We start from the raw sequence: 125,558 nt of genomic DNA on the forward strand, positions 1-125,558 counted from the left end.
GTGCTACAGATTAGTATCGGTCATTCCCCTCCCAGGGGTCCCCAACAGTTACATGGACTCAGGGCAGAGGAGGCTTCACACAGGGGTGCCTTGCCCTGCTGGTCCCAGCTCAGACTCCTGGCCCCTGACCAGCTCACGTTCAATCATTCAATTGCATTTATTGAGCATTTACTGTGTGCAGAGCACTGTACTAAGCGCTAGGGAGAGTACAATACAACAATAAACAGGCACATTCCCTGCCCACAACGAGCTCTCCCGCCAGCAGGACAAGGCACGTGTGGTCCCTCCTTCAGGGTGGCCAAAGTCCAGGTCCATTCCGGACAGCTCCCGCACCTACCCGGCACATGGCCGTTCCTGGAAGACACGATGAATGTTTCAATCTCCTAGGGGCGGGTGGGTGGGAAGAAGGGGCTCCAGGTGGCCAAATTCCCCCAGGAAGCAGTTGTCCCCAGAGTTCACCATTGGCGGTAGGGCCAGGGCCCTGGGGGCCTGGCTGGAGGCAGGCGGGTGGAAGTGGAACTGTCAAGAAACTGCTGGCCCCCACCTGGGGCCCTGGAATTAGGGAGGCCTTGGGGGCCAGCTGGAGGAGGTGGCGGGTCAGGGGCCCAGCTGGAGGAGGTGGTGGCCCGGGGGCCCAGCTGGAAGAGGTGGCAGCCCGGTGGCCCAGCTGGAGGAGGTGGCGGCCCAGGAGACCAGCTGGATTAAGTGGCAGCCTGGGAGTCCAGATGGAGGAGGTGGCGGGTCAGGGGCCAAGCTGGAGGAGGTGGCAGGTCAGGGGCCCAGCTGGAGAAGGTGGCGGCCCCGGGGCCCAGCTGGAAAAGGTGGCAGCCTGGTGGCCCAGCTGGAGGAAGTGGCGGCCCGGAAGCCCAGCTGGATTAAGTGGCAGCCCGGAAGCCCAGCTGGAGGAGGTACCATCCGTAACACATCAGTCCAGGAACCTGGAGCTCAGAAGCAGGTGGCCTGCTTCTTGTCTTCTGATTCTTTCCCCAGGGGCTCTGTCCTCGCTGGCTCCATCCAAGGCTCCGTCCCTGACCGATACCTCGTGGACTCCGTCCGGGGCTCCATCCCCACCGGCTCTGCCCTGGGCTTTGTTCCGGGGGGCCCAGCTGAGCCAGCAGGGTCGCCGGCCAGCTTGACATCGCCCTCGAAGCCGGTGTTGGAGAAGGAGCTGCTGCAGAGGTCTCCGGGCCAGGGAGTGGCTCCTCCCGCTTCCTCCTGCTCCTGTTTCTTCTCCTGCTGCAGCAGGGCCTGGTTGACACCGGGACCTGGAGGAGGTGGGGAGTCAGAGGGAAGCAGGAGCACAGGACCGTCCTTACCCTTCAGGGTCTGAGGGTCCCCGAGGATATGTTGCCAATATGTTGCCAATTTGTACTTCCAAGCGCTTAGTACAGTGCTCTGCACATAGTAAGTGCTCAATAAATACGATTGATGATGAGAACTGGGGGATGGAGATACCATGCTCGCTGCCTCCCCTCAAAACTGTTAGTGCCTCGAAAGTAGGGATCCCACCTTTTACTTCTTCTGACTCCTCTGAGCATCTAGGACAGTGTTCTGCACTTAGTACAAGTTCTGCCTCCAGTAGGTGCCCAGCACAGCACTCTGCACCCAGTAGATACTCAATGCAGCACTTGGCACTCTGTAGATGCTCAGTACCACGCTGGCACACAGTAGTGTCTCAGTATGGTACTCTGCCCAGGAGGTGCTCAGGACAATGTTTTGCCCACCGCGGGGGCTCAGTACAGTGCTTGACCCACGGAAGGCACCCAAGATAGTGCTCCACCACAATAGATGCCCAGAATAAGCTTCTCTTGATGCCATTCAGTAGGGGAAAGAGAAAGAGAGGCAGAAGGGGTGAGTGGAGTCTCAGGGTGGATTTTGGAGACAGAACACCCCCGCTTGTCATTATCCTCAAATCCTCTCTCTCATTCAACCCACATAGTCAATCTATCACTAAGTCCTGTCAATTCTGCCTTCACCACATCGCCAAAATCTGCCTTTTCCTCTCCACCCAAACTGCTACCACTTTAACCCAATCACTTCTTCTAGCCCGTCTTGATTATTGTATCAGCCTCCTTGCTGACCTCCCTGCCTCCTGTCTCTCGCCACTCCAGTCCATATTTCACTCTGCTGCCCAGATCATTTTTCTACAAAACCTTTCAGTGCATGTTTCCCCACTCCTCAAGAACCTCTAGTGGTTGCCCTCCACATCAAACAGAAACTCCTCACCATTGGCCTTAAAGCACTCAATCACCTTGCCCCCTCCCACCTCATCTCTCTATTCTCCTACTACAACCCAGCCCACACACGTCGCTTCTCTAACGCTAACCTCCTCACTGTACCTCGATCTTGTCTATCTCACCGCTGACCTCTTGCCCAAGTCCTGTTGCTGGCCTGGAACGCCCTCCCTCCTCCTCCTCATCAATCGTATTTATTGAGCGCTTACTGTGTGCAGAGCACTGTACTAAGCACTTGGGAAGTACAAGTAGGCAACATATAGAGACAGTCCCTACCCAACAGTGGGCTCACAGTCTAAAAGTCCCTCCTCGTATGTGACAGACAATGACTGTCCCCCGCATCAAAGCCTTGTTGAAGGCAGTCTCCTCCAAGAAGCCTTCCCTGACTAAGCCCTCCTTTCCACTTCTTCCGCTCCCTTCTGCGTCACCCCGACTTGCTCCCTCTATGCACCCCCCCAGCTCCCCAGTACTTATGTACATATCTGTAACTTATTTATTGATATTAATGTCTGTCTCCCCCTTTAGACTGTAAGCTCATTGTAAGCAGGGAATGTATCTGTTTATTGTTGTATTGTGCTCTCCCAAGCACTTAGTACAGTGCTCTGCACATGGTAAGGGCTCAATAAATGGACTGAGTGAACACACAGTTTTCACCCCTTCCCCATCAGGCGACATTGAACATCCCTCCCCCTTGCCCCTGGGTGTGGTACCCCATTGCCGGGCCCTCCACCAGCCCTCCACGGACCACGGGACCGGGCCTACCCAAGTAGCTAAGGGCCACGGGGAGGAAGACCAGGCCGTGAAGCGTGCCCAGGATGGTGATGAGGAGGTTCAGGCGGAAAAAGAAGATCTGGATCAGCTGAGCATTGGCAAAGGCCAGGACAATGATGCCTGGAAGATTAGTCATGGCCACCCCGGCGAAGACCTGCGGATCACCGATGGTTAGGGTCACCGAGTGGCCACGGCCGGGGGCCCAGTAGGGTGTACCCGGGAGGGATGGGGGAAGGCAGGGGCTGTGGCTGGGGAGGTGGGGGATGAGAAGGGCAGTGGCAGAACCCGATTTAGAACAACAAGATCTGCTCTCTCGGTATGGAAAGAATCTCTGGGGCTAGACTGGGACAGGGAGGGTGAGGGGGGAGGGTGCATGTGTGTGTGTGTGTGTGTGTGTGTCTTGGGGAGGGGGTCTTTGGTGCCATGAAGAGGGTGGAGGTGGGGGTCTACGGACCACATTGGAATAAATGGAGCTAAGACCCAGGGTACTCATAGGGCACCATGTCCAGGGGTCCGGGAATGGGGGGAATGGGACACCCATCTGGCAGTGGGCAGAGTGTGGGAAGGGGAGGTAACATCACAGCCAAGAGGCTAGGGAGGCAAGTGGTAAGGGCACCAGACCCCAGGATGGCACGCACCTCACTGCCCATGATGACGGTGGCCTCGGTGGCCCGCTCCAGCCGCGTGGGCCTGGTGCTGATGGCGAAGGAGCGGGTGATGTGGGACACGAACTCCACAGAGATGCCCACGGCCTGGGGTGGGCAGAATCGCAGGTGACCATCAGGGGAGGGCCCAGGCAGGCAGACTGGCCCCGCCCATGGGCCCCCCCCACCGCCGTCCCTGGCGGGGTAGGGGAGGGGACGGACTACCTACCGTGACCAGATTGATGAGGGACACGGCGTTGTAGCTGATGCCCCAGAGAGTCATGAAGCCCACGGTGTCCACGACGATCATGACGATGGAGACCAGGTTGAGGAGGCCGGAGCGTAGATCCATGCCCAGGAGGAAGCAGCAGACCAGGAAGGTGGGGGTGAGGCACAGGGCCACCATGAACAGCCCCTCGACCACGATGGTCAGGTACTGCTCGTAGAACACGTAGGTGATCCTGCCCGGCAATGGGGGGAGTCAGAAGCCGCTGCACAGGTCCCTGGGGGACCACCCTCCTCTTCCCACCCCCGACCCCAAATAATAGTAGTAGAACGTAAGCTAGTTCCTTGTGGGCAGGGAATGTTATAGTGTAGTCTCCCACGTGCTTAGTAAAGTGCTTTGCACATAGTAAGCACTCAATAAATACGATTGATTGAATGAATGAATGAAGAGTAATGATAATAATAATAATAATGATACTTGTTAAGCACTTACTATGTGCCAAGCACTGTTCTAAGGACTAAGGTAAATACAAGTTAATAATAATAATAATGATATTTGTTAAGTGCTTACAATGTTTCAGGCACTGTACTAAGAGCTGGGGTGGATACAAGCAAATAATAATAATAATGATATTTGTTAAGTGTTTACAGTGTTTCAGGCACTGTACTAAGAGCCTGGGTGGATACAAGCAAATAATAATGATAATAATGATGGCATTTGTTAAGCACTTACTATGTGCCAAGCACTGTTCTAAGCGCTGGGGGGATACAAGGTGATCAGGTTGCCCCACATGGGGCTCACAGTCTTAATCCCCATTTTACAGATGAGGTAACTGAGGCACAGAGAAGTTAAGTGACTTGCCCAAAGTCACACAGCTGACAAGTGGCGAATCCGGGGTTAGAACCCATGACCTCTGACTCCCAAGCCCGCGCTCTTTCCACTGAGCCACGCTGCAAATCAGGTTGGACAACTGTCCCGGTCCCACATGGGGCTCACACTCTTCAGTCCCCGTTTTACAGGTGAGGTAACAGGCCCAGAGAAGAGAAGTGACTTGCCCAAGGTCACAAAGCAGACACTTGGCGGAGCCGGGATTGGGACCCATGTCCTTCTGGCGCCCAGGCCCCTGCCCGAACCAGTAGGCCACACTGCTTCCTCTAAGCCTTACCCTAAGCCCTCCAAGCCTTACGTGTAGGGGAACACTTTGAAGTTGGGGTCGGTGCCGGGCACCTGGCGCAGAGTGGCGGTGATGCTGGCCGCCAGCTCGCGGGCCGCCCGCAGGGCCCCCGTGTACTCCTGCGAGTTCTTCAGTGGGGTGTGGTACGCCATGAACCTGGAGGCTGGGGGCGGGACACGGGATGAATGTCGGCTCACTCCCGAGCACGCCGCCGCAGGGGCCTGGCCGAGGAGAAGCCCGATGCCAGGCAGCCCCGTCGGCCCCGCCAGTGAAGGATTTCCAAATCTCTCGACCCTTTCACCACCTACCTAGGATCTCTCCCTCAGGGCCAATCTTCACAGAGCTGTCGTATGCCCCCAGGCCTCTGGAAAGGGAAGTCGGGGTGAGGGCGGAAACCTCCTCCCACCTTCCCTGTCCCGAAACAACACCCTCCTGCCCATCCTGTGCTAGGAGTAGAAGTAGGAGCAGTGGCGTAGCAGCAGTGGCATTTACCCAATGCCCACTTGGGGTGGTGCCCCGTACTGGGTAATTGCAAAGTCCAGGATGAAGAAGCGATGCGTTCCCTGCCCACAAAGAGCTTCCACTCACTAGACTATGGAGACGGACATAAAAGTATTTGCAACTAGAGAAGTATTGGTGGTTCAGTGGTAGAATTCTCGCCTGCCATACGGGAGGCCCAGGTTTGATTCCCAGCTATTTTCTCCCCCTTCTAGACTGGGAGAGCACTGTTGTGTAGGGACCATCTCTATATGTTGCCAACTTGTACTTCTCAAGCGCTTAGTACAGTGCTCTGCACACAGTAAGTGCTCAATAAATATGACTGAATGAATGAGTGAATGAGCCTGTTGTTGGGTAGGGACCGTCTCTATATGTTGCCAACTTGTACTTCCCAAGCGCTTAGTACAGTGCTCTGAACACAGTAAGTGCTCAATCAATTCAATTGAATGAATGAATGAACTAGAGGTGAAAAGGAATTTGAACAGAGTGGAGTGCTGTATAGGGTCTAAAGAAATGTCGAAGTGGCAGCTAGCTGATATAGATGACCGACGGAGTGAGGTCATTCAGGATATTGGAAGATTAGTGGAGGAAACTTGGTGGAGGAAGTGGGATTTTAGGAGGGCTCTGAATATTGGGAGGGAGAGCTGAGGTCTGTCTGTGTAGGGAGGGAGGGAGATCCAGGCTGGGGGAACAGCGGGAGTGAAGGAACCAAGGTGGGAGAGGCGAGAATCGGGGACAGCACTTGCGGGGAGCGGAGACAGAGGGTTGGGGGAAAATGGGAGAAGAGAGCAGAGAGGTAAGGTGGGGCTTGCCAGGGGAGAGCCTTCAAGCTGATTGTCATCTTCGACCCTCTGATTCGCCTTCCGGCTCCAGCCTCTGTCTCCCGGCTCTCTGCTTCAGGCCCCGGCCCTGCTCCAACCCCCAGCCCCCTGCCCAAGCTCCCGACCCTCAGCCCCAGCCCCCTGTCCCACCCCCTGCCCCAGTTGCCGGCCCCCAGCCCTCACCTTACCCTTTTGGACACTTGAGGTTGGGGTAGTCATTGAGAAACCAGGGCAGGTACTTGTTGAACTGTTCGGGGGTGGGGCGCAGCACTCCCGAGGTGGGTCTCATGCACTTATTCAGGGTGCAGCTCAGAGAGTCTGTGAGGGAGACATCACCGGATCGGCCAGGGCTCTGCTCCGCCCCGGGCGGCCCACCCCCTGGGGGCTCCCGGCAGGGAGAGGGCCCGACTTCTGGGGCCCCCAAAGGTGGCCAGGCCTCTCCTTCCCTCCCGGCCCACGAACCCACTAGGCAGGTTACAGCAGGACAGGCCTCTCGGCCCAGGTGCCAGTGGGCGGGCTCGTTGGCCCCTGTGGGTGGGTAAGGGTCCAGGGGTCCTCCTGGAGGTACCCAGAGACATCGCCCGGGCTCCCCCCTCACCCCTGGCCAGCTGGGCCCGGCCCACAGCGCACACCTCCCGGGGCCGTGGGGGTCCCGTCCCCCACAGTTGGGGCCTTGGGCTCCTGCCCCCGCACAGGTGTGGCCAGGACTTACTGATGGTGGAGGGACAGAACTCGTCCTTGTTGGGGCCGAAGGAGTGGATGCGGCAGCACTCTGAGAGGGGGTTGAGCCAGTCGATGAAATCGTCCACCCAGGAGGAGGCCGGGATGGCCAGGTAGGACCTGTGCGGTGGACGGATCGGAGAGGTGGGGCGGATGGGCCGGGTCCACCAGCCAGTGAGGGGACGGCCGGGGGTGGGGGGTGAAGGCGGACCCACTCACAGATTGGAGAACTGTGTGGCGTACTGGATCTTCTGGGTGAGGGAGTTGTTTTGACAGCCCGCGCTGGAACAGATGGCGTCCAGGGCTTCCGTGCTGGAGAAGTTGAAGCCCGACGTGGTGACGAAGTAGGTGGGGACCCCCACCTCGAAGTAGCGGTTCAGGTAGAGGAAGTAGTCCAGCAGGTATGAGTCCTGGGAGGGCGAGGGGGGGCACTCAGGGCGGATGCACCGGAGACGATGCCCACCCACACAGAACCCACTCGGTGGCCCCGGCGTCCCGCTGCCTCCCTATCACCTCCCACCTAGGGACCCCCCGACCACCACGGGACAGCAGATTTAGAACAGCCGAGGGGAAGGCAGCCCGTGGAGGAGGGGAAGAGGGAAAGGAGGAAGGAAAAGTGAATTCAGCCCACCCTCAGCCCCCACAGCACTCATCATCATCATCATCAATTGTATTTATTGAGCGCTTACTATGTGCAGAGCACTGTACTAAGCGCTTGGGAAGTACAAATTGGCAACATATAGAGACAGTCCCTACCCAACAGTGGGCTCACAGTCTAAAAGGGGGAGACAGAGAACAAAACCAAACATACTAACAAAATAAAATAAATAGAATAGATATGTACAAGCAAAATAAATAAATAAATAAATAAATAGAGTAATAAATATGTACAAGCATATATACATATATACAGGTGCTGTGGGGAAGGGAAGGAGGTAAGATGGGGGGGATGGAGAGGGGAACGAGGGGGAGAGGAAGGAAGGGGCTCAGTCTGGGAAGGCCTCCTGGAGGAGGTGAGCTCTCAGCAGGGCCTTAACTCCTGTTCATAGCCATATTTATTTTAATGTCTGTCTCCCCATCTAGATTCTAAGTTCCTTGTGGGCAGGCATCTGGTCTACTGACCCTATTGTATTCTCCCAAGCACTTAGTACAGTGCTCTGCACACGGTAAGTGCTCAGCACTTAGAACAGTGCTTTGCGCATAGTAAGCGCTTAATAAATGCCATTATTATTAAATACCGCTGATTGATTGATTGAGTGCGTGGGAAGGCTGGAAGAAGGGGGAGGAGAACAGGAAGTTAGAGGGGGAGGCAAGAAGCAGGGAGAAGAGAACAGCAAGTGAAAGAGGAAGCAAGAGGAAGAGAACAGGAAACCCAAGGATTGGGCAGATAGTGGCATAAGGAGAACAGGAAGATAGGGGAAATGGGAAGTAGGGCCGGGCAGTCAGAATCACCTGAGGCAGTGCCAGCTCCTGGTCCAGCCCGACGTTAATGAAGACCATGAAGAAGAGTCCCATGCCAAACAGGAGCACGAAGAGCACCATCTGAGGGAGGGAGGAAGGAAGGGAGAGAGCCGGGAGGGAGTGACTGGGGGGGCCCCCTCTTCTCCTCCCCCAAGCAACTCTTCCCCTTCCATCCCAACAGCAGCATTTTAACCCTCCCACGGCTCCTGGGGGAGAGGAAAGGGTCTCCGCTTCATCCTCCGCCATCCAGGGATCACGACCCGAGTGGCCGCTCACGGCCCTCCCAGGTGCTGGACCGGCAGATTCATTCATTCATTCAATCGTATTTATTGAGCACTTACTGTGTGCAGAGCACTGTATTAAGCACTTGGGAAGTCCAAGTTGGCAACATATAGAGACAGTCCCTACTCAACAGCGGGCTCACAGTCTAAAAGGGGGGAGACAGACAACAAAACAAAACATATTAACAAAATAAAATAAATAGAATAGTAAATATGTACAAGTAAAATAGAGTAATAAATATGTACAAACATAGATACAGGTGCTGTGGGGAGGGGAAGGAGGTAAGGCGGCGGGGTTGGGGGGGAGAGGAAGGAAGGGGCTCAGTCTGGGAAGGCCTCCTGGAGAAGGTGAGCTCTCAGTAGGGCTTTGAAGGGAGGAAGAGAGCTAGCTTGACGGATGTGCGGAGGGAGGGCATTCCGGGCCAGGGGGATGACGTGGGCTGGGGGTCGAAGGCGGGACAGGCGTGAACGAGGCACAGTGAGGAGGTTAGCAGCAAAGGAGCGGAGGGTGCGGGCTGGGCTGGAGAAGGAGAGAAGGGAGGTGAGGTAGGAGGGGGCGAAGTGATGGAGAGCCTTGAAGCCGAGAGTGAGGAGTTTTTGCCTGATGCGTAGGTTGATTGGTAGCCACTGGAGATTTTTGAGGAGGGGAGTAACATGCCCAGAGCGCTTCTGCACAAAGATGATCCGGGCAGCAGCATGAAGTATAGATTGAAGTGGGGAGAGACAGGAGGATGGGAGGAGGCTGATGCAGTAATCCAGTCGGGATAGAATGAGAGATTGAACGAGCAGGGTAGCAGTTTGGATGGAGAGGAAAGGGCAGCCCATGGGCAGATGCCCATGACATCACATTCATCACGCCGAGCGGGCGCGGCGTGACATGATGATGTCATAGGTGCCAAAGTTTGGCAGGACGTCGCCGATTTTACACACACCCAGAGCATTTCTCCGGGGGCTCCCCAGACTCCCACCCCCAACTTGCTTCACATCAGAGTGAAGCCCAGCGCAGCGTCTGAGTGGCAGCCGAGGGAGGCTCAGTGCCCAAAATGAAAAGCCGGTCATCGGAACGTCTGGCAAGTTAGCTGACCGGATGGGGGATGGACAGGCAGAAGCCGGCCATCGCGACGTCCAGTCTCCTATCAGACTGGAGAGGATGACTGCCAAGGACCCCTACCAACCCTGAGAAGAAGAGTGGCCTAATGAAAAGCAGCATGCCCCAGTGGATAGACCCCAGGCCTGGGAGACAGAAGGACTGGGGTTCTAATCCTGGCTCCGCCACTTGTCTGCCGTGTGACCTTGGACAAGTCATTTCTCTTCTCTATACCTCAGTTCCCTCATCTGTAAAATGGGTGTGAAGACTGTGAGCCCCATGTGGGACAGGGACTATGTCCAACTTGATTAGCTGGTATCTGCCCCAGCACTTAGGATGGTTCCTGGAACATAGTAAGTGCTTAACAAATACTATTAAAAAAAACAACTCAGGTCCGGGTACCAGCCTGGGGATGGAGCCAGGGAGTGGGCCGAACTGCCTCCTGGCTCAGACTCACCACGACCACCCGGGTGACACGGTGCAGCAGGAATGGGACATAGAACCGGCGAAAGAAGCGGAGCAGGAGCCCTTCGCCCCTCAGCCGGGCTGGAGCATCTGCCATCTGGACACAGCAGCATACGTCCAGGCGGGAAGCCTGGGGGCGAAAGCAGAGCAGGGGGAGCCGGAGCTTGTGTGTGTGCTGGGGGTTCTCCAGAGTCCCCAGAGGCCCCAACCCCAGGGACCCCCTACCTCCTGCCGCCTGGCGTCAAGAGATAGCAGAGCCACGAAGGCGGTCATCTGCAGCAGGAAGTCAAAGATCACGGCCAGGCCAGCCGTCAGGGCGAAGGTTCGTACGGCCGGCATGCGGGTCAGCGCGCCTGGGGTGGACGGGGAGGCCACTGTTAAGGGGGTGGTGGGGACAGAGCGGACCACCTCCTCTTTTCTCCTCCCTGCCCCCGGCCCCTGTGCTTCTGAGCTGAGTCCTAAAGGTTGGTGTCAGTTTGAGGTTTGGAGACCATATATCCTCTCCCCATTTTACAGATGAAGAACTGAGGCCTAGAGAGTTTAGGTGACTCGCCCGAGGAGACACAGCAGAACTCAAGTCTGTTGAGCCAGTCACGGGCTCTTTTCACTAATCCAGGTTGTCTTCCTACATCAACACACTCTCCCCTGCCAGAATCCCCAGTGGCACCCCCCAGAGCAAGGGAAGGGAGGAAGGACAGAGAGGGAAGTCAGTCAGTCAGTCAGTGGTATTTATTAAGTACTTACTATGTGCAGAGCACTGTACTAAGCGCTTGGGAGAGTACAATCTAACAACATAGCAGACATATTTCCTGCCCGCAAGGAGGGAAAGAGGAAGGAGAGAGGGAGGGAGGGATCCTGCTCCCTCCTCCATCAGATGCTTGCATCTTCCTGGCCCCTGAGTCTCCTGCCTGAACTCTCTCTGCCCCTTTGACCTGCCTCCCTGAACCCATGGCTGCGGAGAATCTGGGTGCTCTTTCATTCATTCAATTGTATTTATTGAGTGCTTACTGTATGCGGAGCCCTGTACTAAGCACTTGAGTACTGCCCAGGAGATGGGGTGGGTGGAGGGAGTGACAGAGGAGAGGATGCTCACCCAGGAAGAAGCAGATGATCTCGGAGAGGCTGCAGAGGAGCATGCTAGGAGCGACGCTCCCTAGGACCCGCCCAATGTGCTCCTCTCTCCGCTCACTGGGGCGGCGTGGGATCCTCTGCAGTGCGACCGGGGAATGCGTCAGTCCGGCCTCCCTTCCCCCGGCCTCCCCAGCCCGCTCCACCAGCCTCCTCTGCCCGCCTCCCATCCCTCCAGCCCGCTCCAGGCCCTCACCTGGAACTCGAGGACCAAAATGAAGATGTTGTCAGCTCCCACCGCCAGCACCAGGAAGGGGACGACTTGGATGATGACGAGGGACGAGGGGATGCCCAGGTAGGAGTAGAAGCCCATGGAGGCCAGCACGGCCCCCAGCACCACCAGCACACCGCCCAGCCCCAGCATCGCTTTGGAGTCCACCTGTGACAGGGCACCACCCTGAGCCTCTGGGAAGCCACCTCCCGCCGGTCCCAGCCCTGAGCCCCTGGGGAACTCCCAGTGCCCCTGCCAGCCCCTGCCCCAAGCCCCCGAGGAAAGTCTCCCTCCAGCCTCGGCCCTGAACCCCTGGGGAGCCCCCGGGGGCTCGCCCTACCAGCAAACGGCGCCAGCTGCTGTACTCCCCCAGCGCCAGAGTGATGTAGAGGAAGATGACAGCATAGCTGATGGCAAAGATGGGCAGGTCCTCGGCCGTGGTACGGTTGATCTCGTCTTCCAGGGAGCGCTGGGAGCAGATGGTGGGGGTGGGAGAGTGTGAGCACGTGCCGGGCGTGGGGAGAGGAAGCATCAGCACATGCTGAGCAGGGGCAGGGAGACAGGGCAGGCATATCCAGGAAGTCAGGCCCCTGGCTGAGAGGTGAACAACCTCCAGCTACCTGCCCATTTCCCGCCGCTCCCCACCCCTCTTGCCCCCCTGCCGCCCCGCCTCACCTCGGCCATGAAGGTGACACTGAGCTGGCCCCGGGTGCTCTGGCGGAAGTCCCGCAGCACCTCGAGGAAGCGGCTCTCCCAGAGCCGGACATGAGCCAGACGGGGGTCTTCGGCCGGGTAGTTGTTCAGGGAGAAGGTGAGGATCAGGGCCTCGGCCTCAGAGAAGTCGCGGCCTGTTGTGGGGGCATCCGTCAGGTACACCTGAGCCGGGTTAGCCATCCCCGTGGCCCTCCACCCAGCCCCAGCCCGGGAGCTCCAGACAGAGCAGGGGCCAGGGGCAGGAGGCGTGTTGGGTGACGGGGAGGCCGGTGCTGGCCCTTGGCCCCTGAGACCTCACCTGACCTCCCCTCCCTCCCCGAGGCCAGCCAAGGCCATCATGTCCACTCTCACCTTTGTATCCACCCACGGCCAGGAAGGGGAAGACGGGCGCCCCATAGTCAGCCATACAGCTCAGCTCCAGGGCCGTACCATCTTTGAATGACAGAGGAGAGCTGGACAGGGTGGAGGGGAGAGGGGCGTCAGCGGGGCTGAAGGGCAGTGGGACTCCTCAGAGAGGTCAGAGGCCAACTGGTCCTCACTCTGGGAACTCTCGACCCTCCACCTTCTCTCAGACCCGGGGAACTCGGGAGTCGGGAAAGAGGGGTAGACTTTAAGCTCCTTGTGGGCAGAGATCACATCACCAACTCTGTTGTTCTACTTTCTTAGTGCTTAGTACAGTGCTTAGTAAATGCTCAATAAATACCACTGATCGATTGAGAGGTAATGATCAAATGTGCTTGGGGGAAACAAGTAGAAATTCTGGGGGCCTGCTCCTCTCAGGCCTCTCAGCCCCACCCAGCCCCCCTCTGTCCCCTACCAGCCCTTCTCAACCTCCTCAGCTTTCCCTATCCTCCTCAATCTCCCTAGTCTCCCTCAGCCCACCTCCAGAGGCCTTCTAGTCCTACTCAGCTTCCTCTAGCCTCAGTGCCCTCAGTCCTCCTCAGACCTCCCCACCCCCAGCTTTTCTCGTCCTCCCCACTTCCCGTAGGCTCCTCAGCACCTCCAGTCCTTCTCAGTTTCCCAGTTCCTCTCAGTCCCACACAGGCATCCTTGGCCTCTTTCTGCTCCCCTCAGCCCCATAGCATCCTCTCAGTCACCCCAACCATCTTGAGTCCCCCTTCAATTTCCTCTCAGCCTGCCCTAGCCTGTACAAGCCCCCCACAGGCCTTCCTAGTCCCCCCAGCCCCCATCAGATTCCCCTCAGTCCCCCCAGTCCTCCTCATCCACCCAGCCTCTCCATTCCCCAGCCCCTTTCAGCTTTCCCCATCCCGCTCACCTCCCTTCAGCCCCACGGCCATCCCCTCAGCTCCCCCAGCCCCTCTCAGTGCCCCTCAGTGCCCCTTAGCGTCCCCCCAGCCCTTCTCCTCCCCTCAGCCCCCCAGCACCTCTCAGTCCTCTTCAGCTTCACTCAAGCCCCCACCTCCCTTCAGCCCCACCAGCCTCCCAGCCATCCCCTCAGTGCCCCCAGCTCCTCTCAATCCCCTTAGCTACCCCACCACCACCCAGCTCCCTAACCTCCCTTAAGCCCATCCGGCCCTCCTCTGTCCTCTCAGCTTCACCCAGCCCCTCTCAGCCTTCCCCTCACCCCCCAGCCCTCTCAGTCGCCTCAGCAGCCCGCCCCTTCCAGTCCCCTCAGCTTCTCCCCAACCCCTTTACCCCCTTCAGCCCTTCTCAGCCCCCCAACCCCTCTCAGTTGCCTCAGCTTCTCCCCAGCCCCCCTCACCTCCCTTCATTCCCCCCAGCCCCTCTCAGGCATCCTCCCCTCCCCTCAGAACTCCCAGCCCCTCATCCTCTAGCCCTAGAGTGTCGACTCTATCGCCTGACCCGCCCAAAGCCGGTCGTGGAGCAGGATCCAGGGGATAGCATGGCATTGGACCCAAGGGCTTCAACTGGGGGCACCATCTCCCCGACCCCAAATGCGCCGCAGGGGCAGTGCCGGCTCTGTCCCTGCGACATAGCTGTGTGCCGGGTTCCCTGGCGGGTCGAGGGCTCCAGGGGACCAGCCAGAAGCCGTGGCAGCGACAGCTGCAACTGAAACCGAAATGGAGGGAAGCTCTCCCGCCAGGACTGGAGCCGGGGACTGCCCACCTGCCCGGTTCTCCCAAGAGCCTGGCCGGAAGCCGAGCCGATGAGCGAGCACTGTTGGTGGCCGGCCGGCTGTCTGCCTGCCTGCCTCTCCCGGAAGCCCAGGCAGACATCGAACTGCGTGACAAACACTGCTAATCAGCTCCCCACTTCCTACCTCATCTCAACGATCTCCTCCTACAGCCCAGCCCACACACTTCTCTCCTCCATTTCCAACCTACTCACTGCACCTTGATCTCATCTATCACGCCCCCGACCCCTCGCCCTTGTCCTGCCTCTGGCCTGGAATACCCTCTCCCAAGCTCCTTGTGGATAGGGATCACGTCCACTAACTACAGTAGTGGGCTCTCCCAAACGCCCAGTACAGTGCTCTGCACCTAGCAAGCACTCGATAAAAAAACCTTTGCTTGGTTGGTTGATTGATTGCCAGCTGCCCGTCTCCCAGGAGCCCCTTCTGAAGTTGGACCATGGTCCTGGGGGCAGGGGCTACAGGAGTTCTAGGGGCCGGTAGCTGGGACTGTAGAGGGGGGGTCTCTGAGGGGAGGCATGGGGAACACTCACCCACAGTGACCAGTAGCCCTGGAGGTAGAAGGCAGTTGCCTTTGCCCTCATCCTGTCCCGGCACATGCCCCCAACTCCTCCCTGGTCCTTCCCCCCCACCCCGGTCCCAGAACAGTCCCCCGCTCCCTCCCCTCGGCTGTCCCTCTGCGCCCTGCCAGGGGGGCCCCCACCGGCCCCCGTCCGGTCCAGTCACGGCCCCGGGGCCCTCACTTGGCGCAGTAGAGGAAGTGGTCCCGCCAGTCCACCTGGCCTGTCTGGCCCGACAGCGTTTGGTTGGCTGTGAGCAGGAAGCTCGTGCGGTTGCTTTGGAAGTACTGTAGGAGGCTGTTGATGGCACAGTCAGTGAGGCTGGCATTGCGCGGGTTCAGCGGGGCGTAGCAGAAGTCCCGGAGGGAGATGTTCCTCCCGTCCGGCTCGGACCAGACCTGCAGGTCCCGCAGCCGCTCCTGGAGATCAAGCAGTTGAAGCAGCACGTCCGAGGCCAGCAGGCCGCTGAAGTTCTTGGGGCCCAGAAGCAGGGAGTCGTAGTGGTAGCTGGCCCGGCCCGGAGCCGTCAGGATGACCTGGTTGGTGCGGAAGAAGGGCCCGAAGTGCAGGTCGTGGAAGGCCTTCTCCTGGCGGGCCTGGCTGTCCGGGGCCGACCACAGCTCCACTGGGTCCGTGGTCAACTCCAGGCGGGCCAGGCCCCCGGCCAGGGCCACCACAGCCACTGCCGCCAGCCCCAGCACGGTCAGAGGCCAGGTGGCGGCCCAGGTGCCCCAGCGCTGGAAGAGGCGGCCCAGGGTGGCGTGGGTGGACAGGCTTAGCCGGTCCGAGCAGGAGACGCCGGCCTGGCTGACCGGCTTGGCCTCAGTTCGGCGGTAGCAGAAGGCGGCGGTGGCCGCGCCGCAGATCAGCACGGCCACCAGCAGCAGGACCAGGGCCAGCACGATGCCGAGGGTAACCCGGCTGATGCCAGGGTTCAGGGGGGCCGGGTTGGGGAGGACCGGACAGGCGGCGGCGCAGTCCTGGCACGAGCAGGCCTCCATGGTGTCGCCGTACGAGAGGTGGCACTGCCAGAGGTCGACGTCCAGTGGCTGCAACCCTGCCCCGGGCTCCTGACCGGGGTCCAGCAGGTGGAAGTCGACCTGCAGAGGGGCCAGCCCATTGCTGGGGTTGCCCTGAAAGTTGAGCCAGCGCTGGGCGTTGCAGAGCTCAGCGCCGTAGACGCCGCACATGGCGCCCACGGCCAGGCCGCCGGTGGCCGGGATGCGGACGTCGCTGCACGAGGAGTAGGCCTCCTCGGCGTAGCGGCGGGTGCAGAAGCTCTGGTAGGCCAGCACGGAAGAGCCGTCCGTGTGCACCCGGGTCACATTGATGAACAGGCTCTGGTCCGGGCTGCATATGTTCTGGCAGTGCAGGCTGGCGAAGTTCTCGGCGCAGGCTGGGCAGCGGGTCAGGATCACCTTGGACAGGGCCACGCTCGCCTTGAGCGAGCGGAGCTGCTTGAGCGAGCAGCAAGCGAAGGTGGCCCTGGGCCCGCGGTCCAGGTGCGGGCAGACCTCCTGCAGCAGCTGCAGGTGTTCGCCGTCCAGGGCGCGGGCCGGGCTGTTGTCCAGGCAAGGGACGATAGGTGGGATCAGGCTGCCGCTGATCTCGGGGTTGCGCCCGCATTCCTCGTAGACGGAGCAGAAGCCGGCCCGGTGGATCGGGGTGAAGGTGGCCTGGGCCTGCAGATGGGGAGACGCCGTCAGAAGTGTGGGGTCCTGAGGCCGGGAAAGCACGGAGAGAGGGAGGGAGGGACGGAGGGAGGGACGCGACCAACGTATGGGCCCCCGTGGGGACCGGGACAGGAGCTGAAACTCCCCCGCCCTTCCTGTCTCTTTCGGCAGAGGTCCGACCTCCACGGACTGCCCATCACCCTCCGGACCGCCCTCCCTCCCCCGGCCTGAAAGGCTGGACAGAAAGTCCTCCAACACCCGGACCAACCCTCTCTCATTCCCTCAACACTTGGAAACCCTCCAGCACCTGGAACCTCTACATCACCCGGAGGTCCAGCCTTGTGGACTTCTCCAAAACTTGGAGCCCTTCCAACACCTGAGACCCCTCCAACACCTGGAACCTCTCCATCACCTGGAGCTCCAACACTTCGAACCCCCAATATCTGGAGTCCCTCCTTCACCCGGAACCCCTCCAATGTCTGGAATCCCTCCAAAACCTGAAACCCCAACACCCGGAGCCCCATCCACCACCTAGACACCCTCCAACACCCGGAACTCCCAATACCTGACATCCCTCCAACGTTTGGAACCCCACCGTCTAGAGCCCCCAAATATGAGATTCCCCCCTCCTCCAGCTCCTGGGACTCAGAATCCCAAGGTTCCACACAACCCACTGTCCAGTCCTCAGTCGCCTCTCCCCATGTCATCCCCCAGAGACCCTGGTGCCCCACCCCCTGACCTCCAGCCCTTCCCCTGGAGGAACCCTAACTCGGAGCCACAGCAGGTGGATGGTGGGGTGGGGGAGGAAAAGCTCACCCCGTGGAAGAGGGAGGCCAGGAGCAGCAGAGCCCCCAGGCCAGCCCCCACCATGCCTGCAGCTCCCCGGGGCATCTCTAGGCGCAAAAAGCCGGGGCGAGGTAAGTGGTATGTGGGCAAGGGGAGCGGACCCTATGTCATAGCAGGGGAGGGACAAACCGAGCCCCGGTCCCTGGCCTGATCCAGTCCGGGGCCAATGAGAAGAGGTACTGGTGGATCATTAACAGCAGAGTCACCGGGACATCCCGCCCCTGCGGGTGCCCGCTCCCCAGAGCTGCTCCCTGGCCCTGGGGTGGGGGACCTTGGGGGAGGCCCCCAGGATGAAGCCCCAAGCCCCGGCAGGAGGCAGAGGGACTGTTGACTTTGACTGCTCTGGAGACCACCCCAGGCCCAACAGCACTGGGACTGGGAGACCAGAGCTGATGTGTCAGATGTGTGTATGCCCGCGCGTGCGCACGTGTGTGTGTGTGTTGGAGGGGGGAGGTGTTGGGGTCCAACCTGCTCCAGTCCCATGTTTCCGGGCCTTAGTTTCCCCATTTGGCTTTACCCACAAGCCCCGGCGTCCTGAGATCAGGTGAGCTGTCTTGTAGGCTCCTGGAGCTCTTTCGCACGCACACGCACACACACATGCACACGCAAAACCCGCCCCCGGTATTGCGGCTGATAACGGCCTTGCTATCTGTCTGAGGCAGGGCCCAGGGCTGAAATGTGTTCAGGCTGATGATCCGGTCGGGCTGGTGCTGAGAGAGGGGGTGAAGGCAGAGGGCGAGGGGCTCCGTTTGTCCTCTGCCCCTGCCTTGTCCCCGTCCCACCTGCCCCGCCCCGAGTCTCACTCCTGTCCTGCCCTGACCCCCACCAGAAGTTCTCCCTCTGCCCTCTAGACTGTGAGCCCATGGTGGGCAGGGATTGTCTCTCTTCTCTCTTTATTGCGGTATTGTACTTTCCAAAGGCTTAGTACAGTGCTCTGCACACAGTAAGCGCTTAATAAATACGATTGAATAAATGAACGCCCTATCCTTCCTCCAAGCGGAAGCTGGTTCCTGCCCGGCCCCCACTGGAGGCTTGCTCATCATCATCATCATCAATCGTATTTATTGAGCGCTTACTATGTGCAGAGCACTGTACTAAGTGCTTGGGAAGTACAAATTGGCAATATATAGAGACAGTCCCTACCCAACAGTGGGCTCACAGTCTAAAAGGGGGAGACAGAGAACAAAACCAAACATACTAACAAAATAAAATAAATAGAATAGATATGTACAAGTAAAATAAATAAATAAATAAATAGAGTAATAAATATGTACAAACATATATACATATATACAGGTGTTGTGGGGAAGGGAAGGAGGTAAGATGGGGGGATGGAGAGGGGGACGAGGGGGAGAGGAAGGAAGGGGCTCAGTCTGGGAAGGCCTCCTGGAGGAGGTGATATATATATGAACTCTCCCAGAAATATAAATTCATGTCCATCTACAATAGTAATATGCTAACAGAGGGTGTCTCAGAGGAATAGAAGAAACCAACGCTCCTGCCCTGCTCCTGCCCTGCCTCCTGTTCCTGCCCTGCTCCGAGTCGCCTCCACTTGCCAAGTGCCCTCCTCTCTCAGCTCCTGCTCTCAGGGCGGGATGGGCTCTCCCTATCAGCTCAGCGGGGCCCTGACCTTGGCTCTCAGATAGGCTGGCCGATAATGGGTACCCGTGGGCGTCGAGGAAATTCACACGCACAGAGAAGCCCTGGTCCCGGCCAGCTCCCGCCATGAGCTACCTCTGATTCAACCCCACTGGGCAGGGCTGGGCAGGGCAGGACAGGGCGGGACAAAGCTGGGCAGAGTCACCGAGGGCTGCTGCCGCCACTGTCGCACCAAATCTCTGGGTCCCGGCTTGGTTGTTCTCCCACTGTCCTGGGTCCCTTTGCCCAGGGCCAGGCTGCCCTGCCCGCTGGTTCACCTGCCGGCCGAGGGCCTTTCACTCCTGCCAATGTTCCCAAAAACTAGCCCAGCGCTCTGCCCAGAGTAGGCTCCTGGCCCAGCGCTCTGCACACAGTGATGATGATGGTTATTAAGCGCTCACTATGTGCCAAGCACTGTGCTAAACATTGGGGCAGATACAAGATAACCAGATCAGACGCAGTCTCTGGGCTCCATGGGGCTCACGGTCTAAGGAGGAGGGAAAACAGGTACTGAATCCCCATTTTTACAGACGACGAGACGGAGGCACAGAAAAGTTAAGTGACTTGCCCAAGGCCACGTAGCAGGCAGGCAGCGTGGCCTAGTGGAAAGAGCGTGAGCCTCCAAGTCAAAGGTTGTGGGTTCTAATCACAGCTCTGCCACTTTCCTGCTGTGTGACTTCAGGTAAGGCACTTCACTTCTCTAAGCCTCAGTTCCCTCATCTGAAAAATGGGGATTCAATACCTCTTCTCCTTCCTACTTGGACTGTGAGCCCCATGCCTGACCTGATTATCGTGTATCTACCCCAGTGCTTGACACACATAGTCAGGGCTTAACAAATACTACTCTTATCGTCATCGTTATTATGTGGCAGAGCCAGGATCAGAACTCAGAGCTCCTGACTCCCAGTCCAGTGACCTTCGCATTAGGTCACACTGCTTCTCACAGGCCACAGTAGGCGCCTAGCACAGTGCTCTGTTCACAGTAGTCATTCAGTCATTCAGTCATTCATTTATTCAATCTTATTTATTGAGCGCTTTACTTGGGAGAATACATAACAATAAACAGACACATTCCCTGCCCACAGGGCTTAGAGTCTAGATGGGGCGGGGCGGGGAGGGGTGGCAGACATAAATATAAATAAATAACAGACGTGGACATAAGGGCTGTGGGGCTGAGAGGGAGGAAAAACAAAGGGAGCAAGTCGGGTTGACGCAGAAGGGAGTGGGAGAAGAGGAAAAGGGGGCTTAGGCAGGGAAGGCTTCTTGGGGGAAATGTGCCTTCGGTCAGGCTTTGAAGGGTGGGGAGAGTCTCCTCAAATCAAATCTCCTCAGATTTGAGTGCTTTGCACATAGTAAGCGCTTAATAAATGCCACTATTATTATTATTTGAAGAGAGAGCGTGTTCCAGGCCAGAGACAGGACCTGGGGGAGAGGTCTGCAGCGAGATAGATGAGATCGAGGCACATTGAGAAGGCTAACAGTAGAGGAGTAAAGACTGCGGGGTGGGTTGTAGTAGGAGAGTAGCGAGGTGAAGTAGGAGGGGGCAAGGTGATTGAGTGCTTTTAAAGCCGATGGTGGGGGGGTTTTGTTTGATGCCGAGGTAGATGGGCAACCACCAGAGTTTCGTGAGGAGCGGAGAAACAGGGCCTGCGTTCTGCCTGCAGTAGACACCTAGTCCAATGTTCTGCCTACAGTAGGCAACCAGTTGAGCGCTCTGTCTGCAGTAGACACCCAGTCCAGTGCTCTGCCCAGGAGAGGTACCCAGCACAGCGCCCCACACATAATAATGATGATAGCATTTATTAAGTGCTTACTATGTGCAAAGCGCTGTTCTAAGCACTGGGGAGGTTTCATGGTGATCAGGTCGTCCCACATGGGGCTCACAGTCTTAATCCCCATTTTATTCATTCATTCATTCAATCATATTTATTGAGCACTTACTGTGTGCAGAGCACTGTACTAAGCACTTGGGAAGTACAAGTTGGCAACATATAGAGACGGTCCCTACCCAACAGCGGGCTCACAGTCTAGAAGGGGGATTTTACAGATGAGGGAACCGAGGCACGGAGAAGTTAAGTGACTTACCCAAAGACACACAGTTGGCAATTGGCAGAGCCGGGATTTGAACCCATGACCCCTGACTCCAAAGCCCGTGCTCCTTCTACTGAGCCACGCTGCTTCTGGGACCAGTATGGTACAAGCGGAGGTGATAGCGATAACGACGGGACATCAGCCTCTGCCTTCACTGTGTGTCCGCTCTCTTAACGTCTGTCCCGTGGTCCCTGTTTCTGGCCCCCACTCGACTGGCCCAGCAAGGCAGGGGTGCAAGGAACATCGCCATAAAGCTGGTGGACCGATGGCTGGTGGGGAGACGGACTCGTCCGCAGGGCTGCTGCTGGCCGTCTGGAGCTCTGGGTTTCCTCAGATTTGAGCCGGAGTGAAGACGACTCTTCTGCCTCCTCTCCCGCCAGCTCAGTCTCCCCCCTCCCATTTGCCTCACCTCTGCACCGCTCAACCCATAGTATTTAGTGAACATTTACTTTGTGCAGAGCATGGTACTAATGATGATGGTGGCATTTGTTAAGCGTTTGCATTGTGCCAGAAACTGTACCAAGCACTGGGGTGGATACAAGCAAATTGGGTTGGACACAGTCCCTGTCCCATATGGAGCTCACACTCTTCACTCTTCACTCTTTAGACTGTGAGCCGACTGTTGGGTAGGGACTGTCTCTATATGTTGCCAATTTGTACTTCCCAAGCGCTTAGTACAGTGCTCTGCACACAGTAAGCGCTCAATAAATACGATTGATGATGATGATCTCCATTTTACAGATGAGGTAAATGAGTCCCAGAGAAGTGAAGTGACTTGCCCAAGGTCACCCAGTAGACAAGCGGTAGAGTCAGGATTAGAACCCAAGTCCTTCTGATTCCCAGGTCCGTGCTGTATCCACGAAGTCACGCTGCTTCTCTACTGAGCTCTTGAGAAAGTACAACACAACAGTTTGTTCTGCTATGTGACCTTGGGCAAGTTTTTGCGTTGCTCTGTGCCTCAGTTTCTTCCTCTGTAAAATGAGGATTCAATCCCTATTCTCTCTCCCCCTCAGAACATGATCCGCCCCTCTGGGGGGACCAGGAAGACAGGGACCAAGCCCAACCTGATTGCATTCTACCTGCCCAAGCGCCTGGCACAGTGTTTGGCACATGGTAAGAACTTCACATTCACCCCCACCCCCCAAATTCTTTCATTTGAACAATATTTTTGGGGGAGTATAGGCGTGCGTGCGTGCGTGCGTGTGTGTGTGTGTGTGTGTGTGTGTGTCTTCAGTTTCAGAAGGGACAGTGGATAGCCATGTCGGACAGTGGCGCAGAAAGGAGGGCAGAACTGAACAGAGAATCAATCAATCATATTTATTGAGCGCTTACTGTGTGCAGAGCACTGTACTAATAATAATAATGGCATTTATTAAGCGCTTACTAAGTGCAAAGCACTGATCTAAGCGCGGGGGATGTTACAAGGTGATCAGGTTGTCCCACGGGGGGCTCACAGTCTTAATCCCCATTTGACAGCTGAGGTCACTGAGGCCCAGAGAAGTTAAGTGACTTTCCCAAAGTCACCCAGCTGACAATTGGCAGAGCTGGGATTCGAACCCATGACCTCTGACTCCAAAGCCCGTGCTCTTTCCACTAAGCCACGTACTAAGGCCACTAACCGATGATCCACTCCATATTGTGATCACTCAAAGGCGGAGCTGTGGTCGCCAGCCACTTCGAACACCTGCAGGGGAACCTCCAACTTATTATTACAGAAATAAGAAGTCTGGGTGGTCACTGATGAAGTCGCACTTGTACCATAGTTTGGGTTCTAAGCTCTGATGAAATAAACCCTACGAAAAATGATTTCTCTATTTACCAAAGTATCAGTTGAAATTCACTTTGGAGATCAGTTTAATTTACATATGTACACTACTCTCTCTCTCTCTGTCTGTCTCTCTCTGTCTCTGTAATTTTAAGCTTGATTGTCTCCAACTCTCTGGTTCTTGCTTTCTTCTAGAATTAGAAAATTCTCCTTGGCAGTGGTAATGGGGTTTTTTTGAGCACCTTCTGAATACAGTGCATTCTATGAAGCCCTTGTGAGCACTTATCTAACCAAAAAAAAAAAAATCCCTTAAAAGCATAGATTGTTTCATAGAGGACTGTTTTTTTCCAGTGGAAACTTAATATTTAACTTGAACTGATCTGTACTAAAGCGACAAATACTTAGGGTGAAAACTGAACAAATTTAGTTTTAGTTTCCAGTTACTCCACCGGGCAAGTATTTTCAGTGGACTGTAGGGCAGTAGTTTTTAAAGTGTAGTTTCCTACCAAAACAAATTATGGGGACTACCCATTTAAAGTAGGTTTCTGAATATTCAAGGTAGTGGGAAGGGGACTGCTCTGAATATCGCATGATAGTATTATTTAAGCACTTACTATGTTGCCAATCCCCGTACTAGGCACTGGCGTAAATTCAGAAGAATCAGGCTAGACACAATAATAATAATAATAATAATAATAATAATAATAATAATATTGGTATTTGTTAAGCGCTTACTATGTGCAAAGCACTGTTCTAAGCGCTGGGGTATGTACAAGGTAATCAGTTTGTCCCATGAGGGGCTCACAGTCTTCATCCCCGTTTTACAGATGAGGGAACTGAGGCCCAGAGAAGTGAAGTGACTTGCCCAACATCACACAGCTGACAAGCGGCGGAGCCGTGATTTGAACCCATGACCTCTGACTCCAAAGCCCGTGCTCTTTCCACTGAGCCATGCTGCTTCCCCAATCCCTCTCCCACAGGGGACTCACGGTTTTAAGGGAGAGGGAGAACAGGTATTGAACCCTACTATTTTATAGATGAGGAAACGGGCCCAGAAAAGTTAAGTGACGTGCAGAGAGAGACACAGAGCGGGTAAGTGGTAGAGCCGGGATTAGAACCCAGGTCCTCAGACTTCCAGGCTCGGGCTCTTTCCAGTACAGCTTTTCTACTGTGCCCTATGTTATGCTGCCCATCTTCAAGCATGTTCTTTGCATATGGTCTTGCATATAGCTTTAATTCTATTTGTTCTGACGATTTTGACACCTGCCTACATGTTTTGTTCTGTTGTCTGTCTCCCCCTTCATACTTTAATTCTATTTGTTCTGACGATTTTGACACCTGTCTACATGTTTTGTTCTGTTGTCTGTCTCCCCCTTCTAGCCTGTGAGCCCGTTGTTGGGTAGGGACCGTCTCTATATGTTGCCGACTTGTACTTCCCAAGCGCTTAGTACAGTGTTCTGCACACAGTAAGTGCTCAATAAATACAATTGAATGAATGAAAGCCCTACTGAGAGCTCACCTCCTCCAGGAGGCCTTCCCAGACTGAGCCCCCTCCTTCCTCTCCCCCTCTTCCCCCTCCCCATCCCCCTGCCTTACCTCCTTCCCCTCCCCACAGCACCTGTATATATGTATATATGTTTGTAGATATTTATTACTCTATTTTACTTGTACATATTTATTCCATTTATTTTATTTTGTTAATATGTTTTGTTTTGTTGTCTGTCTCCCCCTTCTAGACTGTGAGCCCGTTGTTGGGTAGGGACCGTCTCTATATGTCTAGCTCCACCCATTGTCAGCTGTGTGACTTTGGGCAAGTCACTTAACTTCTCCATGCCTCAGTTCCCTCATCTGTAAAATGGGGATGAAGACTGTGAGCCCCCGTGGGACAACCTGATCACCTCGTAACTTCCCCAGCGCTTAGAACAGTGCTTTGCACATAGTAAGCGCTTAATAAATGCCATCATTATTATTATTATATGTTGCCGACTTGTACTTCCCAAGCGCTTAGTCCAGGGCTCTGCACACAGTAAGCGCTCAATAAATACGATTGACTGAATTCACCACAGGATCCCCGCCCTGCAGGAGCTCCCACAAGCCAGATTGTGGGGGCTCAGGCACTCCTCCGATCCTGCCCCACCCCGTCTTGCTCCCCAAGCTCTCCTGACCCTTCAACCTGCAGAGCCCAGTCCACTCACCTGTTTGGGGCCCAGCCAGCCCAATCTCTCTCTCTCTCTCCCTCTCTCTTTGCAGGCTATCTCTGGAGGGCCATCAGGCCTATCAGGACATCAGCCCCATCTTATCTGCAGCCTGATTGAAATTCTCAACAGCAGCACCATAAAAACACTCCAGTCTTTGTAGTTCTCTCTCTCTCCAGCTCTGCCAGAGGTTGGGGGAGGAAGGAGGCTTGGCCTCCCTCGTGGCTAGCACCAAGGAAGCCCCCCTTTCCTCAGGACCTTGGGGGTCATAGCCAGCTACTCACCATGAGACCAAGCTGAAGGAGAGACAGTGAGGGCCGAGGCACCACTCTGGGGCCAGGAAGGGGGTTCCCTGGGTTTAGGGTTGGCACTGGGCCCCTTAGATGCCCCCCATCATCAGTAGGAAGGACAAGAACCCCTATCATCAATACCATGTCCTGAGCACATATTGTGTGCAGAACACTGTACTAGAGTTAGTAATAATAATAATAATAATGATGATGGCATTTATTGAGCGCTTACTATACGCAAAGCACTGTTCTAAGTGCTGGGGAGGTTACAAGGTGATAAGGTTGTAGGGTGGCTCGCAGTCAACTCCCATCTGACAGTCTTACTCTCCATTTTACTGAGGCACAGAGAAGTTAAGTGACTCGCCCAAAGTCACACAGCTGATAATTGCCAGAGATGGGATTTGAACCCACGATCTCTGACTCCAAAGCCCGTGCTCTTTCCACTGAGCCACGCTGCTTCTCTGGTTAGTAGAGATGATCCCTGCCCTTTAGGAGCTTCCAGTCTACTGTGTGCCAAGTGCTACACTGAGCACTTGGTAGAATACAATAATTAGTAAGCATGATCCCTATTCCTGTCCCACCGTCGACCCCCGGCCCACGTCATCCCCCTGGCCTGGAATGCCCTCCCTCCGCACATCCGTCAAGCTAGCTCTCTTCTTCCCTTCAAGGCCCTACTGAGAGCTCACCTCCTCCAGGAGGCCTTCCCAGACTGAGCTCCCTCCTTCCTCTCCCCTTCCTCCCCCTCTCCACCCCCCCGCCTTACCTCCTTCCCCTCCCCACAGCACCTGTATATATATACATATGCTTGTATGTATTTATTACTCTATTTTATTTGTACATATTTATTCTATTTATTTTGTTAATAGTTTTGTTTTGTTCTCTGTCTCCCCCTTCTAGACTGTGAGCCCACTGTTGGGCAGGGACCGTCTCTATATGTTGCCAACTTGTACTTCCCAAGCGCTTAGTACAGTGCTCTGCACACAGTAAGCGCTCAATAAATACGATTGAATGAATGAATAAATAGTAATAGTGATAATGATGCTATCTAATAGTAATAGTTATTATTATTATGGTACTGGATAAGCACTTACTACGTGCCAAACACTGTCCTAAGCGCCAGGGTAGATACAAGTTAAGCAGGTTGGACGCAGTCCCTGTCCCACATGGAGCTCACACTCTTAATCCCCCGATGAGGTAACTGAGGCCCAGAGAAGTTCCCATCACTTTGCCCCCTCCTACCTCACCTCGCTTCTCTCCTTCTACAACCCAGCCAGCATAGTTTGCTTCACTAGAGCTAACCTTCTCACTGTGCCTCCATCTCACCTGTCTCGCCAGCGACCCTTGGCTCACGTCCTGCCTCTGGCCTGGAATATCCTCCCTCCTCTAATCCGACTGACAACCACTCTCCCCCGCTTCAAAGCCTTATTGAAGGGACATCTCCTCCGAGTGGGCTTCCCAGGCTAAGCCCTACTTTTCCTCATCTCCCACTCCCTTCTGTACTGCCCTGACTTGCTCCCTTGGCTCTCCCCCTCTCCCAGCCCCACAGCACTTATGGATCTATCTGTCGTTTTATTTATTTGTATTGATGCCTGTCTCTCCACCACCTCTCAATCTCTTAACACTGTGAGCTCACTGTGGGCAGGGAATCTCACTGTTTATTGTTGCAATTGTACTTTCCCAAGCGCTTAGTACAGTGTTCTGCACCCAGTAAGCATTTCATAAATATGATCGACTAAATGAATGAATGACCCACACTCTATCCATTACGCCACACTGCTTCTCTATTAAGCGTTTACTTACTGAATACAAAGTACTGTTTTAAGTGCTGGGGTAGACACAAGGTTATCAAGCCGGACACAGTCCTTGTCCTGCATAAGGCTCAGAATCTAGTAGGAGGGAGTAGGATTTAGTCCCATTTCACAGATGAGGAAACTGAGGCATCGAGAAGTTGTGACTTGCCCAAGTTAGCACAACTGACAGGTGGCAGAGCCGAGAATGTGAGCCCGCTGTTGGGTAGGGACTGTCTCTATATGTTGCCAACTTGTACTTCCCAAGCGCTTAGTACAGTGCTCTGTACACAGTAAGTGCTCAGTAAATATGATTGAATGAATGAATGACTCCCGAGCCGGGCTCTTTCCGCTACACCATGCCTCTCCTCAAGCTGCCCTCAAGAAGCTTATGATCGATCCCCAACCCCTCCACCTTGCCCCCCTCCACCCCGGCATCTCCGCTGTCAGCCCCCAGTTCTCCTGCTGCTTTGGCTGCAGCCCCTCTCCTAGGTCATCAATCGTATTTATTGAGCGCTTACTGTGTGCAGAGCACTGTACTAAGCGCTTCGGAAGTACAAATTGGCAACATATAGTGACAGTCCCTACCCAACAGTGGGCTCACAGTCTAAAAGATCTAGGTCTGCTGTCATCTCTATGTGTATATATGTTTGTACATATTTATTACTCTATTTATTTATTTATTTATTTTACTTGTACATATCTATTCTATTTACTTTATTTTGTTAGTATGTTTGGTTTTGTTCTCTGTCTCCCCCTTTCAGACTGTGAGCCCACTGTTGGGTAGGGACTGTCTCTATATGTTGCCAACTTGGACTTCCCAAGCACTTAATACAGTGCTCTGCACACAGTAAGCGCTCAATAAATACGATTGATTGATTGATTGATTGATCTCTGGGCACCCCGGCTCCCCAGGCCCCTCCCCTCTCCACCATCTGCCACTCCTGGCCTCGCTGTTTCACGGCCAGAACCCCCAACTCAGGCCCAGGACCACTAATTCAGCTCTGGACACCAGCGGTCACTTGCTGCCGCCGCCCTCGACCACACACACCAGAGGTCCGGGGTCTCCCGCAGCCTCCGTGGGCCAGAAACTGCGAGATGTCCAGACCCAATGACTCCTGGAGAACTGTAATCAATCAATCAAACAATCGTATTTATTGAGCACTTACTGTGTGCAGAGCACTGTACTAAGCGCTTGGGAAGTACAAGTTGGCAACATATAGAGACAGTCCCTACCCAACAGTGGGCTCACAGTCTAAAAGTCTCAACTGTAAGCTCCTGAAGGGCAGAGGCCTTGTCTGTTGGGCTCAACCAAGCATAGAGTACAATGCTCTGGTCTGCTCCGTCAATGCACTGTACTAAAAGTCGGGGAGGGCTCGACAAAGCCCACCGCTTGCTTGTCTGCAGTATTTCTAGTAAGTCAATCTCCAAGAGTAGACTGTAAGCTCCTTGCAAGTCAGGAATGCCCCGTTTGCTTGGGTTGATGTCTCTCAGGCACCCAGTAAAGTGCTCTGCACACATCTGGTAGGTGCAAATCGAAATCGAATCAGCCTTTGGCTCTACCCCCTCCCCTCCAAGACAGACCCTGCCCTACACCCCCTCCCCTCTTCCACGGGCCACCAAACGTCAAAGGGAAGGGAGGGGACAGCTGCTGTTTCATCCATGATTCATCCATTTCCTGTAAGGCCCGTCCCTTAGGCCAAAATGCATCTCAAGGCTCACCTCCCCCAGGAAGCTCCCAGGGATTGAGTCACTCCACAAACCTGGTGGGCTGGCCCCCACGGTCGTCTGCTAACGCCCCCGCAACACACACACAGAGGCAGCCAGGGCATCTACCTCCTGGAGGGGCTCTGAGACCCCCCCCACCCCCGGCTTCCCCCGGGGCAGATCCTCTGACCTGTCAGAGCGCAACCAATCAATCCTATTTTTGAGTGCTTACTACGAGGAGAGCACTGTATTAAGCACTTGGGAGAGTACAATACAACAGAGCTGGTAGACTCATTCCCTGCCCACAACCAGTTTGCAGTGCCCCTTTTAGACTGTGAGCCCACTGTTGGGTAGGGACTGTCTCTCTATGTTGCCAACTTGTACTTCCCAAGCGCTTAGTACAGTGCTCTGCACACAGTAAGCGCTCAGTAAATACGATTGATGATGATGATGATAGAAGGACACTAGAAGGGCCTAACAGTTGCACTGGTGACAGTGGCAACTGAGCATGCTCCCTGGGTGCTCAGCAGAGTGGCTCAGTGGAAAGAGCCTGGGCTTTGGAGTCCGAGGTCACGGGTTCAAATCCCTGCTCCGCCAATTGTCAGCTGTGTGACTTTGGGCAAGTCACTTAACTATGCTTCAGTTACCTCGCCTGTAAAATGGGGATTAAGACTGTGAGCCCCCCGTGGGACAACCTGATCACCTTGGAACCTCCCCAGCGCTTAGAACAGTGCTCCACACATAGTTAGCACTAATAAATGCCTTTATTATTATAAGCACAGCTCTAAGCGCCAGGGAATATGCAACAGAACCAATGGGACGCGTCCCAAATAGGGCTTAGGGTCTAAGAGGAAAAGCTGTGATCCAATCCCCGGTCCACAGGTGGGGAAGCTGGGGCTCAGAGAAGGTAAGTGACTTACCCAAGGTCACCCAACAGGCCAGGGGCGGAGCAGGGACCAGAACCCAAGTTCAGGCTCCCCAAGCTACACTCTCTCCTCAGGCACAGACGCTGTTCCTTGGCCTCCAGCTACAGGGCCTGCCCCAGCCCCTGCCTTCCCCTAAAGCCCGGCCTCACTACCTCAGTCCAGCCCAACCAGATGGAGGGCTGACCTCTGCTTAGGCAGGGGTGATGTGTTCGTGGAGGAAGGATCCCTTTAGCCAGTTCCTGAGGGAAGTAATCACAACCCCTCTCCTTCTCCGCCCCCCAGGGAAGTGCAGAGCAGGTGCTTGGTGTGCTGGTGGGGCCAGGTCGGGGGGAGAAATGGAGGGAGAGGCACAGGTTGGGGGCTGGACCCTGAGCTAAGGGCCCCATCTCCCCTCCCTTCTCTCCAGCCATTGCAGGACCCCAGTCGCCCTCTCCCCTCCCCCACGGCCCTTGACCTGCTGCCACCCCTAGCCCTGGGCCAACTCCTCCTCACTTTATGGCCCGCCTGGCCTTGGATAGCGGCCCTGTGAGATAACTCTTCCAGGAAAGGGCTTGGGGCAGCACTTCTGCCAGCGTGGTAGCAACCCTCGGCCAAGGTCATCTCCGAGGCAGCTGCCACCCTAAATGGTCACTGGCCCACCTGCTGGCCTCCCCTCTGGTCCTTCTAGACTGTGAGCCCACTGTTGGGTAGGGACCGTCTCTATATGTTGCCAACTTGTACTTCCCAAGCGCTTAGTACAGTGCTCTGCACACAGTAAGCGCTCAAGAAACACGATTGATTGATTGGTCCTCCGTCCCGCAGGCAGAGGAAGGAGGGAAGGAGCTGCAGTCCCGTCCTTTCCACCCAGCGGTCCAGTTCCCCCTCTAGACTATAAAGCTCATTACGGGTAGGAACCACGTCTATTAATTCGGCTATACCGCATTCTCCCAGTTAGTACTGTGCTGTACTGTACTTGGGGGCTTGCCATATAATAATTACTGTATTTGCTAAACTGCATTCTCCCAAGCAGTTAGTACGGTGCTGTACTTGGGGGCTTGCCATATAATAATTATAGTATTTGTTAAATGCTTACTATACGCCAGCTACTGTACGAAGCGCTGGGGTGGATACAAGCAAATAGGGTTGAGAAGTGAAATGACTTGCTCAAGGCCATAGAGCAGATGATGGCAGAGCCAGGACTAGATCCCTTGACCTTGTGGCTCCCAGGCCTGTGCTCTAACCATTACACCACGCTGCTTCCCACCTGGACAACTGCATCAGCCTCCTCGCTGACATCCTTACCCCCGGCTGCACTCTTCAAACCCCTCCTTAGGTTGTCCATCCAACTCATCAAGCAGAACCTCCTCAACATGAACCCCCTCCCTCCCACCATACCCCAGCTTGCAACCTTCCTCCTTTACTCTAACTTTATTGGGCAATTTTCCCAGCCCTCTCCCCACTTCACGACCAGCCAACCACCACTCCTCCCATCTTCGAAAACCTTTTGCAATTCCACTTACACCGAGAGGCCTCCCGTCTTCTTCCACCCAGGAAATCTCCCAGTTACTGAGCATTAACGGAAACATATAGCTGAGGAGGTTACAAGATGATCGGTCGCCCCACAGGGGGCTCACAGTCTTAATCCCCATTTTACAGACAAGGTAACTGAGGCCCAGTGAAGTGACTTGCCCAAAGTCACCCAGCTGACAATCGGTGGAGCCAGGATTTGAACTCCTGATCTCTGACTCCAGAGCCTGGGCTCTTTCCATTGAGCCACTAATCCCGCTTCCCCCATGTGTCGGCTGTGTGAACTTGGGCAAGCCACTTCTCTGAGCCTCAGTTCCCTCATCTAGGCTGTGAGCCCACTGTTGGGTAGGGACCATCTCTATATGTTGCCAACTTGGACTTCCCAAGCACTTAGTCCAGTGCTCTGCACACAGTAAGTGCTCAATACGATTGAATGAGTGAATGAATGAATCTGTCAAATGGGGATCAGGATTGTGAGCCCCCTCCTTCCTCTCCCCCTCCTTATCTCCTTCCCCTCCCCACAGCACCCATATATGTTTATACAGATTTATTACTCTATTTATTTTACTTGTATTTACTATTCTAGACTGTGAGCCTGCTGTTGTGTAGGGACCGTCTCTATATGTTGCCAACTTGTACTTCCCAAGCGCTTAGTACAGTGCTCTGCATACGGTAAGCGCTCAATAAATACGCTTGAATGAATGAATCTGTCAAATGGGGATTAGGACTGTGAGCCCCCTCCCCACAGCACCTGTACATGTTTGTACAGATTTATTACTCTCTATTTTACTTGTACATATTTACTATTCTAGACTGAGCCCGCTGTTGGGTAGGTGCCGTCTCTGTTGCCAACTTGTACTTCCCAACTGCTTAGTACAGTGCTCTGCACACGGTAAGCGCTCAATAAATACGCTTGAATGAATGACTGAATCTGTCAAATGGAGATTAGGACTGTGAGCCCCCTCCTTCCTCTCCCCACAGCACCCGTATATATGTTTGTACAGATTTATTACTCTATTTTACTTGTACATACTTACTATTCGAGACTGTGAGCCCGCTGTTGGGTAGGGACCGTCTCTGTATGTTGCCAACTTGGACTTCCCAGGCGCTTAGTACAGTGCTGTGCACACAGTAAGCGCTCAATAAATACAATTGAATGAATGAATACAGCTCTCGCCCTCAAGTTAAATCCGCATTTATTCGCCTACGCACCTTCCATTTCCTTTTTCCCCCAACCCGTAAATGATTTTGCACCCGTGCCCCTGAGAGGGTAAACTCCTTGCGGGCAGGACCTGGACCTGGCAGCTCCTTGGCCTTCTCCTCGTGCTCAGCCTTGCACTCCATACAGAGGGGCGCCCATTTGATGCCGGTGACCGCTCAGTCGAGCAGCCCAAGGAGATGAGAGTCGGGGAGCCCGAGAGTAGCCAGAGATGGGGGTATGGATGCTACATAGAGAATTTCTCCTTGCGACCCCGGTACCCCCTAAACTGAGGGGAGCAGAGATTGAAGCAGGGCTGACAGCTGGACCGCCCTCCCCCACTTCCCTGAGGAGGCCCAACTGGCGGGTCCCGGGCACCCGCTTCTGCCACCAGCCAAGGAGCTCGGGATGGAGCCAGCTGGGGACAGGGCACTTTCGCCGCTCTCAGAGTGTGGCTCATTGGAAAAAGCCCGGGCTTTGGAGTCAGAGGTCATGGGTTCGGGTCCCGACTCAGCCGCATGTCCACTGTGTGACCTTGGGCAAGTCACTTAACTTCTCTGAGCCTCAGTTCCCTCATCTGTAAAATGGGGATTAAGACTGAGCCCCACTTGATCACCTGGTATCCCCCCAGCGCTTAGAACAGTGCTCTGCACATAGTAAGCGCCTAACAAATGCCATCATTATTACTGGTCGGCGGGCCCGTTTCCTGCCTCCAGCCCGCTCACCCCGAGTCCAGGTTCCCGGGGCAGCATCAGGGCGGGCCAGGGTGCCATAGCTACAGGAATGCACGGACGGCCAGAATGGGCCAGCCCGAGGGGAAGGGGGTGGGTTAGGTAGTCCAGGGCAGCCCCCGCCCCAGGCCGCGGGCACACCGGAGGGGGTCAGCCTTGGCTGGCCGAGCCTTCCTGGGCAGCAGGCTGTGTGAAGACCGGCTGCTGCCAGCATCCTGGCGGGCGAGCGAGCCAGGCCCAGCTTGGCGATGCTCTCTGAAGTGGCGGTGGCGGCGGTGGCAGCAGCAGGCCCTGTTCCACAGTGCCCCGGGGAGGGTCGGCGCCCGGCGTCCCTCTGCCCGCCCCTGGTCTGGCCCGGGTTCCGGTGACAGTCCTCCCGGCCGGGCCAGTGGGCCTGGGGGCTCAGGAAGGTTTGGCTGCGGAGGATTTCTTTCCGGTATACTTGAAGGTGCGGAGAGGGTTCTTGGGCCTGTGAGTCTTTGAAAGCGAGCGAAAGGGTCAAGGCTGGAATCATCAATCGTATTTATTAAGCGCTTACTGTGTGCAGAGCACTGTACTAAGCGCTTGGGAAGTACAAATTGGCAACATATAGAGACAGTCCCTACCCAACAGAGAGCTCACAGTCTAAAAGGGGGAGACAGAGAACAAAACCAAACATACTAACAAAATAAAATAAATAGAATGGATATGTACAAGTAAAATAGAGTAATAAATATGTACAAAAATATATACATATATACAGGGAATGTGATGGACTGGAGACCCCCAGGGCAAAGCCCTCCTCTCCCAGCCACCCCCACCCACTAAGGAATCGATCAGAAACAGAAATCCCTCCCTCTTCTCCCTGGACATCAATCAGGGTGGTCGCCCCACGTCACGGCTCCCCCGCCCCCGGCCCCGCACCACGTACCTTGGAGCCCTTCTGGGAGGGCACGGGCCTCTTGCGTTTCCGCTTGCCGTGGGGGCGGGCGATGCCACGCAATGTCGGGGGGACTGGAGAAGGGGGAGAGGACTTGTCAGCACCCCCTCCAAGACCCTGGCACAGGTCGCGTCCCTCTCCGGCCTCACCTCCGACCCCCAGCCCCCCAAGCCCCGGCCCGGCCCTCACTCAGGTAGTCGGGGACATGGCTGAGGTGCGGCTTCACCACAGCTGGGTGCAGGGGCTGATCGTGGCGCAGAAGCTGCAGGTCCCGTGGGTTGTCTTCAAAGTACGTCTGTGGGGATGGAGAAAGGAGCGGCCGTGACGGCCCGGCCTCCCCACCCACCACCACCCAACCCAGCTCTGGGCTGGGAGCCCTGGAGCAGTGGGGGCTGCCGTGGCCGAAGAAGGGAGTTGGGAAGATGAGGACGAGGACTCTGACCTTGAGTTTCTCTGAGTGGAGCAGCTCCTCTTTGATCTCCTTCAACCGAGCTTCACGGATGGCCTGCTTCGTCACGGAACGCATGGCGTCCTGTAGGCCCAAAGGTGGGGACGGGTCAGGGACGGGCAAGGACGGTGCCCAGCCGCGCGGCGACTCCCCAGGCTCCCCCCCGCAGTCAGGGCCCGGCCCGGTTCCGGCACCCCTCCCTCACCCGGCAGCGGTAGCGGAATCCCTCGATCTCCTCCATGCGGAACTGGTAGTTTTGCAGGATGGGCTCCGCGCTCTCTTTATGGGGAGAAGTAGCAGGGGTCATCACACGAGGCCCACAGGTCCCTTGGGGTAAGGGCAGCGCCTCGACCACGGCCAGACCACTACCCCCGGACACCTCGCCCAACCCCAAAGCCTCCCTCCTGCCACGGCAACTCCAGTCCGTCGCCCCGATCCCCACCGCCTCCCCAGCTTGGGACCCAGCGGCGACGGCTCTGCCACGTGCCCCTGGCGCACACACCTCCGCCGAGAGCCTCCACGATCCGTGCCAGCTGCGGGCGCTCTGCTGGCAGCACGAAGGTCAAGGTGGTGCCCGGGTTCCCGGCGCGTGCCGTCCTGTGGGAGGAAGACAGGTTCTGTCCGCCCAGGGGGTCACACCCTCTCCTCCCGTGTTCCCTCGCTCCCCAGCTCGGCACCCCCGTACCTGCCCGCTCGGTGCACGTAGGCCTCGGGGGAGGGCGGCAGGTCGAAGTTGAGCACGGCCGCCACATTGTGGAAGTCGATGCCGCGGGCCACCCCCGCCTCCGGGTCCGCAGCCCTGGGAGGAGGCGGGAGAGAGGCCAGGGCCCCGTCAATCCAGCCCCGCAAAAAGTCCATCTGCAGCCAGCCCCTGCTGCCCTCCAGCCCACACTCACGAGGGTCCCAGGCCAAGTGGGAGGAAGGGGGGGGGTGGTCCTCACCTTTCTCCTCTGGGGGCTCGCTCGCGGCGAATCGCCCCATCTGTCGCAATGATGCAATCGTAGAACCCCTGGTTGAACTGGGAGATGATGTGGCACCTGGCGGCGGGAGCCCAGGATCAGCACACGCGCCCCTCTCCAATGCGGCCCCCGCCCCTCCCCTGGCCCTCCCCGGCACCCCCGGCCGCAGACCTAGACCGCAGAGGCAGTTCGCCGTTGAGCACGCAGGCAGGGATGCTGAACTGCTCAAGGAAAAGGCGGAGGCGGTAGCCCCGTTCCACGGTGTTGACGAACAGCAGCGACTTCCCCCGCAGCAGCGTCAGTTTAAGCAGAGCGTACAGCAGAAGAAACTTGTCCTCCTCCGCCTCGCAGAGCACCTGGAACTGCTGCAAACGCTCTGGGCCTGGCAGCTGCGACTCCTGCAGCTTCAGCGTCACCTGGAAGGGGTTCGGGGAAGGGGCCGGCTCAGCGGGGGTCACCACCGGGACGGCCGCCCTCCCTCGCTCCCACCGAACACCCCCGTCCGGTCGGCAGCTCACCGGGTTGTGCAGGACCAGCTCCTTGAGGGCCTGCACGTCCTCATTGAAGGTGGCCGACATGAGGAAGGCTTGGTAGATTCGTGGCAGGTGGCTGTCGGGGAATGAGCCCAGTGAGCCCCTGTGGAACCCCAGACCGCGTGCCCACCCGTGGAACCCGAGACAACGGGCGACCCGAAGATACGGCGCAGATGCAACGGACGAGGCCGACCCACGGGACCACCCCCTGAGAGTGGCGGCCAGAGGGTGAGGGAGAAAGCGGTCCTGCCCTCACCAGAGCAGACTCTTGAGTTCCTCCTCAAAGCCGAAGGAGAAGAGCAGGTCGGCCTCGTCCATCACCAGCAGCTCCAGGGAGTCCCGCAGGTGCAGGCCACCCTGCTGTAGGTGGCTGTGCACCCGCGACGGGGTCCCCACCACCACGTCCGGCTTCTCCATCAGCAGGGCCCTGGGGAAGGGACGGGGCGGGCCGGGCATGGGTGGGGATGGACCTGGCTCCATCCTTCCCTCCGTCTCCCTCTCCCGCGGTCCCGGCACCTACTTCTGGGCCGCGGAGTCCTCGGCGGCGGACACGTCGACCACCCGCACGTCGCGGGCACAGTAGGCCGCCAGCTGCCGGATCATGGTCTGGGCCTGCCGGGCCAGCTCCTTGGTGGGCACCAGCACGAGTCCCCGCACCGCCTGCTCCACCACGGGGCCCGTCTGTGGAACCCGGCCGGGGTCAGGTGGGGGGCCTCGCTCCGGGCCGCCAACACACCCTCCCCCACGCTGCTGACCCCCTTCATTCATTCATTCAATCGTATTTACTGAGCACTTACTGCGTGCAGAGCACTGTACTAAGCGCTTAGGAAGTACAAGCTGGCAACATATAGAGACGGTCCCCACCCAACAGTGGGCTCACAGTCTAAAAGACTGTGACCCCTGGCCCTGCCCCCCCACCTCTTTCCGGTGCAGTAGGTGCTGGAGCAGGGGCACGGCATAGGCCGCCGTCTTCCCGGAGCCGGTGCGGGCCCGGGCCAGCAGGTCCTTGCCCTCCAGGGCCAGTGGGATGGCCTTCTCCTGGATCAGCGTGGGCCGGGACCAGCCCAGCTCCGTGATGGCCTGCGGGGCGAGAAAACAGTAAGGACGGTATCTGGTGAACGCTTACTATGTGCCGAGCGCCTATCCAAGCGCCGCGCGGATACGAGCTAAAGAAGTTGGACACGGTCCCCATCCGATGCCGGGCTCACGTTCTCAATCTCCATTTCACAGATGAGGTAACAGAGGCGCAGAGAAGTGACTTGCCCAAGGTCACACGGCAGGCAAGTGGCGGGGGCGGGATTAGAACCCACGTCCTCTGTCTCCCAAGCTAGTGCTCTTGCCACCAGGCCGAGCTGCTTCAGGGGGTCGGGGCGAAGTTCATTCATTCATTCAACCGTATTTATTGAGCGCTTACTGTGTGCACAGAGCTGTACTAAGCGCTTGGAAAATACAAGTTCAAGTATAGAAAAGCAGTGTGGCTCAGTGGAAAGAGCCCGGGCTTTGGAGTCAGAGGTCATGGGTTCAAATCTCAGCTCCACCAATTGTCAGCTGTGTGACTTCGGGCAAGTCACTTCACTTCTCTGTGCCTCAGTTACCTCATCTGTAAAATAGGGATTATGACTGTGAGCCCCCCATAGGACAACCCGATCACCCTGTAACCTCCCCAATGCTTAGAACAGTGCTATGCACATACTAAACGCTTAATAAATGCCATTATTATTATTATTATGGGTTCAAATCCCAGCTCCGCCAACTGTCAGCTCTGTGACTTCGGGCAAGTCACTTCACTTCTCTGGGCCTCAGTTCCCTCATCTGTAAAATGAGGATGAAGACTGTGTGCCCCACGTGGGACAACCCAATCACCTTGTAACCTCCCCAGTGCTTAGAACACTGCTGTGCACACAGTAAGCGCTTAATAAATGCCAACATTATTATTATGGGTTCAAATCCCAGCTCCGCCAATTGTCAGCTGTGTGACTTCGGGCAAGTCACTTCACTTCTCTGTGCCTCAGTTACCTCATCTGTAAAATAGGGATTATGACTGTGAGCCCCCCGTGGGACAACCCGATCACCTTGTAACCTCCCCAGTGCTTAGAACAGTGCTGTGCACCTAATAAGCGCTTAATAAATGCCTTCATTATTATTATGGGTTCAAATCCCAACTCCGCCAACTGTCAGCTGTGTGACTTCGGGCAAGTCACTTCACTTCTCTGGGCCTCAGTCACCTCATCTGTAAAATGAGGATGAAGACTGTGAGCCCCCAGTGGGACAACCCGATCACCTGGTAACCTCCCCAGTGCTTAAAACAGTGCTTTGCACATAGTAAGCGCTTAATAAATGTCATTATTATTATTATTATGGGTTCAAATCCCAGCTCCGCCAATTGTCAGCTGTGTGACTTCGGGCAAGTCACTTCACTTCTCTGGGCCTCAGTCACCTCATCTGTAAAATGAGGATGAAGGCTGTGAGCCCCACGTGGGACAACCCGATCACCTTGTAACCTCCCCAGGGCTTAGAACAGTGCTGTGCACATAGTAAGCGCTTAATAAATGCCATTATTATTATTATTACAAGTTGGCAACATATAGAGACGGTCCCTACCCAACAGCCCACCCCCATCCAGCGCTTAGTACAGTGCTCTGCACACAGTAAGCGCTCAATAAATACGATTGATTGATTGATTGGTCCGGACCTGGAGGAGCCGCGGGTCCAAGCCCATGTGCTCGAAGCCGAGCGCTTCGTCCTCCATGCTGCTGCGAAGCGGCTGTGCGCAGGCGCGAGCCGGGAGGGCGGGAAGGGCGGGGCGGAGCCCAGGGCGCCCCCCGATTGGCTGGGACCGGTTGCGTCGTGGCCCCTGATTGGAGGACGGCTCCGCGCGGACGTAGGCCGTAAGGACGTGATGACGTCACCGCGTCGGGCCCGGAGGAGGGCAGAGACGAAGGCGCTCGGCCGCCATGACACCCTCTGAGGGCGGTGCTCCCGAGTTGTAGTTCTCCCGTGTGGCCAACGTCACGGTTCACGAAAATTATTATTATTATTTACTTATTATATATTATTTATAATAATAATAATAATAATGGCATTTATTAATCGCTTACTGTGTGTTATCGACGAGTAGGGTGCAAAATAGGTTAACTCGGTGTAAATCGGCCGCAGGTTCTTGTACCCAGGGTGGTGACTTAGATAGGAAAAATGAGTTCAGATAGAGCAGTATGGAGTTACAGCAACATGGGAGTGGGGCATTTGGAAATTTCAGGAATTCAATTGGAACCGACTCCTACGGCCTTGTGCGAGATGTTATTTGCCCTATGGCCTTGCATAGATAGGTCTGTAAATTCTCGTTAATAGGTAAATTCTCGTTAATAGGGATGTAAATTCTCGTTATCTTCGGATGGGTGTTCCTTGATGGCCTTGAAGGCATCTGTTACAGACTTGTTCTCTCGGCCTGCATAAATGGAGGGTTACTGTCAGCATACACAAGATGGAGTCAGTCATGTCAAGTCCGCTAGTGGACAACACTATGTACAAAGCACTGTTCTAAGCGCTGGGGAGGCTACAAGGCGATCAGGTTGTCCCACGGGGGGCCCACAGTCTTAACCCCCATTTTACGGATGAGGTAACTAAGGCCCAGAGAAGTTAAGTGACTTGCCCAAAGTCATACAGCTGACAACTGGTGGAGCTGGGATTTGAACACCTGACCTCTGACTCCAAAGCCCGTGCTCTTTCATTCGTTCAATCGCATTTATTGAGCGCTTACTGTGTGCAGAGCACTGTACTAAGTGCTTGGGAAGTACATGTTGGCAACATATAGAGACGGTCCCTACCCAACAGCGGGCTCACAGTCTAGAAGGGGGAGACAGACAACAAAACAAAACATATTAACAAAATAAAATAAATAGAATAAATACATACAAGCATGTATGTTTGTAGGAGGGGGTGAGGTGATGGACAGCCTTGAAGCCGACAGTGAGGAGTTTTTGCCTGATGCGTAGGTTGATTGGTAGCCACTGGAGATTTTGGGGGAGGGGAGTAACATGCCCAGAGCATTTCTGCACAAAGACAATCCGGGCAGCGGTGTGAAGTATGGATTGAAGTGGGGAGAGACAGGAGGATGGGAGAGCTGCGCTGCTTCTCCACAAGCCACAAGCTACTGAGATCCAGGGCTGTGTTGGGGATGGGAGAGGACCCGCACGAGCCTGGGCCTTAGCACTTATTAGAGTACTTCACAAGCAATAATCGCTCAGTAATAATAATAATAATTGTGGTATTTGCTAAGTGCTTACTATGTGCCAAGCACTGTTCTAAGCACTGGGGTAGATACAAGGTATCAGGTTGTCCCACGTGGGGCTCAGAGTCTTAATCCCCATTTTACAGATGAAGTAACTAGCACAGAGAATAATAATAATAATGATAATGGTATTTGTTAAAGTGCTTACTACATGCCAAGCACTGTCCTAAGTGCTGGAGTAGATACAAGGTAAGCAGGTTGTCCCACGTGGGGCTCACAGTCCTAATCCCCATCTTACAAATGAGGTAACTGAGGCACAGAGAAGTGACTTGCCCAAAGTCACACAGCAGACAGGTGGTAGATAGGGATTAGAACCCACATCCTCTGACTCCCAAGCCCATGCTCTTTCCACTAAGCCACACTGCTTCTCACTACCATCGATGGATGGATGGGCCCACCTTCCTCACTAACCCTGGACCCAGGGTGGCAGGATCACAGGGGGAACCCTGGAGAAATCAATGAGTAGTGTTTATCCAGGGCCTCCAGGGTGCAAAGTGTTGTATTTCGAACTTGGAAGACATGACTTGGAAGGTAGGAGACATCCCCTCTTACCTCACCTTCCCCTCCCCAGGGTGCAAAGTGTTGTATTACGAACTTGGAAGACATGACTTGGAAGGTAGGAGACATCCCCTCTTACCTCACCTTCCCCTCCTACCTCACCTCCCTTCTCTCCTTCTCCAGCCCAGCCCGCACCCTCCACTCCTCTGCCGCTAATCTCCTCACCGTGCCTCGTTCTCGCCTGTCCCACCGTCGACTCCCGGCCCACGTCATCCCCCGGGCCTGGAATGCCTTCCCTCCGCACATCCGCCAAGCTAGCTCTCTTCTTCCCTTCAAAACCCTACTGAGAGCTCACCTCCTCCAGGAGGCCTTCCCAGACTGAGCCCCCTCCTTCCTCTCCCCCTCCTCACCCCCCCGCCTTACCTCCTTCCCCTCCCCACAGCACCTGTATATATGTATATATGTTTGTACATATTTATTCTGTTTTATTTTGTTAATGTTTTGTTTTGTTCTCTGTCTCCCCCTTTTAGACTGTGAGCCCGCTGTTGGGTAGGGACTGTCTCTAAATGTTGCCAACTTGTACTTCCCAAGCGCTTAGTCCAGTGCTCTGCACACAGTAAGCGCTCAATAAATACGATTGAATGAATGAATGAATGATCCCTGCCCACAAGTAATGTACAGTCCAGCAGGAAAGAAAAGCACTTAAATTACTGTTAGGAGGAAGTAATAGAGTGTGAAGGAGAGTACCTGAGAGCTCCAAGGGACGGCTGAGGAAGTAAAAAAGTGCTGATGTGGCAGTTGGGGGACACATAGGAGAAAGGTTGGAAATTAATCAGGGGAACCCCCTGGAGATGGCATAATGAATACAGCACAGGCCTGGGAGTATGAAGGTCGTGGGTTCTAATCCTAGCTCCAACCCGTCTGTTGCATGACCTTGGGCAAGTCACTTCGCTCCTCTAGGCCTCAGTTACCTCGTCTGTAAAATGCGGATTGAGACTGGGAGCCCCAAACGCGACAGGGACTGTGTCCAACCCAATTTGCTTGTATCCACCCCAGCGCTCACAGTTCCAGGCACATAGTAAGCACCTAACAAACGCCGCAATTCTTACTATCCTTATGTGATTTTAGAAACACGCCTTTGCGTGGCGGGGAAGGCTGCTGAACGGACCTCCCTGAAACAAGCGAACTAGACACATTTCAGCTACTTCCCTGGGCTCACGGCTTGGTAGAGAACTGAAGTTCCATAGGGGGTTAGGGGAAACAGAAAATGCCCAGAAGCAGATGTAGAAAAATACATCTGGAGTGAAAACTCAAGGGCTGAAAAGCGGCATCAAAAGAGGTGGGAACAGAAAGATCTTGTCAAAGACATAGGGTGGGGAGTGAAAGAACGGGTGGATAAGTTCCTCAGACAAAGTTGGGGGAGATGGGGCACAGCATAAGAGAAAGAGCCCAGGCCTGGGGGTCGGAGGACGTGGGTTCTAATCCTGGCTCTGCCAACTTGTCCACTCTGTGACCTAGGGCAAGCCACTTAACTTCTCTTTGCCTCAGCTATCTCATTTGGGGATTAAGACTGTGAGCCTTACCTAAGACAGGAATTGTGTCCAACCCCATCATCTTGTATCTACCCCAGTGCTTAGTACGGTGCCTGTCAAACAGTAAGCGCTTAAACGCCAGTTAAAAAAAAAAAATAAAGAGTCAGAACCAGCCTACGGTACCCCCACCCCCAACCACTCTGCTCCCCTGCTCCTCACGTGCCTGGCTCTGATTCTTCATTTCAAAGCAGACACCACAGCTCCCAGAACAGGTTTTATTTCATTGGAAAAATCAGTACAAACAACTGAGCCCCACGAAGAAAACATTTACTGCATCTTAAATAAAACTGAGCGGGGAGCAGCTCCGGAGGTGGGGGGGAGAGGGGAGGGGCGGAGGGATGGGGGACTTGCTGCTTTCAGCCGCTCACCTCACAACCTCAACCCCTCCGGGCCCCTTCTGAAGATCAAGTAGCCCACAGGAAACCCTGACGGGTCACACCCGGGCCCGGCTTCTCTCTGGGAGATCTCTTCGGGAGCAGGCTGCCGGCTAGTCCAACCCTTCGACCCTCTAGGCCCACCCTGACTGCCGCTCCGGCCGGAACCGAAGTGAAACCCGGGAGCTCTGGGCCGAGGGGTTTCTGGCCCCCCTTCACAGCATTACCTTTGGAGACCAAGAACAATGACAGCGATCCAAAAATATTTCTGCTCTGTAGAAAATCTCATTCTCCTGGCGCCCAAAGAGGTGGCCGCCAGCCTCGGCCCAGGGGCGGGGTAAGGCTGGCGGCGAGCGGCCTCTGGCCAGGCATCCTCCCCCGGCCCGCGGCATCTCAGTCTCACTGCAGAGGCCCAGCGAGCAGGAAGGGCGGAGCAGAGCGAGACGGGGGCAGTGGGTAGGGAAGGGGTTCGCTTGGTCAGTGGAACGGCAGGCGGGGGCGGGCTGGTCTGACCAGGTGGGGACCAGGATTTGGGCGACGGTCGGTGTCTTCAGGCTTTGGGGCCAGCTTGGCTCAAAGGCCGCCAGCCAAGAGACCTCAGACCACCGCTTGCGGGCGGCTGGGACCCCTATTCCTTTTCACTGGCTGCCGGGGCGTGGAGGGACTACGGAGGTGGTCACGGGTGGGCGGGGAGGGGCGTGGGAGGGAGAAGGGCTACACCAGCTTCTTGGCCTCAAAGAAGCTCTTGAGGTGGCGCATCTGCCAGATGCCTGTGAGGATGAGGATGACAGTCTGGGCGATGGACCACCACAGCACTCTCTGGTTGGTGCTCTCGCTCGTCAGGCGAAAACGCTCCTCGCGATACTGCGGGGACACCAGGGGCGATCAGTGCACCCCCTTCCAGCTTGGCGCTCCCGTACCCCCACCCAATCGGGGACCCCCGAGCCTCTCAAGTGCAGCTTCGGAGTGGGCCGAGGGGGCGAGTTTGCCTCGCCAACCGCCACTCTGGGATTTCCCCGGGTTTAGTGCCCCAGGGAGTCCCACTGAGTGCGAGAACCAGGATGGGGCTACCCAACTCTTCCTAGCCACCAGGAGACGAGACCCCCTAAGTGTTGCCAGATCTCCCAGACTGGGGTCGGCGGGGTCCTCGGCCCTCAAAGAGGGGGAGCCGGCTGACGGCAGATCCCGGGGTGGCTGGGACCCTCTTACCCGTTGGTAGTTCTGCTCCTTCTGGATCTGCTCCACCTGATCGAGCAGCTGGCGGGCGCGGAGCTGCAGCTCCGTCAGTTTGTCTTTGGCGGCAATTTCGGGGTAGTTGTTGGTGTGCTCCCCTACCTGGATGTCCAAGTGCACGCGCTGCGCACGAAACACACCCGGCTCAGCGGCTGCTCAAGAGACCCCAGCCCGGCAGCACCAGACCCTCAGGGGTAGCCAGCACCCCACTTCTGTGAGTGGGCGGGGAGACGCCCTGCCCTTTAAAGCCTCGGGCCCCTGGGTGGACTGGTGGGGAGGGCAGGCCGAGGGGGAGGCCGGCACACCCTGCCTGGAAACTACTGCTCTTCGGGCTGCCCCGAGGCTGGAATCACGGCTCCTCCACCAGCCTGCCAGATGACCGCTGGCAAGTCACTTCGCTTCTCGGGGCCTCAGTTCCCTCACCTGTAAAATGGGGATTCGATCCCGGTTCTCCCCCCATTCGGACCGTGAGCCCCACTGTGGGATGGGAACTGTGTCCGACTTGGTCATTACGCATCTACTCCAGTGCTTAATACAATACTTAGGTGTTTTAACAAACGCCACAGATGGTGACCCCTGGCCAAATGTCATACGCCTGGCCAACCCACCGGGAGTCCGGCTGCTCGGACAGAGGGGATCTCGTCCCGGGGAGTTTCCTCCGGCTCCCGCTACCCGTCTCTCGGCAACCGCTGGATCTCACTGCGGTCTCCCCCTCCCTTCTCCGCCCAAAGGGATGCAAGTTCAGCGGCCGAGGGAGGAAGGGAGGGAGGGAAGGAGACGGAGCCCGGGGGAAGGGGGAAGAAGAGCCCGGTCTCTGGCCTCACTAGCTTGCCGCCGGCGAAGATGGTCATGCGGGTGGAGTTGGAGTGCAGGCAGATCTGGTGCTCGCCCGGGGTGTGCGAGGTGAAGGTGAAGCGGCCCTCGGAGCCGTACTGGCGGGACAGCACCACCTGCCATGGGGAAGCCACCAGATAGTCTGGCCCGGGCCCGGTCCCTCCCTGGCTCCTCCCCAGGCTGACAGGCCGGCCTGCCTGCCCCAGGGTCAGGGGCCAGGCTGGCGGTGCCCAAGGGGACCCCCCCATTCATTCATTCATTCATTCAATCGTATTTATTGAGCGCTTACTGTGTGCAGAGCACTGTACTAAGCGCTTGGGAAGTCCAAGTTGGCAACATATAGAGACGGTCCCTACCAAACAGTGGGCTCACAGTCTAGAAGGGGGAGACAGGGAACAAAACAAAACATATTAACAAAATGAAATAAACGGAATAAATATATGCAAGTAAAATAAGTAGAGTAATAAATCCGAACAAACATATATACATATATACAGGTGCTGTGGGGAAGGGAAGGAGGTAAGGCGGGGGGATGGAGAGGGGGAGAGGAAGGAGGGGGCTCAGTCTGGGAAGACGTCCTGGAATCGCTTAGCACAGCCCTCGGCACATTCATTCATTCAATCAATCGTATTTATTGAGCGCTTACTGTGTGCAGAGCACTGTACTAAGCGCCTGGGAAGCCCAAGTTGGCACTACATAGAGACGGTCCCTACCCAACAGCGGGCTCACAGTCTAGAGAAGCAGCGTGGCTCAGTGGAAAGAGCCCGGGCTTTGGAGCCAGAGGTCATGGGTTCAAATCCTGGCTCTTGTCAGCTGGGTGACCTTTGGGCAAGTCACTTCACTTCTCTGAGCCTCAGTTCCCTCATCTGCAAAACGGGGTTTTCCCCCCTTTTAGACTGTGAGCCCACTGTTGGGTAGGGACTGTCTCTATATGTTGCCAGCTTGTACTTCCCAAGCGCTTAGTACAGTGCTCTGCACACAGTAAGCAATCAATAAATACGATTGATGATGATTCTCTCCTTCTCTCCTTCTACAGCCCAGCCCGCACCCTCCGCTCCTCATCTCCTCCCCGTACCTCGTTCTCGCCTGTCCCGCCATCGACCCCCGGCCCACGTCCTCCCCCGGGCCTGGAATGCCCCCAATCCCTCTGCCCACCCGCCAAGCTAGCTTTCTTCCTCCCTTCAAGGCCCTGCTGAGAGCTCACCTCCTCCAGGAGGCCTTCCCACACTGAGCCCCTTCCTTCCTCTCCCCCTCGTCCCCCTCTCCATCCGCCCATCTTACCTCCTTCCCTTCCCCACACCACCTGTATATATGTATATATGTTTGTACATATTTATTACTCTATTTATTTATTTTACTTGTACCTATCTATTCTATTTATTTTATTTTGTTAGTATGTTTGGTTTTGTTCTCTGTCTCCCCCTTTTAGACTGTGAGCCCCTTCCTCTCCCCCTCGTCCCCCTCTCCATCCCCCCATCTTACCTCCTTCCCTTCCCCACACCACCTGTATATATGTATATACGTTGGTACATATTTATTACTCTATTTATTTATTTATTTTACTTGTACCTATCTATTCTATCTATTCTATTTTGTTAGTACGTTTGGTTTTGTTCGCTGTCTCCCCCTTTTAGACTGTGAGCCCACTGTTGGGTAGGGACTGTCTCTCTATGTTGCCAATTTGTCCTTCCCAAGCGCTTAGTCCAGTGCTCTGCACATAGTAAGCGCTCAATAAATATGATTGATTGATTGGTTGATTGATGATGACGATGGGGATTAAGACTGTGGGCCCCCCGTGGGACAACCCGATCACCTTGTATCCCCCCCGGCGCTTAGAACAGTGCTTTGCACATAGTGAGCGCTTAACAAATGCCATCCTTATGATTATTATTACTAGGCGACTAGAAGTGTAGAAATTAGAGAGGGCAGTTGGAGTGTTTCACCACCACCACCAGCACCCCCCGGTCCGGTACCTTCCCGTCGGGGTCCTTCACTTCCACGTGCATGCCCAGCCCGGGCGTCGAGGGCAGGAAGGCTTCGCTCTGCTTGTCCCACAGCTGCGTGCGGTAGTTCCCTGCGGGACGGACCCGGGCCGGCTCAGCGCGCGGGAAAGGGGGGGGCCGGCCCCGCGCCTCCGCGCTCCCCGGCCCCCCGGTCCCGCCGGTCCCGCCCTCCCCCGGGCCTGACCGATGACCATGGTCTCGTCGGGGATCTCCTCGATGAAGCAGCGCTTCTCCGTCTCCCCGATGTGGAAATAGAGCCCCTGCGCGGCGGCCGCGCACAGCGCCCACAGCACCAGCGCCCGCCCGCCGCCTGCCATCGCGCCCGGCCCTCCGCGCAGGCGCAGTCGCCCCACGCTCGCCCCAAGCCCACTCAGCGCTGACATTCGGAGCCCTCTGCGCAGGCGCCGGGATCCTCCCGCCCGGCCCGGGGCCGCCGCGCCTGCGCACTGAGCTCTGTACCGTCGGGGGAGGAAAGGAGCATGCGCACTGCCCTCGGGCACGGTGCTGCCCTTCTTCTATGTCCGGGGCCGCCGCGCCTGCGCACTGAGCTCTGTACCGTCGGGGAAGGAAAGGGGCATGCGCACTGCCCTCGGGCTCGGTGCTGCCCTTCTTCTATGTCCGGAGCCGCCGCGCCTGCGCACTGAGCCCTGTACCGTAAGGGCATGTGCACTACCCTCGGGCTCGGGCGGGCGGAGTTGGTGCTGCCCTTCTATGTCCGGCGGCACCGCGCCTGCGCACTGAGCTCTGTACCGTCGGGGAAGGAAAGGAGCATGCGCGCTGCCCTTCTTCTATGTCCGGGGCCGCCGCGCCTGCGCACTGAGCTCTGTACCGTCGGGGCAGGAAAGAAGCATGCGCACTGCCCTCGGGCTCGGTGCTGCCCTTCTTCTGTGTCCGGGGCCGCCGCGCCTGCGCACTGGGCCCTGTGCCGTCGGGGAAGGAAAGGAGCATGCGCGCTGCCCTTCTATGTCCGTGGCCGCCGCGCCTGCGCACTGAGTTCTGTGCCGTCGGGGAAGGAAAGGAGCATGCGCACTACCCTGGGGCTCGGGCGGGGTTAATAATAATAATAATAATAATAATAATAGCATTTATTAAACGCTTACTATGTGCAAAGCACTGTTCTAAGCGCTGGGGGGATACAAAGTGATGAGGTTGTCCCATATGGGGCTCCCAGTCTTCATCCCCATTTTACAGACGAGGGAACAGAGGCACAGAGAAGTTAAGTGACTTGCCCAAAGTCACACAGCTGACAAGTGGCGGAGCCCGGATTTGAACCCATGACCTCTGACTCCAAAGCCCGGGCTCTTTCCCACTGAACCACGCTGCTTCCCTTCTTCTATGTCCGGGGCCGCCGCGCCTGCGCACTGAGCTCTGTGCCGTCGGGGAAGGAAAGGGGCATGTGCACTACCCTGGGGCTCGGGCGGGGCGGAGTTGGTGCTGCCCTTCTCTGTCCCGGCCCGTTGAGCAAGGGCCCCCGTGGCCCCTGTGTGCGCCCTTTGCTCCCGCCCCAGGAGAAGAAGACACCCAAGGGGCGCACTGGTTCTTGCAGCCCCAAGTGGACCGGTACTCCGGGGAATAATAATAATAATAATAATAATAGCATTTATTAAGCGTTTACTGTGTGCAAAGCACTGTTCTAAGCGCTGGGGAGTTTACAAGGGGATCAGGTTGTCCCACGTGGGGCTTACAGTCTTAATCCCCATTTTACAGATGAGGGAACTGAGGCACAGAGAAGTTGAGTGGCTCTCCATCCCCTCGCCCCCTCCTACCTCACCTCCCTTCTGTCCTTCTCCAGCCCAGCCCGCACCCTCCGCTCCTCTGCCGCTAATCTCCTCACCGTACCTCGTTCTCACCTGTCCCGCCATCGACCCCCGGCCCACGTCACCCCCCGGGCCTGGAATGCCCCCAATCCCTCTGCCCATCCGCCAAGCTAGCTCTCTTCCTCCCTTCAAGGCCCTACTGAGAGCTCCCCTCCTCCAGGAGGCCTACCCAGCCTGAGCCCCTTCCTTCCTCTCCTCCTCGTCCCCCTCTCCATCCCATCCTACCTCCTTCCCTTCCCCACAGTACCTGTATATATGTATATATGTTTGTACATATTTATTACTCTATTTTATTTTGTTAGTATGTTTGGTTTTGTTCTGTCTCCCCCTTTTAGACTGTGAGCCCACTGTTGGGTAGGGACTGTCTCTATATGTTGCCAACTTGTACTTCCCAAGCGCTTAGTACAGTGCTCTGCACACAGTAAGCGCTCAATAAATACGATTGATTAATTGATTGAGTGACTTGGAATGTTCCCTAGGGTTGGGCTTTCCTGCAACAGAAAGCCCCGGTTTCCATTCTCTTCCCTTCCCTTGCAGTTCCTGGGAGCCCCGTTTTCTCGCCCTTTAGCGCAAACTGCCCTGGGCCTGCCGGCTTACCCGTCCCCCCACCCCCGTCCCCGCACCCTTCTTCGTTTACGTCACAGCACGCACACTTGGCTCCTCTAGCAACAGCTTGCCCACTGTGACCCGGTAATAATCAATCGATCAGTCAATCAATCGTATTTATCAAGCGCTTACTGTGTGCAGAGCACTGTACTAAGCGCTTGAGAAGTACAAGCTGGCAACATATAGAGACGGTCCCTACCCAACAGTGGGCTCACGGTCTAGAAGGGGGAGACAGAGAACAAAACCAAACATACTAACAAAATAAAATAAATAGAATAGATAGGTACAAATAAAATAGAGTAATAAATATGTACAAACATATATACAGGTGCTGTGGGGAAGGGAAGGAGGTAAGATGGGGGGGATGGAGAGGGGGATGAGGGGGAGAGGAGGGAAGGGGCTCAGTCTGGGAAGGCCTCCTGGAGGAGATGTTAAGCCCTTCTTGTGTGCCAAGTACTATGCGCTGGGTTAGGTATACTTTAATCAAGTTCCCCGTGGGGCTCACAGTCTAAATAGGAGGGAGAGGAAGTACTGAGTTCCCCATTTTGCAGATGAGGGGACTGTGGCCAGAGAAGTGAAGTGACTTGCCTAAGGGCACCCAGCAGACAACTGGCAGAGCAGGAATTAGAACCCAGGTCCTCTGACTCCCATGCCGAGGCTCTTTCCAGTAGGCCATGCTGCTTCACCCTGATCTCGTTTATCCCGCCAGCAACCCCTTTCCCCTATCCTCTTTCTGGCCTGGAACTCCCTCCCTCGCCATACACACCGGATCATCACTCTTTCATTCATTCTTTCAATCATATTTATTGAGCGCTTACTGTGTGCAGAGCACTATTACTAAGCCCTTGGAAAGTACCTTGAAACCACCTTGCGAGCCTGAGGTCACATCTCCTCCGAGAGGCCTTCCTCGATTAAGCCCTCTTTTTCCTGGCTCCCTCTCCCTTCTGTGTCACCTGTGCACTTGGATCTGTGACCTATGGGCATTTGATATCCTCCCCACAGCACTTATGTCTGCATCCATAAATTATATGTTACTTATTCGTACCGATGTTGTTCTCCCCCTCTAGGCTGTAAGCTCAGTGTGGGTAGGGGACGTAGCTGCTGATTCTGTTGCAATGTATTCTCCTAAGGGCATAGTACAGTGCTCTGCACACAGGAAGCGCTCAATAAATATCATGGTGGTTACCCGTCCACCTCGGCATTAAACAAAACCTCACCTTTGTTTCAAAGCACTCAATCACCGTGGCTCTCCTACCTCACCTCACTACTCTCCTACCACAACCCAGCCCGCACACTTCACCCCTCTAATGCTAACCTTCTCACTAGGCCTCGATCTTGACTATCTCATCCCTGACCCCTCGCCCACGTCCTGCCTCTGGCCTGGAACACCCTCCCTCCTCATAAACGACCGACAACTACTCTCCCCTTCCTCAAAGCCTTACTGAAGGCACATCTCCTCCAAGAGGCCTTCCCAGACTAAGTCCCCACTTTCCTCTTCTCCCACTCCCTTCTGCATCACCCTGACTTGCTCCCTTTGTTCTTCCCCCCTACCAGCCCCACAGGATTTATAATCTGTGACTTATTTATTTATATTAGCGTCTGTCTCGCCCCATCTAGACTGTAAGCTCGTTGTGAGCAGGGAATGCGTCTGTTTATTATTGCATTGTACTCTCCCAAGGGCTTAGTACAGTGGCCTGCACACAGAGCTCAATAAAAACGACAATGAATGAACTGATGATGATTACGATGATGATAACTCTGGGGCGGCTCAGTCCACAGCCCCTTGGGGACACCAACATTTGGAGGAGGCCCGTGGTCCCTCCAGAGATTCACCCTTTAGCTTCCTTCCTTTTATTCCCTGCCCGAGGCCGCTCCTCTTCTTCCCCATCGACCCCAAGTGGGCTAAAGAGGTGGCCAGGCCCCCGTGGGCCTTCAGCATAAGGCTTTGCCCAAGTTAGCCGCTCTTGTGACATTCCCAGTAACATAATGCTCCCCTTATATAATGGCATTTATTAAGCGCTTACTATGTGCAAAGCACTGTTCTAAGCGCTGGGGGGATACAAGGTGATCAGGTTGTCCCACATTGGGGTTCACAGTCTTAATCCCCATTTTACAGATGAGGTAGCTGAGGCCCAGAGAAGTGAAGTGACTTGCCCAAAGTCACTCAGCTGACAAGTGGCAGAGCGGGGATTTGACCCCATGACCTCTGACTTCAAAGCCCGGGCTCTTTCCACTGAGCCACGCTGCTTCTCGACTGTGAGCCTTCTCGACTGTGAGCCTGTTGTGGGCAGGGACTGTCTCTTGCTGAACTGTACTTTCCTAGGTATTGTCCTCTACCCGAGGGCTTAGTACAGTGCTCCGCATGCTCAGTAAATCAATCAATCAATGAATCGTATTTACTGAGCGCTTACCGTGTGCAGAGCACTGGACTAAGTGCTTGGGAAGTCCAAGTTGGCAACGTAGAGAGACAGTCCCTACCCAACAGCGGGCTCACAGGCTAGAAGGGGGAGACAGAGAGCAAAACCAAACATACTAACAAAATAAAATAAATAGAATAGATATGTACAAGTAAAATAGAGTAATAAATATGCACAAACATATATACATATACAGGTGCTGTGGGGAAGGGAAGGAGGTAAGATGAGGGGGATGGAGGGGGGGCAAGGGGGAGCAGAGGGAAGGGGCTCAGTGTGGGAAGGCCTCCTGGAGGAGGTGAGCTCTCAATAGGGCCTTGAAGGGAGGAAGAGAGGGAGGTTGGAGGATGGGCAGAGGGATTGGGGGCATTCCGGGCCCGGGGGAGGACGTGGGCCGGGGGTCGATGGCGGGACAGGCGACAACGGGGCCTAACGGTGAGGAGATTAGCGGCGGAGGAGCGGAGGGTGCGGGGTGGGCTGGAGAAGAACAGAAGGGAGGGGAGGGAGGAGGGGGCGAGGGGAATGAATGAATGAATAGCTCGGTGGGCACGCCGTCAGCCCTTCAAGCCGAAGGGGGGGGGGGGGGGGGGGGGCGGAAAGAACCGGCGTTTTACTACGTCACGGGCCGAGGGCGCGGAAGGCGACCGGGCCGGGAGGGGGAGGGGCGGGGCCGCGCGATGACGCCGGACGTTGGGGCGGGGCGGGGCGGGGCGCCGGGGGGGAGTTGCCGGGAGCGGCGGGCTCGGAGCCTCATTCCCGGGTGGAGCCGGAGCCGGAGCCAGGTAACTGCCCGCCTACGGCCGTTCGTTCGTCCGCCCGCCCGGCCGGCCGCGCTCCCGGCGGGGCCTCCGGTGGGGCCGAGCCCGGCGCCCGTCCGGCCGAGGGGTCCGACCGCCCGCCCTGCCGCGCCCCAGGGGCCGCCGAGCGGAGCCGAGCCGGGCTGCGGAGTGACGGGCGCCGCAGCCAATGGGAGCCGGCCGCCCGGGCGCGCGCGCCGGCGGCGAGGCGGGGGATTGGCGGGCGGCGCCCGGGGGGGCGGGGCCCGGGCGGACGGCCCGGGGAGGGAGGGAGGGAGCGGGCGGCCCGCAAGGTCGCGGGGTGAGGGTCACGTGGGGCTCGACGGGGCGGGGGGGGGCTCCGCGCCCTCCCCTCTCCTCCCGGTCGGTCCGTCCGTCCGGCCGGCCGGTCCCGTGCCCGACCCCCGAAGCTGCCGGGAAGGGGCGCGGTCCGAGCGGACGGACGGACGGCTGACCGACCGACCGACCGACTGACCGACTGACCTTGGCCGGCGTTCCGGGCCTCCCCGCCGGGGCCAACCGCCGCCCTCGCGCGCCCTTCTTCTCCCAATCCCGCCGCCCGGACCCCCCAGGGTGCCAAGCCAGGGACTCCCTCCTCCTCCTCCTCCTATCAATCGTATTTATTGAGCGCTTACTATGTGCACAGCACTGTACTAAGCGCTTGGGAAGTACAAGTTGGCAACATAGAGAGACAGTCCCTACCCAACAGTGGGCTCACAGTCTAAAAGGTGATATACCTCTTCTCCTCTTCTTCTCCTAATCCCGCCCGGCCGCCCGGGTCAGCAACTGGCGCCAGCGTGGGGATCCCGGGGGTCAATCCATCAATCGTATTTATTGATTAAATAATCAACAGCGCTTAACAAATGCCATCGTTATTGTTATTATTTATTGAGCGCTTACTGTGTGCAGAGCGCTGTACTAGGCGCTTGGGAAGTACAAGTCGGCAACACGTAGAGGCAGCCCCTACCCAACAGCGGGCTCACAGTCTAGAAGGGGGAGACAGAGAACAGAACCAAACATACTGACAAAATAAAATAAATAGAATAGATATGTACAAGTAAGATAAATAAGTAGAGTAATAAATATGTACAGGCGGGAGGTTGGCCCACCCTCCACCGGCCCCCTCCCCAGCGAGAGCGGGGACCCGGGCCGGGGCTCAGAACCGGACGTTTTTCGGTCGCCCTTTGGGCCTTGAAACCCTGAGCCAGGAGCGAGCCGTGGCTTTCATTCATTCAATCATATTGATTGAGCGCTTACTGTGTGCAGAGCACTGTACTAAGCGTTTGGGAAGTACAAGTTGGCAACATATAGAGACAGTCCCTATCTAACAGTGGGCTCACAGGCTTTCGGCCCCAGCTCCTGGTTTTTCCTCGTTCAGGGATCGGCTGAGCTTGGGGAGGTGGATGGACGGACGCCCCCTCCCACGGGGCCCGCCCGAGTTGGCGGGGACCCCCTTCCTCCCACCCCGGGGAGAGGCCTAAGGACTGCTGGCCCACGCACCGCCTGCCTAGCTAGTTTCGGGGGTGCAAATCAATCAATCGATCATATTTATTGAGCGCTTACTGTGTGCAGAGCACTGGACTAAGCGCTTGGGAAGTACAGGTTGGCAACATGTAGAGACGGGCCCTACCCAACAGTGGGCTCACAGTCTAGGCCGAAGCGGGGAAGCCCCGGGACCCCAAGAAGCCCCAGCTCCTTTCCGGCTTGGGCTGCAAACTGGGCCATCCGTCCCCTCCAACTAGAGGAGGAGGGCTTCCCCCGCTTCTGCAAGCACCCCCGTCTCCCCAGAGGGTGGGCTGGGAGGGACCGGGTGGGACGGATAGGACACTTCAGGGCTGGGGGTGCTCAATAAAGATGGTCTTTATTAATAATAATAATGGCATTTATTAAACGCTTACTATGTGCAAAGCACTGGTCTAAGCGCTGGGGAGGTTACAAAGTGATCAGGTTGTCCCACGGTGGGGGGGACCACTCACAGTCTTCATCCCCATTTTACAGATGAGGGAACTGAGGCCCAGAGAAGTTAAGTGACTTGCCCAAAGTCACACAGCTGACAATTGGCAGAGCTGGGATTTGAACCCATGACCTCTGACTCCAAAGCCCATGCTCTTTTCCACTGAGCCATGCTGCTTCTCCAGTGAGGACTTACTTACTGTATGCAGAGCGCTGTGTCAGCATCTGTCCTCACGCCCTTCCCCACACCCTCCCTGTGGGTCATTCCCACACACACTCACACACCCCAGCTCTCCGGCCGTGACCCAGGGACTTCAGCTCAGGTTCACCCTCCGACTTGGGCCATATTTGTCATGGGGAAGCTCGACCAGCTGATTCTCCAGCTGAGCCCGTGACCTCCGCGTCCTGCTGAAACCTCAGCTCTTCCCCGATAGACGCTTGGCCCCGGTCACCGATTCGAATCGAGTGCGAGGACGGCCGTGGGTGGGGCGAGGAGTGGACTGGACCATATCCACCTGCTAGCCTATCTCTGGATCGCCTGGTATCGGCCCAGTGACCTTGCATTCTTCCAGTCGAGGTGGAGTTATTTGCCTCTTAATTGCCCTTGCCTCTTGTTTATCTTCAGAGTGAAGCCGGGTAAAGTCGGGTTTCACAATCGCCTTGGGCTGCGGGATCTCATTGATGACTCCCGTTGGCTTCTCCGTGGACTACCTGATGGGGGTCACTTTTCTAGCCCCTTGAGCTGGTGCCCACATACCTGAGAACCTGGTTTTGGAGTGGGGTAACAACAGTGGTAATAAAATGTGGTATGAAGTGCTTACTAACTTTGTGCCAAGCACCTTACTTGTCCCTGGGGTGGATATACGTGATAAGAGCAGACATGGTCTCTGTCCTACACGGGACAGTCTAAGGAGGGTGAAAAGGCATTAAATCCCCATTTCACAGATGAGGATACCGTGAGGCCCAGAGAAGTGGCTCATCCAAGGTCATAAAGCAGTCAAGAGGTGCAACCGGGATCTCCTAGGTCCCAGCCCTTTGCTCTTTCTGCTAGGCCACACCACTCTTTCTTCGTTCTTACTGTGTGCTGAGCACTGGGGCAGAAAGAAGGCAACCCGATGGGACCCAATCCTTGTCCCCCGTGGAGCTCACAATCTAAGAGGGAGGGAGAGCGGGGATCTTTTCCCCATCGTTCAGGGGCCCAGAGAGGTGAGGCAAGCCGTCCAAAGTCACAGGGCAGGCCAGGGCAGAGCCAGACTAGAAATTGGTCCGATAAGGAGCCGAGGTAAAACCTACCGCCTTCAGATCACCCTGGTTCTAGTTTGTCGTGCTGCGAATGATAATAATTACTGTGGCATTCGTTAAGCGCTTACTGTGTGCCAGGCCCTGCTCTGCCAGGTGGAAGAGGTGTTTCCGGCCCTGGGGGCTCGGCTGTTTTGTCCAGGGGTCCAATCAAAGCTGGGTTCCGGTTCCTCTCTGAAGGATGGAAGTTCATTGTGGGCAGGGGATATAATAATAACAATAATAATAATGGTATTTATTAAGCACTTACTATGTGCAAAGCACTGTCTACCAATTCTGTTATATTGTACTCTTGAGAAGAAACAGCTTGGCCTAGTGGAAAGAGCACTGGCCCGGGAATCAGAAGGGCCTGGCTGCTCATCCTGGCTTCCCCACTCTTCTTTGTGACCTTGGGCAAGTCGCCAGACTTTTCTGTGGCTCAGTTCCCTCATCTGTAAAATGGGGACTAAGACTGTGAGCCCCATGTGGGACAGGGACCGTGTCCAACCTGATTAGCTTGTATCTACCCCAGCACCACTTATGGTGCCTGGTACACAGTGCTTAACAAGTACCCTTAAAAAAAAATACATAGTACAGTGCTGTGCCCACAGTAAGCACTGAATAACTACGACTGATTGGATGGGCCCGGGAAGGGGGAAGAGTTGATTTAAGCGCCTTGCCCTTCTCTGGCTTGTGCTAAGCACTTTGATGGGTGGTTGCCTGCTGCAAGTGACGGAATGAGCTGGGTGAGGCAAAGGCAGGTTTGCTCACCTTCTCCTGCCCACTCTCTCTTTACCCAGCAGCGAACCTGCCCAGTGCTCTCTCTCCGCCCACCGCGGCCTCGCTCCTCCAGCCCATGGCCCGCCCTCTGCCCTCACTTCTGGGCTTCTGCCCTGGCTTCTGGTGTTCTTGATCCCAGTGCGGCCTTGGGTGCTGTGTTTCGTTGGCCCCTTCCCTGTCTCCCAGCATGGCGGCCAGAGAGCCCAGGGGAAGTAAGATGGGCCGTTTCTGGTCTGATCATAGGGCTCTGCTTTTGAAAAAGGGAAATAAATGGTATTTGTTAAGCACTTACTATGTGCCAGGCGCTGTTCTATGCTGTGGGGTAGATACAAGACAGTCAGGTTGGACACCGTCCATGTCCCATGTGGGGCTCACAGTCTTAATCCCCTGTTTTATAGATGAGGCACAAAGAAGTTTGACATGCCCATCATCACACAACAGACGTGGTTGTGGCAGGAAACTTGTCTAACGACTCTGTTATATTGTATTCTCCCAAGTGCTTAGTACAGTGCCCTACACACAATAGCACTCAGTAAATACCGTCAATCGTTGTGGCAGAATCTGGATTAGAACCCAGGTCCTCCGACTCCCTGGGTCTTGTGTCCCCCCGCTTCTTCCCAAGCTGCAGGTGGACGCTCCCGGGGCCGGGGCGGGGGGGACACAGGGTCCCCAGTCTGTACTGCCCGGGATGGAGCCCATGACATCTGGTGACTATTTCTCCTCCCGTAGTGACACCCATGCCCATCATCCTCGTCAGCTCTTCCGTACATGTAACTCCCTTCTCAGGCCCCCTGTTCCTCCCCCTCCTCCTTCCCTCACCCCCAACGATCTGGCCTCCTACTTCATTAATAAAATTAACTCCATCAGGTCTGAGCTCCCCAAAGTCACTCCTCCCCCTTCTCCAACCCGCCGGCTCTCAACCCTATCTGCTACTCTCCCATCCTTCCCCAGCAGTATCCTCAGATGAGAACTCCTCCCTCCTCTCAAGTGCTACTCTGGCCACCTGTTCATCTGACCCCATTCCCTCTCGTCTTATGAAATCTCTCGCCCCGTCCCTCCTCCCCTCCTTAACTTCCATGTTCAACTGCTCACTCTCCACTTGTTCCTTCCCCTCTGCCTTCAAACATGCCCACGTCTCCCCCACCCTAAAAAAAACCCTCTCTTGACCCCATCTCCCCTTCTAGTTATCGCCCTATCTCCCTCCTACCATTCCTTTCCAAACTCCTTGAACGAGTCGTCTACACGCGCTGTCTCGAATTCCTCAACGCCAACTCTCTCCTCGACCCCCTCCAATCTTGCTTCCGTCCCCTACATTCCACCGAAACTGCCCTCTCAAAGGTCACCAGTGACCTCCCGCTTGCCAAATCCAACGGCTCCTACTCTGTCCTAATCCTCCTCGACCTCTCAGCTGCCTTCGACACTGTGTACCACCCCCTTCTCCTCAACACGCTATCCAACCATGGCTTCACAGGCTCTGTCCTCTCCTGGTTCTCCTCTTATCTCTCTGGCCGTTCATTCTCAGTCTCTTTTGCGGGCTCCTCCTCCCCCTCCCATCCCCTTACTGTAGGGATTCCTCAAGGGTCAGTTCTTGGTCCCCTTCTGTTCTCTATCTATACTCACTCCCTTGGTGAACTCATTCACTCCCATGGCTTCAGCTATCCTCTCTACGCTGGTGACACCCAAATCTACATCTCTGCCCCTGCTCTCTCTCCTTCCCTTCAGGCTCATGTCTCCTCCTGCCTTCAAGACATCACCATCTGGATGTCTGCCTGCCATCTAAAACTCAGTATGTCCAGGACTGAACTCCTTATCTTCCCTCCCAAACCCTGCCCTGTCCCTGACTTTCCCATCACTGTTGACAGCACTACCATCCTTCGCGTCTCACAAGCCCGCAACCTTGGTGTCATCCTCGAATCTCTCGTTCACCCCTCACATCCAATCTGTCACCAAAACCTGCCGGTCTCACCTCCGCAACATCGCCAAGATCCGCCCTTTCCTCTCCATCCAAACCGCTACCCTGCTGGTTCAATCTCTCATCCTATCCCGACTGGATTACTGCATCAGCCTCCTCACTGATCTCCCATCCTCCTGTCTCTCCCCACTTCAGTCTATACTTCACGCTGCTGCCCGGATCGTCTTTGTGCAGAAACGCTCTGGGCATGTTACTCCCCTCCTCAAAAATCTCCAGTGGCTACCAGTCAACCTACGCATCAGGCAAAAACTCCTCACTCTCGACTTCAAGGTTCTCCATCACCTCGTCCCCTCCTACCTCACCTCCCTTCTTTCCTTCTGCGGCCCAGCCCGCATCCTCCGCTCCTCTGCCGCCAACCACCTCACTGTGCCTCGTTCTCGCCTGTCTCGCCTTTGACCCCCAGCCCACGTCCTCCCCCTGGCCTGGAATGCCCTCCCTCCGCACATCCGCCAAGCTAGCTCTCTTCCTCCCTTCAAAGCCCTACTGAGAGCTCACTTCCTCCAGGAGGCCTTCCCAGACTGAGCCCCCTCCTTCCTCTCCCCCCAACCCCCCGCCCTACCTCCTTCCCCTCCCCACAGCACCTGTATATATGTTTGTACAGATTTATTACTCTATTTTACTTGTACATATTTACTATTCTATTTATTTTATTTTGTTAATATGTTTTGTTTTGTTGTCTGTCCCCCCCTCTAGACTGTGAGCCCACTGTTGGATAGGGACCGTCTCTATATGTTGCCAACTTGTACTTCCCAAGCGCTTAGTACAGTGCTCTGCACACAGTAAGTGCCCGACAAATACGATTGAATGAATGAATGACCTTAGGGCCTCGTGGGAGGAGATCGCCCAGTCGGAGGCCAGCCCTGTCCCCTGGGTCCTCCCAGCCTCTGGTGCAGTAGGGTCGGCTTCAAGATGTGCCAGGGCATCCAGGGAGTGGTATGAAGGACTGAGGGCCGGGGTCCGACCCTAGCCAGATGGGCAGGAGCCAGGCCAGAAGGGAGGTTTCGGGGAGCGGACTGGGACAGAGAGTGGATTCTCATACTGCGTCTCCCCGAGGGCTCGGTATGGTGCTTGGCACAAAGTAAACACTTAATAAAAACACTAAACTATTGTTATCATTGAGCCTCTTTCCGTGGGGTTTCTCTTCCTGGGACCAGAGACCCCCCGCCATCTCTCTCTGTCCCAGAAAGCCGCTGGGGTTATCTGGGCCCTCTCTCTGGGCTGGAATTTGTTAGAATTCTGTTCCGTCTTTAGGGTGTAGTTAGGTAGCATATTAACTGAGTGTTGCTGGATACCAAGCACTGTGCTAAGAACTGAGGCGGATACAAGCTGATCAGATCAGACACCTTCTCGGTCCCACTGGGAGCTAAGAGGGTGGGAGAGCTTACCCCCATTTTACAGCTGAGGAAGGATATAAGTGAATCTCCCAAGGTTCCAGAGTCACCTGAGTCCCCGATCCGTGGGCTTTCCGCTAGGCCTTCCCGCCTCTGCCCCTCTTCAGTCCCACATTTCAGTCATTCAGGCCCCCGTGGGCCGACCCCATGACTCTGCCGGCCTCGGTCTCCACCGGACACGATCCCGCAGGTGAAGAGGGGTCAGTGTGGAGTGCCCAACTCGACCGTCTGGTTGGTCTAGTGGTGGGGTCTACGCCGGCCCTGCGGCCCCAGGAATCCTTTTGCCACGGGGCGGGGCGTTCTGGCCCGTGGGGCTTCCGGAGAGGATGGGCAGGGTGTCCCCCGGCCCAGCTTGGACGGGGTCCCTGGACCCCAGTCAGGGTTGTCCAGCTCCACAGAGAGTCCTTTTCCCCCAACTGGCCGGGCCCCAATGCGGGTGAAGCCCAGTGGTTGAGCACGATGGAGCCTTCCAGCGTCCAGCTGCCGCCTCCCAAATGTCTGGCAGGCCCCCCCAAGCACCTTGAGCCAGGCCGCCGGCGGGCATCCAGAGGATACTCAGGAAATAGCACTGGTTGATTTGTTGGGCCGGGGGGGTGGGGCTGACTTTTGAATCCTTGCTCGCAGTGTTGGCCTTTTCTTTAGGCAAGTTTTTTCTCCTTTGTTTCTAGAAATGATTATTTTAAAATCATGTAGTCTTCGGCTTTTCAGGCTTCAAAAAGGTGGCCATTTTAAGTTGTGTGTGGACGGCCTCTGATGTTCCCAGGACTCTCTGTGGTTTTTGTTTCTTTTAACTACCCCCATCCTCCTGCCCCCCAATTTTTTTTTCTTGACCGGGTATTATTCTAGGGAGTTTTCCCTTTTGGTTGATCTTACTTCTCTGCCCTTAGGCACAGAGCTGAGCGAGAGGGTGTCCCCTAGCCCGTGGGCCGCCCAGAGCCACTTGGTCTCCGGCCGAGGGAGAGCTGACGGCCCCCGCCCCTTTTCTCTGTGGCTCCCAGCCCCTGCCCTTGGGGGAGAGGAGTTGGGATGCTCCTGGGCTCAGCGTTTTGGTTAACGCAACCGAGGGGAGATGCCCCGAAAATGGCCTCCAGTGGGTGAGCCTGCCCTGGGCTGGGGCTGAGTAACATCGCTGGAATGCCCTGATGGCTTCCCGGCACGGGCTCGTTCCCGTCCAGGGCCTGCTGGATGGAAAGAGAATAATGAGAAATGTTTCCAAGCTGAGCTGTCCCCACTGCTGGCCTGGCCCGGCCTGGTCACGCCCCCCCACAGTCACACTCATGCAAGCACACCCCGTCAGCGTTTCCTCCGGCCGTTGCCAGGTGGGTCGGGGGTTGGGGGGACGTCGTCTAACGGGGCCCCTCCCCGGCCTTCCCCTCAGACCGGGCCGAGCTGTCTGCAGAGGGACCGGCCGGACGGGCGGGCTGCTCCGGGTTGGGGTGGGTAGCGTTGCAGCCCCTGGCACGCTTCTGGCTCGGTTGGCATCGAGTGGGCACAGATTGTGTGCCAGAGGGCCGGGCTGAGACCTGGGGTTGAGACAGGCGATCGGATGTGACCCGGGCGTCGTGGCTGGGCCTTCCGACTCCCCGTTCCCGCCGCAGGGGCGGGAGGGGAGCAGGACCAAGTCCAGCCTGGTGGCCGCGGCCCCACTCCTCCCCCACCGACGGTCTTCCCTTGGCTGTTGGGGTCGCCCCCTCCCCTGCCCCTCTGCTGAACGTCTAAAGCCTTTCCCTCTCTGTGTGTCCAGCAGAACATCAGGACGAGCCAAGATGTTCCACGTCCGGACCTGCGCCGCGAAGCTGAGGCCGCTGACGACCTCACAGACTGTTCAGACGCTGGCCCACGGCCGGCTTACGGCCACAGCGGCCACCAGGACGTTCCCCCACATCAGGTGCTACAGCGCACCTGGGGCTGCTGAGCCCTTTCTCAGCGGGACTAGTTCCAACTATGTGGAGGAAATGTACTATGCTTGGTTGGAAAACCCCAAGAGTGTCCACAAGGTAAGGAACGGGCCCGCCGAGGGCCTCCTCTCCCCTCCATGCCCGGTGCCGGGTCAGGTCTGTGCCCGGGAGACGCCGCTCACCAAACCGGGAGCTGGAACGGCAGGAGGAGCGGCCGCTGGGATCCTACCCGGACACGAAGACGCGGCCCTGCCTTTTGCAAGACTCCGTCTCCGCCGAGGGCCTGCCCGGGGCCGGAGTGGGCCGGGGGTCGGGTCGGGGGGTTCGGGTCCCTCGGGGCTGGTGGCTGCGCACCCGCTTGTAACCGTTCCGGGCTGTCCCCGTTTTGGCACGGCCCAGGTCGGAGCGGCGCATGGCTGGACGGCTTCTTATGAGCTGACCGACCGAAGGGGATGCTCGCCACCCGTAGGCCCTGTCAGCATCTCGAGGGGCAGGAGAAGGGGACATACACAGCCACCTGCTCCTCAGAGCCTATGTGTAGGGGGCCCCTCGAGGGGGCTGGCACTGTCTAGGTTGACACTGCAGGCTAAGGGTCAGGCGTCCTGGCAGGTGGGAGCGCTGCTCTGATTCCGGGGAATTGTGTTTGGCAAATGATCTCGTGGCACGCGGCTTGGACCTGGGAACTGGGGCTCAGGGAAGCAGGTCCCTGAGCCGGGCATTCCCCTGGAGTGTGCCCTGTTATCCGTTCTGCATGCCAGCCAGTCTCTGGCTCCCTGGCAGATCAGTCGGGGGGACAGTTACTGCCCCTTGACACCTTGGGAGGTCATGAGGCCGGCACTCCCATAGTAAGGTTCCAGATTCATTCATTCATTCATTCGATCATATTTATTGGGCGCTTACTGTGTGCAGAGCACTGTACTAAGCGCTTGGGAAGTCCAAGTTGGCAACATATAGAGACGGTCCCTACCCAACAACGGGCTCACAGTCTGGAAAAGATTGATGTGCCGACCCCACTTGGCCCCAGCCCCAGGGGGCTCCCAGCCCCGGGAGCCAGCTGGAGCTGGGGCAGCGGGTCAGAGAAGGCCACAGGGGACCCGGTCTCCAAGTGGGTCTTCTCCTTTGTGTCCAGCTCCCCAGGCCTCCTGGGGGTCACCGCCGGTCCTTTCCCAGAGCCCGGCCTTGCTGGCCCTCAGATTGAGACTGTCTGTCTCTCTCTGGATGGGGCCTGTGACTTGGAAGTGAATGTATTTGGCTGGGGACTTTGCCACTGGGCCATGGCCCTTGGAAAGCAGCTGGGTCCTGAGGTCTGGGGTGGAGTCCACATAGTCAACTGGGGCCCATTCCCTGCCCCACACAGAGGGAGAGTGAGCAGAGATCTTGGACCCATTGTACCGAAGGAGAAACTGAGGCCCAGAGAGACTCGGTGACTTGGCCGAGGTCACACAGCTGGCCAGGGGCAGTGGCAGGACTCAAACCTGGCTACCGGGCCCTTGCTCCGAGCCAACCCAGGGGGAGGGAGCTGCTGCCGGGGGGAAGGAATCTGAAACGGCAGACTTCTCCTTTCTGGGATCCTTGGGGCGGAGAACTGTTTCTCCTTCGGACCAAGTCAGTGACAGGTACCCGGGGTCAGGGCATTCCAGGCGTGCGGCAGCTCAGTGTGGAGCTCCCACACTGGAGCTGGCCGGCAGCCGAGCTGCACCTTTCCACCGGGTGGGCAGCCAGGAAAAGGTTTATACGGGAGGAGCTCCGCCCTCGATGCTGGGTTTTCCTGGGAGGATCCTAAAATGGGGTCGGGGTCGTGGCCAGTGAGCGGAGCAGCACCCCTTCTTGGAGCCCCCCTGCAGGGGATGGGGGTGGGACTCGGTGGGGATCCGAGTGCAGCCAGGGGGCCTGGGGCCCAGGGAGGGGAAGGGGACGAGAGGTGACTCGAACATCGAGTGTCTCGGGGAGCCAAGCGGTCACCAGACGGGATCCTGATCTCCCAGCGGACCGGGAGGGATTCACAGGGCGCTTCCCGGCCGGCCGCCACCTCAGCCACGCCGTCTGTAGTCCCTCGGGGGCTTGATCTCTCAAACTCTCTCCGTCCAGGAAGCCGAGTGGGCTGGTCCAGTCAATCAGTCAATCAGTAGTATTTCCCGAAAGCCTACTGTGTGCAGAGTACAGTAATTATAGTCAGGCTCCTTCCCCTCACCGGGCAGCTTACTGTAGACTGTACGTTGAGCGCTGAGGAGAGGCCAGTGGAGTTGGTAGACACACCCTGACCTCAAGCAGCTTCCCATCCAGCAAGAGAATAGGCATGGCCTAGTGGAAAGAGCCCAGGCCTGAGAGTCAGGACCCGTGTTCTGATTCTGGCTCTGTCCACTTGTCTGCTGTGTGATCTTGGGTAAGTCACTTAAGTTCTCTGGGCCTCCCACCTACTTAGACTGGGAGCCCCATGTGGGACAGGGACTGTGTCCATCCAACATCATCATAATAATAATAATGATGGCACTTACTAAGCGCTTACTATGTGCAAAGCTCTGTTCTAAGCGCTGGGGAATTTACAAGGTGACCAGGTTGCCCCAAGTGGGGCTCACAGTCTTAATCCCCATTTTACAGAGGAGGTAACGGAGGCCCAGTGAAGTGACTTGCCCAAAGTCACACAGCTGACAAGTGGCAGAGCCGGGATTTGAACCGCTGACCTCTGAACATGGTGATCTTTTACAGTAGTTAGCACAAAGAAAGTCCTTAAGTGCCGCGAAAAATGAGGTATTGAAATCATTTTCAGTCAGGAGGAAGGAGAAAAGGGGAAATGGCCACAAATTGGTGTTTATGCAATTGGGCGTGCGAAAGATGAACGGAAGTGTTCCGAGCCGTTGCGAGCGCACCAGGCCGTTGGCTCCTGAGCTGATGGGAGATTAATCTGGGAATGCCTCCTGGAGGAGATGTAATCCCAGGAGGGCTCCGAAGTTGGGAAGAGCAGTGGCCGCAGGGCCAGCTGGTCAGGTGGCAGCCTTGCAGGAGGTCCGGGCTCCAGCCCCTCCTCTGCCCCGCCTATAGGCACCAAGGCCGGGCCCAGTTCCCTCATCTGTAAAATGGGGATTAAGACTGTGAGCCCCACTTGGGACAACCTGATCACCGTGTATCCTCCCCAGTGCTTAGAACAGTGCTCTGCACATAGTAAGCGCTTAACAAATGCCATCATTATTATTATTATGCCAGCAGATCCAAACTGGGACTGCCGTGGCTACAGTAGTCGCTCTTCCCCTGCCACGCATGCACCCCCTACACGCACTTTCCCACTTTCCTCCCTTTCTTTTCTTTCTTTTTTTTAAATTTTTATTTAGCGGCATTTGTTAAGGGTTTACTGTGTTGCCTCGCACTGTTCTCAGCACCGGTGTAGATGTAAAGTAATCGGGTTGGACACAGTCCGTGTCCCACAGACGGCTCACGGTCTTAATCCCCATTTCACAGATGAGGTAACAGAAGCCCAGAGAAGTTTAGAGAATTGCCCAAGGTCACCCGGCAGACATTTGGAGGAGCCTGAATTAGAACCCAGGTCCGGGCTGTATCTACTAAGCCAAGCTTCTTCTCCCTTGGGTCTCCATATCCAGGCCAGAGCCAAGGCAGTGCAGGCCCGATGTTGGCCCCGCGGCATTCTAGGATTTGTAGTGATTTTGGACTGTTGCGAGTCTCTAATTCCATCTCCGTCTATCTCCACGGTCGCTGAATGAGAAGTGGAAAGCGACCAGCTAGGGGACGGTTCCTAGTATGTAGGGTTTTGGTCCACGTGAGTTAGGGACAGTCGCTGCTGTGCCTCCAGCGGATCCCCTGCCAACCCTCTAATAATAGCGATAATAACCATCGTCATCCTAGGGGCATTTGTTAAGCGCTTACTGTGAGCTAAGCTCTGTGACCGATAGAACACAATCCGATGGGACCCAGCCCCAACCCCCCACGGGGCTCACAGTCTTAGGAGGGAGAGAGAACAGGGATTCAATCTCCATTTTACAGAGGAGGAAACTGAGCTCCCGAGAAGTGAAGTGACTTGTCCAAGGCCATGCAACAGGCAAGTGGCCAGGCCCCCGACTTCCAGTCCTACATACTTTCCACTAGGCCAAGCTGCCCCGCGCCCCGCACCCCAAAAGCTGTCCTGTGGTTAAGTGGCAGCAGAGGGGCCTTTCCTAGCAGACGGTGACCTGGCTGTGGTCTCCCAGGCCCAACGACTCTCCCCACCACCCCTGGTCTCTGAAAGCAGAGCTGTCCCACTCTGGCAGGGACAGGGGGAGACCCTTTGTGGCGGGCAGGGTGGCAGCTTGGCCTAGTGGCAAAACTGCCAGGCTGGAAGTCAGGGGGCCTGATTTGGGGGCTGCCAGAGAAGAGGGTGGCGGCAGCAGCTGAGGACCGGGCGTGGCGGCAGTTGGGGTGCCCCGAGACATAGCCCAGGGGTGGTGTGGAGGGGATGCCTCCTTTCACTCTGGCTACCTAGAAGCCAAAGCCAAGTCCTCGCCATTTGGCATTGGCATTGGAGTTCCACAGGCGGAGCCGAGGTGAGACGCCCTCCCTTATCTCCAGGGCTGAATTGTCCTTCCGCTTCTCCCAGCTGCCACCTCCACCGCCTCCCTGGATTTTTGGCTGCCGGGTCAGGCTGCTTAAGGGGAACCCGACCCCACCCACTTCGCTCTCTCTCTGTTTGACCGTGCCATGCGTCCGGGCTATTCTGGTCATTCCTCACCGGCGGGGGCTGGGTGTGGGGCAGCCCCCCTCCCCGCCCCCCACGAGTGGCCTCAGCATTGGTCGGCTCGCCTAACCGCTCCTCCCCCCGGCTGCTCACCCAACGCCGGGGCAACTCTTTAGGGGAAAGGTTGGGACCGGGAGCCGTGAACCTTCGTGCCCGCCAGGCCCGACGTTGCCATGGGAGCAAGGCTGCCATCCCCCTCTTCCCCGCAAGCTCCCATACCAGCTTCTCTGCCTCTCTCCGTTTCTCTTTTTGCTTCTCTCTCTGTCTCTCTTTCTGTCTGTCGATCATTTGCTCCCCTGGCCGGTGGTTGATTTTTCTGGGTGGGGTTGCACCTTGTAGTGAGTTTGGACTGAGGAAGAAGAGGAGGATGTAGGCAGTGAGAGAGAGCAGCTCCCTGCATTTTAATCTAGTTGCAGTAAATCTAAACTAGAAGCGGCGTGGCCTTGTGGAAAGAGCACGGGGCGTGGGTGTCAGAGGACCTGTCTCCGCCACTTGTCTGCTGCGTGACCTTTAGAAAGTCACTTCTTTGTGCCACAATTTCCTCGTCTGTAAAATGGGGATTAAATCGTACACCCTTCTGCTTAGACTTTAAACCCCAAGTAGGACAGGGATTGTGTCCAACCTGAAGTTCTTGAATCTACCCCAGTTGCTAGTACAGTGCTTGGCATATAGTGAGCACTGAACAAGTGCCATTGTTATTGCTATTACTATAATCCTAGGGGGGGACCTGCGTGGTCCGGCCCCCACTCCGAGCTTCTCTGTGGAGCTGGATGATGGGAGACCTGTTGTCACTGGGACGGGGCCCAGGGCCTGGCCGTGTGTTGGCACTCACCGAGCAGGAGCTGTCTGGGCTCTTCCTCGCACGGCGGGACATTCCATTCAGCCCCTGTGGGAATCTCAGGTACCCCTCTAGCTCACCTAGGACCCTGCTAGGCCAGTGCCACCTCAGCAGCTGGGTGGCATCTAGCTCTGGGACAGGTGGAGACCCACCCAGGCACTCCCTCTTCCTCCTCCTCCTTCTCCTTAGAGTTCCCTACTTCTGCCAGCCCAACCACTCAGGCTGCCCTGCAGCTCCTTGCCAAGGACAAGGGGACAGGAAATGGAGGCTCCAGCCTGGTACCGGGACCTCTTTAGGAATTGCGCTGGTGGGGAGTGGGGCGGGGACGGCCCTCTGCCCCGTTCCTGGGGACCGTTGCCCCTTTCTGGGCTGATGGGCCTGACTCTGCCACAGCTCCCTGACACGTCTGGATCTGGCACTTGTGGACTTCACTTGCCAGATGCCTGTCCCAGCTTGCCCCTGCCCTTGGAAGGGCCTCTTGGCTCTTGGTCAGTGGAGATCGCCCACCGACCCCGGCCTTCGGCTGAAGCTTGCTAGCTGTCCTAGCCGGTCAGGTTGGCCTGTCCCAGAACCCTTTAGGGCAGTCCCAGCCGACACCCACCCATGTGATCGCTTTCTAAATTTGGCCCTTTTTTCCACCTGCCTGGGAGCCCGGGTGGACCAGGGAAGCTGAAAATAGCCCTGAGGCTGCCTGACCTCTCGGGGGGAGCGGTGGTGACCAGAGAGCCGGGGCCAACCTTGGTCTTGTCTAGTGGTGTGGGGCTCGGGGCCCCTCTAATCGAAGTGGGCTAACAAAGAGGTGGGAGCAGCAGAGAAGCAGTGTGGCACAGGGAATAGAGCACAGGCCTGGAAGTTAGAAGGACCTGGTTCCAATCCCGGCTCTGCCGCTTGTCCGTTGTGTGACCTTGGGCAAGTCACTTAACTTCTCTGGGCCTCAGTTCCCTCATCTGTAAAGTGGGGATTAAGACTGTGAGCCCCAGGTGGGACAGTGACCGTGTCCAACCTGATTACTTTGTATCCACCCCAGTGTGTAGAACAGCGCCTGGCACATGGTAAGTGCTTAACAAATGTCATTTAAAAAAAAAAAAGGCCCCCGTTGGAGCCATAGCTAGCTGAGCAAGATGTCTGGTCCCCCATTCATTCATTCAGTTGTACTTAGTGAGCGCTTACTGTGTGCAGAGCACTGTACTAATGTGAAGCCTTGGTGGAACCTGGAGCGCAGAATTCAGGGAAAAGCCAATCGGGGACTGCCGGGGGTCCCTGGGGAGGAGGGGTGTTTCCAGAGGGGGCCAGGAAGGCGAGAGGAGTTGGCCAGTCATCCGGATGGGCAGGGCGGGGCAGGGGGTTGCCCAGTGGGAACTGAAGCCCAGGAAGCAGTCGAGCAGTCATTCAATCGTCAGTTGTATTTACTGAGCACGTACTGTATGCAGAGCACTGCACCAAGCAGCCTGAGAGCGTGGGCCAAGTGAAAAGAGCAGAGGACTGGGGCCTGAGCCGGGCGGAATGGGAGACTCACTGGCCCCGATTTCGGGGGCGCCGGTCTGAGCTGCAGCCGGTCGTGCCCCGTTTGACTTTCCGGGAGAGGGAGGCAGCAAGGAGCGGAACGAGGTGGGCTAAGCGGGCACAGAGTCGGATGAGCGGCTACCAAGCCAGGACTAGGGGAAGCCCACCACGCCCAATATGGTTTTGCGAGGGCAAAACTAGTTCCAGATCTTGGCTCGGCTAAGAGCCCGGCCTGGAGGGGAGTGGCGGGAATGAGGAGTGGAGCTGGCCCGGGCGGCGGGGACGGTGATATGAGAAGAGGGGTCAGCTGGGCCTCTCGCGGCCCGGGAACCAGACCCGAGGAGGCGGCCGGGCTACGTGTGCCCCCTCGGACAGCCCTCATCAGTAACTGGACAAAAGGCTCTTGGTCATCTTCCCGGGAGGTGCAGTGAGCCAACACCTCCCCTCCCTCCCTCCACTCCAGGACCCTTCATCCAGCTGGGCTGGAGTATGCCACCTGACCCCTGGGGCCTCAGAGTAACAGCTTTCAATCAATCAGTCGATGGGGTTTGTCGAGCGCTTAACCATGTGCAGAGCGCTGGGCTAAGACCTTGGGAAAGTACCATTTATAATAGAATTGGTAGATATGAGCCCTGCCCACAAGGAGCTTACAAGTCTACAGGGAGAGACAAACATTAAAATCAATGTTTGGCACTCTGGCCCACCTCTGAGGGTGCTTCTTCCCCGAACAGTAATCCATCTTTTGGTAGTAGCAGAAGCAGTAGCATTTACTGAGCGCCCTTGTGACACGGTGCACTGTACCGTGTGCTCGGGAAGTTCGGAATAACTTCCCCCAGTCTTGTGGGGAACAGACACGGAAACATCTGCAGCTAGGAGACTCAAAAATCAAGCGACCTCAGTGGACGGCCAGCAGAGCCGGGCTGGGGCCCATAAGTCAGGAGGATAAGTAAGACGCTTTCTTAGGCATTTTGTCTAGATCCTTATCTGATCGCAAATAGGGCTTCCTGCTCCAGGATGGACTCTGTGGACCCGAGAAGAGAGATCAGGTCAGGGACAGAGCCCAAGTCCAAACGCTCTTCGTATCAGCAGTCTTCCCTCCTTCACCCATCTCGCCCCGGTCAGTCAGTAGTGCTGACTGAGCACCTGTGGTGAGCGGGACAGCGTACCGAGCTCTTGGCAGAGTACAGTAGTTGGAGCCCTGCCCTCGGAAAGCTTACCATCAAAATGTCTTACAAGCTGATATAGTCCCTCGTCTGCCTCCACATCCAGAAGAGCCCCCAGCCGTTGTTAGGCTGACCCGCCTGTTGCCCCTGACTGGCTGGTTAGCTAGCAGAAGCAGGGACCGATGCCAGCTCGTCCCTGTCCCGTCCAAAGCCACGAGTCACATCTGGACCAGGGAGCGGTGGCCTGCGGCGCTGTGTCGGCGCTTCTCCCCTGACCCCGGGGTCTGGGGAGAAATCCACGAACTGCTGGGGATGGGGATCGGGAAAGAGGCAGCAACAGGAGAGATCCAGGAGCTGCTGGAGAAGGGAACTGGGCGAGTGGTAGGAACTGGTAAAATCCAGGAGCTGCTGGGCGCGGGAACCAGAAAAGTAGTAAGTGCTAAGCGCCTGAAGGAGACAGATGGGTGTGGGCCGGACTGGGCGGGGGCTGTTGGATTGGACCTCCGAGGCAAGAGGCTGGTTTCCACTCTGCCACTCAAGTGGCAGCTCTGTGGCGGGGGAGTAATGGGTGCCCCGACACCCCCGCCTGATCTCCCTGGTCTGAGCCGGCCACTAACTCTCCTTCCCATCCCTGTGCTTGCTCTCAGTCCTGGGACATATTTTTTCGCAATGCCAATGCCGGAGCCCCCCCGGGTACAGCCTACCAAAGCCCCCCTCCCCTGAGCAGCGCCATGTCCGTGCTGGGCCAGGCTCAGGCCCTGGTCCAGGCCCAGCCCAACGTGGATAAACTGGTGGAGGACCACCTGGCTGTGCAGTCGCTCATCCGGGCCTATCAGGTAAGAGCCGAGGCCTCCGGGCGGGCTGGGGCTGGGGGGGGACTACGGGCGAGGTGGAGCTGATCTGAATTTTATCTTGCTTGTCTGGGGGGGGGTGGGGGTTGTGCGCTGACCTTTGTAAATGCTCCTTTACTCAACTCCAGACCCCCAGACGATGCCTGAGGCGCTGTTTCTTTTGCCCAAGTCGGGGAGCACCTGTGTCCGCCTTTGTCCCTCCCCTCAAGTAGTCTTCAGCCCAGTCGATTAGCTGGGAGCCGTCCCCCCGTGGTCCCTGGCCCGGGGACTTCTGCGATCCCCTTGTCGCTGAGGGGGCAGGCAAGGAGTGTGGGGCGAGGGAGCTGAGGCAGGAAGCTCCCATTGCAATGATTGGTCAGAGGGCCCTGACAGGAACCCCTCCATTTCCTGGAGCAAGTGAGGTGCCATTGCTGGGGGTGGGGGTTGGCGGGGGGCGACAGGGGAGGCATACGTGTCTTTGACTTGGCTCTTTAACTTCAGGGGCTGGGGGTGTGACTCTCCAAGATCCCGTGCTCCCTGGGCTGGGATGCCTGGTCCCACCCAAACAAAGGCACCCCGCAGCTCTTAAGGCTTCCTCGACCCACGTGGGGCAAGTAGGTGCCCGTTGCATGGGTCCTTGGGGGTGACACATCCCAGGCCCGGCCGAGAAGGGTTACGTGTGAAAGGCGTGAGGGCGGTCCCATTACCTCCCCATCCCCGTCCCCTTTGGATGTTTAATGACTAATTTATGTTGTTGCTTTCAGGTCAGGGGTCACCACATTGCAAAGCTCGACCCTCTCGGCATTAGTTGTGTAAATTTTGATGAGGCTCCAATAACTGTTTCTCCAAATGTCGGTGAGAATTAGTCTGCAAATTCATTGGAATGTAATTTTCCTTTTTTTTACCCCTCCCCCTGCCTTTTCTCTCTGTCTCTTTTTTTTTTTCTTCATTTTGTCACTTCCCTGGCCCCCCACCCATCCTCGGTGTGTGTCGTCCGTCCGTCCGTCCCCCCTCCCCGCCTCCACTCCCGGCCACCCCATAGATCCGAGGGCACCATGTGGCCCAGCTGGACCCCCTGGGGATCCTGGACGCCGATCTGGACTCGTCCGTCCCAGCAGACATAATCACATCCTCAGACCGACTGGGTGAGGGCCCAGGAGCCCGGTGGGGTGGGGGCCGTGTGGCTTGTGCTCCCCCTCGCTCCCCTCTCCCCGGCTCGGCTCCACTCCCGAAGAGTGGAGAAAGAGTCTTAGGTTTTCTCGGCACTGATCGCTCCAGGTTGGGCCGATACCGGGCTCGAGGCGATCCGTCCCAGTGGTCTGGAATGGGGAGGAATTCCGACCCTGGTTGGGCTCCCTCGCCCCGGGTGCCGAGCCCTCTGGGTAGCCAGCAGCCACCCGCCTCTCCCCCACCAGCCCAGGCTAGAGGCCTAGAAGGTTCCCTTGGTCACCGGTGTCGTTAGGGACGCCCCTCCCGGGGGTCAGTTTGACAGCCAGTTAAGTGAGCGATGGCCCAAACCTAGTGATCACAGTGAGGAAACTTGGGAGAGGGTACCCCTCCCCAGAGCACCAAGAGGTCGGGGGCCAGGTGGACCGAGGGGAACGCCTGGGCTGAGGTGCTAGACTCAACCTCCCAGTATCCGCCATCTCTCCCCCGTCCCCCACCGCTCTCCTTTTCCCGGTGCCTTTGCTCTAACACCGAACTGGTCTCCGCTAAGGGCTGTGACCTCATCGTAGCTTGCTGCGAGGCCGGGGGCTGGGTGTGCGCTCTCTCACCACAGGAGCTTGGGGGGGTTAATCTGCCCGGGCTGCTAACCTAGATTAGAGAAACGATAATGACCCCTAACCCAGAAACCCGATCTTCTGCATGCTAACAACGGGCAGTGCCACCCTCCCACCCCACCCGCCAATGGGCGTGGGGGCCCGGGTGGCCAAAGGCTCCTGCCGCCGAGGCTATTGGGAGAGGGCAGAGTGGGGCCGGAGAATACAGGGGTCGGGCTTCCCAGCCATCCCTGGAGGTAGGACTTGAGGCCGATGCTGCATCCGGGTCCCGACGTCCTGCTGTCCCGAGCACTGTGGAGGGGACCTAAGATGCGAGGCCACCATGGCCCACCCTTGGGGAGTTCGGGGCCAAGTTGGGGAGCAGGAAGACGGACCACTGGTACTGGGGAGGAATTGTGGTGGTGCCTGAGCAAGAGCTGTTTTGGTTTCTTGGGAAGCCCCCCAGGGAGCTTGGGTCTTCTCCTCGTGGGCAGGGGGGGATCTTGGGCTGCGAGGATGGATCCCAAGGGAAATGGGAGCATCAGCGGGCTTCAGAGCTAGGCTCAGTGGGTGGATGCCAGTCCGCCAGAGCCCAGGTCACTTTCGCCTAGGGTCTCCTTGTCCTCGCGTGACCCTGAAGGGGCCTGGAGGTGGTTTTCCCTTTGGGAAAATCGGGAGAATGAGAGGGGTGTGATGGCTTTGCCCGTGGTCAGAAGTGCAAGGTGACTTGGTGCAAAGGCCTGGAACGCCGCTTGCTCCTGACCAATAATACTGAGAGGGATCCGCTGGTGCCCCCCCCCCCCCCCCCCCCCCCAGTGGGGGAGGGACAGGCCATTCTGTCACCTCGTCCACCCTAACACATTGGGTGTCAGGGAGCCAATGGAAGAAAGCAGTGCTTTCGCCAGACCTGAGAATGCTCAAAGTCACCTCACCCCTGGGCCAGGACGGGTGCCTGGAGACACTGGCACCGTGTTTTGCTCTGCAGGACCAGATGGGCCCAGGGCACAACTGCTGGGGAAAGGACTTCACTGGAGGTCCTTTTGCCCTGGCCTGGCGTAGCTGCCTCTTCCCCAGTGCCGGGAGGGGGGCTGGGCACCAACTGCATCTCGGTCTGTGAGCCACCCTCACCATCGGCAGAGTGCAGAGGCCACAAACTGCCGCAGCCCCCCTGCCCACGGAACATATCCCGGTGGGTCAGACGCACCCTGGGGGAGGAGGACTTTTCCCCCAGCCCCACCCAGCTGTCGACACCATCTAGGCATCTTGTTAAGCGCCGGACCCTGCCCCCAAAATCACCCAAGCAAAGGTCCAGACAGCCCACCGCCTTGAAAGTGGCCCCTCTGGTCCCCGGGGGACCGGAGAGGAGAGAGGGTATCTCAGGCCGGACCCCTGGGCCGCTCCCCAGAGTCTGCGAGCAGTATCTTCCTCCAGCTGTCCCCCGCGGGACGTCTGCATCATCAATCCCTCTCACTCATCATCTTCTGTCAGTCACACGCCACACTAACCCTGTCCCTGTGTTGGCTTGTTGTGTCTTGGTTGTGTGCTGTGTCGTGACTCTGCCGTTTCCCACTCCTCTCTCCTTCTGTTGGCGTTTGGCTTCTCGGTTTTTCTCACTAACTCTTGCTGTCTTCTCTCCCCCGTGCGCTCGCCTGCCCTCTCGGCCCTCCCCGGCTCCCAGACCTTGCAGGGTTCAAGGAGCGGCTGAGATTGCTCACCGTAGGAGGTACGGTACGGAAGGCAAGCAGGGAGCCCACCTCCCACCCCGGTCCGGCGCTGGGCCCGCCCACGGGATTTCCCGCCGGTCATCCGTTCACCCCTCCTGCAGGAGGTGGCCACGTCTCATTGCCCTATCTCTCGTGCTCTCTCTCGTGTTCTCATGCTCCCTCTCATGTGCTCATATTCATCTGTGTTCGCTCTCACTCATCGGATGCCCCGTCTTCCAGTGTCAGGTGTGTCTCTCATCTCCGTCCCCCACGCCGGGCTTCTGGCATGCAGAACGAGTCCTGTGGCATCTCTTTGGGCACGTCTCCTTCTGCCCAGTCCTGGCTGAGATGATGACGATCTGCAGGGGTGGGGCGGGGATCCTCTCTGACCCACATCATGGGGCTCTGGTTGGCTAGGGGTGTCTCTCTCCCCGCTCCTGGCACCTACAGATCACACCAGCACTGATGGCCCTGGGGTAGCTTGCCCAGCCCCAGTCTTCAGGAAAGGGTGGGTGAGGGGAGGTGCAGCCCTCGGCTCCCCTCCACGGTCTGTTCCAGGCCAGCTTTCTCTGAGACAACAGGCCCCCCCCCGAGCTGGATTCCCCCGACTTACCTCCCGGGTTCTCCTCATCAGCCTCTCGAAAGGCACTTTGGGCCCCAGGGGCCGGGGGTCCACCTTCCCCTCCTCCCTCGACAGGCCGCATCTGAAGACAACAGCAGGAAGTGGCCAGCCTCCAGTCGCCAGGGTCAGCTCGGAACTCGGGTCCTGGGCCAGGAGCTGGAGGCAGGCCCCTGCATTCATCCCGGGGAGGGTAGAGACGAGTGGACGTAAGGACAGAGAGGCAGTGGTCTGGGAGCGTGTCTGACTTCCTGGCATAGGGAGGAGTGGAAGGGTGGCCGAGCCCACGAGAGGTCAGTGGTTCTGAAACCCCTCTGGCATTTCAGGTTCGGTCCCCGTTACTCGATGACATGGCCAGAGGCATGGTGGTTTCCGGCTGGGTGGGCACTCTTCTGTTGGCTTGCCCTGGGAACCGGGAGCTGACTGAGCTGCCCACTCTGGGGCCGGCACAGCTGGGAGCCTCGGCCGGATTTTTTGGGCCGACCGAGCCCTGTCAGACAACCAGGGGAGAAGCGGGCCGGGGGAGGCCGTTCCAGGTGACCCTGCCACCGGCTGGGGCCGTGGAGAGCCTGGCCCCACGTGGGAGGCTTCAACCGCCTTTCTGGACTGGCTTCCCTGTGTGGCTTGGGGTCCCGCTGGCCTTATTTCCCGGCTGCCAAGGGCATCCAGAGCAGGCTGGGGGGGCCTGTGCGGGGCAGCCAGTGGGCGTGGAGGAGCCTAACGCTTCTGTTGAAATACTTGGGGGTAGACAGCATCCACCCCCCCGCTGCCCCGGACCTCTTCTGACCCAGGTCCTCTCACAGCCCTTCTCCCTCCTTGCCCTAAAGATGGGTCAGGACTCTCTGGCCCCCAACCCCCATGGGGGGTGACTATGGCCAGCAAAGCCGCGCCCCGATCCCAGTTTGTTCCCCGCCGCTGCCGTCCATTCATCCGCCGCCGAGGGTGGGAGGGAGGGCGGGCGGCCCTGGCTTTCTGATTCTTGATCCGCTTGCCTGTGGGGCCGCATTTCACCATCACTCAAGTTCTTGGTACAGTGCTCTGCCCATAGTAAGCGCTCAGTAAATACGGTTGATTGATGGATTAATTGATCGGTTGTTTCGGTCCTGGAGATTTGGTCCTTCTCTGGATCTCGAGTCTTGGGCAACTTTCTTTTTCCTCTCCTCCTCTGCCCTCTTCTTTCTCATCCTCTGCCTCCTCCCCCTCCCCACTCCTCCCCGCCTCACCAATGACCGGGCCCCGCAAACACGCATCTGTCTCCTCCCTGGGCCCGGCCCTCCCACCCCCAACCACCTGCCCACAGGGTTCTACGGCCTGGACGAGTCAGACCTGGACAAGGTCTTCCACCTGCCCACTACCACTTTCATTGGAGGGACGGAGTCGGCCCTTCCTCTCCGGGAGATTATCCGGCGCCTGGAGGTGAGATGCCCCCGGGACAGGGGAGACCGGGGGCGGGGGGTGCCCTGGTGGTGCCATCTCAGGAAGGGGCTGGGCTTGGGAAACCGCAGTTAGAGATCTGGGTACTCCCTCACTCCGTCCTTCTCGTTCCCATGGCATGGTAGGAAGAGCCTGGGCCAGGGAATTTGGGGACCGTCCATGGGGTGTCTGATCGGGAGCTCCCGGCCTGGGTGGAAGATATCCTGGATGACAACTTTCCTACCAGCTAGCACTTTGAAGCCTGTTGCCAGTGCCCGGGGCAGGCAGGGAGCCGTGAAATAGAAGGCGGCCTGGGTTCGGCCCATAAGCCGGCCAGAGATCTCCCCGGGGCCAGAGGGGTCAGACTCTTCCCTGGGCTCCCCAGGGGAATGCACCCACCCCTCTTCCACCCACGTAGAGGCGGGCCGGCATCTGAGCACCCCCCGAGTGAGCTTTTCCCCTGTGTGATGTGGGCAGCCCTGGTCGCATCCCTCAGTGGGGAGGTTGGACCCGGCCAGCAGGGCACACTGCCAAGTCTGTGGTAGGACAGGGAACACCTGCTTGCCTGGGTGCCCACTTTCTCATTTCCTTCTCCTTCGCTGTTCTGCCCAGCCTGGCTACCCCTGGGGGCCGAGGAAAGGGGTTGGGGGGGGTGTGAAGGGAAAATCAGGGCCAGGGGCCAGGCGTGGTCTTACCCTGGTGGAAGCCAGTCTTATACCTCTGTGTGTGTGTGTGTGTGTGTGTACACACACTTGCACGCATACGTGCGGTATAGATGGCCTATTGCCAGCACATCGGTGTGGAGTTCATGTTCATCAACGACCTGGAGCAGTGCCAGTGGATCCGGGAGAAGTTTGAGACTCCGGGCGTCATGCAGTTCAGCAGCGAGGAGAAGCGCACCTTGCTGGCGAGGCTGGTGCGGTCAACCAGGTACCTCCTCCTACCACCCGGAGGGGCCGGGGCCAGGGTCGCGGAGGTCAGGGGTGGGTGGGCGGGGTGCCCGGGGAGCAGCGATTGGAAATTCGTCCGGGGAGTTGGTCAGGACGGCTTCCCGTGCCGGCACGGGGCCCCGCCTCCCAGGTTCGAGGAGTTCCTTCAGCGGAAGTGGTCCTCCGAGAAGCGGTTCGGTTTGGAGGGCTGCGAGGTGCTCATCCCGGCGCTGAAGACCATCATCGACAAGTCGAGCGAGAACGGGGTGGACTACGTCATCATGGGGATGCCGCACAGGTAGCCCGCCGGCGGCAGGGGGTCTTCCTTTGCCCTCACAGCTGCCCACGCCGTCCCCCTACGTACACACACACCCACACGCCGCGGTACGGAACTGGACCGGAGCCCGCACCCGTGGATGACTCACCTGCCCCGGCCCACGTGGGCTCCGTTAGCAGCCCCTCAGAGGTGGCCCAGTGCCTTCACCAAAGGGTGGGGGCATCACCCTGTCCCACTACTCTGAGAAGAGCATGTCCACAGGAAGCCTCTGTTGGGTAATTAGTCCAAGGACTGAGGAGGGAGTGGGTGGGTCACAGCGGGAGGCTCTGCCGCCAGAAGCCAAAGGTGGTCCTTGCCCACACCAGACCCCAAACACTCTCTCCACTTGGGGCCAGGCGCTGGCCGTCAAGACAGGGTGGCTCTGGGTCCCCACGGGCCGGCCCCGCTCCGCCCCGCCGGTCCTCGGAGCGGGTGGAGCTAGGGCCGGGGAGTGGGATGCGGTCGGGGCTCGCCCGGTGACCCTGCGTGTGTGCCTCAGGGGCCGCCTAAACGTCCTGGCCAACGTGATCCGGAAGGAGCTGGAGCAGATTTTTTGTCAGTTTGACTCAAAGTTGGAGGCGGCAGATGAGGTGAGGAACTGGGACCCACCGTCGGGGTCGGGTGGGGCAGGATCTCCACCGGGATGCGGCTTCTCCCAACCCCAGCCTGGGAACCGGGGAGCGATTCGGGCCACGGAGGGGCTGAGGATCCTGGGAGGCAACCACGAGGACATGACCGCCCTGGGCCGACCTGGGCGTGCTGGCCTCCTCAGGGCTCCGGCGATGTCAAGTACCACCTGGGCATGTACCACCGGAGGATCAACCGTGTGACCGACAGGAACATCACCCTGTCGCTGGTGGCCAACCCCTCCCACCTAGAAGCAGCCGACCCCGTGGTCATGGGCAAGACCAAGGCAGAGCAGTTCTACTGCGGGGACAGCGAGGGGAAAAAGGTGAGGGATGTGGCCTCGGGGAGCCGGGAGTGCTTTGCCCCCCCCCCCCCCGGTGCCAATTCCCACATCCATCCTGGGTGCCCACCGGAGTCTGGCTGGAGCCAGAGTCCGGCCCTTGAGGAGCTTCCTCCAGATGTCCCGGTTGGGGTTCCCTGCCCTGTGGCTTCTGTGGCCTCTGTGACCTCTAGAGTCCGGCCCGCCTTCCCCTCCTCGCCTCCCTCTGCCCCACCAGCAGGCTGGGAGCCACGGTGGCACCAGGTACTGGGCTGAGTCTGTGGAGTAGATGAGGCCTGGCCTTGGGGTGTCCCAGGAGAAACGGGGGAACGTAGTGTCCTATCTGTGGATGGGAGGCCTGGAGCAGCTGGACTGCGGGTGGGCTGGGGGGATCACGGGAGGATTGGATAAGGAAGGAATTCAACTTGGCTGGGGCTACAGCATACACTAGCTTGGCACAGCCATGCTGTTGCTATGTAGCCCACCCAGCCTGGTACGTCGGAGGCCGGTGTAGACGGAGACCCCAGGCTTGGCCTGAAGAGAGCCAGAGCTGTGCCCACCCCTTCCTTCCCTCCCTCCCTCCACATCCTCCTCCTTGTCCTGGCCACTCCTCAGATCCCCCCAGGGCCAGGCACTCCATCCTGGATGGAGCCTAGTGCCTCAGGCCCACTGAGGGGCTACCAGGAGCATAGCGGAGCCTCCCGCTGGGTGCGGAACCGGTTGGCACGGGACTTGCTTGGGACACTCTCCCTGGCCTGGAGAGGCAGGGCAGAAGGTGGGGGCCTTTGGCCGGGGCAGTGGCTGCTGAGGCTACAGGCGGCTCGCTCAACTGACCCCATGATGGGACCTCCTCCGCTCTCCCGGCGACTGGCCGCCTGGGCTTCCTGGGATGGCTTTCTTTCCAGGAGCACACGGCGCGGACCCCGGGGCGTTGTGACCGGGATCGGCGACGCTCCTGGTCCCCGGGGACCAGTCGGGGGCTCGGCTTTCCCACGGTCTGACGTTCACGGCACCCTCGCAGGTGATGTCCATCTTGATCCACGGAGACGCCGCATTTGCCGGGCAGGGCATCGTGTATGAGACTTTTCACCTGAGCGACCTGCCCTCCTACACGACCCACGGCACTGTCCACGTGGTGGTCAACAACCAGGTGATGCTGTGCCCCGGGGGCCCCTGGGTAGACCCGGCGAGGGGGCTCGCTCCCCTACATCACGGCCACAACAGAGACCCATCCGTACCCGCCCTATGTCCGTCCGTCCTTGGGGGTGGGTCTCCTGCCTCTTACAGCAAGACGTCGTCTGACGCGGGCCGTCGCCGCCACCTCTGGGGCCCCAGGCCCGGTCCCAAGTCCCCCGTCTCCCTCCGCAGATCGGCTTCACCACCGACCCCCGCATGGCTCGCTCCTCCCCGTATCCCACCGACGTGGCTCGGGTGGTCAACGCCCCCATCTTCCACGTCAACGCCGACGACCCCGAGGCCGTGGTCTACGTGTGCAACGTGGCGGCCGAGTGGAGGAGCACGTTCCACAAGGATGTGGTGGTGGACCTGGTGCGTGGCCCCGGCGTGCGGGGGCTGACGGTGGGGCGGGCAGGGTCCCAACCGGGGCCATCCTGACCCCAGTGCCCCCGGCTGACAGGTGTGCTACCGGCGCAACGGCCACAACGAGATGGACGAGCCCATGTTTACGCAGCCGCTGATGTACAAGCAGATCCGCAAGCAGAAGCCCGTGCTGCAGAAATACGCCGAGACGCTCGTGGAGCAGGGCGTCGTCAACCAGCCCGAGTATGAGGTGCGGCCATACGCCCCGTCTCGGGGTCCGGAGTCGGACCCCAGATGGACCCAGAGGGTGGTGGTGCCCCTTCAGGAGGCTTGGGCTGGACCGGTTGACCCCACCGGACTACCGCCACCACATGCCTCAGAGCCACCCCGGGCCGGGCCCCACCAAGGCTCCGGCTGTTCCCCGGATCAGCCGGGAACTCGGGACGCTCCCCTTCCCGTCCCCTGGGCCCCTCCAGCAGACCCAGAGCAGACACTGGGCTTTTCTCTATAAAGAGCCGTTCCCTCCAGGCCAGAGGACGCGGGTGAGGGGAGGCCCTGTGGGCAACGGGCGGGAGGGAAACGTCCCCCCTCAGTGACAGTCCGGTTGGTTCCTTCTGCCCTACAGGAGGAGATCTCCAAGTACGATAAGATCTGTGAGGAGGCCTTCTCCAGATCAAAGGATGAGAAGATCCTGCACATCAAACACTGGCTGGATTCCCCCTGGCCCGGTGAGGAAGCCAGCTGCCGTGTGTGGGGGCGGCCCCAAATCAGGGGCAGCGGGGGTGGGAGGGAAAGGGCGGAGGCCTCCGGGATGCCACCCTCCCGCCATCGACCCCCGCCCAGTGCTCCCCACACTCACACGCCGCCGCTCCGTCCCCGTGGGCCCCCAGGTTTCTTCACCCTGGACGGTCAGCCCCGAAGCATGGCCTGCCCTTCGACTGGCCTGACCGAGGAGGACCTGGCCCATATAGGCAAAGTAGCCAGCTCTGTGCCCGTGGAAGACTTCACCATTCACGGAGGTACCAGCCCCAGGGCCCAGCCTGGAAAAGCGGCCTACCCTCTCTGGGATTGGGACCCCGGTGCCCGAAGGGCTTCTTTCTGCCAAATGCCCCGCCCTGCCGCAGCCCCAAGAGGGAGGGCTCCGTGGGGACCCTGAACGGAGCTGGACCCCGGGCGGGAAGTGAGGGGTATGGGCTCGACGGCAGCCTTCGGGGGAACCCCTTCCCCGGGGGGGCGGGAGTGCTGCGGCCCCGCCAGCCGGGGCCTGGGGTGAGCTGGGGGCCTCTGCAGGACTGAGCCGCATCCTGAAGACGCGTGGGGAGATGGTGAAGCAACGGATGGTGGACTGGGCCCTGGCCGAGTACATGGCCTTCGGCTCGCTCCTCAAGGAGGGCATCCACATCCGGCTGAGCGGGCAGGACGTCGAGAGGGGCACCTTCAGGTGGGATTGCTCTCCTGGCCTCCGGGAGCCTCAGCCCGTCGGCGTGACCGGAATCTAGCCTCTCTCTCCCCCCCCGGGAACCAAGCGCCTCCTCCCCCGCTTCCCAGCCCTACTGTGCCAGGCGGCCCCGGGGCTAACGGCCCCCGCACCCCCCCCTCCTCCCCAGCCACCGGCACCACGTGCTGCACGATCAGAACGTCGACAAGAGGACCTGCATCCCCATGAACCACTTGTGGCCCAACCAAGCGCCCTACACCGTCTGCAATAGCTCCCTGTCCGAGTACGGGGTTCTGGGTGCGTGACTCTGCTCTCGCGGGTGGGGCGGGGCTGGGTGGGGCTGGGGGCCGGTTCTCCCCGGGTCACCTTCGTCCCCGGCTCTTCCCCTCCCGCCGTCCTCGCAGGCTTCGAGCTGGGCTTCGCCATGGCCAGCCCCAACGCCCTAGTCCTGTGGGAGGCCCAGTTTGGGGACTTCCACAATACGGCCCAGTGCATCATCGACCAGTTCATCAGCCCGGGGCAGGCCAAGTGGGTGCGGCAGAACGGTATCGTGCTGCTCCTGCCCCATGGCATGGAGGGCATGGTGAGCCCGGAGCCCTCTCCCGCGCCCCGTCCCACTCTCGTCCCCTCGAGCCTGTCCCCTGCCCTGAGCCAGCACCCCGTCACCCCATTTCCCACTGAAGGAGAGGGACAGGCAGAGTCGAATGGGGTGGGCTGGTGGGGGGCCGGCCACGTGGTCCCGTTCCTGTATCTGAGCCCACTGACGCCATCCCCCCGGGCCAGGGTCCGGAGCATTCGTCGGCCAGACCGGAGCGCTTCCTGCAGATGTGCAACGATGACCCCGACGTCTTCCCGGTGAGTGGGGGCTGCCCCCGGCCCTCGGTGGTCCGCTGTTGCGGTCTTGTGGTCTAGGGAAGGCCTCTTGGAGGAGATGTGCCTTCAATAGGACTTTGAACAGGGGGAGAGTCATTGTCGGATCAGTGGAGGGAGGGCATCCGAGGCCAGAGGCAGGACGTGGCAAGGGGTCAGCGGTGACATAGATGAGATCGGGGCACAGTGAGAAGGTTAGCATTAAAGGAGCGAAGTGCGTGGGTTGGGTTGTAATAGGAGAATAGCGAGGTGAGGTAGGAGGGGACGAGGCGACTTGAGTGCTTTAAAGCCAAGAGTGAGGAGTTTTTGTTGGATGCCGAGGTGGATGGGCACCCAGTGGAGTTTTTTGAGGTCCGTGCCCTGCTCTCTGTCCTCCCTGCCCTCTCCCTGCTAACCGTCCACCCTCCGCTGTAGAAACTGGATGACTTTGATGTGCGTCAGTTGTACGACTGCAACTGGATCGTGGTGAATTGCTCTACGCCCGCCAACTTCTTTCACGTCCTGCGGCGGCAGATCCTCCTGCCCTTCCGAAAGCCGGTCAGTATGTGCGGGGCTTGACTCCTGAGAGAGGGCACGGACACCCACTCCGTAGCCGGGGGCCACTGGAGGTGCCGCTTTGACCTTCAGGGAGTCGAGGATCACTGACCAAGGCGGAAGCGGGAGGGTGGCCAGACGCCCCCCCCCCACCCTGCAACCCTCACCATCCTCCCCCCACGTCCAGTTCTTTTCCAAATGGAACCCTCTGCGAGCCCTGTTTGTTTCCCCGTGTGAGCCCCTTGTCTTCCCCGTGTTTTCCAGCTGATCGTCTTCACGCCCAAGTCCCTGTTGCGCCACCCCGAAGCCCGCTCAGGCTTCGAAGACATGCTGCCGGGTCCGTGGCATGGGGGGGGTGCAGAGGAGGCCGGGGGACACGGGGTGGAGAGGACCGGGGAGCTGGGCGGACCAGGGGGCTTGGCTCGCGGTGTGGCCCGGTGCCGGCCGCCGGGGTCACCCGCACCGCTCGGGCTGCTTGCAGGCACCCACTTCCTGCGCATCATCCCGGACAGCGGGCCTGCCTCCCAGGACCCCGGCCACGTCAAGCGGCTGCTCTTCTGCACCGGCAAAGTTTACTATGACCTCACACGCGAGCGTAAGGCTCGCAACATGGAGGCAGAGGTGGCCATCACCCGCGTCGAGCAGGTAGCGGTGGGCGGAGGATTGGCGGTGGCCGCCCTGGAGCGGGGTCCTCAGGAGAGGGCTGCCCGGGCTTCATCCTAGACCGGTGGAGAGGGGACAAGCCTTTGGTCTTCGCAAGGATCCCGGGGGACGGTGGTCTTGTCCTGCCCAGCCGGGAGTCCCCGTGCAAAGCCGGTGCCTGTGTCTCCTCAGCTGTCGCCGTTCCCCTTCGACCTGCTGCAGAAGGAGGCTCTCAAGTACCCCAACGCGGAGCTGGCCTGGTGCCAGGAAGAGCACAAGAACCAGGGCTACTACGACTACGTCAAGCCGCGACTGCGGACCACCATCGACCGCCTCAAGCCCGTCTGGTACGGACGCGCGGCTCCCCCGGGCTCCACCCCGCCGACCCGCGGCCCATCCTGACCCCTCCGCGCTCCATCCTGACCCCCCGCCCCCCCAGGTACGCCGGCCGCGAGCCTGCCGCCGCCCCCGCCACGGGCAACAAGAAGACCCACCTGACAGAGCTGCAGCGTCTCCTAGAGACAGCCTTCAACCTGGACTCTTTCAAGGGCTTGTCCTAGGCGCCGGCTCCGTCTGTCTGTCCGTCTGTCCTGCCTGCCCAACTCTCCTGAGCTCCACCACACTGCCCCCGCCCCCCACCCGGCGGGGCCCCTGGCCTCTTCACCGCTCCATCCTCTATGTCACCCGACCCCCGGCACCCCCCAGGCGGCCTTGGCAAGGGGAGTGCCTGGGCTGCCAGTCCAATTAGTCTCACCTCACTCCTGGGCCACCAGCCTGCCTGGGGAGGGGCGGGGGTGAAGTAGGGGGAGGGAAAGGGGCTAGGGCCGGGCGGGGGGCTGAGCTGCACTTTGTCGGGCCTCAGACAGCTGTTGCTCCCACCGTGCGAGGGGGTGTGAGGTCTTAGCGTGGGGAGGAGCTGCAGCCTCATCCACTCTGGATCCACACCTCCACGCTTCCTCCCTGAGCTCTCCCCTGGGCTCTGCATGTGGTCTCCGTGCCCCATCCACTCCACGTGGCTCCCTGGGGCCGGGAGCCCCCGTCCATCGCCGTCACGCCCTCCTCACTGCCGCCTCTGACCCCGGCTCTGGGGTAGGGGAGTTCTACTCCCAGCAGGAAAACACCGACTATTACTAAAGCCACCGGCCTCCGGCGCCCCTGTCCCCGCTCGGCCTGGCCCACTGGGGAAGCCCCTTGGTCTCCATCTCTGTCTCCCGTCCTGTTCTAGTCTGTCGCCCTCTCTGCGGCGCACTGAACCTCTTTTAAGGCTCAGGGAGAAGCGGAGGAGTGCCAGCTGGCTTCCGTCCTGTGCCAACCCCCCCGTCCCCGTCGTCGTCAACCCCACCACCCCACCCGGAGCGGAGGGCCTAGCAGGAGCCCGGGCAGGCAGGGATTTGGGCAGCCCCTCAATCACCACTTCCACCCCGTCCCGTGACAGATCTGATTTATTTATTTTGTTTAAAAAAAACAACAAAACCAACCCAACCCAGCTTTACGTTGTATTTGGCTTCACAATCCAATAAAGTTCTCCTTGGGCCTGTGGCTTGCCGCCATCCCCTTCCCCTCCTCGGCTCGGGCCTAGTGGGTGGGGGTGGCTGAGCGGTTGCCCTCTCCGGCGGGGAACCCAAGGGGACGCCATCTCCCCTTGGAGGAGGAGGAGGCCGGCTACTGTTTGGCCGCCTGTAAAGGGCAGGAGGGCGGGGCGGGGCCGCACCTCGCCGCCGCGGCCGCTAGGGGTCGCCCCCGGCCGCCACTTGCGGCCTGGCGCGCCGAGGGTTAAAGCGCGGCCCGAGCTCGGTTGCCGTGGAAACGCCGGCCCCGGCCTGAGGTTAACCCCTTCCTTCCTGTGCCTCGCTCCCACGTGACCCGCCCCCACCCCACTGGATCAATCAATCAATCAATCAATCGTATTTTGTTAGTATGTTTGGTTTTGTTCTCTGTCTCCCCCTTTTCCCACTGCTGGGTAGGGACTGTCTCTGTATGTTGCCAACTTGGACTTCCCAAGCGCTTAGTCCAGTGCTCTGCCCACAGTAAGCGCTCAATAAATACGATTGATGATGATGATGATTTATTGAGCGCTTACCGTGTGCAGAGCACTGGATTAAGCGCTTGGGAACTACAAGTTGGCAACATAGAGAGACGGTCCCTACCCGGTTCTGTTCTCTGTCTCCCCGTTTTAGACTGTGAGCCCACTGTTGGGTAGGGACTGTCTTTATATGTTACCAACTTGTACTTCCCAAGCGCTTAGTACAGTGCTCTGCACACAGTAGGCGCTCAATAAATACGATTGATGATGATGATTTATTGAGCGCTTACTGTGTGCAGAGCACTGGACTAAGCGCTTGGGAAGTCCAAGTTGGCAACACAGAGAGACGGTCCCTACCCGGTTCTGTTCTCTGTCTCCCCCTTTTAGACTGTGAGCCCACTGTTGGGTAGGGACCGTCTCTAGACGTTGCCAACTTGGACTTCCCAAGCGCTTAGTCCAGTGCTCTGCACACAGTAAGCGCTCAATAAATACGACTGATGATGATGATGATTTATTGAGCGCTTACTTTGTGCAGAGCACTGGACTAAGCGCTTGGGAAGTACAAGTTGGCAACATAGAGAGACGGTCCCTACCCGGTTCTGTTCTCTGTCTCCCCCATTTAGACTGTGAGCCCACTGCTGGGTAGGGACCGTCTCTATATGTTACCAACTTGTACTTCCCAAGCGCTTAGTCCAGTGCTCTGCACACAGTAAGCGCTCAATAAATACGATTGATGATGATGATGAGGGGCAAGGTTGGGGAAAGCCGGCTGGCGTCACAGGGCCGGTAGCCCGTGACAACAGGGCCCCCCGCGGACCCCTTCCTTCCCCTTGCCCTTCCCTGTGGCGGGGCCCGCGGGAAGAGGAAGGGCCGCGGCCCGGCTCTGCTTCCTGACCCGGGGGCCCGGGACCCCCCGCAGCCAGGACCTCCAACGGGCCGAGGACCGTTTTTAGACTGTGAGCCCACTGTTGGGTAGGGATTGTCTCTATATGTTGCCAATTTGTACTTCCCAAGCGCTTAGTACAGTGCTCTGCACACAGTAAGCGCTCAATAAATACGATTGATGATGATGATGATGAGGACCGGACAAAGGCCCGGGCCCCACAGCTGGAGCCCGGGGGGCACCGGACCCACCGCCTCCTCCAGAGCCAGCGCCAGCGCCAGGGAGGTGGACAGTGTCTATGCCATCCCACCTGCATATAACCTGATGCAGCGTGGCTCAGTGGAAAAAGCCCAGGCTTTGGAGTCAGAGGTCATGGGTTCAAATCCCAGCCCCACCAATTGTCAGCCCTGTGACTTTGGGCAAGTCACTTCACTTCTCTGGGCCTCAGTTACCTCATCCGGAAAATGGGGATCAAGACTGTGAGCCCCCCGCCGTGGGACAACCTGATCACCTTGTAACCTCCCCAGCGCTTAGAACAGTGCTTTGCACATAGTAAGAGCTTAACAAGTGCCATCATCATCATCATCATAACTCAATTTTAATGTCTGTCATGTAGATCGGAAGCTTCCTGAGAGCAGGGGCCGTGTGTGCTATGTAACGCTGACCTCTTTGAAGCATCTTCTAGACTGTGAGCCCACTGTTGGGTAGGGACCGTCTCTATATGTTACCAGCTTGTACTTCCTAAGTGCTTAGTACAGTGCTCTGAACACAGTAAGCACTCAATAAATATGATTGAATGAATGGTCAAATAATAATAATAATAATAGTAATGACAATAATTGTGGCTTTTGTTAAGCGCTTACTATGTGCCGGGCACCGGACTAAGGGCTGGGGTGGATACAAGGAAATAATAACAATGATAGCATTTATTAAGCACTTACTATGTGCAAAGCACCGGTCTAAGCGTCGGACCCAGTGTCTGTCCCGCATGGGGCTCACGGTCTTAATCCCCGTTTTACAGATGACCTAACTCAGGCACAGAGAATGATGATGATGGCTTTTATTAAGCGCTTATTACGTGCAAAGCGCTGTTCTAAGCGCTGGGGAGGTTACAAGGTGATCAGGTTGTCCCACGGGGGGGTTCACAGTCTTGATCCCCATTTTACAGATGAGGTCACTGAAGCCCAGAGAAGTGAAGTGACTTGCCCAAAGTCACACAGCTAAGTGGCGGAGCCGGGATTTGAACCCGTGACCTCCGACTCCAAAGCCCGGGCTCTTTTCCACCGAGCCACGCTGCTTCTCAAGAGAAGGGAAGTGACTTGCCCAAGGCCACACAGCAGAGAAGTGGTTGGAGAGTGGGTAGAACTCAGGACCTCCTGACTCTCAGGCTGCTGTGTGCAACGGTGCTACAGGGATGGGTGACACAGAGCTCTGTGGTGGTGTGGAAGGGCTGACCAAAGTGGCAGGTGGGGAATATAAAGAGGGGAGATGAAAGATGAATCAGGGAAGGCCTTCTGGAGGAGGTGGGATGGGGAAAGGGCTATGAAGATGGAGAGAGCTGTGGTCTTTGGGACGGGAAGGGGAAGGGAGTTCCGGGTAGTGACCAGGGTGTGGGCCGAGGGAGAGGACACACGGTGACTAGGCTAGCTCCATCGGAATGGAGGGTGTGAGCCGGAGTGTAGTGGGAAAGGAGAACGGATGAGTAGAAAGGAGAAAGCTAATTGAGTGTCTTCAAGCTGATGATGAGTTTCAGCTCAGTGCCAAGAGGAATGAGTAACTAAGCTTTTGAGGAGTGGGGAGATGTGTTACAGAACAGTATTTTAGAAGACTGATCCGGGCGGCAGAGCAAAGTGAGGTCCGGAGAGATTGGAGGCAGGGAGGTCAGCAAAGACGCTGATGCAGCAGTCAAGCGGAGACAGACAGACAAGGGCTTGGACCAGCATGGGGGCCGTTCGGAGAGGAAAAGCAGATTCTGGAAATGTTGGGGAAGAAGGACGCAGGATTCGGGGACAGGCTGAAGGGAGGGATTCTGTTTTGTTTTTAATGGCATCTGTTAAGACTTACTATGCGCCACGCACTGTACTAAGCACTGGGGTAAATACAAGTTAATCAGGTTCAACGCCGTCCCTGTCCCACATAGGGCTCACAGTCGTAATCCCCATTTTACAGAAGAGGTAACCGAAGCACAGAGAAGTGAGGTGACTTGCCCAAGGTCACACAGCAGTCAAGTGGCGGAGCCAGGATTAGAACCCAGGACCTTCTAACTCCCAGGCCCGTGTCCTATCCAGTAGAGGTTGAAAACGAGGGAGGCGTCAAACACATTGCCAAAGTTGTGGACTTCAGAGGTGGAGGATGCTGATATTGTCAACAGTAGTGGGAGAATTAGATGGAGGAGAGGATTTGGGAGAGAAGAGTTTGCAGGGTGTTGAGTTTACGGTGGTAGGGGGACATCCACGTCCTGGAGGCAGGAGGGGGTCGTGAGATTGCCCAGAAAGAGCGAGGCCGGGGGGTAGGGAGCTAGATTTGGGGGTCATCCATGAAGAACGGGTAATGGGAGCCATGAGAGCAGACGAGCAGCCCAAAGGGTTGAGGGGAGACTGGGGAGGGAAGGGAAAGGAAATCCAGAATGAGCCTGGAGGGGCACCCACAAGTAGGAGATGGGAAGTAGAGGAAAAAAGGAAACTGAAGGATAATAATAATAATGATGATGATATTCGTTGAGGGCTACTGATGTACCAGACGCCGTACTAAGCACTGGCACTAAGATATCGGCAAATCGGGTTGGACACAGTCTCACGGTTGGACACGTGGGGCTCACGGTCTCAATCCCCCTTTTACAGATGAGGTGACTGAGGTCCAGAGAAGTGAAGTGACTTGCCCAAGGTCACACAGCAGACAGTGGCAGAGATCCCATGACCTTCTGACTCCCAGGACCCTGCCCTATCCACTATGCCATACTGCTTCTCTTCTCTGATTAGGTGACGAGGAAGTCTCTGACGACCTTGGGGAGACCGATCTCGTTGGAGCGAAGGGGGAGGATGTCAGGCTGCAGAGGATGGAGGAGGGAGTCGGGGGAGAGGGAGCGGAGGCAGCAGGTGTAAAGGATTGGTTCGAGGAGTTTGGACAGGAATGGGAAGGGAGGCTTTTTTGTTCAGGGTTGATTTGGGCCTGTTCAAAGGCAGAGGGGACAGAGCCATCAGAGAGTTAGCGGGTCGAACGTGGCTGTCAGAGAGGGAAGAAGAATGGACTCGAGCGTATTTTTAAGGTGTGAAGGGATGAGGTTGGAGGTGCAGGTCAAGTGGGAGAGATTTCCAAAGCAGGCGGGAGCTCTCCTTGAAAGACAACGGAGAAGGACAAGAGACTGAATGTAGGGGTGGCAGGAGCGAGGGAGATGAGAGGGTGATTTGAGGAGCTCGTGCCCGGTGGTTTCGTTTTTGTCAGCAGAGACGGTAAGGACACCGGGGTGAGAGAGGGAAGGTGGAGGCGGCGGGGGTTTGAGGAAGGAGATGAAGGTCTGGAATAGCAGATGCGGGCAGTGGAGAAGCAGTGTCGCTGAAAGGAAGCGTGGATAGAGCATGGGCCTAGGACCTGGGTTCTAGTCCTGGCTCCACCTCATATGTGCCGTGTGACCTTGGGTAAGTCACTCCACTTCTCCGGGCCTCAGTTCCCTCATCTGTAAAATGGTGATTAAGAGTGTGAGGCCCCATGTGGGACAGGGGCTGTGTCCAACCTGATTAACTTGCATCTACCCCAGTGCTTAGAACAGTGCTTGGCACATAGTAAACATTTAACAAGAACCATAATTATTATTATTATTAGGGAGAGGGCTGCGTTATAGCCTGGGAGGACAAATTTGTTCTACCAACGGCATTCCGGGACACGAACGGGGGGCGGAAGAAGCCTACTGTGGGGCCCGACGAGTTTGCGAGTCGGCTGGTGGTGCGAGATGGAAGGAGGGATCGGGGCGGGGGGGGGTTGGGGGAAAGTGGGGAATTGAGTTGCGAGGGGAGAGGGAGGGACTGAGAGTGGATCGAGAGTGGCGAAGCTGGGCAGGGGAGTCCAAATGGGGGGACGGTGGGCTGGATGAGTGGAGAGGGGGAGGTCTCCTATGCTGAGGTGGGAGAGAAGTTTTGCAGGGTGAGGGCGGAGAGGTTGGGGCGGTCCGAGATTGTATACTGACTCGTGGTGATGGACTGGTCCAGCGTGGGCCCAGGCTGGTGAGCGGGTGAGGCGGGACAGAGCAGAAGGTCGGCAGAGTTGAGGAGTGAGAGGAAGGGGGGTGGCTGGGAGGGCATCAGCAATGTCCACGTGGTTGTTGAAATCCCCGAACATCAGTGTGAGGGAGGAAAAGGAGAGAAGGTGGTGAGAAAGGCCTCGAAATCTCAGGAAATTGGAGGTGAGGCCGGGGGAGGCACGCGCGATACGGCGACCAGTAATCGTAGCGAGTGGTAGAGGCGGATGACGTGGGATCCAAAGGAAGAGAAGAAGATATGAGGGATGGCGTGAAAAACACAGAGAATGAAACCCACCCTAAAAAGGTGCCGAGTCCCATGATGCCCCACAGAGCCGTTCTAAGTCATCGTCCTCCCGGACACAGTGGGATACTGGCCGCTCTGCAACTGAAATCGATCTTCCCAAGCTCTTAGTATCGTGTACTCCATTTTTATTTTAATGTCTGTCTCCTCCTGTAGACTTTAAACTCACTGTGGGCAGGGAACATGTCTACCAACACTTTTTTTTTAATGCTATTTGTTACACGCTTACTATGTGCCAGGCACTGTGCTAAGCACTGGGGTAGATATAAGCTGATCAGTTTGAATATAGCCTGTGTCCCACGTGGGACTCCCAGTCTTATTCCCCGTTTTACAGATGAGGTAGCTGAGGCACAGAGCAGTTAAGTGAAGTGCCCAAGGTCACACAGCAGACATGTGGCAGAATTGGGCTTGTAACTCAGGTCCTTCTGACACCCAGGCCCAAGCTCTAACCATTAGGCTATGCTACTTCGGTTGTACTGCCCTCTCTCAAGCGCTTAGTCCCAGTGCTCTGCACACAGTAAGCGCTCAATAATTGCCATTGATTGATTCGATAGCAATCGATTGAATGAATTAATTTGAACCCACGACCGGCTGTGTGGCTTTTGGGCCAGCCACTTCACTTCTCTGGGCCTCGGTTCCCTCATCTGTAAAATGGGGATGAAGATTGTGAGCCCCCCGTGGGACAACCTGATCACCTTGTATCCCCCCCCACCCCCAGTGTATCACCCCCACCCCTAGTCAGTGTTATTCATTGAGCACTCACTACGTGCAGAGCACTGCATGAAGCATCTGGGAGGGCACAGTAATCTAGGTAGACATATAATAATAATAATAATAATGGCATTTATTAAGCACTTATTATGTGCAAAGCACTGTTCTAAGTGCTGGGGAGGTTACAAGGTGATCAGGTTGTCCCACGGGGGGCTCACAGTCTTCATCCCCATTTTCCAGATGAGGGAACTGAGGCCCACAGAAGTGAAGTGACTTGCCCGAAGTCACACAGCTGACAAGTGGCGGAGCGGAATTTGAACCCATGACCTCTGACTCCAAAGCCCAGGCTCTTTTCCACCGAGCCACGCCGCTTCTCTATAACATATAACAGCATCTCACGGAGGGCCTTCTGAGGGACGGCCCAGTCATCATCATCATCATCATCAATCGTATTTATTGAGCGCTTACTGTGTGCAGAGCACTGTACTAAGCGCTTGGGAAGTCCAAGTTGGCAACATATAGAGACGGTCCCTACCCAACAGTGGGCTCACGGTCTAAAAGGGGGAGACAGAGAACAAAACCAAACATACTAACAAAATAAAATAGTATTTTTTACTATTGCTTCATTTACTTTATTTATTTTTTTATTATTTATTTATTTATTTATTTATTTATTTGTTTGTTTGTTTGTTTATTTATTTATTTATTTGCTTTATTTATTTACTATAAAAGTCCTTTGGCTCCAAAGTCAGAAGATCTCAGATTGCCCATCAGGAGTTTCTGTTTCAGGCCCTCGGCTCTTCTTGGCTGGGGTTCGAATGAACATGATGGAAGGGACGGTGTTCGGGATAAAGATTTAGGGTGAGACGGAGCCCGGTATGGGCCGATGACCTTCTCTCTTCCTTCTCAGCTCTCGGTCTGGTGCCTTGCCTGTTCGTGCTTTTGATTGATCAGGGCGTACATTTGTGCTAGGGTAGGATTAGGGGTCACGATATTTACTGAGCATCTACTGAACGCTTGAGAGCACGTGCACGGAAATACCCGACAATACCCGACGCCGTACCGGCCCCAAAGGCGTTTACCGTCTACTGTGAAGACGGTAGAGAAGCAGCATGGCTCGGTGGAAAGAGCCCGGGCTTTGGAGTCAGAGGTCATGGGTGCGAATCCCGGCTCCGCCACATGACTGCTTGTGTGCCCTTGGGCAAGTCACTTAACTTCTCTGACCCTCAGTTCCCTCATCTGTAAAATGGGGATTAAGATTGTGAGCCCCACGTGGGGCAACTTGATCACCTTGTATCCCCCCCAGCGCTTAGAACAGTGCTCTGCACATAGTAAGCGCTTAACAAATGCCATCATCATTACTGTGGGGAGAACAGAAAAATTCACAAGTAGTGGAGTCAGAATAAATAAAATCAACCGTTCACGCGAATATACAGTTAAAAATATGGGCTGAGGATGGGCATCATCATCATCAATCGTATTTACTGAGAGCTTACTGTGTGCAGAGCACTGTACTAAGCGCTTGGGAAGTACAAGTTGGCAAAATATAGAGACACTCCCTACCCAACAGTGGGCTCACAGTCTAAAAAGACCACCTTAATGCCAGAGGTAGCTGAGAGGTCGTGAAGAATTGGGGTTCTATGGGTTACTGGGTCCCTATCCCCCCCACCTCCCCTCCCCATCTCCCCCACCTTACCTCCTTCCCCTCCCCACAGCACCTGCATATATGTATATATGTTTGTATGTATTTATTACTCTATTTTATTTGTACATATTTATTCTATTTATTTTATTTTGTTAATACGTTTTGTTTTGTTGTCTGTCTCCCCCTTCTAGACTGTGAGCCCACTGTTGGGTAGGGACCATCTCTATGTGTTATTGACTTGTACTTCCCAAGTGCTTAGTACAGTGCTCTGCACACAGTAAGTGCTCAATAAATACGATTGAATGAATGAATGAATGAATACTGGCAGAAAGCAAGCTTTTTTAAAAATGGTATTTATTAAGCGCTTCCTATGCGCCAAGCACCGCACACAGTCCCTGTTCCACATAGGGCGCACAGTGTTAATCCCCTTTCTACAGTTGAAGAAGCTGAGGCACAGAGAATAATAATAATAATGGCATTTGTTAAGCGCTTACTATGTGCAAAGCACTGTTCTAAGCGCTGGAGGGGGATACAAGGTGATCAGGTTGTCCCACATGGGGATCACAGTCTTAAAGAGACTTAAAGAGAAGTTAAGTGACTTGCCCAAGGTCACACAGCAGACATGGGGCGGAGCAGCGGTTAGAACCCAGGTCCTTGTTGTGGGCAGGGAACGGGTCTACCAACTTTGTTATATTGTACTCTCCCAAGCGCTTAGTACAGCGTTCTGCACATAGTAGCGTGGCTCAGTGGAAAGATCACAGGCTTTGGAGTCAGAGGTCATCGGTTCAAATCCCGGCTCCGCCACTTGTCAGCTGGGTGACTTTGGGCAAGTCACTTCACTTCTCTGGGCCTCAGCTCCCTCATCTGTAAAATGGGGATTAAGACTGTGAGTCTCCCGTGGGACAACCTGATCACCTTGTAACCTCCCCAGCGCTTAGAACGGTGCTTTGCACATAGTAAGAGCTTAATAAATGCCACCATTATTATTATTATTATAGTAAGCACTCATTAATGAGTGTGTACCCTGGGGCAGAACCAAAGCCTCACTGAAGTCAGGTCAGACGGTCGGATCGGACTCAGGCCTCTTCCATCTCTCTGCCCCAGATAGAAATTAGACCAGTTTGATAGGCCTGGCCTTGGGGTTTTCCTACCAGGGTGGATCTCCTGACAGGGGCTGTGGAGGGGGTTTGGGGGACTCCCGGTGAGGGAGGGGGCAGAGCTAGTGCCGCACAAGCCCCCCACCCCCACCCCGCTGGCCGGGCGGGACTATAGGCGTGGGTGGGAGTTGGTTCTGGAAAAGGGTAATAATAATAATAATAATAATAATAATGGCATTTATTAAGCGCTTACTATGTGCAAAGCACTGTTCTAAGCGCTGGGGAGGCTACAAGGTGATCAGGTTGTCCCACGGGGGGCTCACAGTCTTAATCCACTTAGTACAGTGCTCTGCACACAGTAAGCGCTCAATAAATACGATTGATTGATTGATTCCCAGACTGAGCCCCTTCCTTCCTCTCCCCCTCGCCCCCCTCTCCATGCCCCCCGTCTTACCTCCTTCCCTTCCCCACAGCACCTGTATATATGTATATATATTTATACATATTTATTACTCTATTTATTTATTTGACTTGTACATATCTATTCTATTTATTTTATTTTGTTAGTATGTTTGGTTCTGTTCTCTGTCTTCCCCCTTTTAGACTGTGAGCCCACTGTTGGGTAGGGACTGTCTCTCTATGTTGCCGACTTGTACTTCCCAAGCGCTTAGTCCAGTGCTCTGCACACAGTAAGCACTCAATAAATACGATTGATTGATTAGTCCCCATTTTACAGATGAGGGAACTGAGGCCCAGAGAAGTGACTTGCCCAAAGTCACCCAGCTGACGATTGGCGGAGCCAGGATTTGAACCCATGACCTCTGACTCCAAAGCCCGGGCTCTTTCCACTGAGCCACGCTGCTTCCCTAGAGAAGGGTTGAGTTTAAAGCTGGGGTCAGGAGGGTTGGGAGCATTTGTTCCTCCTTTCAAGAGCTGTGACTTGTTGGCAATCTGGCTCCCGGGCCTGAGGAGGCAGGACCCTTGGCAGTAATCTCCCTTGGGTTTAGAATCACAACAGTTTCATCTTTCTCTCTGGGGAAGCCTTTTAATAATAATAATAATAATAATAATGGCATTTGTTAAGCACTTACTATGTGCAAAGCACTGTTCTAAGCGCTGGGGGGATACAAGGTGATCAGGTTGTCCCGTGTGAGGCTCCCAGTCATCATTCCCATTTTTCAGATGAGGTAACTGAGACTCCGAGAAATTAAGTGACTTGCCCAAGGTCACACAGCAGACATGTGGTGGAGCCGGGATTCGAACCCATGACCTCTGACTCCAAAGCCCGTGCCCTGTCCACTGAGCCACGCTGCTTCTCACTAGGGCCACTAACAAGGAGCACAGTGGGCTGGTTGGAGTTCTCTCTCCCTCCCTCCCTTCCTTCTCCCCACCCTGTACTAGAAGCACGAGAAGCAGTGTGGCTCAGTGGAAAGAGCCTGGGCTTTGGAGGCAGAGGTCATGGGTTCAAATCCCAGCTCCCCCACTTGTCAGCTGTGTGACTTGGGGCAAGTCACTTCACTTCTCAGCGCTTCAGTTACCTCAACTGTAAAATGGGGATTAATCAATCAATTGTATTTATTGAGCGCTTACTGTGTGCAGAGCACTGTACTAAGCGCTTGGGAAGTACAAGTCAGCAACACATAGAGGCAGTCCCTACCCAACAGCGGGCTCACAGTCTAGAAGGGGGAGACAGAGAACAAAACCAAACATACTGACAAAATAAATAGAATAGATATGTACAAGTAAGTTAAATAGAGTAATAAATATGTACAAACATATATACTGTGAGCCCCCCGTGGGCAACCTGATCACCCTTCCCCACAGCACCTGTATATATATATATATATATATGTTTATACATATTTATTACTCTGTTTATTTATTTTACTTGTACCTATCTATTCTATTTATTTTATTTTGTTAGTATGTTTGGTTTTGTTCTCTGTCTCCCCCTTTTAGACTGTGAGCCCACTGTTGGGTAGGGACTGTCTCTACATATGGCCGACTTGTACTTCCCAAGTGCTTAGTACAGTGCTCTGAACACAGTAAGCGCTCAATAAATACGATTGATTGATTGATTGATTGTAACCTCCCCAGGGCTTAAAACAGTGCTTTGCACATAGTAAGCACTTAATAAATGCTATTATTATTATTATTATTACGAGGCCTGTTGGTGGCTGGGGGAGGGGACGGGACGGGGCCTGGGGGAACAGGGAAGGGGCCTGAGGTTGAAGGCCAGGGGTGAAGTGGCAGAAAGCACAGGCCGGAGGAGGTAGTGTTGTTTTAGGGTTCCCTGGCCTCCAGCCGGAATAAATGTCAGGGTACCGAGTAGCTCAGGAGCGCACTCGTTGGAGACCCAACCGTGCCAGTCAAAGAGGAAGTTGGTCTAGACTGTGAGCCCACTGTTGGGTAGGGACTGTCTCTATATGTTGCAAACTTGTACTTCCCAAGCGCTTAGTACAGTGCTCTGCACACAGTAAGCGCTCAATAAATATGATTGATTGATTGATTGATTGATTGGGTTGGGTCCCCTCAGGGTGTCAGCAGTGATGCCAGGCAGGATTCCTCGGCCCGGTCCGGGGGCACCAGCCGGGCAGTGGAGGCAGAGCCCGGCCCGTGCCCCCCGCCCCCGGGACTGGCCCGCGTCCACGGCCATCACCAGGGTGGGGGGGTCGCCCGCCTCTGTCGGTGTGCCCTTGGGCCGGCGGTGGGGTGGCCGGCCAGGCTGACCCCTGTGGCTGCCCGGCCTCCGGACAGGCCTTCCCTCTCCTCTCCTCAGGCCTCCGAGGTCATTCATTCTCTCCCCCTTCTAGACTGTGAGCCCGCTGTTGGGTAGGGACCGTCTCTCTATGTTGCCAACTTGGACTTCCCAAGCACTTAGTACGGTGCTCTGCACACAGTAAGCGCTCAATTAATACGATTGAATGAATGAATGAATAAATACGATTGAATGAATGAATGGATACGATTGAATGAATGAATAAATACGATTGAATGAATGAATTGATACGATTGAATGAATGAATACGATTGAATGGATGGATGAATGAAATCGTATTTATTGAGCACTTACTGTGTGCAGAGCACTGTACTAAGAGCTTGGGAAGTCCAAGTTGGCAACATAGGGAGACGGTCCCTACCCAACAATGGGCTCCCAGTCTAGAAGGGGGAGACAGAGAACAAAACATATTAAAACAAAATAAAATAAATAGAATAAATATGTACAAATAAAATAGAGTAATACATAGGTACAAACATACCTATTTTATCTTGTTAACTATTTATTTTATTTTGTTAATACGTTTTGTTCTGTTCTCTGTCTCCCCCTTCTAGGCTGTGAGCCCGCTGTTGGGTAGGGACCGTCTCTAGATGTTGCCAACTTGTACTTCCCAAGCGCTTAGTACAGTGCTCTGCACACAGTAAGCGCTCAATAAATACGATTGAATGGATGACTATCCAGTGGGTGTAGGGAGGGGGAGGAAGGGCCTTAGTCTGGGAAGGCCTCCTCCGGAGTCCTGGGACTCCAAGCGCCCTTCGCCCCCAACTCCTTCCCCGCCCCCGGGGATCCCCGGAGGCCAGAGGGTCGGGGCGGCGACCCCACCGTCCAGCAGGGGCCTCGGGGACGGCAAGGGGGTCCCCTCCCACCCCCCCCCACATACAATCAATCGTATTTATTGAGCGCTTACTGTGTGCAGAGCACCGTACTGAGCGCTTGGGAAGTCCAAGTCGGCAACATATAGAGACAGTCCCTACCCAACAGTGGGCTCACAGTCTAAAAGGGGGAGACAGAGAACAAAGCCAAACATACTAACAAAATAAAATAAATAGAATAGATAGGTACAAGTAAAATAAGTAAATAGAGTAATCAATCAATCAATCAATCGTATTTATTGAGCGCTTACTGTGTGCAGAGCACTGTACTAAGCACTTGGGAAGTACAAGTTGGCAACATATAGAGACAGTCCCTACCCAACAGTGGGCTCACAGTCTAAAAGGGGGAGACAGAGAACAAAGCCAAACATACTAACAAAATAAAATAAATAGAATAGATAGGTACAAGTAAAATAGAGTAAACAATCAATCAATTGTATTTATTTAGCGCTTACTGTGTGCAGAGCACTGTACTAAGCGCTTGGGAAGTACAAGTCGGCAACATCTAGAGACAGTCCCTACCCAACAGTGGGCTCACAGTCTAAAAGGGGGAGACAGACAACAAAACCAAACATACTAACAAAATAAAATAAATGGAATAGACAGGTACAAGTAAAATAGAGTAATAAATATGTATAAATATATATACAGGTGCTGTGGGGAAGGGAAGGGAATGAGGTAAGGTGGGGGGGATGGAGAGGGGGACGAGGGGGAGAGGAAGGAAGGGGCTCAGTCTGGGAATCAATCAATCAATCGTATTTATTGAGCGCTTACTGTGTGCAGAGCGCTGTACTAAGCACTTGGGAAGTCCAAGTTGGCAACATATAGAGACAGCCCCTACCCAACAGTGGGCTCACAGTCTAAAAGGGGGAGACAGAGAACAAAACCAAACATACTAACAAAATAAAATAAATAGAATAGATAGGTACAAGTAAAATAAATAGAGTAATAAATATGTATAAACATATACACAGGTGCTGTGGGGAAGGGAAGGAGGTAAGATGGGGGGATGGAGAGGGGGACGAGGGGGAGAGGAAGGAAGGGGCTCAGTCTGGGAATCAATCAATCAATCAATTGTATTTATTGAGCGCTTACTGTGTGCAGAGCACTGTACTAAGCGCTTGGGAAGTACAAGTCGGCAACATCTAGAGACAGTCCCTACCCAACAGTGGGCTCACAGTCTAGAAGGGGGAAACAGAGAACAAAACCAAACATACTAACAGTGGGACGGGAAGGCCTCCTGGAGGAGGTGAGCTCTCAGTAGGGCGTTGAAGGGAGGAAGAGAGCTATCCACTCCTCCCAGAGAGGCAGCGTGGCTCAGTGAAAAGAGCCCGGGCTTTGGAGTCAGAGGTCATGGGTTCACATCCCGGCTCCGCCACTTGTCAGCTGTGTGACTTTGGGCCAGTCACTTCACTTCTCTCGGCCTCAGTTCCCTCGTCTGTAAAATGGGGATGAAGACTGCGAGCCCCCCGTGGGACAACCCACAGTCTTTTAGACTGTGAGCCCACTGTTGGGTAGGGACTGTCTCTATATGTTGCCAACTTGTACTTCCCAAGCGCTTAGTACAGTGCTCTGCACACAGTAAGCGCTCAATAAATACGATTGATGATGACGATGACTTTTAGACTGTCAGCCCACTGTTGGGTAGGGACTGTCTCTATATGTTGCCAACTTGGACTTCCCAAGCGCTTAGTCCAGTGCTCTGCACACAGTAAGCGCTCAATAAATACGATTGCTGATGATGATGCCTTTTAGACTGTGAGCCCACTGTTGGGTAGGGACCGTCTCTAGATGTTGCCAACTTGGACTTCCCAAGCGCTTAGTCCAGCGCTCTGCACACAGTAAGCGCTCAATAAATACGATTGATGATGATGATGACGACAACCCGATCACCTTTGTGGCCTCCCCAATCAATCAATCAATCAATCAATCGTATTTATTGAGCGCTTACTATGTGCAGAGCACTGTACTAAGCGCTTGGGAAGTACAAATTGGCATCACATAGAGACAGTCCCTACCCAACAGCGGGCTCACAGTCTAAAAGGGGGAGACGGAGAACAGAACCAAACATACCAACAAAATAAAATAAGTAGGATAGAAATGTACAGGTAAAATAAATAAATAGAGTAATAAATATGTACAACCATATATACATATATACAGGTGCTGTGGGGAAGGGAAAGAGGTGAGACGGGGGGATGGAGAGGGGGACGAGGGGGAGGGGGGTGAGCTCTCAGCAGGGCCTTGAAGGGAGGAAGAGAGCTAGCTTGGCGGTTAGAAGGGTGCTTTGCACATAGTAAGCGCTTAATAATAATAATAATAATAATAATTATCCACGCAGACAGAGGCAGGCGAGGGGGGGCTTTTCCGGGGCCCGGGCCCGGGTCGGAGATCGATTGGTGAGGCCTACCGGGGGGCGGGAGCGGCCTGACTCCCGGACCGCCTGGAGAGGGAGGAGGGAGGAGGAGGAGGAGGAGGAGGAGGAGGAGGTGGTGGTGGTGGTGGTGGTTCCTTCTCCTGCTCCTCCTCCATTGTGCAGTCGAGGCCGGGGAACCGGGGCACCGGGGGGAGCCGGGCCGCGGCCGGTGGATGGAGAGGGGTTGCTGAGCCCCCCCGGACGGTCGGAGGGAGGGAGGGGAGGGAGGGAAGGAGGGAGGGAGGGAGGAGCGGGGCGGAGCCGGGAGGAGGGCGGGGCGGCGGAGGAGCGGAGGAGGCCGGAGCGGAGCGGAGCGGCCATGGAGCGGAGGGGCGGCGGAGGCGGAGGCGGTGGCGGCGGCGGCGGCGGGGGGCGAGCGAGGCGCTGAGCGGGACCGGAGAAGGCCAGGGACAGGAAGGAGAGGAGGGAGCCGAGCCGGGCCCGGGCCCTCCGACGGTTCGGGCGGCGCGGAAGGTGAGCGAGGCAACCGGGCCCGGGGGCCGGGGGAGACGACAGCCAACCGGGGCCCGGACGGACGGACGGACGGACGGACGGACGGACGGACGCCCTCCCCACCGGGGGCGGCGATGGGGGGCCCGGGGGCCCCGTGGCGACGCGGCGGGGGCCGGGCAGGTGCGGGGCCGAGCCCCGGGGCCCCCCGCCGCCGGGCCGGGCCCCGAGCGGGCCCGGAGAGCGGGCAGGGCGGGGGCGGGGGCCGCCCCGCGCCAGACGGGGCTTTCCGGGAGGGGAAACTGAGGCTCAGAGAGGGGCCAAGGTCACCCGGCGAGGGGCGGAGCTCGGGCCGCGGGGGTAGGGGACAGGAGGAGGAGGAGGAGGTGGAGGAGGTGGAGGAGGAATAACAATAATTACGGTGAGGGATCTGCGGGGCTTGGATTCCTCGGCGCGGCCTCTCCGGCCCGGACCGGCGACACCTCGGGCCGAGCAGCCCAGCGATTCTCCCAGGCCGCGAGAAAGTGAGGGCAGGGATCCCCGGTGCCCGGTGCCCGGGCAGGGGGGGCGGCCCAGACCCCCGGGGCCTGACCTTGGCAAACCACTCTCCGGGCGGAGGGAGCCCAGGCCTAGCCCCCTGCCCAGCTGGGAGAATCAATCAATCAATCGATCGTGTTTATTGAGCGCTTACTGTGTGCAGAGCACTGTACTAAGCGCTTGGGAAGTACAGATTGGCAACACATAGAGACAGTCCCTACCCAACAGTGGGCTCACAGTCTAAAAGGGGGAGACAGAGAACAGAACCAGACATACCAACAAAATAAAATTAATAGGATGGAAATGTACAAGTAATATAAATAAATAGAGTAATAAATATGTACAACCATATATACATATATACAGGTGCTGTGGGGAAGGGAAGGAGGTAAGATGGGATGGAGAGGGGGACGAGGGGGAGAGGAAGGAAGGGGCTCAGTGTGGGAAGGCCTCCTGGAGGAGGTGAGCTCTCAGCAGGGCCTTGAAGGGAGGAAGAGTGCTAGCCTGGCGGATGGGCAGAGGGAGGGCATTCCAGGCCCGGGGGATGACGTGGGCCGGGGGTCGACGGCGGGACAGGCGAGAACGAGGGACAGTGAGTACAGTGGGGGGAGAACCCCCTAGGACAGACCCACGCTGCCCTTCTCCTCCTCCTCCACCTCTGCAGACCCCTCAGCCCCTCTCCTCCCTCCTGTCCTACCACCTCTGTGCCCGGTGACTGGCCGTTTCTCAGGCCTTCCTCCCTATGAGGATTAAGACTGTGATCCCCCCGTGGGACAACCTGATCACCTTGCAACCTCCCCAGCGCTTAGAACAGTGCTTTGCACTTAGTAAGCGCTTAATAAATGCCATCATTATTATTATTGCGGGTGGGACCTCTTCCAGCCCTCCCTCTCCACTTGTCCGGGGTCTAGCTACAGGGGGAGGAGGGAGCCTCGAGTAACCTTTTCCGTGCCTCGCTTTCCTCTTCCGTAAAATGGGAATTCAGTACGTGTTCTCCCTCCTTCTGAAATGGTGCGCCCTATGTGGTGGGGGGAAGTGTGTCCAACCTGATTAACTTGTATTTTTCCCAGTGCTTAGCACAGTGCTTGGTATGTTTGCTTAGCAAGTGCCGTAATTAATAGGTTGGCAGCCAGTTTGGTATCCAGTCAGAGGAGATGTTTGTTTGGATCTGGGCTTAGCCCTGTCTAAGGTCAGAGGGGTTGGGCTGGCCCTCCCTCACGTGAGCCATCCCAGGGCCAGCCGAGCCTGGCACGGAGCCTGACTCAGGAGCCAGCCCGGGGGTTGGCCCCGGAGGTGTTGAGGGGGTCCGGCCTCACGGAGACCTCGATTCAAGCCTCTCCATCCCGGGTTCAGTGGGGCTGAGCGGACCGGAGTCGCCAGTCACAACTCTGGGTTGGGCCCTGGGCTTAGGCCCCAGCTGAGCACTGGTATTGCATTGAACATGGACCTTTGGGCTAGGCACTGATACCCTGTGGGGCAAGGATCCCCAGGCTAGGCTAGGCTAGCTGGGCACTGGTCCTGTCCCGGGCATAGGTTCTGGGCTAGTCACTGGCACTGCCTCAAGCATAGGTCCCAGGATGGGCACTGATTCTGCCTCAGGCATAGGCCCCAGTACTGCCTCAATCATAGGCCCTGGTTGGGCACTTGTCCTGATACTGCCTCAAGCATGGGCATGAGACTGGGCACCGGTTCTGCCGTGGGCATGGGCCCTAGGCTGGTTACTGGTATCATCTTAGGCATAGGCCCCAGGCTGAGCACTGGTATCACCCTGGATATAGAACCTAGGCAGGGCACTGGTACTACCCCAGCCATAGGTCCTGAGCTGAGCACTGGTATCACCTTGGGTATAGACCCTGGGCAGGGCACTGGTACTACCCCAGCCATAGGTCATCATCATCATCATCAATCGTATTTATTGAGTGCTTACTATGTGCAGAGCACTGTACTAAGCGCTTGGGAAGTACAAGCTTGGGAAGGTCCTGAGCTGAGCACTGGTATCACCTTGGGTATAGACCCTGGGCAGGGCACTGGTACCACTCTGGGCATAGATTCTTAGCAGGGCACTGGTGCTGCCCCAAGCTGGATGCTGGTACTTCCCCAGGCATAGGCCTTGGGTAGGGCACTGGTATCACCCTGGGCATAGATCCTGGGCTGCACACTGCTCCTGTCCTGGACTTAGGCCCCGGGCTGGGCACTGATATTGCCCCGGGCTGGACACTGGCCTTGGCTGAATGCTGGCGCTGTCCTGGCCATAGACCCTGGGCTGGACACTGGTACCTCAGGCTAGGCACTGGTATTTCTGTGGGCATTGGCCCCGGGCAGGGCACTTCAGCCACTTCCACCACCAGCCAAGGCTGCAGCGGGTTTGAGGGTCTGGGCCTTCTCTTGCTGGTCTCTAGCGAGAAGGTAGCGGACAAGGGTGCCAGCAACTGGAAAGGGGGCCGGACAGGGGGCAAGGCAGCCAGGAGCGGTGGTTGCCCCAGGTTAGGAGCAGCCAAGGGAAAGGGGCCTTGAGCCAGGGAGGGGGGCCGGGTCGGGATTTACAGGCCCAAATCTCTCCTGTCGGGCAGGGCCCACCCCCCGACGTGGCTCCCGCAGGCCCGGGCCGTGGCAATGCAGGCCCGGCCCCCCGTCGGAAACCACCTCGGCCCCTGCCCTGGCCCCGGAGCCCTTCACGGGGAAACGAAAGTGGCCGCGGCCTCTTCTCCAGGGGGGGCCGGAATTCCCCGGCTCCCGCGGGCCCAGGCCGGGGCCCGGCAGACCCCCGGGACCCCCGGCCCCGAGACCCCCAGGGTGGGGCGCGCAACGGTTTCCTGAGTGCCCTGAGATTCCCCAAACAGGAAGCCGGGGGCGGGAGGCGAGGCCCGCCCCTCCGCCCCTCCCTCCGCCCTCCCTTCCCCCCTCCGCCGGCCCCCGTGTGTCGGTAGAGCGGGGCGGCTGGGCCGGGGTCACTGCAGGCCGCCCGGGTCCCTCGGGAACCCGCGGGGCGGCGGACAGAGAGTGGGGCGCGGCGGCCTCGAAGCCCCAGCGCCTGCAGGAGGACTCGTGTGATGGGTTCAGGCCCGACACCCCCACAAACACACACACACACACACACACACACACACACACACACACACACACACACACCTGCCTTCCCCCCCTTGTCATCGGTGCCGGGGGCGGAGGTCGTGTTTGTGCCCGGCCGGTCCTTCTTCTCCGGGGGCCGGGGCCCAGCGAGCCAGCCCGCCTCCGGACAAGAGAGGGGAGGTCTCCGGGGTCCCCCAAGGGGACTGACAGAGCGGTGGGAGCCGGGGCCTGGCGGCGAAGCCTGAGACCCCCGACCCCCGTTAGGGCCGCGAGGCCTGGGCCTGCTCCCGGGGACCCTCCCGGGGGTCCCGGGCCCCATTGGGCCTCCGGCAGCTCAGCCCCGCTTCCTGCCCACGGCTCCCCTCACCCGGGCCGGGACGGGGGGCGTCTGGCTCGGCCCGGCCTGCCTCCTCCTCCTCCTCCTCCGGGCTTTGGGGAACCGCTCCCCCATCCCCTCCTCCTCCCGGGGATGCCTTGAGGGAGGCACCCCCTGACACACACACCCCCCCGATCCCCCCCCGACGGCCAGGGAACCGGCTACCACCCCTGTTGTGGTGGCGTGCTCTCCCATGCGGTTAGTGTGGTGCTCTCCACTGTCAGCGCTCAGTAAATACCAGTGATTGATCGATGGGGCTGGGGGCGGGATGGGATATGGAACCCTGGGGGGGTTCCTGTTTGCTGCCCCCCCATCCCTCCATGTGTTGGCCTGGGTGCTCTGTCCCCACCCCCGCCGTCCTGAAGCCAAAAGCAGGCTCTGCTGTTGTAAAAGGATCCGCCCCCACTCCACAACTGGCCAGGAGCCCACCCTGGGCCCACCCTGCCCCCCAGGCTGGAGGTCCTCCTCCTTGCATTCACCTGCCCCTGGACTCGGCCCTTCCCCCTCCTCTTTGACCCAGGCTCCCCTCAGCTTCTCCTCCCTGGAAACCTCCCGGCCCCCCAGTGACCCCGGCGCCGCCACCTCGGCCCTGCTCCAGTCCCAGAGCTGGCTTCTGGCCTCGCCCTCCCACCCGGCCAGCTCCCGCCCCGCTTCCTCCAAGCTGGGCTGAGTGGGGTCCCCACCCACCCCCCTCAGCAGCCCCTCTGGGTGGAGGGCACAGCCCTGCCCACCCTCTTCCCGTACCCCTCCCTTCCTTCCTGCGGCCCATGGTGGGGAGGGGTCTCCCTCTCCCCCACCTCATCCCAGCTGCTGCCCCAAGACCCTGGCTGGCTCCCAAGCACCGCCTGCTCTGCGGAGGGACCCAGGGCAGGGGTCCTGGGGCCACCGGGCCCCGTGGGGTTAGCGAATCTTCCCGACTGGGAAACTTGGGCTCTGGGCAGACACAGACGGAGGAGGGGGAGGCCACCTGCCCACCCGGCTGTGAGTTTCACCAGCGGGCAGGTGGGGGTGTGTGAGCCGGAGGGAGGAAAGGGGGCAGGCCAGAGCCTCGGGCTTCCCGGACAGCAGCGACCCCGGTCCGGGCCTTGAAGAAGGGACTTGGGGGCCCTGGCTGGGTCACCCCCTTTCCGGCCGGCAACCATTGGGAGGGTGTGGAGGGAGGGGGTCACCGGCGCCCCTTCTCCCGGCGGGGCTCCAGCGCCGACTGCACTTTCTCCTTCCGTCCCACAGCTCGGAAGGGGGGGTGCCCCCGACAGCACCATCGAGCCACCGCGTCCCCCACGCCGCTCCCCAGCCAATGAACTCCATGAACCCCATCAAACCTGGCCTCCCCACCACGCCGCACGGGTAAGCGCCCCGGCGTCAGCCCCCTTCTGCCCCCCACCCCCCGCCACGCCACCTCCTGCGCGTCCCCACCGCCGGGAACCCCGAAGCCTGGGCTCTCCCCGCCCCCACTCCCACCTCCCCGGCCCGAAGCTGGGCCTGGCCCTGCGGTCCTCACCAGCCTCTCTCCCCCGCAGTGATGGTTCATTTGCGTATGAGTCTGTTCCTTGGCAACAGAGCACCAATCAGCCGGCAGGATCCCTCTCCGTGGTAACCACCGTGTGGGGAGTTAGCAACGCATCCCAGAGTCAGGTACACGCTCCCGGCCTGGAGCCCCGGGGCCCGGCCCTATCCCGAGGAGATCCCGAGGAGTCTGGGGATGCCGACGTGGGAGAAGAGGGGGTGGGGGGCCGCCTCGTCCCCCATCCCTCTCATTCCTGGGACATGGAGGCGGGCCTGCAGCGCCCCCAACTCTCTGCCCCCCGGGGTTCGTATCCACAGCCCCGACCTCGGTCCCACGCTCTCCCTTCTGCTTGTCCGGCCGGCTCCCCTCCCCACTCCGGGGAGCCGCCCTGCCTGACGCCGGGCTGTCTGCTCCCTCCCTCTAGGCTCTGGGGAACCCTATGGGCCCTGGAGGGGACCCCTCTAGCAGCCCCACCGTGAACTCGCCCCAGTTCTTGGGCCAGCAGGCTTTCCCCGAGGGCGGGGCCGGAAAGAGCTACATGCAACAGGGGATGTATGGCCGGGGCGGCTACGCCGGGGGTCCCGGATTCACTGCCAGGTGAGCCCCGTCTCTGGAAGGGAGGGGCCCTGCTCCCCTCTGTCCATCGGCCGGGACGCCGTCCCCCCCAAGCTCCCGCGCCAGCTGTGCCTCTCGGGGGCGGGGGGCGGGCGCGTGGCTTGGGGCGAGCCTGGGGAGGGATCCCGGGTGGAGTGGCAGGAGCTGGATTGGTCCCCGTTGCCCCCTGCAGCTACACAGGCACCTCCAGTGGCCCCGGGGGCCTGGGCCTGCCCTCCCATGCCGCCCGGCCCCCCGCGGACTTCACCCAGGCGGCGGCCGCTGCTGCTGTGGCTGCCGCCGCCGCCACCGCCACAGCCACCGCCACTGCCACCGTGGCTGCGTTGCAGGAGAAGCAGAGCCAGGAGCTGAGCCAGTACGGAGCGGTAAGGTTCCCGCATGGAGGCACGGTTCCCTACGGCGGGACGACACCCCGAGAAGGGCCGGAGTGAGGGTGGAGATGGCCCCAGCGGTCTCCCTAGTCCCATCCGGACCCTCCTTTCCCTCTCTCGGGGCCTGCAGGTGGGGCAGTGTGGGGAAAAGGAGCCCAAAGTGGGAAGGGGGCTGGCCTAGAGTTGGGAGTCCTTGTCAGGTGGCAAGTTCAGGGTCATGGATGGTGGGGGGAGAGTCATGGATGGAGAGGGGAGAGGCAAGGTGTTGGATGGTCTGTGCTGGGTCACGGAGGAAGAGTCAGGGACGGAGAGGGTAAAGTCAGGGGTGTTGGATGGCCCATGCTGGGTCATGAAGGGAGAGTTGGGATTGGATGGTCCATGCTGGGTCACCAGGGAAGAGTCAGGGGTTTGGGATGGTCTTGCACTGGGTCACTGGGGGAGAGACGGGGTTGGAGAGGGGAGAGGAAGAGGGGTTGGATAGTCCTCACTAGGGGAAAGTCAGACACGGAGAGGGGAGGGTCCAAGGTGTTGGATGGTATCGGGTGTCCAGGTGGGCTACTGGCAGCAGATTCATCCAAGGGTCCTGGTGCCCCTGTTGGAGGCAAGGACCAACACTTGTTTCCTGCTTTGCCCAAATGATCTGGGGTTGCCTGATATCCATGGGTTGGGGTTGATTTTCTCTCTCTCTCTCTCTCTCTCTCTCTCTTTCTTAGATGGGGGCTGGGCAACCCTTTAACAGCCAATTCCTTCAGCACGGCGGGCCCCGGGGCCCCAGCGTCCCAACCGGTATGGGAGGCGCCCTGGGGCCCGCCGGCATCTCCCCCATGACCATGACCGCATCGCGGGCACCAGGAATGACCGCTCTGTACGCCGGGCAGCGGCCACCCCCTCACGGCTATCCGGGACCCCCACAGGCTCAGCAGATACCCCGGCAAGGGGTCAAGAGGGCTTACTCTAGTGAGGTGAGTCCAGGGGAGGGCTGTGCTCTGGGCCAGAGCTGGGGCGGGGCGGGCAGGTGCCAATTCTCCCGCAGAAGGTGATGAGGCTCGAAGCCTGGAGTTCCTGGTCCCTTTGGCCTGCGCTGATGAATTGATTGATTGATTCTGGCCCAGAGCAAATGGTCCCAACCCAGCACCCATTCCCTTCAGCTGACATGGCATGTGCCTGGGCACGTGTGTGCGTGCGTGTGCATGCACACTCACACACACTCAGCTCCCCTGCCCCCAGCATGCCCCCGACCGGGCCCCTGGATTCCCCTGCCCACAGTGGGCCCACAGTAAACGTTGTCTGACAGTGGCAGCACTTCCCAGGCAGGGAGAGCCACCGTGTCCCGTGGCATCTTCTCACTTCCCACCCGCCTGCCTGTCTGCAGGGTTACCCAGCGCAGCAGTACATGCAGGGAAGCCAGTACGCCCCCAGCGCCGCCCAGTATGCCTCCAGCGCCGCCCAGTATGCCTCCAGCGCCGCCCAGTCTTCGGCACCTTCCCCCTCTTATGCTGCCCACAGGATGCCCGTGCAGCAGAGCATGGGCCAGTACCTGTCCCCTCCCGGCTCAGCCGGACCGTACTATAAGGTACTGGCACCTCACTGCGGATCTGGCGTCGGATTTAGGGTGGGTGGGGGATCGGACGCCAAATCCCCTTCCCATCCCCCCGGGGCTGTCCTGGAGAAAAGGGCCTGGGGAGAGGGAAGGTCTTGGGGTGCTCCCCCACCTGCCAGGCCAGGGACCCCTCTCTCCCCCCGCAATGCTGCCACAGAGTCCTGGGTGGAGCGTTAGGTTGTGGAAACAAGCTGCCTCCAGCCCTGCTGGAAGGGAGCGTCGGGGTCGGGGCGCTGGGGCCCGGCTGGGCAGGCGGGCAAGAGGGGTCCGGTCCCCAAGTCTGGGGCGGATGACGGTCGAGTGGCTGGGCTCAGGCCCTGGCCGCTGACTCTCACTTCTCCCCGCAGCCCATGGACCAGTTCAACGGGCAGAACGCCAGCTTCAACGGTGGCAACTTCAGCAGCTACAGCCAGCCCAGCATCAATGGGGTAGAGCCACTTGAGGGGGCGGAGGCGCCCTGGGGCTGGGCGGGGATTCCACAGATGGGGCCGGCCCCATGGGGGGATCCTCCCGCCCCCAGGTCGCCCCTGACGGGTACATCCGCCTGCCTCCCTACCCTCAGCCCGCCCGCTCCCTGCCTGGCTACCCCAGCTCCCCGCTGCCCGGGAACCCCACGCCTCCCATGACGCCCGGCACCGGCATCCCCTACATGTCCCCGGGACAGGACGTCAAGTCTCCCTTCCTGCCGGATATCAAGCCCGCCGCCAGCTCCCTGCACCCCTCACCCTCGGGTAAGCTGCTTCCCGGGAAGCGGGGGACCCGCCGGGCTCGAAGAGAACCGAGCTGAGCCAGAGTGGATGGGGGACAGGGTGCCACCCCACCCTCGGTCCCCCCGGGGTAGTCATTCAATCAGTCAGTGATATTTATTGAGCACTGACTATGTGCAGAGCACTGTACCAAGCGGTTGGGAGAGTACAATAGAATAAAATTAGCAGACACGTTCCCTGCCCGCAGTGAACTTAGAGTCTGGAACGGGAGACAGCGATATAAGTAAATGTCATTTATAATATTTAAAGATATGCATATGAGTACTTTGGGGTTGGGGCAGATATCAAATGTCCGAAGGTCACAGATCCAAGTGCAGAGACGATGCAGAAGGAAGAGGGAGCCGGGGACAAGAGGGCTTAATCGGGGAAGGCCTCTTGGCAGGAGATGTGACTTCAGTATTGCTTTGAAGGTGGAGAGAGTGGTGGTCTGGCGTATGTGGACTGGGAGGGAATTCCAGGCTAGGGGGAGGATCAATCAATCAATCAATCGTATTTATTGAGCGCTTACTGTGTGCAGAGCACTGTACTAAGCGCTTGGGAAGTACAAGTCGGCAACATATAGAGACAGTCCCTACCCAACAGCGGGCTCACAGTCTAGAAGGACAGTCTAGGAGGATGTGGGGAAGGGGTCGGGGCACAGTGAGTAAGCTGGCACTAGGGGAGTGGAGTGTGCGGGCTGGGCTGTAGTAGGAGATTAATGAGGTAAAGTAGGATGGGGAGAGCTGATTAAGTGCTTTAAAGCCAATGGTGAGGAGTTTCTGTTTGATGTGGAAGTGGATGGGCAGCCACTGGAGTCACTCAGTCAGATTTATTGAGCGCTTACTGTATGCATAGCACTGCATTAAGTGCTGGGGAGAGAACAATATTAAAGACACATTCCCTGCTCACAGCAAGGTTACAGTCTAGAGGGGATGACAGACATTAATGTAAATAAATAAATTATAGCTATGTATCCAAGTACTGTGGGGCTAGGGGGTCGGTGGTGGGTAAAGGGCCAGTGCAGAAGGGAGTGGGAAAAAGGAAATGAGGACTAAGTCAGGGAAGGCCTCTTGGAAGAGATGGGCCTTCAGTTAGGATTTGAAAGTGGGGACAGTAATTGTCTGTCAGATAAGAGGAGGGAGGGCGTTCCAGGCCAGAGGCAGGACATGAGCAAGAGTTTGGTGACGAGTTAGAGGAGATCGAGTGAGTAGGTTGGCATGAGAGGAGAGAAGTGTGCGGGCTCGGCTGTAATAGGAGAGTAGAGAGGTGAGGTAGGAGCGGGTAAGGTGATCGAGTGCTTTAAAGTCGATGGTAAGGAATTTCTGTTTGACGTGGAGGTTCTTGAGGAGCGGGGAAACATGGACTGATGCTTTTGTAGAAAAATGACCCAGGCAGCAGAGTGACTTATGGACTGGAGTGGGGAGAGACACGAGGCAGGGAGGTCAGAAAGGAGGCTGATACAGTAATCAAGGCAGAATAGGATAAGTGCTTCAGTTAACGTGGAAGCAGTTTGGATAGAGAGGAAAGGGCAGATTTCAGCAATGTTTGTGAAGGCTGAACATTACAGGATTTGGTGACAGATCGATTACGTGGGTGAAATAGTAACAATGGTAATAATAATGGTATTTGTTAAATGCTTTCTATGGGCCAGGTACTAAGCGCTGGGGTGGATACGAGCAAATCAGGTTGGACACGGTCCCTGTCCCACGTGGGGCTCATAGCCTCAATCTCCATTTTACAGATGAGGTAAACTGAGGCACCGAGCAGTGAAGTGACTTGCCCAGAGTCACCAGCAGACAAGTGGTGTTGCCGAATTGTAAATAATGATGGAATTTGCTAAGCGCTTACTATGTGCCAAGCATATGTGCCATACTACGTGCCAAGGGTTCTAAGCACTGGGGGGGATACAAGGTGATCAGGTTGTCCCACGTGGGCTCACGGTCTTAACCCCCATTTTACAGATGAGGTAACTGAGACCCTGAGAAATTAAGTGACTTGCCCAAAGTCACACAGCTGACAAGTGGCGGAGCCGGGATTAGAAGCAATGTGGCTCAGTGGAAAGAGCCCGGGCTTTGGAGTCAGAGGTCATGGGTTCAAATGCCGGCTCCGCCAGTCGTCAGCTATGTGACTTTGGGCAAGTCACTAACTTCACTGTGCCTCAGTTACCTCATCTGTAAAATGGGGACTAAGACTGTGAGCCCCCTATGGGACAACCTAATCACCTTGTAACTCCCCCCCACGCTTAGAACAGTGCTTTGCACATAGTAACCGCTTAATAAATGCCATCATTATTATTATTAGAACCCATGACCTCTGGCTCCCAGGCTTGTGCTCTTTCCACTGAGCCACACTTCTTCTCTTGTACTTTCCAAGTGCTTAGTACAGTGCTCTGCACACAGTAAGCACTCAATAAATAGGATTGAATGAATGAATGAAGTGGTGGAGCAGGGATTAGAACTCAGGGCCTTCTGAGTCCCAAGCCCATGCTGTATCAAGGCAGCAGTTCAAACAGTAGTAGCCCTCAAGCGCTCAACCAATACTGCGGAGGATAGATCGATGGCTCCGTCACCCCCTCCGCCCAGACAGATAGACCCGCCCCCAGTCCCGACTTTTGGCACGGGCCCGGAGGGCCGGACCACCAGGTTCCCTGGGAAGCAGCTGCCTGGGACCACCAACCCACTGCTTATATATGAGAGAGATGAGAACAGTGCTCGGCACATAGTAAGCGCTTAACAAATGCCATTATTATCATTATTATGAGTCGAGGACAACGCCAAGGTTACGGGCTTGTGAGATAGGGAGGCTAGTGATGTTGTCTACAGTGATGGGAAAGACAGGAGGAGGACAGGGTTTGGGTGGGAAGATACGGAGTTCTGTTTCAGACATGTTTAATTTGAGGTGTTGGCAGGAATCCGGTTTAGATATGTCTTGAAGGCAGGAGGAAATGCAAGATTGCAAGGAAGGCGAGGGGTAAAGGCTGGAGAGGTAGATTTGGGAATCATCTGCATAGAGATGTTAGTCCAAGCCTTGGGAGCGAATAGGTTCTCCAAGGTGTAGATGGAGAATAGAAGGGGGACCCAGAAACTGAGCCTTGAGGGACCCTTACTGTCAGAGGGTGGGAGGCGGGGAAGGAGCCAGCAAAAAAGTCTGAGAAGGAGCAGTCTGAGAGATAGGAGGACAACCAAGAGATGACAATGTCAGTGAATCCAAGGTTGGATAAAGTCTCAAGGAGAAGAGGATGGTCTACAGTGTCTAAGGTGGCTGAAAGGTCTAGGAGGATTGGGATAGAGTAGAGAGACGGTCAGATTTGGCAAGAAGAAGGTCATTGGTTACCTTAGAGGGTGGTGTTTCTGTGGAGTGAAGGGGGCTGAAGCCAGATTAGGGGGATCTAGGAGAGAATTGGAGGAGGAGGGGAGATGGGGTGTTAACAACTCTCTCAAGAAGTTTGGAGAGAAATGGTAGGACGGAGATGGGGCGATAACTGGAAGGAGCCGAGGGGGCAAGGGAGGGTGTTTTTAGGCTGGGGGAGGCATAAGTGTGTTTGAAAGCAGTGGGGAAGAAGCCGTTGGAAAATGAACTGTTGAAGATGGCGGTCAAGGACGGAAGAAGGGAGGGCGGCGTGTGTTTTAAGAAAGGTATGACCGGATGGGGTCAGAAGAATAGGTGGAGGGAGTAGATTGAGAGAGGAGCAGAGAGATTTCTTCTTGAGCAGGGAACATAGGGAGAGTCAAAGAGCGTGGAGGAGAAGGTGGGGATTGGAGAGGAGCAGGGGAGATTTTAGGGAGACCGTGCCTAGTGGTTGCAATTTTGTTGACGAAATATGTGGCCGGGTCATTAAGGGAAAGAGATGGTTGGATTGTGGGGGACAGGTGGTTTGAGGAGGGAGTTCAATGTCTGGAACAGCTGGCAGGGGCAGTGGGTATCGGAATGAATTAGATAGAAGTAGTATTGTTGTCGGGCAGGGCAGAGGGCCGAGTTGAAGCAGATAAGAATGAATTTATGGTGGATGAGGTTAGAGAGATGTCTGGATTTCCTCAACAACGCTCCACACCTCGGATGCAGGAGCGGAGGAAGCGGGCTGTGGAGGTGATCCAGGGTTGCGGGGTAGTGGCACGAGACCGGCGGAGGGACAGGGGAGCGAGGGGATTCAGTTTGTCGGGAGGGTGTTGTGGAGTGTGTCGATTTGCACGTCAGGAGAAGGTAGTTGGGTTACAGAGACCAAACGGGGTAGGATGGCTGTAGAATATTGGAGGGGGTCAAAAGGACCGAGGTCTCTGGGGGAAAAGAAGAGACTTGCCACGGGTGGGGGTGTGGAAAAGAGAGTAGGTGAGTAGGTTGTGGTGTGAGAGAGGAATTTCAGAAGTGGTGAGGTTAGAGATTTTACAGTGACTAGAGATTCTGAGATCGAGTGTGTGCCAACCAAGTTGAGGAGGTGGAGCGAGAGGTTTTTGGAGTAGATAACACGCACTCCCCTGTGGTGCCTGACGGGAGAGGCCGGGGAGCCGTCCTGCGGCACCCCCCGAGTGGCGCCTCGCGGGCCCTAGCCGGCTGCGCTCCCAGTCCCCGGGCGGCCGGCGCCCCCGGACGGAGCGTCGCCGCCAGCTGGCGTCCTCGCCCCGCAGGGAACCCGTGCGATGAGCTGCGGTTGACGTTCCCGGTGCGCGACGGGGTGGTCCTGGAGCCCTTCCGCTTGCAGCACAACCTGGCCGTCAGCAACCACGTCTTCCAGCTCCGAGACTCCGTCTACAAAACTCTGATGCTCAGGTGAGCCTCCCGCCCCCGCCTTCCCGAGCCCGGGCGGTCCCCGGCCGGCCGGCCGCCCTGACCTCATTGGGAGTGAGCCCCACCCTCTGCCCCCTCCCCATCGCAGGCCCGACCTGGAGCTCCAGTTTAAGTGCTACCACCACGAGGATCGGCAGCTCAACACCAACTGGCCAGCCTCGGTGCAGGTGAGCGTGAACGCCACCCCCCTGACCATCGAGCGCGGCGACAACAAGACCTCCCACAAGCCCCTGTACCTGAAGCAGGTGTGTCAGCCAGGCAGAAACACCGTCCAGATCACCGTCACCGCCTGCTGCTGTGTGAGTGACCCCACGCCGACTTCCTGGGCCCACTGGGAGTTGGAGGGGGCGGGGGTCCCCAGGGCTCCGTCCACATAGTGGGGGGAGGGGGCAGGGAGTAGTTATCAAGCAAGAGCTTGGGGCTGGGTGTCAGGGGTCCCGGGTTCTTGCCCCAGCTCTGCCCCTGACCCTCCCACGTGACCTCGGGCAAGTGGCTTCCCTGGGCCTCTGTCTCCTCTGTAAAATGGAGCGACGACTCCTGCTCTAGACTGTGAGCCCACTGTTGGGTAGGGACTGTCTCTATATGTTGCCAACTTGTACTTCCCAAGAGCTTGGTACAGTGCTCTGCACACAGTAAGTGCTCAATAAATTCGATTGAATGAATGAATGAATGCTTTCCCTTCGGGGCCGCTCCCGACGATCTGATTATCTGCCCTCAGCCCCGACACCGAGCTCATAGTAAACCGTAGTCAACGGCAGCCTGGATCGATTCCCTGGGGAAATAAAGGGGAAGCCCGAGGCCCTTACCCTGCCCGCGGGGAGCTTCCCTGCAGTCGGGGAAGGTGGTCCCAGAAACATTTGGGGACTGTGCTGGGGCTGCTTCAGCCTCAGTGCCCCGTGGAGGGCCGAAATTTGACCCCCACCCCACCCTTTCAGAGTGGCTCCGCTGCCAGAGCTCCTCCGACCCCTCGGAGCGCGCCTCCTGCCCCCTCCCCCTGCGTCCTGGGGACCTCCCAGAGCCTCAGTCCAGCTGGATCTCTAGGTCGGCTGCTCAATCAATCAATCAATCAATCAATCGTATTTATTGAGCACTTACTATGTGCAGAGCACTGTACTAAGCGCTTGGGAAGTACAAATTGGCAACACATAGAGACAGTCCCTACCCAACAGTGGGCTCACAGTCTAAAAGGGGGAGACAGAGAACAGAACCAAACATACCAACAAAATAAAATAAATAGGATAGAAATGTACAAGCAAAATAAATAAATAAATAAATAAATAGAGTAATAAATATGTACAACCATATATACATATATACAGGTGCTGTGGGGAAGGGAAGGAGGTAAGATGGGGGGATGGAGAGGGGGACGAGGGGGAGAGGAGGGAAGGGGCTCAGTCTGGGAAGGCCTCCTGGAGGAGGTGAGCTCTCAGCAGGGCCTTGAAGGGAGGAAGAGAGCTAGCTTGGCGGAGGGGCAGAGGGAGGGCATTCCAGGCCCGGGGGATGACGTGGGCCGGGGGTCGACGGCGGGACAGGCGAGAACGCCTGCTCCTCCATCGGCAGTGGCGGTCGGGAGAGAGGCAGGGAGCCCGGCCGAGGGGTCGGCCCAGGGAGGGAGCTCCCGGGATACCGGCCGTCTAGAGACACCCATGCCAGGCAGCGCCAAAGGGGTTTCTATCTGAGGGGGCTGGTGGGGCCCCAGTGGTTACTTGCATCTCTCCCAGGTGCAAGGAACCGGGTGGCTCGGGGAGGGGAGGGCCGGGGGCCGGTGACCTTCTGCTGTCCCCCGCCGGTGACCCTCCTCTGTCCCCGTGGTTGCAGTCCCACCTGTTCGTGCTGCAGCTGGTCCACCGGCCCTCCGTTCGCTCCGTGCTGCAGGGCCTCATCAAGAAGCGGCTCCTGCCCGCAGAACATTGCATCACCAAAAGTATGTTGGCGCTCTCACACCCCGGTCTCTCCACCCCCAGCCTCATCTCCTCCCGCTCCCCCCTGATCCTCTCCATCCCCCGGCCCTGGCTCCCACCGTCCTCGCCCCCCAGAGCCATGAAGGCGGAGAGGCCCCTCTTGCCTCTGTCCGGTGGTGAAACAGGGTGGACCGACCCCAGAGCATGCGGCCGCTGAATCATTGGCTCGGGACCTCCCGCTTCCCCCGCCTAACTCCTCGCCATCTGTGGTCCCTCTGGCTTCCGCAACCGCCGGCGGGTGTGGTCGCGTCTCCCCCCCCATCACCCCAGTGTGGTCTTTCCCCTCTCGATCTCCAGTCAAGCGAAACTTCAGCAGCGGCACCATCCCGGGGACCCCCGGGCCCAACGGGGAGGACGGCGTGGAGCAGACGGCCATCAAAGTGTCCTTGAAGTGTCCCATCACCTTCCGCAGGATCCAGCTCCCGGCCCGTGGCCACGACTGCCGCCACATACAGGTACCGCGGGAGCCGGGGGGCCCCCGCTCCTCCCCGCCTCGAGGTCCTGGGGCGGCAAGGCTGCCGGACGGACGCCGACCTCCAGATCCTGGGGTCCTCCGCCTGCCCCCGGCCTGGGTGGTGGGGAGGTCAGGGAAGGAGGGGGCGGGGAGGAGAAGGATTTTCCAGCCTCACCTCCTCCTTCCCCCTCATCTGTCTGTCTCAGTGCTTCGACCTGGAATCCTACTTGCAGCTCAACTGTGAGCGTGGAACGTGGAGATGTCCGGTCTGCAAGTGAGTCTGTGGCCGGCAGACTCGCCCCACTCCTCTTTTCGCTCGCCCACCGAAGGCAACTGGATGCTATGGGCCGGCCTCCAGCCCTGGAATGGGGGGCAGACTGGCCTTGGGGAGGGCGATGCGGGGTGGCAGGGCCGGGGCAGAGTAGTGGCCGGTGCCCTGCCCTGACCTGACCCCCTTTCCTTGCCCCACAGTAAGACGGCGCTGCTGGAAGGCCTCGAGGTGGATCAGTACATGCTGGGGATTCTCATCTACATCCAAAAGTAATTCCTCCTGCCGGGCGTCAGTGGGCTCTGCCCATTAGAGGGTGGCCGGGGCCCGGGCCTGTCATCCTCCTGGGCCTCGGAGCCTGCCCCGCCCCGCCCTGAACCGTCCCCCAGTTGTGGGGCTCGGGTGGGGACGAGCCAGTGACCGTGAGTGCCCTCTCCCCAGCTCGGACTACGAGGAGATCACCATCGACCCCACCTGCAGCTGGAAGCCAGTGCCCATCAAGCCCGACCTGCACATCAAGGAGGAGCCCGACGGGCCCGTCCTGAAGCGCTGCCGCACCGTCAGCCCCGCCCACATGGTCATCCCCAGCGTCATGGAGCTCATCGCCGCCCTGGGCCCCGGACCCACCCCCTTCCCCCCCCCTGCAGCCCCCGCCCGGCCCTGCCCCCGCCGGGGACTACCCCAGCCAGGGTGAGTGCCTGGTGGGGGGAGGTGGGGCGAGGTGGAGGGGGGGCCGGAGGGACCCAGCCAGTCAGTTTATCAAGCAATCAGTCACTGGTATCTATTGAGCGCTTACTGCGTGCGGAGCACTGTATTGAGCCATGACAATAGAGCTGGTGGGCATCATCCCTGCCCTCAAGGAGCTCACAGTCTACAGCCCTGTCCCAGAAGGGACATCGCCCACCTCATCCCCCCCGCCCCAAGAAACGGGCGGGAGGCCATCCCATGGTCTTTTCTGCCATTTTGCTCCGATCAAGGGGCGGAACCCATCCAGGCTCCCCGGCCCGGCAACGGCACCAGAGTTTTCCCTTACAGAGTTACTCACTTCCCTCAGGTTCCAACTTCCCCGGAAACTTCCCCGACTCCTTCCCCCCGACGACTCCCGGCACCCCCACCCTTCCGGACTTCGCCCCGGGACCGCCACCCATCTCCTATCAGCCAGACATTCCCAGCAGCCTCCTGACTCCCGAGAAGCCTCCAGCCCCCTCCATCCCCGGACAGGTCCGTGAGCCGGGTAGCCCCCACCCCCGGGAGGCGCGGCGCGGGGTGCGTGGAAGGGCTGTTGGTGATCGGTGGCCTTTATTAAGCCTTCGCTACGGGCCGAGCGCCGGGGGGCTCCCAGTTGTAAATGGGGGTGATCAGCTGGGGGTGAGGCCGGGGCTGGCGTTCGCTCCCTGGGGTGGGGTGAGGGAGGTCTGAGCGATGCCCGAGGGTGGGGCCGGGACGCCGACCATTGATGGAGAGAAGGGGGAGGGTGCCGGCCGTTCCTCCCGGAGCCCCACCGACGCCCGCGTTTCCCGCCGTGTTGTCCTCTGGCAGATGGCACCCCCCGGCCACCTGGACCCGACTCCCGCCCCCGGGTCGCAGGGGCTGCACCACCCCGGCCTCGGCGCCCCCCCGGGGCCCCAAGCACGGCATCGGAGCGTGGCCCCCCAGGCCCGACAGCCGCTGGGCCAGGGCGGCGGCGCGGCGCCGACCGGCGAGCTGAGCTTCAACTCTGCTCCGGGCCTGGTGGGCCAGGCGGGGATGCCGGGAGCCGCAGAGGGGCCGGAGCCGGCGCTGGATGTGAGTGAGGCTGCCCCCTCCCCATCCCTCTCCATCCCCGTCCCCCCAACCCCCAGGTCACCCCCACCCCCCCACCCAGTCGCCACCGGTCACCGGGCGAGGCAGCGGCTCGGGCCCCCTCCCCCAAGTCAGCTCCTTCATTAGGCACCTGAGGAGCGCCAGGCACTGCCCCAGCTTCCCCTCTGGCCTCCTGGCCATTCCGAGCCTTCCCAGCCTGCCGCGGGGAACTTGGGGGACGGGATCCGTCCACGCGGCCTGCCAAAGCGTGCCTGGGCCGGAGAGGCAGCCGGGTCCTCCGGGAGTGGGAGACGGGCGTTAGTGACCCCCGCCCTCTCCCCAACTGACCCCACCAGCTGGCCGGAGGCAGGGCCTCGTAGCCAGGTGTCCCCCGGCTGGGCCTGAGCGCCGCGCTGCAGCTCCCGATCCCGCTCTGCTCACTCCCCATCTCAGCTCCTCCCGGAACTGACCAGCCCGGATGAGCTCCTGTCCTATCTGGGCCCACCTGACCTCCCCAGCAACAGCAATGATGACCTGCTCTCCCTCTTTGAGAACAACTGACCGTCCGGCCCCGCCCACGCCCGGGCCCCTGACGGCCGCCTCCTCGGACTGCCATGCCCACCCCCGGCCTCCGCAGCCCTGGACGCTGCCCGGCCCACTCCCCCACCCTCTGCCGGATCTCGGGGCTCCTCTCCGCTGCGCCTGCCCTGCCCATCCCTCCCGACCCGGCCGGCCCCCGGCCCTTGGCTCCTGTCCACCCTCGGCGGCTCTGGACACCGTTGTTGCCGGGGCCGCCCTCTCAGCCAGCCCCCTGTGCTCCCCGCTGTCCTCGCCCGGCCCCGCCTCGGGGCTCTCGCCATGGCCTCTCCCCTGTCCCTGCCCCTTGACCCACACCACATTCACCACCTTTGTTTCTCTGCTTGGGTCCAGCTGCTTGTCTCCTTGAGGGCGGAGGAAGGGGAGAGGGGGGCCTGGCTCCCAGAGGGCCCCCCCCTGCCCCTGGCCAGCCCCCAGAGGACTCCCCTCTCCCCAGTTTGGGGAGGAGGGGCGGGGGCCCCCCGAGCCACCCTGTCCCGGGGGGCCAGCCCCTCTTCTTCCATGACCCGCCTTGCTCCTCTATCCCCAGCCTTGGGTCGGCCGAGACCGGAGGGCGGCTCCTCAGGGGGTGAGGCAGGGGAGGGGAAGGGGTTAACTATAAGCACAATGATGTACATAGTGTAGAAACACTAAAGGTGGGGGGAAAAAGGAAGAAAAAAGCTATCACAAATAAAGACCCTCCCTGCCCCTCCTTCCACAGGGTCACCTCTGCGAGACCACTCATTCTGGGGCGGGGTGGGGGGGGAACACCCCGTTTAGGCCTCTTGGAATTAAGCCTCTTTTTTTGTGGGAAATCTCTGCATTTTTCCATCCTCTCTGCACCCCTAACCCTAGGGTGAGTGGAGCCATATTTTCAAAGCCCCATGCTAGCCCCCTTAGCCACGCTCCCTGGGTGGGGGCAGGGAGGGAGGGGGGAGGGCCGAATCCACAGCCGGGGGGAGGGAGGGAAGAGTGAAGAAGGTTGGGGGGTGGGGGGGGGTCTGCGGTTGATCCTTTCGGGAAAACCCTTGCGTCCCGTGGTGGTCGGCTGCGGGGCAGAAGCCATGCACACCGCGTCTGAGCAGGCCTGTCTGCCGGGGGTCGGTCGTTTTGTGTATCCTGTTTCAGTATCTCTATTAAAGGTTTCCCTTTTGGTGGGCCTTGCTGACTCTCCTCCTTTGTTCTCTGTGGGGAGGTCGAGGGGGCCGGGCTTCCGGGGGTCCGGAGACACGATGGGGATGGGGGCCTGGTGGGGGGAGGCGCTCGGACACCCAGGCAGCCAGCCAGCCACGGTGGCGGCAGGCCTTGGCCTGGGCCCGGCCAGCCGGAAAGGCCGGTCCTGGCCCCCGGGGGCCCGTGTCCACTGCCGGAGCTGGCCCGCGTTCGGTGGCGTCGGCAGCACCCGCCTCGCACTCCCTGTTGGAGGGAAGGGAGCCACGCCCAGCACCCAGCTGTTCCTGCCCTATGGAAAATTCCCTCTCCACTGGAATTTTCCGAGCTTGGCTTCGGGCGAGGGCGACGGTGGGAAGCCCGGCGGGGCCCCGAGGAGGCCTGGGGCCCCCAGTGGGAGAGACGGGCACCGGCGTGCCCTCGCCATCAGTCCCGGCCTGCCGGAGCCACAGGAACTGGCCGGGCAAGCTGCTAGGAAGGAAGGAAGGAAGGAAGGGAAAACCGGATGTGTCTGGGAGATTTCAGTGGGGAGAAGCTGCTGGGGCTGAGCCCCCCCCACATAGTCCAGAGCCTAGTGTCCCACACAGTCTCCGGGAGCTTCTTGGGCACCACATCCCCTCCTGCTCTTCACCAGACTCTCAGCAGCACAATCAATAACTCCTCTCATGCCTCAAGCATCCCTAGCCCCCGTATTAACTTTGAGAAGCAGCATGGCCTAGTGGAAACAGGGTGGGTCTGGAGGCAGGAGACTTGGGCTCTAAATCCGGCTCTGCCATTTGCCCGCTCCGGACAAGTCACTTAGCTTCTCCGCATTTCTTCTTTTAGACTGTGAGCCCAATGTTGGGTAGGGACTGTCTCTATATGTTGCCAATTTGTACTTCCCAAGCGCTTAGTACAGTGCTCTGCACATAGTAAGCGCTCAATAAATATGATTGATTGATCGATTGATTTCTATTTTCTCACCTGTAAAATGGAGATTCAATACCTGTTCTCCCTCTCTCGGACTGTGAGCTCCCTGTGGGACAGGGACTGAGTCTCATCTCACCTTCACTTACCTTAGCGGCTACCACGTTGCTTGGCATAAAAGTCCACGCTTAACAAAAAAGCACAATTTTTAAATGAACTTTATTTAGATCCCAGCTGGCTTGCAGTATTATATTAATTACAGTATTTATTAAGCGCTATGTGACAAGCACTGTTCTCAGCACTGGGGTAGATCCAAGTTCATCAGGTTGGACAAAGTCCCTGTCTCAGTCCTAGTAGGAGGGAGAACAGAACAGAGAAAATCCCCATTTTGTGCTGAGGCCCAGAGAAATTAAGTCTTTTGTCTAAGGTCACACGGCAGACGTGGCGGAGCCAGGATTAGAACCCACTATCGATACTGAGATCAATCTATTTTCCTTAAAAAGTCTGGATTTGGGAAAACACCAACAGAATGGGTTGCACCGGCTCCGCCACTTCTGCTGTGTGACCTTGGGCAAGTCACTTAACTTCTCAGTGTCTCAGTTACCTCATCTGTAAAATGGGGATTAAGACCGTGAGCCCTACGTGGGACAGGTACTGTGTCCAACCTGATTAACTTGTTTCTTCCCCAGTGCTAAGAACAGTGCTTGGCACACAATAAGCACTTAAATACAATAATAGTAATAATAATAATTATTATTACATGTGGAACTTCACCAAATCATGAACCAAGTTTTTTGGGGGATATTCCTTAACCTGTCCCCCTTACCCATTCCCAAATTTGTGGCACTAGATAAGGAGGTGTTCCAATTCAGGCAGAATTCTCTGGATGACATCCCTTCTGGGCCCTTTTATTTACACTCCCCAACCAGTGTTCCACTTCAGCACCTTCTCCCAGCTCCCCCCCAATCCCTTGACTTCAATTCTGCCCCCTGACCTTGATATTACATATCTATTCTATTTATTTTATTTTGTTAGTATGTTTGGTTTTGTTCTCTGTCTCCCCCTTTTAGACTGTGAGCCCACTGTTGGGTAGGGACTGTCTCTATATGTTGCCAATTTGTACTTCCCAAGCGCTTAGTACAGTGCTCAGCACATAGTGCTCAATAAATGCGATTGATGATGATGATGATGATGATATTGCCTGCTGATCCTCGCTCCCTTCAAATAATCTCCCCCTTTCACCTCTGGAGGGTGTGACAATCATTCATTCGATCGCATCTATCGAGCGCTTAGCTGTGCGCAGAGCACTGCACTAAGCTCTGGGAGAGTACACTATAAAAATAGACACAATCCCCGCTCAGAGCGAGCCTACAGGCATCCATCCACCCTCTTCTCTGTGACGGTGCCACTTCCCCCCCAGTCTACTATTGCATCAGCCTCCTCACTGACGTCCTTGCCTCCCATCTCTCCCCTCTGCAGTCATTGCTGCCTGCATCATTTTCTCTGAAAAACTGTTCAGTCCACATCTCCTTAGGGACTCCAGGGCTTCCTCATCCACCTCCGCACGGCATAGAAATTCCTTACCATTGGCTGTAAGGCACTCAAATCAGCTCGCCCCCTCTTACCTTATCTGGCTGGTCTGCTACTACAATCCAATCCCACACTCTGCTTCCCTGATGCCAACGTCCCTGTACCTCAATCTCGTCTACCTCCCCGTCAAACCCTCGCCCGCCCGTATCCTCCCTCGGGCCTGGGACTCCCGCCCCTGTCACATACAACAGTCCACCCTTCTCCTAAAGCCATCCTAAAACCACATGTCCGAGAGGCCTTCCCTGACTAATCCCTCATTTCCCCGATCTGCCCTCCCCTCTGTGCCGCCGATCCTTCGCCCACGTCCTGCCTCTGGCCTGGAACACTCTCCCTCCTCAAATCCGACAGACAATTACTCCCACCCCCAAGTCTTACTGAAGGCACATCTCCTCCAAGAGGCCTTCCCACACGAAGCCCCTCCTTTCCTCTTCTCCCACTCCCTTCTGCTTCGCCCTGACTCGCTCCTTTAGTTCTTTGCCCTTCCCAGCCCTGCAGCGCTTATATACATATCTGTCATTTATTTATTTGTACCCGTGTCTGTCTCCCCCAGCCCCAGCCCCCAGGACTGTAAGCTCGTTCTGGGCAGTGAATGCGTCTATTTATTGTTGTATCGTACTCTCCCAAGCGCTTAGTACAGTGCCCTGCATACAGTAAGTGCTCAATAAATACGATTGAATGAATGAATGAGTGAATGACTACGCACTGAGCTGTGCACCCTTTAACTGTTTGGTTACCACCCCAGCCCTACACCACATAATGCACATGATCTTACACTCTCCCATTTCCCCTCTCTTGTCATTTATTTTAATGTCTCTCTCCCGCTGTAGACGGTAAACTGCTGGTGGGCAGGATTTGTGTCCACCAACTCTACTTAAAGTACGTGAAGTATGTAGCACAGTGCTCTGCACACAGTAAGTGCTCAATAAATACTATTCATTGAGTGATCTAGCTGGGGAACCTGAGGCACCGGATGGAGAGAGATTTGACAGACCACCTCTCCCCACCTTTGAAGCCCTCCGAAAATCACAACTCCTCCGAGAGGCCTTCCCTGACTAAGCCCTACTGGCTCTCCCTTCTGCGGCACCCAGACGCTTGGATCTGTACCCCTGATAGTCACCCCACCCCCACAACACTTCTGCACATATCCTATTATCCTGCCATTTCCCCTATCTATAATTTATTTTACTGTCTGTCTCCCTCTGTACACCACAAGCTCCTCGTGGGCAGGGAAGCAGCATGGTGTAGTATCACCCTCCACTCCCTTCTGCCTCTTCCTGACTTGCTCCCTCTGTTCTCCCCCACCCCTTTCCAGCCCTACAGCACTTATATGTATAGATCTGTAATTTTATTTATTTGTATTGATGTCTGATTATTTATATTAAAATGTCTGCCTCCACCCCTCTAGACTGTGAGCTCGTTGTGGACAGGGATTGTCACTTTGTTATTGTATTGTACTCTCCCAAGTGCTCAGTACAGTGCTCTGCACACAGTAAGTGCTTAATAAATTCGATTGAATGGATAGAGCACAGGCCTGGGAATCAGATGGTCATGGGTTCTAATCCCCTCTCCTACACTTGTCTGCTGTGTGACCTTGGGCAAGCCACTTAACTTCTCCTTGCTTCAGTTACCCTATCTGCAAAAAATGGGGATTAAGAGTGTGAGCCCAATAAATTCATTCAATCATATTTACTGAGCGCTTATGGTGTGCAGAGCACTGTACTACTAAGCGCTTGGAAAGTACAATTCGGCAACAAATAGAGCCAATCCTTGGGACGGGCTGTGTCCGCTTAGCTGGTATCTGCTCCAGCGCTTAGAACAGTTCTCGGCACACAGTGAGCGCTTAACAAGTACTATAATTATTATTATTCTCAAGTCTACCTACTGTAATCGATTATAGTCTCCCAAGCAGTTGGCACGGTGCTCTCTGCCCACGGTCTGGACGGCTCGGTGAATCCCACTGATGGATCGACTGATCCGAGCGGTGGTCCCAGGGCTCCCCCCCACCCCACCCCACCCCACCGTGGCT

The 125,558-nt window shown here is 57.4% G+C and overlaps 5 protein-coding genes across 8 annotated transcripts; 2 read left to right on the plus strand and 3 right to left on the minus strand.

The window, feature by feature from the left end:
- Window positions 1-426: 426 nt before the first annotated feature.
- On the minus strand, window positions 427-17,659 carry NPC1L1 (NPC1 like intracellular cholesterol transporter 1). The gene is made up of 19 exons (XM_038754041.1): window positions 17,598-17,659; window positions 15,292-16,790; window positions 12,787-12,887; window positions 12,397-12,569; window positions 12,062-12,190; window positions 11,707-11,889; window positions 11,476-11,590; window positions 10,608-10,735; window positions 10,375-10,512; window positions 8,541-8,630; window positions 7,308-7,498; window positions 7,081-7,208; window positions 6,557-6,686; window positions 5,358-5,413; window positions 5,062-5,212; window positions 3,879-4,110; window positions 3,644-3,757; window positions 2,997-3,159; window positions 427-1,265 (listed from the first exon to the last, which is right to left on the minus strand). Exons 1-19 carry the CDS (start codon window positions 17,649-17,651, stop codon window positions 946-948), a joined length of 4,095 nt encoding a protein of 1,364 aa, XP_038609969.1. The 5' UTR covers window positions 17,652-17,659; the 3' UTR covers window positions 427-945.
- A 16,074-nt stretch (window positions 17,660-33,733) lies between these two features.
- Window positions 33,734-39,073, minus strand: DDX56 (DEAD-box helicase 56). The gene is made up of 14 exons (XM_038754051.1): window positions 39,013-39,073; window positions 37,239-37,400; window positions 36,841-37,001; window positions 36,577-36,747; window positions 36,306-36,396; window positions 35,959-36,203; window positions 35,770-35,865; window positions 35,514-35,627; window positions 35,331-35,425; window positions 35,034-35,107; window positions 34,823-34,912; window positions 34,570-34,675; window positions 34,372-34,454; window positions 33,734-33,938 (listed from the first exon to the last, which is right to left on the minus strand). The coding sequence occupies exons 1-14, from the start codon at window positions 39,067-39,069 to the stop codon at window positions 33,864-33,866; spliced, it is 1,620 nt and encodes a 539-aa protein (XP_038609979.1). The 5' UTR covers window positions 39,070-39,073; the 3' UTR covers window positions 33,734-33,863.
- Window positions 39,074-42,899: 3,826 nt separating this feature from the next.
- Window positions 42,900-47,477, minus strand: TMED4 (transmembrane p24 trafficking protein 4). Its single transcript, XM_038753680.1, has 5 exons — window positions 47,327-47,477; window positions 47,113-47,213; window positions 45,130-45,255; window positions 44,282-44,428; window positions 42,900-43,936 (listed from the first exon to the last, which is right to left on the minus strand). The coding sequence occupies exons 1-5, from the start codon at window positions 47,457-47,459 to the stop codon at window positions 43,787-43,789; spliced, it is 657 nt and encodes a 218-aa protein (XP_038609608.1). The 5' UTR covers window positions 47,460-47,477; the 3' UTR covers window positions 42,900-43,786.
- Window positions 47,478-52,705: 5,228 nt separating this feature from the next.
- OGDH (oxoglutarate dehydrogenase) lies at window positions 52,706-85,350 on the plus strand. Of its 4 annotated transcripts, none has more exons than XM_038753406.1 (24): window positions 52,706-52,761; window positions 61,895-62,147; window positions 70,920-71,108; window positions 71,867-71,957; window positions 74,541-74,585; window positions 76,485-76,600; window positions 77,373-77,527; window positions 77,678-77,824; window positions 78,342-78,432; window positions 78,615-78,794; window positions 79,810-79,938; window positions 80,157-80,336; window positions 80,425-80,577; window positions 80,953-81,055; window positions 81,218-81,346; window positions 81,618-81,768; window positions 81,935-82,062; window positions 82,170-82,348; window positions 82,549-82,620; window positions 83,050-83,172; window positions 83,434-83,506; window positions 83,651-83,814; window positions 84,004-84,158; window positions 84,251-85,350. In XM_038753406.1, exons 2-24 carry the CDS (start codon window positions 61,917-61,919, stop codon window positions 84,369-84,371), a joined length of 3,105 nt encoding a protein of 1,034 aa, XP_038609334.1. In that variant the 5' UTR covers window positions 52,706-52,761; window positions 61,895-61,916; the 3' UTR covers window positions 84,372-85,350. The 4 variants fall into 4 exon arrangements, with proteins under 4 accessions (XP_038609334.1, XP_038609337.1, XP_038609336.1 ...); XM_038753409.1 differs by lacking the exon at window positions 71,867-71,957 and adding an exon at window positions 72,145-72,247; XM_038753407.1 differs by having other exon boundaries at window positions 52,707-52,761; window positions 61,898-62,147.
- Window positions 85,351-101,162: 15,812 nt separating this feature from the next.
- Window positions 101,163-120,791, plus strand: ZMIZ2 (zinc finger MIZ-type containing 2). Its single transcript, XM_038754060.1, is given in 20 exon segments — window positions 101,163-101,246; window positions 106,435-106,551; window positions 106,725-106,839; window positions 107,136-107,308; window positions 107,499-107,691; window positions 108,411-108,659; window positions 109,070-109,270; window positions 109,645-109,725; window positions 109,860-110,028; window positions 114,666-114,807; window positions 114,914-115,124; window positions 116,644-116,749; window positions 117,084-117,241; window positions 117,447-117,514; window positions 117,712-117,780; window positions 117,950-118,142; window positions 118,144-118,198; window positions 118,563-118,729; window positions 119,048-119,293; window positions 119,744-120,791. Coding segments are annotated over 19 exon segments (2,754 nt in total). The 5' UTR covers window positions 101,163-101,246; window positions 106,435-106,501; the 3' UTR covers window positions 119,852-120,791.
- The last annotated feature ends 4,767 nt before the right edge of the window (window positions 120,792-125,558 follow it).

The sequence above is a fragment of the Tachyglossus aculeatus genome, chromosome 11 (assembly GCF_015852505.1).
Source record: "Tachyglossus aculeatus isolate mTacAcu1 chromosome 11, mTacAcu1.pri, whole genome shotgun sequence".
Classification (NCBI taxonomy): Eukaryota; Metazoa; Chordata; class Mammalia; order Monotremata; family Tachyglossidae; genus Tachyglossus; species Tachyglossus aculeatus.

Excerpts from the sequence above, each read along its gene's own strand:
- NPC1L1 (XM_038754041.1), bottom strand. The coding sequence starts at position 17,651 with ATGGTGGGGGCTGGCCTGGGGGCTCTGCTGCTCCTGGCCTCCCTCTTC. Across the intron at positions 11,591-11,706 it reads TTTTGGTCCTCGAGTTCCAG|AGGATCCCACGCCGCCCCAG; the intron begins GTGAGGGCCTGG and ends GTCGCACTGCAG. Across the intron at positions 5,414-6,556 it reads AACCTCAAGTGTCCAAAAGG|AGGCCTGGGGGCATACGACA; the intron begins GTAAGGTGAGGG and ends TTCCCTTTCCAG.
- DDX56 (XM_038754051.1), bottom strand. The coding sequence starts at position 39,069 with ATGGAGGACGAAGCGCTCGGCTTCGAGCACATGGGCTTGGACCCGCGG. Across the intron at positions 34,913-35,033 it reads GATTCCGCTACCGCTGCCGG|GACGCCATGCGTTCCGTGAC; the intron begins GTGAGGGAGGGG and ends TTGGGCCTACAG. Across the intron at positions 34,676-34,822 it reads TCCACTCAGAGAAACTCAAG|ACGTACTTTGAAGACAACCC; the intron begins GTCAGAGTCCTC and ends CCATCCCCACAG.
- TMED4 (XM_038753680.1), bottom strand. The coding sequence starts at position 47,459 with ATGGCAGGCGGCGGGCGGGCGCTGGTGCTGTGGGCGCTGTGCGCGGCC. Across the intron at positions 44,429-45,129 it reads TCTTCGCCGGCGGCAAGCTA|CGCGTGCACTTGGACATCCA; the intron begins GTGAGGCCAGAG and ends TTTCGTGCGCAG. Across the intron at positions 43,937-44,281 it reads AGGAGCAGAACTACCAACGG|TATCGCGAGGAGCGTTTTCG; the intron begins GTAAGAGGGTCC and ends GTGTCCCCGCAG.
- OGDH (XM_038753409.1), top strand. The coding sequence starts at position 61,917 with ATGTTCCACGTCCGGACCTGCGCCGCGAAGCTGAGGCCGCTGACGACC. Across the intron at positions 77,528-77,677 it reads AGGCTGGTGCGGTCAACCAG|GTTCGAGGAGTTCCTTCAGC; the intron begins GTACCTCCTCCT and ends CCCGCCTCCCAG. Across the intron at positions 80,337-80,424 it reads AGGATGTGGTGGTGGACCTG|GTGTGCTACCGGCGCAACGG; the intron begins GTGCGTGGCCCC and ends CCCGGCTGACAG.